This window comes from Nycticebus coucang, chromosome 17, assembly GCF_027406575.1.
Source record: "Nycticebus coucang isolate mNycCou1 chromosome 17, mNycCou1.pri, whole genome shotgun sequence".
Classification (NCBI taxonomy): domain Eukaryota; kingdom Metazoa; phylum Chordata; class Mammalia; order Primates; family Lorisidae; genus Nycticebus; species Nycticebus coucang.
In genome coordinates this window covers 62115518-62237413 of record NC_069796.1, presented here as the reverse complement: position 1 = coordinate 62237413, position 121896 = coordinate 62115518, and the positions used below count along the sequence as shown (strand labels likewise).

At 42.7% G+C, this 121896-nt stretch overlaps 2 protein-coding genes and 1 pseudogene across 2 annotated transcripts; all 3 read right to left on the bottom strand.

Moving 5' to 3' along the window:
- Positions 1-829: 829 nt before the first annotated feature.
- Positions 830-60962, bottom strand: ADRA1B (adrenoceptor alpha 1B). The gene is made up of 2 exons (XM_053567250.1): positions 59597-60962; positions 830-1921 (listed from the first exon to the last, which is right to left on the bottom strand). Exons 1-2 carry the CDS (start codon positions 60543-60545, stop codon positions 1323-1325), a joined length of 1548 nt encoding a protein of 515 aa, XP_053423225.1. The 5' UTR covers positions 60546-60962; the 3' UTR covers positions 830-1322.
- On the bottom strand, positions 12248-13281 carry LOC128569138 (transmembrane gamma-carboxyglutamic acid protein 4-like). The gene has a single exon (XM_053567251.1). The coding sequence runs from the start codon at positions 13041-13043 to the stop codon at positions 12360-12362; it is 684 nt and encodes a 227-aa protein (XP_053423226.1). The 5' UTR covers positions 13044-13281; the 3' UTR covers positions 12248-12359.
- A 57805-nt stretch (positions 60963-118767) lies between the features above and the next one.
- On the bottom strand, positions 118768-119576 carry LOC128569137 (alkaline ceramidase 2-like; annotated as a pseudogene).
- Positions 119577-121896: the final 2320 nt, after the last annotated feature.

Genomic DNA, 121896 nt, shown 5'->3' with positions numbered 1-121896 from the left:
CTTCACCTGTCTATGAGACTTTGCTTAGTGTTTCTTTTCCATGTAGGCTTACAAGTTAGCAGAGCTTGGGAAGGTATTTGTGTCTCTGTGTATTTTTGGGCCACAGGATCCATACCTTATCCAGAAACTTCTGCAGCCTGGATTTCTTTTCTGGTTCTGTGGGCACAGGCAAACAATATAGTGTTTGGCCTGGGGATGCAGAGAGGACGGGAAGGGATCCTGCTCATCTCTCTGCCTGGGTTCCTCTGGCAACAAGGTCCATCTAGGGTACTGGCCAGGGAGCCCTGGCTAAGGCTGGAGTTCTAGGGATCCAGGCCAGGCCAGACATTGCCCAGTGTCAGTCACAGCAGGAAGCAGCAGAAGGAAAATTTAGGTACTGTTCAGTGTCAAATGCAGGTAAGCATGATTTCTGAGGCAAGTCCACGTGGTCACGTTCAGCCTTAGGGTCAGACTTGTGCAGGTCAGTAATGGCAAAGGCCTAAACCAGCCCAAGTGGATCCAGCACAGCTATTGCCTGGGAGGTGCGGCTGCAGCTGTCATATGGATCGAGCCTTCAGGTGGTATGGACTGGAGAGTAGAGGGAACAGGGGCAAAGAAGGCACCCAAGACCTAGGACCTGGACAAATCTGAGGGGGAAGGGAAAAAAACAAAACAAATCAAACCCAGGGCGGTGCCTGTGGCTCAAAGGAGTAGGGCCCAGGCTCCATATACCGGAGGTGGTGGGTTCACACCCAGCCCCGGCCCAAAACTGCAAAAAACAAACAACAAACAAAATAACAACCCACAAAGCTTTGCCTGCCGACTGAATTTACAAACTACTCAGAGCCTCACAGGAGAAATAACTTTTAATGTTTGACTTTGTTTCCAATCCCACCAAAGTGCCATCGTTCAGTGATGTACAAGGAGGAGCTTGAGAGGTACGAAGTCACAAGACACACAACGCCTGCGGCTGCCACACTCGCTGTCCCCACGCGGGCAGCCCCACGCAGGCACACATGCAGACCACACGCACGCCGCACAGACACACGCAGGGATACCCACGGTTAAATACATGTAGCGAGAGACTCGTTTATATATATACACAGGGAGAGAGAGAGGGAGGCAAATCCCGGCGGCATCGGGTCCCCCAGGCTCAGCATGCTCGGCCTGGCTCTCTGCGCTGTGCCTGGCACCCATGCCCCTGCCAGAAAAGCAGCTGCCCCTCTCCCTCGCCCTTCCCCACCCTGACCCCTGGGGGCGCGGACACTCCCCTGCCCCCTCCGCCCCGCCCTCCCCCCCATGAAGATTTCATCCTCCAGGAAAGGAAGCTGTGCACCGGGCCCCTAAAACTGCCCGGGCGCCAGAGGCATGTTGCTTTTGAAGCCCGGCTGCCCGTTGGCCACGTCGGCCGCGGCCTCGCAGCCCCGGTTCCTGGAGCCCCCGTCGGTCCCGGGGCTCTCGGGATCCGCCAGCAGCTTGAACGTGAAGAGCGGGCCAGAGTCGTGGCGGCCGCGGCCCTCGGGCTCCGGCAGGCTCAGGAGGGCGCCGGGCGCCTTCCACTCCGGGAAGGCGCACAGCTCGACTGGCGGCGGCGCCCCGCGGCCCAGGTAGCCCGGGCTCGGAGAGGCCGAGGGCAGGGTCCTCTGGCTGCCGCTCAGGCAGCTTCCGCTGTCGTCCAGCGAGTCCTTGCGCGACTGCGAGCGCTCCAGAGAGCCGCCGCGCGTCCACGGACGGTAGGTGTAGGCACAGCCACCCAGGCGGCGACAGCGGCGGCGGCGGCGGCGACGGCGGCACTGGCACCCGAGGATGCGCACGAAAGCGCGCTTGAACTCCTTGCTGGAGCACGGGTAGATGATGGGGTTGAGGCAGCTGTTGAAGTAGCCCAGCCAGAACACCACCTTGAACACGGCGTCGGGGGGCTTCAGGGTGGAGAACAGGGAGCCTGCAGTGGAGAGGGGCCGGGCAGGGCACGGGCAGAAAGATCAGACAGCAGCTGGTGAGTAGTCAAGCTCTTTGTCCTCCACGCGCCCCTCCTAGACCTGTCACTGGGCAACATTCCTGCCTCCAGGCCTTTCCTTAGGCAGGTTCCTCAGCCTTAATCACTTTTCCCTTTCAAAATGAAGGAATCCTACATTCAATTTTTTTTTGTTGTTGTTGTTGCAGTTTTTTGGTCAGGGCTGGGTTTGAACCCGCCACCTCTGGCATATGGGGTCGGCTCCCTACTCCTTTGAGCCATAGGTGCCGCCCCCGTCCCCCCCGTTTTTTTTTTTTTTTTTTTTACAGTCTCACTCTGTCACCCTGAGTAGAGTGCAGCATCACATCTCACAGCAACCTGAAACTTTTGGGCTCAAGTGATCCTCTTTTCTCAGCCTCCATAGTAGTTGGGACTACAGGAGCCTTCCACAACTCTCGGCTATTTTTAGAGACAGGCGTCTCCTGCTTGCTCAGACTGTTCTTGAACTTGTGAGCTCAGTCAATCCACCTGCATCCGCCTTCCAAAGTGCCAGGATTACAGGCATGAGCCACCATGCCCATTCCCCCACATTTATTTTTAAGGTCAACCTCAATAACTTCCTATTCATGAAACCTTTCCTGGTCTAGCCAAACACCATGTGAGCTCCTACATCTAAAGGTTTCCTGGGACAGCACTTGCCCCATTTGACCCAAGTGATGGTAATAATCCTCCATAATTGCACCCCTCTTTTGGGGCTGGCCCTGTGCCAGGTGATTTACCTATATTAATTTATCCCTAACAAAATGCCACACAGTTGACGCTGATTTATTTCTCTGACAAACAGAAGATGTATTCAAGACTTAAATGTGAAAGGCAAAACTTAAAAGAGTACAATCAAAACGACTATTTTTTTTAAACCAAAGATTGAAGAAAAAAATGATGTAACAATTTGAAAGGATAACCACGGGCAAGAATGGGAGAAAATATTTAGGTATGTTCAGCTCCCATAGTACAGTGATTATGGTGCCAGCCACATACACTGAAGCTGGGCCAGCTAAACAACAAAGACAATTGCAACAAAAAGTAGCCCGGTGTTGTTGCAGGCACCTATAGTCCCAGCTACTTGGGAGGCTGAGGCAAGAGAATCGCCTAAGCCCAGGAGTTGTAGGTTGCTGTGAGCTGTGACGCCTGGGCAGTCTACCCAGGGCGATAAAGTAAGACTCTGTCTCTTAAAAAAAAAAAAAAGAAAAGAAAGAAAAAGAAACATGGGCAAAGAAAATGAACAGGCAGTTTATGAAATAGAGAACCCAACAGCTAATGAACATATGACAAGATACTCAAAATATTAGCCAGTTAAAAAAATTAAAACAGAAACGACAAGGAGATATAACATATCTGATAGGCTGGTAAAAATGAGAAAATTGGATAATTCCAAGTATAGGGGATGTGGGGCACCTTCTAAATGACTGGTGGGGACAAAGCCTGTGCAGACATTCTGGAGAAAAGTCTGGCATTGCTTGGTCTAATAAAGTATAAATACACCTTGTGATCCAGCTGTCCTGCTCCAGGGCACAGATCTCAAAGAATTTTCACACAAGCCTATAAGAGGACATGTATGAAGGTGCCTATGACAGTATGCAGTGACAGGGAGTGGGAGAAAACCTGGGTGTCTCTTCCTGGGAAAAGTTCATACTTGAAGATGATATGCAGGATTCAGAGGCTCAGGATGCCAGGTCTACATAGCAGCAATATGGAAAGATCTGAAATAACACTGCTCTTTGTGAAAAAAGTAGGAAATAGAATGAGATGTATGACATAAGACCATTTAAGTAACTCAGCAAACAACTGCATGCATTTTGCAAAAACACTTTCAAATTAAAAAAAACATATTAAACATAGAATATTTCTCTGGGGTAGAAGCTGAAGGAAATTGGAATGAAAGGAAATAAATCAATAAAATAAGAGAGAGACTCGGTATAAATGGATGTTGATGAAATATCATCAATCAAAAAACATGATTAACTCGTCCCTTTGAATTTGAGAATCAAAAATATTTAATGGCAATATTAAATTAAAAACAATTTCCATTTTCAATATAAGGCAACTGAAAGTGGCGGAGGTTAAGTAACTTGCCCCAGATCACAAAGCGTGTTTGTAATATAGCTGGGATTTAAACTATTAATAAATTCTACTTGAATGCATAATGTTCTTTTTAAATAAAGATGCTATTAATAATACTCTTTGTGGGAGGATGAGAAAATACACAAAAGCAAAAAGCAAAGAAAAAATATTTTAAAAACACACAATACTCAAATGCCAAAATATCACATGTTGGTGCATATACTTTCAGATTTTTTTTCCTGCTATATGTATTTTTTTGTTTTTTTGAGACAGAGTCTCAAGCTGTCGCCCTGGTTAGACTGCTGTGGTGTCACAGCTTATAGCAAGTTCAAACTCTTGGGCTCAAGCGATTCTCTTGCCTCAGCCTCCCAAGTAGCTGGGACTATAGGCCATTAGCTGCCACAGCACCCAGCTATTTTTTTGTTGCAGTTGTCATTGTTGTTTAGCAGGCCCAGGCCAGGTTTGAACCTGCCAGCCTTGGTGTATGTGGCCAGCGCCCTACCCACTGAGCTACGGGCGCTGCCAAAATACAAGTCCTTTTAAGTCCTTTTAAAGAATGGGATTACGTTTCTCAGAACATTTTGTAGCTTCAAACCATGTCCCTAACCCTGCCACCTGACCTATAGTATATCGACTTTGTATTTCTGCCTTATCTCCTCCTGTTAGACTGTGAGCTTCCCAAGGGCCTGGTCTGTGGGATCATCTTTGAATACACGTGTTGAATGAAAAGCTGGCACTCTTAGAATATCTGAATGGGGGGATCTTAGCAATTGCAAAGTCCAACCATTTTGTAAATGGAAACTCTGAGGCTCAGAGACTAGCTCAAAAATCCCTCAGGTAGTGCCACAGATGCCACAAGACTTCATATCTTTGAGTTTGTATTGCCCTGCATTTCCTTTCTGTAGCACTTCATCTTGATTACGTGAGATTTGCTCTATTGCTACAGGGAGCCCAGCTCCTTTTTCTTGCGTGGTAACTCACTGGTGACAGCTGGGAGGAGATGGCTGTGCTCCTGTCTAGGATTAATCCAGCCAAGGATTTAAACTAGGAAAGAGGGTTATCTATACCTGGCTGTAAGTGTTAACTATAGGTATTGACTTCTTTTCTCAATTTAGGGGGAAAATTTAAGGCCACATTCTAGATTTCCTCTCTCAAAGATGCCATCTCGTGGTCTGATTTGTGACAAAAGCCCCACCATTAGGTTTATGTCCCACCATTGGAGATATTCCTTTTGATTAAGAAACAGTACACAGAAATGCACCTGTGGTGTGTGACCACCTAGCACTCCATGATGGGGATGATGAATTGTCTCTGTCCACAGGGATAGGCTTATTTCAGCACAGGAAGCTGGTCTGGACAAAACTGCCCTGCATGAGGACACATAGGGCCCCGGGTAGAGGCTGGGGATGCATGGACAGTTGTGGCCAAAGGTGGGGAGGATTTAGAGCAGGAGAGGATATTTGTTGAGGACCAACTTGTAACTTTGCTTGGCGCCAGCCCTGTTGAAGATGGTGGTGAAATAGGCAATAAATGGATTAATGGGGATGCATCCCAAGTGATTTGCTCTTTTAAATGATACGCAAATAACAATAACGCTAATAGCTAACATCCCTCATAGCCACCATTTATATTGTGTGTGTGCTATACAGGTCCTGTGCTAAACTTTACACTGTTGGCTTGTTTAATAATTAGAGTTGGAAGGTACCATTGCAGATGGTACTTTTGTTGGCCCATTGTGTGGAACAAGACACCAGCATATGGTAGTTGTAGCTATTTATGTTTTTATACATTCGTTCATTTATTAGTTCATTCATTCCACAAATACTGAGATCCTGTCAAGTGCCAGACATGAAGACAAGCTGGGATCCAGAAATGAGTTTGGGGTGTGGCATTTGTCTAGCGGCAGGTAACAGATCATTTAAGAGAATACACCTGGCATTAGTAACCTAGTGACATAAATGCCACTCTCCCCCCATGTCCAAGCAGTATATCTTTTTTTTTTTTTTTTTTTTGTAGAGACAGAGTCTCACCTTATCGCCCTTGGTAGAGTGCCGAGGCATCACACAGCTCACAGCAACCTCCAAATCCTTGGGCTTAGGCGATTCTCTTGCCTCAGCCTCCTGAGTAGCTGGGACTACAGGCGCCCGCCACAACGCCCGGCTATTTTTTTGTTGCAGTTTGGCCGGGGCTGGTTTTGAACCCGCCACCCTCCGTATATGGGGCCGGCGCCCTACCTGCTGAGCCACAGGCGCCCCCCCCAAGCAGTATATCTTTTTAGATTGAGCTTCACCTCTATTACTCTGAAAGGACTTTGTCAAAGATAAAGATAATCTGGATCTTTGTCTTTATTTTCTTATAAAGTACTCTCTAAGGACTATGGTCCTGAGAAGTGTTCAGCCAAAGGTAGGGGTCCGGGCCAACTTTTCTCATTGGCATGTATAGCCAAATTTGAGGTTTGGGCTCCTTACACTGTTTATTTCTCTGAGAAGGTGGCCATTCTTTGCCCTAAGCTGATTTGGTCAGTGTGGCTGAGTGATGGGAACACAGGGTTTGAAATGACAGACCTTTGTTGAATCCCCTCTTGAAGTATTGGCTTTTTGACTTAGAAAAGTTAATTAGCACTCTCAGCTTCAATTTTTTTTGGGGGGGGCAGTTTTTGGCCGGGGCTGAGTTTGAACCTGCCACCTCTGGTATATGGGGCCAGTGCCCTACTCCTTTGAGCCACAGGCTCTGCCCTCAGCTTCAATTTTTTCATCCATACAATGGGGACAATATCTGGGTCATAGAGTTATTGTGAATACATGAGGATATCCGTGTAAAATACTTGACACAGGGTCTGACACTTTAAAAATAATAATATATGGTGGCCCAGTCATCCTCCTCCTCCAGGAACTGTGCTCTGATTAGCCCCACCCAACTCAGATGCCTTCTTTATTTTGCAGGCCATAGAACACATACAAGCAGGTCTTATTTTGTTACTTTATTGTTTGCTTGTTAATATTGACAAGCCATCCCAGGGCTGGCTAAGTCCTTGTTCACCACCCAGACTATAAATTCCTTCTGGGTAGGGACTGTATCTTCATTTCTTTTTTTTTGCCTTTCCAGATTGTATATTTTTATTCCAAGAGTGCTGCACACTGAATTTAAAAAATTACATATTACAAAATAGATCTATTAAGTATAGAGTGAAAGTTCTTTTTCCACTCAAGAAGAAGGGATTAGGGTTAACAATTTTATTTTTAATTCTTCTAGTTTTTTTTCCTCTTTGGGTCATGCTACACTGCAAATTGCCTTCTTTGCTTAGACTCTGTATATTTCCCCACATCAGTGTGTATGGTGCTATATCACCCTCTTCCTCAGGAGCTGCATTACAGCCAACCGTTTGGATAGAGAGCAGTTTATTTGACACTTCTCTAATGATAGTCAAGTAGGTGATTTCCATTTTTTGGCTATTCTGGACTGCAGTGATGAAAAGCCTCACTCATTTCACGTTTTGCACATTTGAGTGCTTCTGTAGAATAAATTCCCACATGAAGAATCATTAGGGAATTTCCACCTTTCAGCACCCACAGCCAGATTACCTTCTGAACTGGTTGCACCAATTTACCCTCTCATTAACTGTGTGTGAGTGTGACATGTTCCTTACATCTCCAAGGCTCTGGAGTCTGTCAGCCTTTTTAATCCTCAGGTGTTTGGTAGGTGAAGGATGATCTTGCCCTATTGTTCTGTTTTATTTTGTCCTTAGGCAGACCCCAGCATGGTATGCCCTCCCTCAACAAGCCCTGAGTGACTTTTCACAGCTTGCCCCACTCATTTTTGTTGGAATGGGACCCTGACGGAAAGAATCTTGGCTCTTCCATCAGCCTTGTGACTTGGGTGAGTCTCATGCTGCTCCTAAGCCTCAGGTTCTCATCAAGTAAAATGGGGCTAATAATAGTGCTGACCTCTCTGGGTCATTGTGAGGGTTAAAGAAGATGACACATATGGGGGTCTGTACGAGCACTCTGGATGCCAGGTGCCCCAATCAACTTTGGCATGAACTGTCATTATAACTATCATTCCTATAAATCATTATAACTATCATTCCTATAAATCACTGACTGGCCTGGAAATCTCAGTTTAGGAAACATGTTTGGGACCTGTGTTTGCTAACTCTATGTGTCATTTTGAATGAATTGCTTTCCCATTCTAAGCCTCAGTTTTCCTTCTTTGAGTGCCTTGAGCTGGATGTTCTTTAACCTTAAAATTTAGAATTTCCATGAAGACAGAGGAGGCTCACCCCTGCTTTCCTAGACTTGCCACGGAGGGGCAGTATGGGTCAGGGACTGGACCTCCAGGCTGCCGCAGATTCCGTGAATGCTTTGGCACCTCCCACCCCCCCATCCCCCTCCTTCTTTTTTTTTTTTTTTTTTGTAGAGACAGAGTCTCACTTTATGGCCCTCGGTAGAGTGCTGTGGCCTCACACAGCTCACAGCAACCTCCAACTCCTGGCCTTAAGCGATTCTCTTGCCTCAGCCTCCCAAGTAGCTGGGACTACAGGCGCCTGCCACAACGCCCGGCTATTTTTTGGTTGCAGTTTGGCCGGGGCCGGGTTTGAACCCGCCACCATCGGTATATGGGGCCGGCGCCCTACCGACTGAGTCACAGGCGCCGCCCATCCCCCTCCTTCTTACCAAAGCAGCACAGTAGCTACTGGGATTAGGAGCCTTGTCTGCTGTGCCTCCTGCCTGGGTGGGAGCCAAGAAGCTGTAGTTAATTGACAAGGTGCTGAGCCTGTTAGACTTGGGGTGACGAGATCTTTTCCCCTGGGGACCCAAACAGACCTTTTATTGGAGGAGAGCAGGTGGGAACTGAGGAAGCCTCTAGGCAGAGGGGAGTAAATACAATAGGAAGTGTGGGGTCCTGGAGGGCCCAGGCTCTGTGCTGGAAGTCAGGGCTGTGCTGGGCTCCTTGATGATGCCACTAACAACTCACTGTGCATATCCCTGAGTGTCTGTCCTTGACTCTGGCTTCTCTTGCTCTTTGAAATGATTCCCAATGCTCCTTAGTTTTTTTTTTTTTTTGTAGAGACAGAGTCTCACTTTATCGCCCTCAGTAGAGTGCCGAGGCATCACACAGCTCACAGCAACCTCCAACTCCTGGACTTAGGCGATTCTCTTGCCTCAGCTTCCCAGTAGCACCACAATGCCCAGCTATTTTTTTGTTGCAGTTCGGCCAGAGCTGGGTTTGAACCTGCCAACCCTCAATATATGGGGCTGGCGCCATACCCACTGAGCCACAGGCAGCACTCTTTTTTTTTAAGACAGAGTCTCTCTTGGTCAGCTGGGTAGAGTGTAGTGGTGTCAACCTAGCTCATAGCAACCTCAAACTCCTGGGGTCAAATGAGTGATCCTCCTGCCTCAGCCTCCTGAGCAGCTGTGACTACTACACATGCCACTATGCCTGACTAATTTTTCTATTTTTATTTTACTTATTTATCTATTTATTTATTTAGGCAGAGTCTCACTTTGTTGCCCTTGGTAGAGTGCTGTGTTGTCATAGCTCATAGCAACCTCAAATTCTTGGGCTCAAGCAATCTTCCTGCCTCAGCCTCCCAAGTATTGGACTACAGGTGCCCACCACAACATCTGGCCCACCACAACATCTGGCTATTATTAGAGATGGGGCCTTGCTCTTGCTCAGGCTGGTCTTGAACTCTTGAGCTCCTAAAATCCACCTATCTCGGCCTCCCAGAGTGCTAGGGTTACAGGCAAGAGCCACCGCGCCTGGCCTAATTTTTCTATTTTTAATAGATACAGGGTTTCATTCTTGCTCAGGCTGGTCTTGAGCTCCTGAGCTTAGGCAATCCTGCCTTGGTCTCCCAGAGTGCTACCATTACAGCCAGCGAACCACTGAGCCCAGCCTGCCTTAGCTCTTAAAATCATGGCTTGCTGGGACTGGCAAACTTTGCTAAGGCTCACCCCGGTCACTGTGCAGGCAAATGGCAGAGTGGCTGCCAGGACCAGTTCAAGTTTCTATTCATCTGCTTCAAAAACATTTATTGGGGCAGTAGATTTTAGCGGTTAAGGACCTGCTCAGACTCCACGGTTAGGTAGGTCTGGGTTCAAATCCAAGCTCTAGAATTCTTAGTTGTGCAACTTTGGAGAAACTCTTTGAGTTCAGTTTCCTGAAAAATAGGGAGGGTGACAGTTCTTTTCTGCATGGATAAGGTGAGCTTAGGCTTGGTAAGTGCCTGGCACATTGAAGGCACTCAATAAATACAGAAATTTTGACTGCTGTAAATGCTGCTGCTATTCCTACTGCTGATGCTGTTGTTACTACCAGTACTTTGGCTACAAAGGTGAGGAAGGTGGCAAAGAGAGTGAGGACTACTGTGCTGTCCAGGCATTGGTACTCTCATTCTGCTGCTCTTTTCAATACAAGCCCAAGGATGGATTCCCCATGGTTCCTGAACCTGCTGAAATTGTGTGCAACATTCATGCATTTTTTTTTAGGTGGAGGATTCACAGCTGTCACCATGGTCTTTAACCCTCAAAGGGTTAAGACTTAGCCATCTCAATCTAGGGCTTCCTAAGTATCTTGTCACTGTACCATATGGTCCATCATTTACTTAACACTTTTTTTTTTTAAGAGTTTCTGGTAACTTTAATAAATATTATTTTAATAGCAGAAAAGTAAACTACTTTTTCCAGATTCTCAAACTATTATTTATGAAGGTCAACAATTTTCAAGATAAATAATCACATGTAGTTATAGATATATATGTAGATAATTTAGCAGTGAAGATGGGAATATCTACTCATCAGTAACATGGGCAACTTTATCAAGTTCTAGTCACTCTCAGATCTAAGGCCTATTTATTTATTTGATAGTGTAACAACCCTTACGTAGCCTTTCCATTATAATCCCATGCTGTCTGAAGAACTAACTATTTTTAGTTGAATAAAAATATTATTTTTTTTCAAAAATAAAAAAAATTATTTTTTTTCAAAAAAACAACTATTTTTTTTTGAAAAAGAAAACTATTAGGCTGGGTACAGTTGCTCGCACCTATAATCTTAGCACTTCGGAAGGTCAAAGTGAGAAGATTGTTTAAGGTTAGGAGTTTGAGACCAGCCTGAGTAAGAGCAAGATCCTATCTCTACCAAAAATAGAAAAAATTAGACAGGTATAGTAGTGTGCAACTGTAGTCCCTGTTGCTCAGGAGCTGAGGCAGCAGGATTACTAGAGCCTAGGAGATTGAACTTGCAATAAGCTATGATGATGCTATTGCACTCTACTTAGGGCAACAGAGTCTCAAAAAAAAAAAAAAAGAAAAAGAAAACTACTCACCCTACTCCCTATAAGGAAACCTAACTGATGGCAAGAATTAAGAACTAAAGCATATAAAATCTGGTAAGTACTATGTAATTAATTTAAAATATAAAACCAAGTGATTATATTAAGGTCACAGATTGATATTGAAATGTTAAATTCTGTGTCATATTTTCAACCAAAAAGAAATTGTACAAAAGAGTGGTTCCAATACCACGACTTTGGATAATTTCTTTTTTTTTGAGACAGAGTCTCACTATGTCACTCTCAGTTGAGTGTGGTGGCATCACAGCTCACAGCAACCTCAAACTCTTGGGCTTAAGTGATTCTCTTGCCTCTTGGGCTTAAGTGATTCTCTTGGCTCAGCCTCCCAAGTAGCTGGGATTACAGTTGCCCGCAACAACGCCTAGCTATGGATAATCTTTTTTTTTTTTTTTTTTTTCTTTTTTTGTAGAGACAGAGTTTCACTTTATTGCCCTCGGTAGAGTGCCGTGGTGTCACACAGCCCACAGCAACCTCCAACTCCTGGGCTTAGGCGATTCTCCTGCCTCAGCCTCCTGAGTAGCTGGGACTACAGGCGCCTGCCACAACGCCCGGCTATAGCTATGGATAATCTTAATGATTAGAAATTCTTACTTTTTAAATATTCAATACTAGAAATCCACAACCTTTATGTATACTTATACAAAGGACACAAAGGTAATCCTATGTTATCTGTAACAAAGATATTTTTGGATCATGAAAAAAATTATTAAAAAGTGCTTTTTTCTTAACTGCAAGGATATGGAGTCAAAGTCTCTTATCAAGCTGATAATGATTAAGTTCAGGTCCAAGTTGCAGACGGTAACATCTGTGGTGCAGTACATGTGTTCATTCCTCCTTTATTCTTTGTAGTTTGTCCTAAAGAACTGAATAGACATGTCTTTTTGGTTCAGGGAGAACCAACCATTCAAATAACATGAGTTTCTTGTGCTAAGATGGCAAGGTGGACTTAGTGGGATGGGAGAGACATAGACTTTTTAAATACCCTAAATCCTTTTGCTGGCCCAGGATATGATGGTGGTGGTGAAACACTTTGTTTTCTGGTTAGTGCCACTGCTTGTTCATAAGGAGGTAATCCTGTGTCTTCTACAGAAGGTGGTGATGGAGACAAGACAGCCTCTTCAGGTCTTCTGAAAATGATGGAGGGAGGGTGCCTGCCCCTTCTTATGTAGATGGCTGAAGAGCCTGGATGTCGTTGCCTATTACACTTAGTGATACAAAGATAGTAACCAAGTAGTCCAAAAATAACCAAAAATACTCCAGCAGCAATTAATCCAGTAAGAAGGCCCATAACATCGATTTTCTCTCTGTTACCATCTGATTTTGTGGTTGGTCCTTTTATCGAATATTCCTGCCAAAACGTCATCGTTTTATCTTCATCCACAAAAATCTCTCTGGCTTCCTCATAATTACAAAGTTCTTCATTGCACTCTCTTTCTAGGTCACCAGGAGTAAAGAGCTCCAAATCAAATCTATTATATAGGAGGCGTCGATGTAAGAAAAAGTTTGCTTCTTCTTTTGATGTAAAGACTTCTTCTCCTACATGCTTAGAATCCTTTGGACTTCTCGTGCAATGAGGAAATGCCAAGGTAATCATGGGCAGGTGGCTGAGTAGAGTCAGAATTGTAAACATAGTCTGGCAACTGTGTCCCCTGGGACATGTTCCAGCTGTGCCCGGGCCGGACTCCCGTTTAGGTGTGGTTCGTGCGGCCGCCAGGCCCTCGGTCTCCGGCGCCCCCCAAATCTCAACGATGCTCTGGGCCTCGCTCTCCGCAGGGCGGGGGTGGCCCCCGTGCGCAGACCGAGGAAAAGCCAGCGGTCGGCAGAGAGGAACCTGGGGGACACGCGCGACGCCAGCTCCGGCGTCGCTCCCGGGAGCTACTTAACACTTTTATTAGAGTCAATTCGCCTTTGGTATCTAAACTCCATTCTTTTGGAAGAAGATTTCTATCATGATTTTAAAATGTGCATCACTTGCTCTAAATAAAACATGATGGCAGGCTTGGTGCCTGTAGCACAGTGGTTAGGGCACTGGCCACATGCACCGGGGCTAGTGGGTTCGAACTCTATGAGGCACTCTACGAGGGCAACAAGTGAGACTCCGTCTAAAAACAAACAAACAAACATGATGGCAGAGAAAAATAAGATGAAAACAATACAATATTTGTAACTTCTGGACCGTTCTCTTTCTCAAGGAGGGAAATTAACAGGGGTTGAAAGGTGTTGAGACATTTTGATCTTGAACTGAGAGGCATTGCTCTGAGACTCCCAAAGGATGGAAAGAAGTGTGAATAGGAGACCGGGTGTGGTGGCTCATGCCTGTAATCCTGGCACTCTGGGAGGCCAAGGCATGTGGATAGCTTGAGTTCATGAGTTTGAGACCAGCCTGAGCAAAAGCGATACCCTATCTCTACTAAAAATAGAAAAAAAAAAAAAAAAAAAACTGAGGCAAGAGAATCGCTTGAGCCTGAGTTGGAGGTTGCTGTGAGCTATAATGCCATGGTACTTTACCCGGAGCGACAGCTTGAGACTCTGTCTCAAAAAAATGTGAACAGGGAACCGCTGTATATCACTAGAGAGCCCAGGCCTGGCACATAGTAGGCACTAAGTAGTTGCTCGATGACTGACTGAATATGTGACTCACAGTTTCCTGTGCTGTCTCTAACTGTTGCCACCACATCCCTAGTGAATTTGACCATCTTATAGACATGGCCCTGATAAAGTGCATGTGGGAGACCCTATTCTCTGCTCTGCTACCTCCTGGCAGCCTCTTGTTTAGGCTTATGAAACAGATCAAATGAGACAAAACTTCTGAAAGGGCTCAGAAGGGTCGAGAGCTCACTACATTGGGAGGCGCTTCTATTATTTTTACTCTTTTCTTGGGGGCAGCTCGGGGGAGAAGGAGGTGGAGCTTGGGGAAGGAGGGATAAATCCAGGAACAGATGTTGCTGTAAGCCCTCCCAAGTCACTTGTGTTTTGTGAGACTAAGGGCAATTTAGAGGACTTGAAAAGTTCAAGGATCAAAGGCTAACGCTGAGCAGAACCTGTATAGGGAGAAGTGTTTCTGGGCTGGACGTGGTCCTTGCAGGTTAGCCTTAAGTTGCCATCTAACAAATCTGAATGATAAAAAGTGAGCAGTGATAGTCCCAGCCCTCTGTGACCCTCCACTTTTCAAAACAAGCTTTCACCCTGTTCCAGGCACTGGGCTAGATGCTTAACCCCTATTTTGCCAGTTACGTCTTCAACAGTCACTGTTCCCAGGGCAGCCCCCTATGACTGCACAGTGCATGACTCTGGGGCACTGTTCTTACTGTCATCTACAATGTCGCCTGGTGACTGTTCAGCCAGTCTGCATTCATGGGCCTGGGGAGCCATGATTATTACATGCAAGGAAACAAACTCAGAGTTTATATAAGTTGCCCAAAGTTGTAAAGCTAGTATAGGTGATAGAAGATTAGAATTTGAATCCAGGGAGCCTCTAATAGAGGCTCTTAATCACCAACAATACCGCTTATAGGAAAACAGAATGTGTACGTTTGTGTAGAAAGGACTGGAAGGGTATACGCTGGAACGTCAACAGTGCTGATCCTTGAGGAGGAGAATTATAGGCAAATTTTCCTTCTCTGTGCTTTTTGGTGTTTTCCAAAATGTTCCCCACAAACATGAATTACTTCTGTAACTGAGAAGAATCCAATGAATGTTATTTACAAGCTAAGAACCAAACAAGCCAAAAGATGCTGTGTTTATTGAGTCCTTGTTATGTGTCAACTGACATGTCTTAGGTCCTATTTCATTTAACTCCAATCACAGTCCACTAAGCAGGGTGGAATTATCCTGTTTTACAAATGAAGAAATGCAGACTCAGATGGAAAGCAGCCCTAGACCAAGGGGACGTTCAAAATGAAACCTGTTGTTAAGCCCACAGCATCCTTGGTTAGCTACTGATGTGCCTCTGTCCCCCACCCTCCCTGTCTTTACTGCCTTACTGTGGGGTAGAAATGGGGGGATATTTTTATCCTTTGTGTATTCCTCCACCCACAGGTCTTCACTAAATATTAGCTGAAGGAAGGAAACCATGACTGGGTTTGGAGACTGCAGTGAGGTGTGAGAACCTAAAGCATCATTTATCTGGTCCACACAATGCCAGCACTGGGTTGAGTGGTTTATTTTTCTTTTCTTTTTTCTTTTTTTGTAGAGATAGAGTCTCACTTTATCCCCCTCAGTAGAGTGCCGTAGCGTCAGACAGCTCACAGCAACCTCCAACTCCAAGGCTTAGGCAATTCTCTTGCCTCAGCCTCCCAAGTAGCTGGGACTACAAGTGCCCACCACAATGCTGGCTATTTTGTCATTGGAGTTCAGCCAGGGCCAGGTTTGAACCTGCCACCCTCTGTACATGGGGCCGGCATCCTACTTACTGAGCCACAGGTGCCGCCCATAGGTTGAGTGGTTTCTACCATCTCTCTGGGCCCTGACAATTCTGGGACTCTGGGATTATATATTTGATTTGATTTATTTTACAGTCAGCATCAAACAAGCCAATGACCTCAGGGGAGCCAGTGTGTGGCAAAAGCATTTTGATCCACTTGTAAATGGAGTGGAACTACTTTGCAACGTGGCTCTTATTAGGAGCATTTGGCTATATCTTGAGCAAAACCAAGTCTGCCCCGCTGAAACACTTTGGCCCAATAAACACTAGAAAAATTTAGGGAAGGGGGGGTGGGTAGAGGGAGGGGGATTGGTGGGATCACACCTGTGGTGCATCTTACAGGGGTATTTGCGAAACTTGGTAAATGTAGAATGTAAAGGTTTTGGCACAGTAACTGAGATAACGCCGGAAAGGCTATGTTAACCACTGTGATAAAAATGTGTCAAATGGTCTATGAAGCGAGTGTATGATGCCCCATGATCATATCAATGTATACAGTTATGATTTAATAAAAAAAAAAAGAAAGAAAAAAAATTTAAAATAGTTACTAATTCTTTTAGCACCAGATTTGTAAAAGGAGTTTTCCATGGATTTGGAAATTCCTTTCAAGGTTTTTCATTTGCCACTTACTCCTGGAATGCTTATACACTTGTTCAACAGATCTATTATCTTTGGAGCCATAGAGCCATGTTAGGTTTTTTTTTTTTGTTTGTTTTTTTGCCATTTTAGGTTTTTACACAAATGAGTCCTACTACTGTGTATTTCATTTCACAGATGAGGAAACTGAGGTTAAAGAGATTGGCAAGGTCTTATGCCTGGTAAGTGATGGGGCTAGGATTAAAATCTAACTCTGAAGCCTGGGTTCTTCCTTATCATTTAATAATCAGAAAAAGGAGCATCTATTTATTTCCTTAAATTCTAGGCAATTTCTTCCTTAACTGGGAATAGTTTCTGTCCCCACTGCATTGTTAAAGCACTTTTTCCTGACCTAAACTGTGGCCATTATCGCTTCTGACCTTGGATCACAGTTGCTTAGATCGATGTCTTACATCCTATGATTAGATGGTGAATGTCTAAAAAGGGAGTTTATGTCCGATTTTTCCCTCTGCCCAAGGCCTAGTACAGTGCCTGACATGTTAGGGGCACTCAGCCGACAGGTGTTGCATGTATAATACTAATAAAAGTAATAAAACTGAAATTAGCTTAACCCTTGGCTACTCAAAGTGAGGTTCATAGATAAGCAGCTCCTGGTGCTTGCTAGAAATGCAGAATCTGCTTATTTTTGTTTTTAAGCAATGGGGTCTCACTATGTTGCCCAGGCTGGCGTTGAACTCCTGAGCTCAAACAATCCTCCCTCCTCAGTCTCTTGAGTACCTGGGACTACAGCATGAGTCACCATCTCCAACTCAGAATCTGCTTTTCAACCAGATCCCAAGGTAAGAAGTAGCCCACATTACAATTTTATTTTTAAAAATTATTTTCCTGTGTATCTTGGGAGTCATGGGTGAGTAAAGGCTGGGCTGAGAGCCGCCTCACCATGAGATTGACTCTTGTGCTCCCAATCCTCCAGAGGCTCCTATAGTTTATAGGATAAAGTTCAAACTGCTTAGGCTAGAATTTAAGATTTGCTCAACTTGGCTGTAGTGGACTGATTCTTTGCAGTATGCATTGACTTTTCTGGCCCCTTTCCCTTTATTTAGGCTGCCTACTGGTCTGAGATGCCCTTTCCCCTGACTTCTTCCTTCCCATCCTTTCCAGATCTGGTTTAAATTTGTTCCTCTCATAGATATTTTCTTCTGAAGTATGAAGGCAGAGGGGACGAACAAGTAGGCCAAGGCTGAGAAGATCGGCTAAAATCCAGGTGACTTGTATACCTTACCTAATTTCTTCTTCACCACAGGCAGAAGGGAAAGGTGCGTTCTGTAATTTTGAATTTACAAATGTAGAAATTGGGGGTATGAGTGTGCAGAACTCACCAATATCACACAGCTATGAAATGGTAGAGTTAGGATTCAAACCCAAATCTGCTTTGCTTCAAAACAGTTTCCATAAAACACAGTATTGTCTCTAAACTCTTAAAATACTTCTAGGGTGGGGAATTGTTTGCTTGTTCTTTTGTAATGATGTCTTTACACTAAAGACGTCACTTGCCACTAAAATGCAAGCATCTAGAAGCCACAGATTTTGTGTCTGTCTGTCCCAGAGAGTATGAGCCTGACGGTACTGGTTAAGCAGATAATTTAGCATCATGTAACTTCATGGACTCACAGGCCTGTGAATCCGGTCAATGGTCATCTAGGAGGTACATTATCTCCTGATCATGAGTCTCTGCTATTCTCTCCATAGAGTTGTATCCTAACAGCTGTTGAACTCATTTAAGGGTCTGTTCCTCTTGTTTACAAACTCTTTGAGGCCAGGGTTAATCTTATTTGTTTATTTCTTTAGCATCCAAGACAGAACTTGGCTTATAGTGAATGTATAAAACTAGTTGTTGACCACATAACCTCTTTTTCATGTGCTTATCTCAGTGTCAAAGTCATAGTAGGTGCTGATTCCCCTATTTGTACTTGGATTCCTTTTTCTCCTTTACCTGTCTAGATAACCATGTGCCAGCCCCTAGCTCAGTTCCCTTCTTCTTCCTGAAACCTTCCCTGATTGATCCCAACCTCTCCTTTTTTATTTCTCATCAAACACAGCCCATAACAGGGGTCCTCAAGCTGCAGCCCTTGGGCCATATGAGACAGTGTGATTGTATTTGTTCTCGTTTTGTTTTTTTACTTCAAAGTAAGATATGTGCAGTGTGCATAGGAATTTGTTCATAGTTTTTTTTTTTTTAACTATAGTCTGGCCCTCCAATGGTCTGAGGGACAGTGAACTGGCCCCCTGTTGAAAAAGTTTGAGGACCCCTGCATAGAACCCTGCATGGGTTAATACAGAATGCCATTGTTAAGGGATGTACCTCTTGTCCCTTTGACATTGTTTAAACTCCGTAAAGAGGAGATCTGTGTCTTACCCAGGACAGGGCTTACCTAGGACTTCTAGCACAGGGCTGAGTGTGTAGACATTGCCCACTGATTACCCACTGATCAATCCATTCCAACTTCCAATGAGGGAGAATCTCCTGGCTTGGGCCCAAAGGTAGGAGCAGCTGGGATGAAACTGTTTCTTGTAGCACTTAGGGGTTCATCTTTGATGTGAAACTGAGTTTGTTCCATGCTTTGAACTCAGTGAAAACAGGTATTTCCCTGTAGAACACTTTTAGAAACTGAGTATTGGTGGGACTTAATGTGAAAAAGCCATGAAACTTTATAAAGGGTCGTAAAAAGAGCATATCTATAGATGGAGCTTTTGTACAGGAAGTCTCTATCCAAGATAATTTCAATTCTCCCCAAATTAATCTGAAAATTCAAAAAAACTTGTTAAAATTCTAAAAGTTAAAAAACATTCTGGCTCAGTGCCTGTAGCTCAAGTGGCTAAGGTGCCAGCCACATACACCACAGCTGGCGGGTTCAAATTCAGCCCAGGCCCACCAAAACAACAATGACAACCACAACAAAAAAAATAGCCGGGCGTTGTGGCGGGCACCTGTAGTCCCAGCTACTTGGGAGACTGGGGCAAGAGAATCGCTTAAGCCCAGGAGATGGAGGTTGCTGTGAGCTGTGATACCACAGCACTCTACCCAGGGCGACAGCTTGAGGCTCTGTCTCAAAAAAAAAAAAATCTAAAATTTTTTTGGCTTGTTTTTTGCTTTTGTTGTGTGTGTGTATATATGTGTATGTGTAGGTGTGCGAGTTAAATGAGCTAAAACCAAATATATGGAAGAACGTGGAATTTGGAAGAATAACCATGGAAAAAAAGTCCATATCAATCAAAAATAAAGAGGAATGGTAGGGGTGTGTGTGGGGGAAATGGGTGAACCACCTCTCTAGAAGTTAAAACCTGTCATAAAGTCATAGTAATTAAAAAAAGGAGGAGGGCAGGAAGAGATCAACAAGATTATGTAGCTTAGACAGAGAACCAAATATCCACAAGAATTTTTATGACATTTCAGTGTTTTTGGGGAAAAATAGATTATCCTATAAGTGGTATTGGGGGAACAAGATAGCTGTTTAGAAAGAGGTAAGGCTGCATCTCTCCCTCCCTTCCTTTCTTTCGACAGAGTCTCACTTTGTCGCCCTCAGAGTGCACTGGTGTCATACCCACAGCAACCTCAAACTCTTGGTCTCAAGTGATCTCTTGCCTCAGCCTTCCCAGTAGCTGAGACTACCAGCACCTGCCACAAAGCCTGGCTAGTTTTGGAGAGGGGGATCTCACTCCTGCTCAGGCTGGTCTTGAACTCATGAGCCCAGGTGATCCACCCACCTTGACGTCCCAGAGTACTAGAGATTACAGGTCACCACTGCGCCCAGCCTCTACTTTATTTCTTATACCCAAACCAACTCAGACAGAGCCAATATTTTAAATATAAATAAGTTATTAACATATTAGAGGAGGCTATAGATAAATATTTTTATGATTTTGAAATAGGAAAGACCTTTTAAAGCATGACTGAAGTTCAGAATCTGTTAAGAAATGTATTTAGACATTTCTATAAGGGTGCAAACTTCAAAAACAAAGTTAAAAGAATTGAGAGAAATATTTGTAATTCAAATCACAGTAAAAGGAACAATATTTCTAGTACTAAAAGCTCTCTTTAAGATCAATAAAACAACTTAACAGAAAACTAAGCAAATCATGTGAATGAGCAAATAACAAGCACAATAGACACCCAGTGAATAAATGAAAAATAAAATTCCTTTATAAAATTAATGCACATTAAAAATCAGCAAAATATATTAGGTGTATTAATCTGGAAGATATTTTAAAAGGTGCTTGTGCTCACTTGGCAAGGGTGTGGGAGAATAGACATTGTCATACACTCTGAGTGGGGGTATACCTTTTGGGTAGGAAATTGGATTATCTAATAAGATTAAAAATGAGTATGGCTCTTGATCTAAGTATTTGACATTTAGAAATTTATACTACTGGGCGGCGCCTGTGACTCGGTGAGCAGGGCGCTGGCCCCATATACTGAGGGTGGTGGGTTCAAACCCAGCCCCGGCCAAACTGCAACAAAAAAATAGCCGGGCGTTGTGGCGGGCGCCTGTAGTCCCAGCTACTCAGGAGGCTGAGGCAGGAGAATCGCCTAAGCCCAGAAATTGGAGGTTGCTGTGAGCTGTGTGACGCCACGGCACTCTACTGAGGGCAATAAAGTGAAACTCTGTCTCTACAAAAAAAAAAAAAAGAAAAAGGGAACAAAGATGGAAGTATAAGGAACTGCAGTAATATTCTCTCCAAATAGGAAATAACCTAATTTTCCAACAATAGGGGATTGTGAAATAAACCATGTAGCATTCACAGAATGAAAAAGCATTACATTTATTAAGATGGTAAGCTAAGTCAGCAATGGAATGATGTCCATAACAGAATTAAGTGGGAAAAAAAATCAAATTTCAGGAGAGAATGCTTAGTATGATCTGATTTCTACAAAAAAGTGTGTGTGTGTATCAGTATATTTACGGCAAAAACATCTGGGTAAATGTACACCAAACTGTTCATAATGGTTATCTCTGGAAGATATGTTTGTGTGAAGATTTTCACTTTGTTATTTATAATTCTTCTTGTAAAGGACAGATAATGCTTTTGTAATTAGAGAGAGAAACTGAAACTGAATGAGAGACAAAAGAACCAGCCACAGGCTATTAGCTGGCAAACCAGCAGGCTGGGTCATGGCCTTTCTGGGTCCCAGTTTATCCATGTACCAATAAGGGAGTTACATTAGCTACCAGCACCGCCCCCGCCCCCGGCCCTTCTCTGTCTCTGAGCCTTGTGTTCACTCTTTAGAGATGGACTAGAAGTCAGGGGAGAAAGTACAAATATGCTCCAGCTTCTTTGAACCCAGGACAAAAAGGCTTCACAACACTAGATCCTTCCTTCCAGGGTAGTGGATAAACCTGCCCACTGGCTGAGAGGCCTGGGTGTTCTAGGATGAAAGGCTCCCTGAAAGAACAGGGACAATTTCTGGCCTTGGAGAATCATATGGTAAAATACTGATATTGGGCCACTTAGGCCATTAGGCTCCGTGTGGTCCCTTTCATCCCCTCTTTCAGCAGCTGTTTGCTGATTTCCCTGCCCTCTTTTCTTTGACTCATCCCTTTGTTCTGTCCTTTGGCTGGTGGGATGAAAACTTTTCCTGTGTCTATACTGTTATGCCAGGTTTAGGTTGGGCCTGAGACCCCTGGATGGCTCTGCGTCACCTTCCCACTGTTTGGCCCAGTTTGGGACACATTCCTCCCTGAGAGGCCCCAGCTGGGACTTATGCCTGCCTTGTCTCCTGCATCTCCAGGGTGTCTTTTCTTCTCTTGCCTTTCTGTATCCTAAGAGCCAAGTGCACGTTGCCTGCCATCATGAGTATTGTATAACCAAAGGACTAGTCTTTTCTATTGAATGTGTGCCACTCCCCAGGTTCCAGCAAGGCGAGGCTTTGTCCTGTGTCTCTGTCTAGGTCTACAGATGTGCCATAACACAAGCCTGAAATTTCTGCCCTTTCTCACAGCTCGAGGGAAACCTTCCTGGTGGAATTTTCTGGAGTACAATTCTTTGCTCAACTAGGAGAAGTCCTGTAGGTCACCAAGTTGGGTGAGCTTGCTGTAGCCACACAAGAAGGTTCTTTGAGAAATTCAATGAAGAAAGGTATGAATGTGTTCAGTATTATTGCCTATGCTATCTATTTATCTATGTGTAGCCCAGATACCAGCTGGGGCCTTTCCACCCCTTGAATGCTAGGTGAGATCATCTTCTATCTCCCTTTTCCATAATCTGAAAGTTCAAAGCCCTCCCTTGGAGTCTTTGGATTCCTTGAGTGGGGTGGGGAGACTGCTTCAATCTGGCCTCTCCAGCCTCTTGGGCTCCATTTCTCTTGACAGCCTCCTCTTCTTATACCATATTGAGGCAATGATTACACAAGAGAAAAATCGCCCACGTGAAGGTGCAATGGATATTTATGCCCTCCTAAAATTCATATATTAAAGCTATAACCCCCAATGTGATGGTATTAGAAGGTGGGGCCTTTGGGAGGTAATTAAGTCATGAGGGTGGAGTCCTCATAAATGGGATTAGTCCCCTTATGAAAGGGACCCCAGAGAGCTGTCTTGCTTTTTTCCCCTCTATATGAAGTTATAACAGAAAGGTGGCCATCTGCTGCCTAGAAATGAGTCTTCATTAGAACCCAAAAACTGCACACCTTGATCTTAGATTTTCAGTCTCCAGAACTGTGGGGAATATATCTAAGCCACCTACTCTCCGAGATCTTGTTATAGTAGCCTGAATGACTCAGACACCAAGCATTTAGAACTACCCAGTACTGTGTTCTCTGATCTCCTCCTTGCCTCTGTCTGTTCCTCTTTCCCCTACCTCCCAGATTGCCCCAGGAGTTCCAAATTCTTTTTTTTTTTTTTTTCAGTTTTGGCTGGGACGCTGGGCTTGAACCCACACCCCTAGTATATGGGGCCGGTGCCCTACTCCTTGCTCCTTGAGCCATAGGTGCTGCCCGAGTTCCAAATTCTTATGTCTCTTTTAAGATGATGTGAGAATTCTCTCTTCTGGTAGCTTTGGTATCAGCTGTTCTGATGGGGAGGAGAGACTTGGGGATGGTGATGGTGAGAGATGGGTTTCATTTTCTATCTATAACTCTAAACAAGACATTTTCCCAAAGACACTTCCTTTCCAAAGAAAAATCTAGATTTTTTTCAAAAAATATGATTCTCTTTACCCTCTTCTTTTCATGTAAATAAATGTCCCATTCTTCATTTGACATAGGTTTTTGGATTGTTACTTTCATTGAAGGTCCCCACGCTCTGCTCCCCTTCACTGAGCAAGTCTTTATCAAACAGTTCTTAGATGTTTGTGGTTGGGTTGACTATCTCGTCAAGGAGATCAACAGTGGGTCAGGAAGCAAAGAGATTCAGTCCTTACAAGTCTATGAGTTGGATATATTTATTATTCCCATTTTACAGATGAAAACTCAGGCCTAACCTGGAACTACTAGTCCTTCCAATATGCCAGTGCTGATTCTTACAGCCTGGAGACTTGTCACACCCCTGGAACCTCCACTGTGGTGGTGTCTAGAGGAAGACCAGGAGGTGCTAGTTACACATAGGGATGGAGAGATGTGTGGGAGGGATTGTTCAAGAAGGAGGTGTTGTTTGATATTGCTACTTTCTTTCTTTCTTTTTTTTTTTTTTTAAGACAGTTTCACTTGTCACCCTTGGTAGAGTGCAGTGGCATCATAGCTCACAGCAACCTCAAAATCTTGGGCTCAAGCGATTCTATTGCCTCAGCCTCCCTAGTAGCTGGGACTCCAGGTGCACACCACAATACCTGGCTATTTTTAGAGATGAGGTATAGGTCTTGCTCAGGCTGGTCTCCAACCTGTGAGCTCAAACAATTCGGCTGCCTTAGCTCCCAGAGTGCTGGGGTTACAGGCGTGAGCCACTGTGCCCGGCCTGATACTGCTACTTTCAAAGAATGTTCTTGCATAAATGATTCCATCTTTGCACATTTTGAGAAGACAGGAGCTGAAAGGGCAGGGAAGAGCATCCCTTTTGTGGTGACGGTATAGCCACTGTGGGGCAAGTGTGCTTCAGAAGACCTGTAGTTTCTTTATTTTTGAGACAGAGTTTCACTTGTCACCCTTGGTAGAGTACTGTGGCGTCATAGCTCACAGCAACCTCAAACTCTTGGGCTCAAGTGATTCTCGTTTTAGCCTCCCGAATAGCTGGGATTAAAGGTGTCCACCACAATGTCCAGCTATTTTTAGAGACGAGGCCTTGCTCTTGCTCAGGCTGGTCTTGAACTCCTAAGTTCAAGTGATCAACCCACCTTGGCCTCCCACAGTGTTGGGATTACAGGCGTGAGCTACCTCGCCCAGCCAGAAGGCCTATAGTTTAAGAAGGTTATCGAGCTCTTGAAAGAGTAGGCCTGACTTCCTGCACACTGTCCTGAAAATGTGTGCTTACTCTCCTAATAGTTAGAAATAGACTCGAACTTTACGATTTTTCCAAAGAAATTTCAGAAGATGGTGGTGATCTGACTTTACTATGGAAAACAGCAGTAGCAACAGCAGATACCATCTACTGGGAGCTTATAGGTGGCAAACCCTATAAGCTCTAACATGCATGTTTCATTCAGGGCCCAAAACAATTCTAATTGGACATACAGCTAATTGTACCCATTTTTTCAGGTGTTGAAACTGAAGCTTAGAAAAGAAGCAGTTTCTTCAGAGTCACAGAACTGTCTCATTACAAGCCATGAGTTCATATTTTCCTATCTGCTATTGTGTTACCCTTGTAAGGCAGGCTACCAAGAAACCAGGGATAGTAGTTTCCACTTATTCACAGTTTTGCTTTCCACTATTGAAGTTATCCATGGTCAACTGAAGTCTGAAAATATTGCATACAATGAGGTTATTATTATTATTATTCTTTTTTTAGACAGAGTCTTACTCTGTTGCCCTGGGTAGAACGCCATGATTTCACAACTCACAGTAACCTCAGACTCCTGGGCTCAAGTGATCTTCCTGCTTCAGCCTCCCGAGTAGCTGGGATTACAGGTGCCCACCACCATGACCAGTTAGTTTTTCTATTTATTTATTTATTTTTTTAGAGGCAGAGTCTCACTTTGTCACCCTTGGTAAAGTACCACGGCGTCACAGCTCACAGCAACCTCCAGCTCTTGGGCGTAGGTGATTCTCTTGCCTCAACCTTCTGAGTAGCTGGGACTACAGGAGCCTGCCATGATGCCTGGCTATTTTTTGTTGCAGTTTGGCCAGGGCTGGGTTTGAACCTGCCACCCTCAGTATATGGAGCTGGGGCCCTACTCACTGAGCCACAGGCACTGCCTATTTTTTTTTTTTTTTTGAGACAGAGCTTCACTTGGTCACCCTTGGTAGGGTGCAGTGGCATCTCAGCTCATAGCAACCTCAAACTCTTGGGCTCAAGGGATCCTCTTGCCTCCCAAGAGCTGGGACTACAGGTGTCTGCCACATGCTTGGCTAGTTTTATAGGTGGGATCTTGCTTTGTCTCAGGCTGGTCTTGAACTTGTGAGCTCAGGCAATCCACCTGCCTCTGCCTCTCAAGTGCTAGGATTACAGGTGTGAGCCACCACACCTGGCCTAGTTTTTCTATTTTTAGTAGAGACAGAGTCTCACTCTTGCTAAGGGTAGTCTAAAACTCTTGAACTCAGGAAATACACCTGCCTTGGCTTCCCAGAGTGCTAGGATTATAGCTCCCAGCCATACAATGAGATATTTTGAGACACAGAGAGACCACATTCACATAACTTTTGTTACAGTATATTGTTATGATTGCTTTATTTTATTATTAGAAATTATCATTAATCTCTTACTATGATTAATTTATAAATTAAACTTTATCATGGGTATATGTGTATAGGAAAAAAAACATAGTGTATGGAGAGTTCAGTACTATCCCTGGCTTCAGGCATTGACTGGGGATCTTAGAACGTATTCTCCATGGATAAAGGGTGACCACTGTACCAAAAGGAAATTTAAGAAAGTGGAACAGATTCCACAGGAGATTCTTTATCCCCGCTGGGGGATAAAGAAAACCCATGTCTAGGTGTTATATACTAGTTTTCAGAAAATTTATCTTCCCAGTCAAATCCAGGAAAACATGTAATTATTTAGAGTTGAAAAGTTATCCTTCTGCACCTCCTAGCTGTGTGAAAATTAAGTCCTGGGCACCAGAAAAGGTGGAGGGAAAGGGGATGCTTAAGTCACAAATTCTTCTGTGATCTGTGGGTGGGCAATGCCAAGAACAAAAATGAGAAGATGGGGCATAGGCTAAGTTTTCACAGGATGGAAAAAATGGGGATGAAAAGATAGAATTAAGCCAGGCAATAAAAAGACACAACAGCTCTTGTTCCCATCACCACTCCTCTGCATATTTCTGCCTAGGAGGAGGTGGTCTTGTGCACAATGAGACCTCAAAGGTGGCCAGGGCAGCTCAAGTCACACCCTGAGGAACTGCCTGCCTTCTTATTTGTGTGTCATGGTAGTCTGGCTTGCCCCTCCACACGGAGCTAAATTCTCCACTGGGTCACCCCAAAGGGCAGTACACTCAAGCTTGCTAATTCTTCTGTCCCCTTCCTTTCTTGCAGGAACCAGATGTTCCACCCCCAGTTCTGAAAATGTCAATGAGCCTCAATGGATCATAATGGAAAATGGCCCCATTACTCACAGAGGCACGTGCGCAGGCCAAGCAGGTCTCACAGAAAAAATGTGCCTGGCATGGTAGTATTCAGAGCAGATGGATGGGTGAGGCCCTGGACCTCACTTTCCCAACCTCCCTCACCCTGATCTACTGGTTGTGATAGGAGGAGGGGTACACAGGATTGGTGGAGGTGTGACTGATCTGGAATGAGGCTTTGTGAACCATAAAGGAGCAGGATGCAAGGGGAGATAATGAAAAACACCAGCATGTGAAGTGCATTTGGCAAGAGGATTCCAGACTTGTTCTTCTGAGGTTGCTGAAGTGCACAAATAGAGGCAGGCTGGTGCTGGACAGTCCATCTGCTCTGAGGTCTTGCTGGCTTGGTAGAGGACAGCACGACCTCAGGAGAGAGTCTTGACCTGGCTTCTTGCCTTCATATGGCAAATGCACCATTATAGTGCTTGGACATTTTATTTCAGTCTCTCCTGATCTCCATCCTTATGCTGCAGGAATGTTAAAAAGAACAATCTGGTAAAACCAGCATTTGAAGACTGGGTTTATAGTTCTGCTTTTAGTTTTAATTTTAATGTTGTTAATGCATCAATCCTCTAGCAAGCACAGGAGCGCTTAATGGTGTCTCTGAGTCATTGAAAAAATAAGCGATTATTTGATGTGCATACATGCATCTTCTGGGTAGCTGTTTCATAGCTTCCAGCAGATTTTCAAAAGGGCCATGTACTGAAAAAAGGATAAGAGCCTTTGATTTAAAGAAAATCACTGTTGTGATCAGGAATCAGGTTGCATGCATGCTCTGAAAGCGTGAACAAACTATCAGAAGATTGGGCTTCAGTTCCCTAATGAACAATACAAATTTAGTAGTACCACATGTTGGTAATGATGTGAGTGAATGGCCATTCATGCCCTGATGGTGGGAGTATATATGGAACATGCTTTCTGGAAGGTAATTGAGTAATGTCATTCAAAGGCCTTACAGTTTTAAGAATTTAGTTTCCCTGAAATGATAATTCTAAGAATTTATCTTAGTGGCTAAATGTGCTAGCTCTTTAGTCAGACTGATTTGAGTTAAATTTTAGCATTGCTACCTTTTATTTATGTCACTGTGGCGAGTTACTTAACCTCTTTAGACCTCAGTTTCTTCATCTGTAAAATGGAGATAAATTCTTCTGTTTTAAGTTCTCAAGGGATCATTAAAAAAAAATAAAGTAAAATGGACATAATATTATTTATCCATAGGCTTTTTGGAAAGCTTAAATAAGATACTACCTGTAAAACACTTAGTACAGTATCTGAGACACAAAAAATACCCAATAAAATTTATTATTATTTAGATACAAGGATTTTATTACCACATTATTTATCATAACTAAATATTGGAAACAACCTCAAATATTCAACATAAGTGATTAGCTTAATTGGTACACACAGCTCAACTTGCGAAGATTAGGGAATACAATTAGAAAAGTGTTTATAATATGTTAAAAGATAATGAGCAGGCTACTAGATAGTATGGATAATATCATTCCATAGAAAAATGGCTGAATAAATATGTAACATTTCAGTGTTTATGTTTGAGGGACAGCTTTTTATTATCTTCTCTTTGTTCTTTTGATCACCTAGATTTTCTATACTAAAATGTATAGCTTCTTGTAAGAAGACAAAATTGATCCAATAAAAGTTACTTTGTGAAAAATTGGTAACAGATCTTAGTTGAAAAATACTCTATGGCTTTGAGTAGTTCTGGGAAAGTTTCTTCCTGTTGAATATGAGTTTTTTTCTTGTCTAGCTACTGGGAAACTCAAATGAAAGGGTGTGCGGAAAAGTGCCTTGTGAAGGGTGGTATGTGGCCCATGTGAAAAAACAGGGCTTCCACACAATAATCGGAGCTGTAATGCAGGAGGACTCAGGAGGCCTCACTGTCTGGATTTTGAGAATATGCCTGTAGCCCTGGGCGAAAGGCTCATTGTGATTAACTCTGGGGAACTTCGTATGGATTGAGAATGAAAGGTACAGAGACTTTCAGCCACGAAAATTGGTCTGTGGTCAGGATCCCAAGTTTAATCTCTGTGAAACTGATGGGCAAGTGTGGCCCTGCTTACTAATTAGAAAGCAACAATGTAATTGATCAAATCAATTCCCTTCATGATGCAAAGCCAAAGAACCCAGGGACAGCTTGAGCTTGGAGGAGCCTCCAGAAAGCTGGGGAAAGTGAATCCTTCTCTGAAATGTTAATTGGTTAATCTAAATTGCTTTGCTAATCGCTGGCTCCTTTCTCAGTAACAGATAATATGGTGACGGCAACATAGCTCCGTGTCCTTCACATGGCCAGACTCTGGACTGGGGTGATTTAAATTGTGCTCATTCATTTCTTTCCTGGACTTACAGCAAGCATTAAACTTCATCAGGCTTAAAGAGCCTTGGGAAAGCCTTCTGGAAAGAAGCAAAGTCATAGCCAGGTCCCTCATTTCATTTATGAATAGCTTTACCGTTAATTTGAAAGCCAGTGTATTAAGAAAGGAATGTAAAAGGAAAACCATTAGAAGAAATGAGGCTTATTGCAGCACTCAAGTGTTGAGACTAACATTTTCAATCTATTTAATGCAGATCAAAGGAAGAGGCTGCTTTGGTTGCATGCATAAGCATGGGATTTGGGAGAAGAGAGAGCAGGCTACAAGCTGAGCTCTGCCACTCACGAACCCCGAGAACTTGGGTCAATTATTTTACCTTTCTGAGCTTGGGTTTTCTTATTTGTACAATGGAGAGAACTATACCATCTTCAAAGGGTTATGAAGATTAAATAAGATAACATACTGAAACACCTAGCTCAATGCTGGGGACATAGTAAGTGTTCAGTAAATATTAGTTCTCCATCAGTGTCTTGCCCTCTGAGGAAAGCACATGTATCTTAATCTAGCTGTCTGTGCTATTGGATTTCAAGGCCATTCTAAACAAAGTAACCTGTGGGCTTTCCATAATTTATGCCATGTTTATGTGTGAGCTCTGATTTTTTTTAAAGTTCTGATTTTTTTAGGATATAAAAGTATAAGTTTATTTTATATTAGACAGAGGAAGGAGAGTGGGGGGAAGAGATGAGAGAGAACGGAGCAGAAAGCAGGGAGTGAGAGAAAGGAAGATGGGGGTGAGGTGAAAAGGAGGGCGAGAATGGCTTGGCTTCCTAAGGAAGAAAGGAAGAATGCCGGTCCAGTTCTGATTCTTAAGAGGAGGCACAATGGAATCTGGGAGTAGGAATGTATGTCAATTTTGAAAAAAACATATTTAATATTTACTATACTTTTAAAATGTGAAAACCCTGCTGTTTTTATAATCCACATCATGGAATTCAAATCATCTTGGCTGGTGGTATAAGAAAATCCCTGATAGCAGACGGCACTTTTCAGTTTAGAAAGAGGATCATGGGTTCAACAAGATAGAAAAAATGGATTTATAAAATGTCATTTGGGCAAAACATGTGACAGGCACACATTTGGAATGGCAGAGAGAGACTGGGGGAGATGGGGAGGGGCTTTGGGGGTAACGATAATCTTTTTTTTCTTATTTTGGGTGCTGCTTGTAGGGATGTGTTCACGTGAGAAATGACAAGGCTGTGCCCAATGACTGGGGCACTTTTCTGTAGTATGTCACACTTCAATAAAAAGTTTATTCAAACAAAAGTAAATGGCATACATTTTGTACAAATTCACTGCGAGGTGGGACACGTCCCAAAGATGTCTCTTATCAATTTATTAAGGAAGAAGGGGAATTCTTTGTCAATCCTAGATTAGGCTTTTCCCAAGATGGTCTAGATTTTTATATGTAAGAACAGAACACAATCTGAAACTGTCCTACCACCACCTCTCTTCTGGACCCCTGATGCAGCCTCACTGCTGACCTCTCTGTCTCCACCCTTAAGCTTCTATAACCCAGTCTCTACTTACCTCATGAGGTCTTTAAAAATGTAATTCAGATTAAATTGCTTTCCTTTCCAAATCTTTCCCATGTTTTTTTATTGCTCTTAGAGAAAATGTTAACCTCTCCATTGTGACCTACAAGGCTTTACAAGATGACCGTGCTTCCTTCCCACGGGACATCCTCTGTCACCCCTCTCTTCCTCCCTCTTTCCACTCCAGCACTCTGACTGCCATGTTCACCATCAACCATGTCAAAAGCATTCCTACCTCAGGGCCTTTGCATTTGCTGTCCCTGCTGTCAGGAATGCCCTCCTATCAGATCTCTGCATGGGTGGCTTCTTCTAGTCACCAAATTTCAGCCCACGACCTCAAACAGTCCTTCCCTCCCAGCCTTCTCATGCTTTCTCTTGGTCTTTACCACCTTGCCTCTCTTTAGTATTTCACCCCATTTTATTTCCTCTATAGTACTTACAACTACCCGATATCAAATTGTGTTTATTTTTGCAGTTTTTGGCCAGGGTGGGGTTTGAACCCATGACCTCTGGTGTATGGGACCGGTGCCCTACTCCTTGGAGCCACAGACGCTGCCCTCAAATTGTTTATTTATATATGTACTATTTGTCCATGTCCACCCCCCAAGGCTATAAGCTTCATGGAGGTGGAGGCTTTGCCTGTCTTGTTCACTATTATATCTGCAGTGCCTTAAAGAGTACCTGACACATAGAAAGTACCTAAAAGATATCTAGCTGTGTGATCTTTGTAAGCATCTCGCTCTCTGAACTTCAATTTCTGTGTCTGTAAAATTAGGTGAACAAGTCTCTTCCTCCATCCCCAGGGTTGCTGTAAAGATGAAAGGAAAGGAGACCATGTATGTGAGGCCCTTAGCACAGTGCTTGGCACGTGGTGCACATGGTGGCTGTGTGCTAACTGGGTGCTAATTGTAAGGCTCTGTTGTTTTTATGCCCATTGAAGGCCTCTCTCATTCATTTATCATGAGCAAGCAATCATCTTTTATTATGAGCACTTTGACAAAATGGTAACACAGACCAAATGAGAGACCAGATTTCTCAGCTCCATTCTGATTTTTCTTTGGCTCCGTGTTAGCCATTTTCTATGTGATGTGCAATAATTAACTGATTAACAGAGACCTTGTGCTACTTCAGATCATTCTTCAAAAGACACTGTGGATGGAATTTGTATCTAGAATGACAAATAGCCTGCAGGACACTGCACCCTCGTCAGAGAGGTAATAAATGAAAACACAGGAGCATGGCACTCAGGCCAGGAGACAGTGGCCTGAGAGGAAGCTGATAGTCACTGCTCTCTGCTGTAACAAATGTGGCCATTTGTTCCTGGGGTATCCTGGGTAAATTGTTATCTTTAGAAGTGTTTTTTTCTTTTTTAAGGCCTGCTTGGAAGGTTCAGAAGGGACTAGGACATTTCCACTTTAAGAATCTAAGTTCGAAAAGGTGAAAATAGTCTCTGTTAGATGTGATGTAAATAATTGAGCAAATCTTGGGTAAAGAACCTCATTGGTTGGTAAAGAGCTATTGATTTGAAAGGAAGAGAGAATCCAGAAGAATAAAATTGGAGAGTGAGAGTCAGAGAGAGAATGAACGAGACAGAGAGTCAATTGTGGTAGTAAGTCAGTCACCCAGGTAACAATATACTGATTGGAAGAAAATCATCACAGAGTTTGAGCTATAGAATGAAATGGTGTTCCGTTTTGTTCTTTTTAAAATTTTATCTTTTTTCTTGTGATTTCAGGAAAGAAAAGATTGGGAAAATTTGGGGAAAAATCAAATGAAAGGCAAATAAATCTCTTTCTCTCCCTAATCCCTGAAAAAAAAAAAATCCCCTAAGTAGGTCATACACAGTATTCTCAATCGTCTCAGCAGAGGTTTGGGCTACAGGAAGCATAAAAGAATTACGAAGCGTTACCTAGATAGGTCTGGTTAGGGAGAGATGCTGACAGGCGACACAGGAAGGAAGTCATCAAACTAACAAATCTTTAATCATGGCATTCAGACATTCAGGTCTAGGGCTCTTTCAGCAGCATCTTAGACCAGAGGAATTGCCCAGTAGGTGTATTTTCAGCCCCTGAGAGTTCAGGGCTAAGCAAAGATTAAGAGAAAAGTTTGTTTTTCTGGGAAAATATGAGCTGAATTAACAAAGAGAAAAAAATACTTGGTTATACGTAAGTCATTTATTTCTTTAACACTTGCTCTTTATTATAATATTCCTCTTTATCTCCCATGGAGATGATCTAATTCATATTTTTATTTTAATAAAGAGAGCTCTACAAATTGTTAATTACACATGAAATAAGTGAATACTTTTTTTTTAAAAATTAAAAAGATACCCTTTTATTACCATTCCTAATTCCAGGAACCACCTTCCAAGGTAACTATTTTTATCTTTTTGATTTACTACCTTCCAGTTTTTTTCTTATTTCCATACATATACACATAAAAAATAGAGTATTTGGGAAAAATGTGACATTTTCCACTGTATACAGCACTCTGAAACTTATGTTTTTCCCTTTAACAATTTGTCTAAAAGGTCTTTCTTAATTGGTATATAGATCTAATATGTTCTTTCCAACTGCTGCATCACAGTCTACTGTGTGGATGTGTCAGAGTTGATTTCCTTACTTGTCTATGGAGGGACCATTAGGTGGTTCCCAAGTAGAGCAGTATTAAAAAACCCACCACCTTTATTGAATAATCATTTACATACCATACACTTCACCCCTTGGAAAGTGTACAGTTGTACACTGTCACCACTATCTAATTATGGAACACTTTCATCATCTCTAAAAGACGCCATAACAGTCACTCACATTCCCCCTTCTCCCCTGATCTACTTTCTTTTTCTGTGAATTCGCCTTTTCTGGACATTTCATATCAATAGAATCAGACAGTATGTGACCTTTGTTTTTGGCTTCTCTCCCTTAGCATATCATTTTTAAGATTCATCTGTGTTGTGTCATGTATTGGTATTTCATTCTATTTTTTTGGGCCAAGCAATATTTCACCCTGTATATACCACCTTTTTAAAAAATCTATTTCTGTAGCTGATAGACATTTGGGTATTTTAACTTTTTTGGCCAGTATGCATACCCCTGCTATGAACATCTGCTAAGTTTTTGTTTGACCATGTGTTTTCCATTCTTTTGGTTCTATACTAGGAGTGGGACAGCTGGGTCCTGAGGCCCATGTTTAACTTTTTGAGAAATTGTGAAATTGCTTTTCAAAATCATTGGGCCTTTTTATATCGCCATGAATGAATTTTTTTTTTAAATAAGAAAGGGAAAAATGGATATATTTATTCTGAAGGCATCATTAACCATATTTGGAGCAGGCTAAAAAACACACTAACTTAGCACCATCCAGTAGAACTTTCTGCAATGATGAAAATGTTCTAAATCTGTGGTGTCCGAAATGGTAGCCACTAGTCATACATGGCTATTGAATAGTTGAAATGTGCCTCCTATGACGGAGGAACTAAAGTTGTAATTTTAGTTTTAAGTAATTTATTTTTATTTTTATTTTTATTTTTTTTTTGAGACAGAGTCTCACTTTATCACTCTTGGTAGAGTGCCATGACATCACAGCTCACAGCAACCTCCAACTCCTGGGCTTAGGCCATTCTCTTGCCTGAGCCTCCTGAGTAGCTGGGACTGCAGGTGCCTACCATAATGCCCGGCTATTTTTTTGTTGTTGTTGCAGTTCAGCTGGGGCTGGGTTTGAACCCGCCACCATCGGTATATGGGGCTGGTGCCCTACTCACTGAGCCACAGGCATCGCCCTGTTTTAAGTAATTTAAATGTGATTATCCTTATATAGTTAGTGGCTTCTATATTGGATAGCATTATCACTTATCCTCACTGTCTATAAAAACTCACAGGACTCAAAAAAGTCAAGATACTGATTAAGCGATTGGCCTTGCAGTGTGTACCTTGCAGCTCCAAACTAGTCTTGTCACAGACATCATAGAGCAGAATTTAGAGACTGCAATGCCTTAAATCTGAATTGCACCATAGTGAAATTCAGGCAGCTCTCCACTTTTGTACAGATATGTTTGAAAAGTTAGCATTTCATGTATCTCCTTTCAGTTCATTGGTTTAAAGAACTGTCTTTATTGTTTTGCTTTGTATAACAAGAGCAATATATACGTGGTACAGAGAAGGATGAAAAGAAAATAAAAACTGCCACTAATAATTGCTGCTAATATCTCAGGTGTGTGTGCATCTTTGTGTGTGATTCAGGTACATATCCATATGTATGTCAGTATGTGTGTGTGCGTATTGTTAAGAAAAGAATTATTCAATGATTCTTGTTAAAGCACAGTAAGGAAGACTTTATTAGGACCATTGAGATAGGTCTAGGGACAACTACAATGGGATTTGACAGGGAGGAAGCAGAGACTGGGCTCAACTCTGAATACAGCCTGGGAAAGTGGAAATTTATAGCCAAGGAAGCATGGTGGTGTCAATGGATGGAAACCTACTAAGATGAAACAACTGGAGTAAGGGGGATTCTGGCTAAACCAAATGGGATTCTTGCTGAGGGCAGAGCAGGTGACCAGACATCACCTAGAGGGTGGGGGAAGGATGAGGAACTTGATCAGATGTCAGGAATCATCAGAAATCGAGGTGATCAGATGCTAAGAGTGCGGGCTCCTTGCTCAACTGGCTTACCAGGGTTCTTACTCAAACTGGATTTTACAAGAAAGTGCACAGATGTGTCTATGAGAAGGTTCAGGAAGCTAAAGTTTGGTCATGCAAAGATTCTTTGTCAGTCTGTATTTTAGCGTTGGTACAAGAGCAGAAGTGAGATTGAACCAATCTTGTTCTTTCCTCACAGTTCCTCCTTATGTTTCTTGTGATTAAATTTTATTTATTTACTGAGAGTTCTCACTATGTGCCAGGCCTGTCCTTGGTAAGACCCCATCTCTGGGGGAAGACAGACATCAGAAAGCTCATTTCAGGCCAGCGTGACAAGGCTCTGATGGGCAAGGAGGGAGGAGATAGTAGCCACTGCTTGGGGAGTTGTGGAAGACAGCAAAGGAGACATTTGAGCTGGACATTTGAATTGGAAAAATTTGTGATGTTGAGAAAAGGAGCAAGGGTGTCATAGGGAGAAGGAACATCATATGCAAAGGCTTGAGGCATGAATGAGCCAGGTGTATTCCGGAAAGGAAGACAGCTTCTGCATGGCTGGAAAAGCAATAGCACGGGCCTGCCTCATCGTCTCTTAATTCTCCTGTTAACTCAATGAGATAGGTAAAACATTATTCATATTTTCTAGGTGGAAAAACAGGAGCTGACAGAAATTAAGTAAGGTTAATCCCTCTAGTGAGGGATTGGGTTCGGCTTCTGGTCTCTTTGAGTACAAAGTCTAGTATTAAGCATTGAGGTAGGTTAGACTCTGATTGTGAGGAGATGGTTCTGCCACTTGAAGGAGTTCATAAGTCACCCTGTGGAGAATATTCTCCTAAGTATCACGAGAATGGAAAAGCAAGTATCTGATGCACTTAACACTAATATGAAACCAATATACAAACAACTACATGCCTACACCAGAGGAAAACACAGTTAAATTCAAGTAGGGGGACATGGAAGAGGCAGAGGAGAGAAGGGAGGCCTGGTGTGCTCTCATGTAATGGGCACGATGTAAGGGTATAAGACACACCCCTGGGTGAAGGGCTCAATCACAAATTGGACTCTACCTAACAAATGCAAACAATGTAACCTAATTGTTTGTACCCTCATATTAATCTGATTTATTATTTTTTTGTTGTTGTTGCGGTTTTTGGCCTGGGTGAGGTTTGAACCCTCCAACTCCTAGTATATGGGGCCGGTGCCCTACTCCTTTGAGCCACAGGCGCCGCCCAATCTGCTTTATTTTTTAAAGAAGTCACCCTGTAGGGAACTCAGCAAAATGCTGGCTTGACTGGATCTGTGTTCTAGAAAGATTGTAGCAGCAATGCAAAGACAGTCTGTAAGCAGATTAGCAATTTACCTTGGTCTGAACAATCAACACATCTCTCTCACACAAACACATACACACGAGTGCGCACGTGCACACACATCCATCATGCTTCAAAGAAAGGGGCCTGTAAGAACCCTAACTTTTTGTTTCCCTCTCCTTTCCCAAATGAAAACTCATTGTAGCAGCCCCATGTTGTATGTTTATTGTAGATCATGGTGGAAGAAGATCGGGGTGGGAGCCGGAGGACACTGCCCCTTGGTGAGGGTACTAATCACATCTCACATGGCCTTGGTTTCCACATCTGTAAAATAAAATTCTTGGCATTTACACCTTCATATACCCTTTCCATCTTTAAAATTGTCTGCCTCCTAAGAGCAGTGGAACCTATTAAGGGATTCATCCTGGCCACATACTGTGACTTCTGGAGAGCTAAGATAGTCATGGACTGGCTGCCTCCAAATTTGGAGCCTTGAAGCCTTTCCTGCACCAGGCTTTCTAGGCATCACTGAGAACTTAACAGAGTCTTCTTTTGTTTTCAGGCTAAGCTGGTGGCAGCAAATAACCTAATTAGGACCTCAAAACCAGCTTGCCCAGTGAAAGCTAATTTAATTAAGGTCTTTTTAGTTGTTATAACTACTTTTTAATGAATCTTTATTACACTCATCAACATGAATCCCAAGCAATTGTATTATATGTTGGCAAATGACCCATTAGTCTTTGATTTTACTTCTTTTTTGCGTTGTTCTTACCTATGCCAAGATACAGATGCCTCTAGTTCATTTTTCTTCTTCAAAGTAATATTCAACCTTGAAGGCATGTTTTCCTTTTTCATTACCTATTCTCCGGGATTCCCCACCTACAGACTCCAGAAATAGGATATTGGAGTGATACGAGGGAGAAAAGTGTGGGAAATCTCTTCCCAGTGGTCTTCCACATCCACTGACATTTCCATCATTAATCACTCCAGGGCTGCAAAATATTGAGGTGATGTTAAGGGCTCCTGGTAGAAATGCAAACATTATTTTGGAGATAAACACAGAAAGCCATTATTATAAATTAACACCTCAGTGAAGATCAGCTCATCACACTAGCTAATTGGTCAATAAATGAGACTTCAAGAGAATCAATCACGGATGGAGTAGTTCGGATAGTTGTTGGTGTATAGAGGAGGATGGAAGAGAACCAAGAGTAAATTAGTTTCTACTCTGCACCAGACACTGGGCTAGATATGTTCATGTTTATTACCCACTTAATTCTCTTAACAACCTTGATATGAATGTATTATTATCACTGCTTTATAGGTGAGAAATGGGCACATGGGAGTCACACAGCTGGTAGGAGGGGAAGCCTAGGAGGCCCTTGTATTATGGGAAACCATGGGCTCTTGAGAGCTGTATCACCTGAGGTCAAGTGCACCCCAGGATGGAAGACAAACTTAACAGGACTCACAATATAGCCCGGGTGGTACTGATCTGTTTGTGTTCTCTGTGTCTTTTTTTGTCATCAGTGGGCAGTGCGATGTCATAGTATGACATCATCATGAAGAACACAGGATTTAGCATCAGGCTGATCCTGATTCAGATACTGGTTCCAGCTCTTTTCTGTGGGTATGGCTCTGGGGAAGTTGTTCAGATTCTCTAAGCTGTGATTTTCTTTCTTTCTTTTTTTTTTTTGTAGAGACAGAGTCTCACTTTACCACCCTTGGTAGAGTGCCATGGCGTCACATGGCTCACAGCAACCTCCAGCTCTTGGGCTTACATGATTCTCTTTTTTTTTTTTTTTTTTTAATTTTTATTAACCATAGCTGTGTACATTAGTATGATCGTGGGGCACCATACACTTGGTTCATATATCGTTTGACACATTTTCATCACATTAGTTAATATAGCTTTTGTAGCATTTTCTTAGTTATTTTGCCAAGACCTTTACATTCCACATTTACTAGGATTCACATATACCCTTGTAAGATGCACCGCAAGTGTTAATCCCCCTCCCTCCCCCTCCCTCCCCTCCCTTTCCCCCTTCTCCCTATTCTTAGGTTATAACTGGGATATAGCTTTCATTACATGATTCTCTTGCCTCAGCCTCCCGAGTAGCTGGGACTACAGGCACCCACCACAATGCCCGGCTATTTTTTTGTTGCAGTTTGGCCGGGGCTGGGTTTGAACCCACCACCCTCAGTATATGGGGCCGGCGCCCTACTCACTGAGCCACAGGCACTGCCCTAAGCTGTGATTTTCTTATCTGGAAAAGGGAATAAAAGCATCTTCCTCATATTCTATTTAAGAAAGTTATAGAATGTATGTCAAGCATTTGACACAAGGAAAATGCCAGTGAGCAGCGGCCCCTGCACTTCTGAACTGGTACTGGAGAGCTGTGTGGCTATGATGGGGAAACACCACCCAGAGAAAAGTGGGATCTGATCTTAACAAGTTGGTGGTTGTTAACTTTCAGTGTGTAGCAGTACTACCTGGAGCACTTGGGAGAACCCAGATCACCTGGGCTGCACCCCCAGTTTCTGTTTAGTTGTTCTGAGATGAGGCCTGAGAATTGTCATCTATGAGACACCTAACAATTAAATTCTTGAACTCATCCTAGAAAAGTGCTACACACCTCACTGCTGACTATCATCACTACAATCAGCTTCGAAGTACTCCCCTTGGGAAGCTGTGCACTGATGCCAGTGCCTAGTCTTCCCATTGAAGCAGTTTTGAAACTCTTTTTTGGAATAGCCATCAGAGCTATAGTAAACATGTGCAACAATAATAATGAACCCCACTCAGCAAGACACTGTCACTTGTTGGCATGAACACAGCCGTGAGACACTGATATACCAAGGTTATGAAACCTCACTGAGTTGTTTGTACAGTGTTGCCAACGTAAGTGCACGGTGGCAAGTTGGAGAACTTAATTGGCAGACCCCAAGTGATGACAGCTCTGATCATCAATCCAGAGAAAGAGTTTTCTAAAATTGCTTTGAGATAGGGATGAGGCACTGGTGTTGGTTCATAGCTTCCCAAGGGGAGAACTTCAAAGGGAACTGTAGTGATATACAGCAATGAGGTCTGTAGCACTTTTTTTAGAGTGAGTTTGAGAACTTAATAGACAAGTTTCTAGGTCACATGGATGCTGCTGGGCTGGGAACCTCATTTGGAGACGCTCTGGGTGAGGCCTCTCACAGTACACACTCCGTGATAAGCACAGATGGTAGGTTGGATCTCTGGGTTGGCCATGGGCAGAGTATTCTGAGCCCACCTGAGGCTGAGGTGAGTCAGAGAAGCAGAACTCTGGGTTCTCTCCTCCTCCCCATTTCCTACCCTGCCTCTCTGGTTTCTTGAGCCCTTGAGAGCCAGTCCTTGCAAACAGGGGCCAAAAATGTTCTCTTAATTATGATGCCTTATGTTTTTATTTATTGCCACACCAATTCCTGGGTCTGTTTGGGTTGAAGGCATATTTGTGGTTTAAATGGACCAATTTTATGGCCAAAAGTACCGATATAATTTGTTTTCACTGAGAGAAGGAGTTAGGCTCTGAGGAACAATTTTCAATTAATCTACCAGCCTGAAATTTTACATTTTCTGGAAGTTTACTATTTTGATTTAACAAATTCTTAGACATGTAAAAGAGACACTGCTTTCTATGATTCTTTTTATCAAGACGGGACAACTCACTAAATGCCAGTGAGACAATGAATATAAAAATTTCTGATATGATGCCTCACAATTAAAAATTATGGTAACTTATGCTATGTTTGTTGAACAAATATTAAGTGACAGTGTGCTTTATGCCAAGTTTTCTCCACTTTAGCAATATTGATATCTTGGGCGGGGTAGTCCTTTGTTGGGGGAGGACTGTTCTGTGCTGTATAGGACATTTTGCAGTATCCTTGGCCTCCCCCACTACAGGCCAGTAGCATACCCCCCAGCGTGACAATCAAAAAATGTCTCGGGACATTGCCAAATGTCCCCTGGTGCAAAATTTCCTTGATTAAGAACTACCACTTTATGTGAATAATCTTATTTCATCCTTACAACAACCCAATTAAATAGGTCTTATTAGTTTCATTTTGGAAAGAAGCAGGAACAGAGAGGTTGAGCAAAGGCCACACAGCTAGTGGTGAAGCAGGAGTGGAATTTGAACCCAGTCTGGATAATCCAGAGCCCCAATTTGGACCACTACTCTCCAGCTTCCTAGAGCACACATTTAAGAATGTTCAGAGAAAGGATTCCTCCCAATCACAGGCATTGTGGTAATTTCCTGTGGGAAGGAGAGAGGTCAATAGAGAGGGGGCTGGGGGGGAATGCCGGCCTTTTAGATGTATTTGTAACATTTCATTTTTCAAAAGAAGATGTGTAGCAAGTCCGGCAACATGTTATATTTGGGTAGAGGATTCACTGGTGTCAAATTATTTTTTTTGTACTTTTTGCAAGGACTGAAGTATCACAAAATTAAACAGCAAAATAATTTTAAAAAGAGAGATACCCAACCAGAAATGTTACGTAAAGTCTTGATATTTTTAGTACATGTGATCATCACACCTAGAACTCTGAAAACATCACTTGTTAATAGAATTTGCCAAAAACATAATATTAACAGGTACTTAAATATCTCCTCTAAAGTGGATGCCCTATGAGAAGCTTCAAGCTAATATCTGCGAAACATTTACTAGTGTTCGGCACCTGCTGAGTCCTTTTCATTTATTTCTCATTATGATTCTATAAGGTAGATGATTTTGGTCCCATTTTACAGATAAATTAACTGAGGCTTAGAAGGGTCAACGGTACAGCCAGGACTTCAGACCAGGATTGTCTGATTCCAATGTCCCTGCTCTTTCTAGTATTCCAAGCTGCCACTCAGACATTAGAGTCATGAAGAGCTGGAAAGGATGTCCCAGAAAAGGGAAGGTGCCAGACTTCTTCATCAAGATCAGGGCGCAGGATGACAGTGACAGGGCCAGGTGGCAGGATGGGCTTTCCTGGTCAATTCTGAGAATCACTGGTTGAAGCCAGGCACCTTGCTTAGTGGCATTCCCTTGATCTCTCGATCTTGCAGCAGTGGATCAAAGTTTACCCTGTCTCGGGCCTGTTCTACTTGCTAGTTCCAACATCTCTAGATTTAGTACAATCTGAAAATAACCTGATCTCTCCTTCTAGACTGACAGTTCAAGGTCAGGATTAAATTATAGCCTGACTAACCAGGACTCATTGACTCCCTCTCAAAAAGCCGCCTTCCCTGACAAAATTGGACCAGCTCTTTGCTTCTTGAGTGGTGCTCAATTGAATTTTTAATTGGTGAGGGTGGCATCTTGGATGGCCAATTTGAATTTTGCAACTAAAATGTGGTGCGTTGGCCATGCCCTTGTCTAAATATAGACAGTTCCCTGTGTTCCTTGGATCCACACAGGCCTCCACAGTGGGGAGGGGCTCACTTGAATGCCCAGAGGAATCCTTCCTTATAAACTCATCCCCCAGGGCCTCAAACTTGATTATCATTTCCCTGGCGGTAGCAACAGCATTTTCTTTTGTTTTGTTATGGTGTTAAATTGGGACATCAGTCCCAGAGCTTTGAACCACTGATGTGCATCATGGTGGGCCCAGCAGCCATGCAAAAGATCAAATCCATTTATACGCTATGAGTGACTGCTTTTTGTTCTTGGATTCTGGGTTAAATACACACATTCTGAGACTGCTGTATTCTCTAGCTTCCCTGGTGGATGGGTACTGCATTCCAAGAGATCAGCTAGCTAGCCATGAACTCTGGGAAGCTGACACCAAATTAGTTGGAAGGATTTGAAGCTTTCAAGCTGTGTTATCACTTCTGCGGGGAGCTGACTTGTCTGGTAGTTGCCTGAAACTTTTCAGGCCTCAGGCAAAGAGAAGCTATCCATATAAAAAGAAGTTTTCTTCAGCTATACTAAACCATATGTAGTAGGAGTACCAATTGCTACCCCCTTCCCAGAGAGTCATTTCATAACACTTGTCTAAGGCCTTTCCCATGAGTCCACCTTTTGATCTAACTGTTCAAAGTGAACTTTATCCTAAGGAAATCCAAAAGGGTAGGTGCACAAAAGATATTAATGGAAAAACATGTGCATTATAATTTTTTTTTTTTGAGACAGAGTCTCACTATGTCGCTCTTGGTAGAGTGCTGAGGCGTCATAGCTCATAGCAACCTCCAACTCTTGGGATTAACTCTTGCCTAACCTCCCAAGTAGCTGGGACTACAGGCACCCACCATAGTGCCCGGCTATTTCTTTTGTTGTTGTAGTTGTCATTGTTGTTTAGCAGGCCTGGGCTGGGTTTGAACCCAACAGTCTCGGTGTATGTGGCTGGCACCCTACCCACTGAGCTACGGGCGCTGCCATTAGAATATTTATCATAGCTAAAAACTGAAAACAAATTATACTCCAAAAGGGGATGGCTTATTTTATTTTATTTTTTTCCTCTGTGTGCTTTTTAAAATTTTGTTTATTTATTTTTTTTATTAAATTATAGCTATGTACATTAATGCAATCATGGGTAGAATGTGCTGGTTTTATATACAATTTGAAATATTTTCATCAAACTCGTTAACATGGCCTTCATGGCATTTTCTTAGTTATTGTGTTGAGACATTTATATTCTACATTTAGTAAACTTCACAACTACCGTTGTAAGATGCACCAGAGGTGAGGTTCCACCAGTTACCCTCCCTCCACCCATCCTCCCCTCTGCCGTTCCTCTGTGTGCCTCTTTAACATTTGTATAGTCAATAACAACTATCATAACGTTCAAAATAGGGATATATTAGATGTCATTTTTGAGCCATTCTTTGTCTTTAGAAATATCATTGGACTATTTTTTTTAAAGAGTAATAAATAACCTATTTCCAGGAAATAATACTTCTCTGTGCATTGTTCACTATAGGAATTTCTGCTGCCTGTCCCAATTGATCTCATACCATTGTGGAGTGACCAGGGTCAGACTGGAGATGAAATAGAACTTGCACTGAGGGTTGGGAAAATTCTCAACGTTATCAAGCAAGTTACAGATGTTCACTTTGTGAGGAGTTAGGCCATTTTATATTTTGACAGGAATGAAATGAATCGTGTGTGGAAATTTGAATGAAATGATGCTAAAATTCTAGGGATACTGTAAGATGTTCATTGATAACTACTTCTGGCCACTGCCAGAGTGTCCTTTGGACACAGTGAGCAATCCCAGTTTATTCAGTGTTACCTACATTCATGAGTTCTCTCCAAACCCAGGTAGGCCTGTCCAGGCCTCACCCTCTTGTCTTGAATATACCCCTGGTCAATTCCTCCTCTAACTGAGCAGGAGAGATTTCCTAAAGCTCCCACTTGCTTTGCCTCAACTTCTGTTTTCTTTTTTTTTTTTTTTTTTTTTTTTTGTAGAGACAGAGTCTCACTTTATGGCCCTCGGTAGAGTGCCGTGGCCTCACACAGCTCACAACAACCTCCAACTCCTGGGCTTAAGCGATTCTCTTGCCTCAGCCTCCCGAGTAGCTGGGACTACAGGCGCCCGCCACAACGCCCGGCTATTTTTTGGTTGCAGTTTGGCCGGGGCCGGGTTTGAACCCGTCACCCTCGGTATATGGGGCCGGCGCCCTACCGACTGAGCCACAGGCGCCGCCCAACTTCTGTTTTCTTCTAAGAAAAAGTGGCAGAAAATATGGGGCTGCTATATCACTGATTTAAGCATTCTTTGGGGGATGGCTTATTTTAAACATATAAAACAATGCTTTGTCTCTTTTATAAAAATTTCACCTGTCAAATTGGCAAAGATCAAAAAGTTTGATAACACACTTTGGGTGAATGTGTGGGCATCCTCAAATGTTGGTTATGAAAACATGAGTTGGTATGATTTCTATGGAGGACAACTTGATAATATTTATAAAAGTGAAAAATTTACTCAGAATAGTCTACTTCCAAGATTTATCTTACAGGTATATTTACTCATGTGAAAAAGACGAAGTATGTATAAGCATCTTATTTTGCAGTAACAAAATTTTTAAATAACCTACATCAGGAGTGTCCAATCTGTGGCCCATGAGACCCATGCTAATTTTGTGAGTACTTTTTTTCCCTTCTCTGTGGTGTTGCAATATTATGAAAAGTATGCAGGGACTTTTTTGTTGTTAATCAGCTTCCTTCCTCCTTCCATCTTTCTTCCATCTTTTTTTCGTTCTTTCTTTCTTTTTCTTTCTTCTTCTTTTTTGAGACAGAGTCTCACTTAGTCACCCTGGGTAGAGTCCCATGGCATCGTAGCTCAGAGCAACCTCAAACTGTTGGGCTTAAGAGATCTTCTTGCCTCAGCTTCCCAAGTAGTCTCAGCTACTTGGGATGTGATTAGGTTATGAGCGTGGCACCCTCCTGAATGGGATTAATGATCTTATAAAAGAGGCCTGAGAAAGCTTTTCTTTGCCCCTTCTACCATATGAGGACACATAGAATGCACTGTCTATGAGAAACAGGTCTTTACCAAACATTGAATTCCCCAGCCTCCAGAACCATAAACAGTCAATTTTTGTTGTTTATAAATTACCTAGTCTCAGGTACATTGTTACGGCAGCCCAAATGGACTGAAACAGTGGTATGAGTATAGGTGGCCTTTCCTTTCTTTTATATACCTTACTGTTATGTATTAATTATATTTCACTACTGAGAGAGAGAAAATTCTTCTCATTTTGAAAAAAAATACAAAAATAAAAACCAATAAGCAACCTGATAGTATGGTTTCAAACCAGGGGAATGGGCAGGGCTGTCACCAGCAGAGGAAGGGGCCAAAGTAGTTTCTAAATGTTCTAGGGCTAATAATTACAGAGCAGGGTATACATATTAAATAGGTAAAATTAAATTGAAAATGACTAAGAGTTGTTTTTTTCTTTTTGGGCTGTTAATAGTTTTTCTTCTTAAATGATAAATATGTGTAATAGTCCTGCTTTAATTCTGCTGAAACCAATTTGTATTCTATCATATTTTAATCTGACGTTTTCAATCACAGGTAGAGTATTTGCTCATTGCAACATGTGAAATAATATAGAGGGTTTAAAAAAGCTAATAGCCTCCTCCTATGCCTTGAAGTAAGCAAGTTAATAGTTTTTTAAAATGGGATTGATTAGATATTAATCTATGACTTGATTTTCTTACTTAGATACCGTAAACATCCCTACTAACTAGTAGATTAGTAGACACAGCTCTGACCTATTTGTTTTAACACTACTTTACATTTTGCCATTTAAAAAATTTCTTATTGCACTTGCAGTGAATAAATGAAGGAATGAATCAATTTCAGTGCAAGCTAAATGGTGTGATCTGAATTGATGGGTGTCTCCAGAATGCCGAAAGAAGAGTGGACTGAAATAAGATTTCAATTTAACAAAATTGAACATAATCAGGTTAAATCTAAAATACCAAATATTCCTTGTCCCAGCAATTTCACTTCACTTTCATTCAATTTGTTTTGAAAATGTGGGCACAGACATATATACTATTCATTGCAACACTGTAGTAAAAGCCCCCAGATAACCTACATGTTGATCAGCTGGGAAACTGGTAAGTAAAATAAAACTTTTAGTTCCCCAAAGTATAGATCACTAGGCAGCTGTGAACAAAAGAGCAGTAACTCTATACATTCTGACATAGAACTAGGTCTAAGACATGCTATTCAGTGGAAAATGTAATATTCACTGAAGTGTTTTTAAAGTGACAGCATTTGTAAAAATAAACAAAGTGAAAACACACATTCCATATGCATTTGCAGTCAAGTGTATGCACACATGTGTATATATGAATATGTATATTTACAAATAAACAGAAATATTTCTGAAAGCCCATACAAGCAATCTGGTGATGGCATTTACTCCTGGACAAGAGGACTGAGAGAGCTGGGTGGGTGTAACCTGAGATCTGATAAGGGCAGAATTTGTTTTGTTCTCTCTCTCTCTTTTTCTATCTTTCATATTTGAATAAAAGTCCATACATTATTTTTATTTTTATTTTTTAACTATTTTTTTATTAAGTCATCTGTACATAGATCATAAATACATTTATGCCATTATGAGATTCATGCATGTGTTGATTATTTGTACAAATTGGAGTGCTTACATCCTACTAATCAACATAGCCTTCACCTCATTTACCCAATTACAGCATTAAGTCATTTGTGTTCTATACCTGATAGATCCAACTTGTACTTGCAATATGCTCCATAGGTGTGGTCCCCCTACTAACCTTTCCTCTATCAACCCACTCCCTCCTTTCCTCTGTCCCTTCCCTTCCCTCCTTCATCCTAGGCTGTGGTTGTGTATCAGTTTTCATATGCAAGTGTGAGTGATTATAAATTGGTTTCACAGTAATACTGAGTACATTGGATATTTTTTTCCATTCCTGAGCTACTTTACTAAGAACATACATTATTTTTAAATAATCCAGTTGATTAAAAAAATAGCTACATGTAATCATGCAAAACAGTTAGAATGCATGATGGTATACTCCAGATTTCCTGTGGTCCTAAGACTAAAAATAGTTTTGCTTTACAAACAATTGTGCAAAAAATAAAAGTATAGAACACTTCACGTGCTGAAGTACATGATAATGTCCCAAGGTAGGCTTCTTATTCTGGGGGTGAGTTGTGGGGGGTGTTCCCAGAACTTGAACGAGAAAAAAAACATTGTTTTTATCTAAAAAACAACAAAACTAACCTTTGGCTGAAAGTCTGCATTTCCTTGAATAGGAATGTAGGCAACAAGCCACAGTAGAACCAGCAGGATTTGTCACCAATAGAAATCAGATTTGTAATATCACATTACATTTGTTGCAGGTATCTTGAAATACTTCCACTTGTCACTCCTTCAAAATTATAGCAGTTATTTATTTGACTTGCTGCTAGATCTTGTTTATTTAATATGTTAAAGGACATTTTTCTGCTGTATAATTAATTTGTTTTTCCAACATTATAATTGTATTTCAATATAATTGGCTTTCTTTGAAATCTTTTATCTTTTATTTCATGTGTCTATTTGAGAAGGGGCTTCATCAGATCGCCAAAGGGCTCTACAAGACAATAAAGCATAAGAACTCTTGTGTTAAGGTAAATTCTAAAGGGTTGGGGACAGGAAGCCACACATGGGCACTGAGGGGATGTCCCTGGAAGCACAAAGAAGGAGCCTACCACACTGTATTGATGCCAGGGGGTGATTAATGGCCTGAATATATGAATTGGAGATGTAATTTTTTTGTTGTTGTTCTATTTGGTGGATCATTCTCCTCCCCAACCAGCTGCCTCCCTGGAACTCCGCCTGGCCCTGTGCTGGTGGTGTGAGCCTGGGGCTGGTGCCTGAGAATGACAGTGAGTCCGGCTTGCCCTTGGTCCCATTTTAACCTCCTTCTGGGGCACAGCCAGGGTGCTAAACTCAGCCTCTAAGCGATACATGTTGGTTTGGCAGGAAACTCTATCTTAAAGAAGAATTTTAAAAAGCGTGCAAAGCCAAGTCCTAAATTCATCCCAGCAGGAGAGAGTGTGAGAGCTTAGGGGGAGCAAGATACTGTGTGCAGACACCCCTGGAAAAAGCTAAATGGGACTCCATGAGGAATGGTCCACTTGTATGTGCTAGAACAGTCTGTTTCTGAACATTTTGAACCAAACTGTTCATTGGTGCAACTTTTATAGTGCAGTTCATGTGCTACACCAGCCAGGGGCACCTGAATGTTCAAAGGGAGCTCAGAGGAGGTGCTGGCGGGTGTGGCTGAGCGTGTGCTGTTGACAGACTCTTAAGAGCAAAGCCTGCCGGTGAGGACAGATTCTACCGTACCCTGGGCTGACTCATGTTGTCATGCCAGGAGCGGTGATAATGGATGAGGTGAAGATGTCCCTCCCCCACAGCAATTCTGGCCTTACAAGTCCTTAAAACGCAGCTTACTTTCTTTTTGCCCAAAATCTTATTTTGCCCACTCTTCTCTCTGTCTCCTCTGTATTCTGGAGACACTCATCATTCAGATTGTACCACTTGGCGTGTGCTGAAATTGATCCATTCTTTCATTTATTCACTTATTCATTAAGCATTTAGGCCTGGCCAGCTGTGGAGTCAAATCCCAGCTCAGCCACTCACTTGTGTCAACAGGGCAAGTGAAATAAATGAACACTTTATTTAAAAAATTCAAACCAACATATACAGTAACTCCACCTTTCCACGAAATGCACACATGGAAAGGTGCATCTTTCCTTCCCAAATGGATGGCTACTTTGCTCTTGTATGAATCTTTCTTGGGACTATTGAGGCTGTTGCAGTCAGATTCTCTCCCCTCCTTGTCTCAGGCTCTGTCGTGAAGCTGGGGTACTATGGATGTCCCACTATAAATGCCCTATTTTAAGTTTTAAAATAGACATTGTTTTATTGTCCAAATTGAGATGCTTTTGAGAATCAGAGGGGGATATAGAACAATATTCATGATTTGATCACAGGCATAAATAATGAGTGTCTTGGGCAAATGGGGATGTATGGTCACTCCACTGGCGAACAAGAAGACACATTAGCAAAACCGGGGCACCTCTAGTTTTTTTTGGGAAATAATTTGATTAAAGAAGTCAAAGTCATCTTCATGGAAAAACTTAGAATATTATTGGCTTTCCTTTATCTTAGGGCTCTACGTGTATGTGTAGGCATTTTTTTTTTTTTTTTGGCTGAATTCAGGGAACTTTATTGATGTTACATGACAAGGTGGGGCTCCCTAGGCCCCTCCCATTCTTTAGGGGGTCTGGTGTGGAAACTGTGTTGAGGGGAGATTCTCAGTGAGGTGGGGGACTGAGTAGGCAGGGGCACCCCAGCAGCTAAGGGCCTTTCTCTTCCTCTCATGCTCTGGCTGGGGCTGGTGGTCTGGGGGTTCTTACTACTTTTAGGCATGTTTTAATTAATTAATAGCATTTCATTATTCCCTTCTCAACACCTTGGGCCTCTAAAGGTCTTAATATGATCTTGCTATAAAGTCACCAGCAGTGTTTCCTCCTTTCCTGCTTCTGCAGGGACCAACTCTGACCACATCCCTCCCAGAGGTGAAAGGGAGGTGTTCAGGGCTAGTAAGGTGGGGAACATGGGGACCACTGGCAATGCAAAGGTCTCCTCCAGAGGCAGGTGGAATGGCAGCCTTTCAATACAGAATGAAAATGTCATCCAGTTTCCAAGATCCTGCCCTGTGTCCATGCTGGTTTCCACCTATCCAATCTTTCTTCACCGGCTCCATGACTAGGCCCAGGCTAGCATTTTGGTTTTAGAAGACCAGTCCATGCTGGTATCTTTGTAATGGGTTTGTGGTAGTTTCAAGGATTGAGGCAAACCACTTAACCCCTCTAAGCCCTTTTATAAATAAGGAAATGGGCAAAACACCTATGTGATGGGCTGTGGAGGTCCAAATGGCAGAAAATGTCTGGCACATGCTGCAAGAATCATAGCTATCATTGCTGCTTGTACTGAAAGTCTACATGTCTCGAAGCAGAGGACAAGAACCCTCCCCTCCTCCAGGGATTAGCAGCCTGGTGGCACTGTTAAAAGTGTGCATGGCAGTCCTTAGCCCTACAGACAAATGTGACCAGCACTGCAAATCAGATATAAAGGGAGTGATTGCTGTCAGGAAAGGGGTGGGGACCAGGAAGACTTCATGAGAAAGGTGTCAGTAGAGCCAGATGTTTTCAGATAATCAGGATGTGGACATTCAGAGGGCAGAGGACGTTCAGAGGGTACACGGGTGGAAGAGGGAACAATACGAGCTCATGCACAGAGGAAGGAAAATGCAAGGTATATTTGGCAAATGGCAAACAATTCAGCGGGAATTAAATGCACTCCTAATTTGGTCATTCATTCACTCAGCTCATGTGAGCACCCGGGTTAGATAGAGCTTTGGTCACTGCTTACAGGTTCATGGTTGGTACATAGTAGAGGAGAAAGACAAGTCATGAGGTTGCTGGAAAGAGCCTATCCTAGGCTGTTTGGGTGTGGACAAAAGGTGTTTACTTAGCCTCAGGGGTCCTCTCTTTCAGGGACCCCAAGGCTTGAGGAGGGGCCCTAGCAATGTTTTCCTCTGGCCCAAGTTTTCAGAAGTAAGGTTTACTAACTGCAATTGGTTATTTTCCTTTTAAAAATATTGTTCTGGCTTGGTGCCTGTAGCTCAGTGGCTAGGGTGCCAGCCACATATACCAGAGCTGGTGGGTTTGAATCTAACCGGGGCCTGCCAAACAATAATGACAACTACAGCCAAAATAGCCGGGTATTGTGGCAGGCCCCTATAGTCCCAGCTACCTGGGAGGCTGAGGCAAGAGAATAGCTTAAGCCCAAGAGTTTGAGGTGGCTGTGAGCTGTGATGCCACAGCACTCTACCAAGGGTGACATAGTGAGACTCTGTCTCCAAAATAAATAAATAAATAAATAAATAAATAAAAATATTGTTCTTATTTCTCCTACATAAGGGAACTAGCTAAGAGTTAAGACACATATTGTTTGGGTTCTATTGAACATACATATATAGTTTGCTCTTTTCTTTCTGTGTAGCTAGGTCAGCACTAGCCAGAAGTGCTGTTGAATGAGAAAACAGCTTCTAGAAATATTCTCTCGCCCACGATGCTGGCTCACTGGTCCTGTGACATTAAGAGATAGGACCAGAGGCTGATCTAAGATGGAAAGTGTCCTGTGGTGCTGCCACCACATGTGGGTGGGTGGTGGAGGTGAATCTAGGTTTGAAGTGCATTCGACCAGAAACAAACTGTGGAAAAAAATCTTCCAAATTGATGTTTTTCCTCAAATCTGATAAAAATCTTAAAAATCATGGGACATTATCAATAATAAGTTATGTAGCTAAAAAAAAGTCTTCTGAAGTACCCGTAATAAAAAGAGAAATTTTGCCTTATCTTGCTAGAGGAAAGGACCCAATTATTTTTATATTCTTTACGTTCTCACCAGGATATCGCGCCTCTCAGTTGCTGAATGACGGGCAGCCACATGCTCTTCCTTTCCTCCTTTTCAGAATAAACTCTGGTTTCTCCAGTTCCTTCCTGCACTACCTAAAAATTGAGGCTCAGAGCCCCACAGCTCGAAGACCTCCAGTGATGAACCCATATGATTGCCTAGATTCAAATAGAGGTTTGTCATTGATCAACTGGGTGGCCTGAGGCAAATCACTCAATCTGAGCTTCTGTTTCCTTATCTGGAAGATGGGGACAATGGCCGTGCCCATTTGCTAAGCCTGTGGGGAGGAGCAAATGAGAGAGAATGTAGAGAGAACACTCATAGTGTTGAGCAGCACAGTGAGCCCGGCACATGGAAGACCTAATAAATGGTAGTTATTAGTATTATTATGAGACATGGTCAGTGAGCACAGTGACTGCAGAAGCATCCTGGGGGAAAGCAATTTCCCAGTGTGGCCCAGTGGACATCAGTCATTTTTACTAGCCACACACAGATCCAGGTAAAGGCATCGCTTGCATTGCAGAGCGTATTAGACCCATCTGTGATGGCACTGCAGCTACAATGCACCTGCTGGCATTTCTGTGGCCTGTTTTGCCCTAGCAAAGGTTGGGTGCCTCCATGACTGGTCCTTCCCCTTGTCCCTCTGACTCAGTCCACAAAAGCTGAGGCTGACACATTTCTCCATCCTTCTCTCTTTTCCTCCCCATCTCTCCTGTTTTGTCCTCACAAATATTTATTGTGTCTAGGCATCATGGTATATTCCATGATTCAAGACTTTAGGAGACACACAGTAAAATTTCAAAAAAAGTTTTGAAGGGGACTGTCATAGGGTTACAACGTTTTATTTTGTCAAGTAGAACATTAAAACAATACACACACGCACACACACCCACACACACACACATGCACTCTATTACCATCATTCCATCAAAGAAATGTTATTTCAGTGTCCCAAAATAGAAAGGACATAATCTTTAAAATAAAAGAACACTCATTTATATGGAAAACATTTAGTTTTTAAAAAAACACAGGCCTTTTCTATTTTTTTTCTCATTTTGCCATGAGCCAGTAAAAACTTTGGGCACCAGACCTCAGATAAATGTTGGAGAAGCAGTGTAGTAAAACCAGGTATAATATAACAAATGTTTATTGAGTGTCAAATGTGTACTCTGATAGACTCTACCACTTACTGTGTGACCTTGGGCAAGTTACTGAACCTCTCTGAACTCTAATTCCCTCACCTGTAATGACAGGGACAGTGATGCTTGCTCTGCAGAGTATTAAGGTCTTTGGCATGGGGAAGATTGGTGCTGTGCTGGCTGCCTAAGAATCACCTGGGAAACTTGTTAAAAATTGAGATTCTCAGTACAATAAGGAGAGAATCTGATACAACAGGCCTGTGGCAGGGCCCAAGAACCTATGCTTTTAAAAACAGCTGCTGCTAGATCAGTGGTTCTCAACCTTCCTAATGCTGCAATGTACTTTCATTGTTAAAAAGGCGTCGCAACCCACAGGTTGAGAACCACTGTGTTAGATTGTTTCTGATGAGCAGCTATGTTTGCTGTTGCCGTGGCTCCTGACTTTTGGGTTGGATATTCTGTCTACTCAACGTATGAGAATGTCTGGTGGATCGTTTCTAGAATGGACTCTTAAGAGCCCTCCTGAAAGGTCTGCGGGAGCTCTGGGAGGAATCCTCTTGGCTGTTTAGCTACCTCCTGCCCATGCCCTCTCCTTCTACCACCATCCTCCAGTGTACCACCACCTACCTATGCAGCTCTATCAAGAAACCCCAGGGTTATCTTGAATATATTTCTTTCTCTCCCTAATTCCCCAGCCCCTATGTCATTCCCAGCCATCCTCCAAGTCCTTAAAGCTATCTGCCTCCACCTCCACTACCCCCAGTCTGGTCAAAGTCACCATCATCTCTCATGGCCATTGTGAAGCCTTTTTCCAGTCCTGTCTCTAGTCTGTGCCCCACACTGTGACCTGAGTCACTTTTAAAATGACTGTATAGTGTCTTTCATCTGATTCAAACCTTGCTGTAATGGCCAATGCACATAAGATAAAAATCTAAAGTCCTTGATGTGCCCAAAAGTCCCTGCATGGCCTGGCCTTGGTCCATGCCTCTAGCCACGACTTGCACCTGCCTCCCTTCTATTCTCTGGGATCTGTTCATTCCTTGGGACCTTCAGGCATGTCCTTCCTTGTGCCCACAGCCTTCTTCCTCTCCCTGCCTCCTTGACTGAATTAGCTCCTCCACACTGTTTGGGGTTCTGTCTAAATGTCACTCTCTTAGGGACCTGTGACATACTCATCCCTGTTATAGAATCCCAACAGCATCTCACCCCCTTTCTTCAAGTCACTTATTACAATTTGAATGTATGTTTTATGTGTGTGTGTATGTGTATGCATTTTTCAAAGTACCTGTGTTCCCAATGAGAACAAAATTCTGTGGAACATAATTATTTTGCTCACCGTTATATCTCTGGTATAATGCCTGGACATAGTAGCCACTTAATAAACACATATTTATTTGGTGAATGAATGAACAAAGGATTAAAGATGTGGACTCATATCCCTAGAGAAGGACAAGCTCCTTCTCATTTTTCTGTTCTGGCTGGGGTGACTGGCGAAGTGCCCAATCCTGAGAGCCCCATATCAGACACAGTATTGGAGTGTGGAGATCATTTTGCCCTGAAGTAGAACATGTGTGGCGTGCCCTGACATTTCATGTGTTGGTCTTTTTAGGCAGTGGAAGAAAGACAGGGTCTTGCAACAGAAGCATCATAACTAGTTTTGACAGGATGGCTCTGGGTTTCCTGAGACCATTTGCTGTTGAGAACAGGTGGCCGCCAGGGAAAGGCTGTACATCTCTCTGTTGCAGTGGAGCTGATATGGGTCTGTTTTGACAGATTGAATTCAACTCTTGGTCCTATCACTTACCTGCTGTGTGAACCTAAGCAAGAAGTTTAACCTCTCTGAGCTTCAGTATATTCATCTGTGAAAAGGGAGTAGTTACTTCCCCCTCTCAGGGTTGCTGTGAGGACTAATGAGATAATGTCTGAAGGAGGCTAGCAGAATAATGCGTAGCGTGTCCAATAACAGTGTGATCTTGCAGTGTGAGTCTCCTGCAGGCATGTCTGTTTTAGATCAACAACCCAGTGTCTGGTACAGTGTCCAGCACATAGTAGGTGCTCTAGGACGTATTTATTAGGGATTTAATACATGGTCAAATGTGTTTTACTTCAATAGGAAGTAAAATCCTTTCTCTCCTCCAGAAAGGATTCCCTGTGTGTAAAAATATCCCCCTCACCAAGTACTTAAATGAATTGCTTTTCTTTCTTTTTTTTTTTTTTTGTAGAGACAGAGTTTCACTTTATTGCCCTCAGTAGAGTGCCGTGGCGTCACACAGCTCACAGCAACCTCCAACTCCTGGGCTTAGGCGATTCTCCTGCCTCAGCCTCCCGCGCAGCTGGGACTACAGGCACCCGCCACAACGCCCGGCTATTTTTTTTTTTTTTTTTTTTTATTGCAGTTCGGCCAGGGCTGGGTTTGAACCCACCACCGTCGGTATATGGAGCCGATGCCCTGCTCACTGAGCCACAGGTGCCGCCCATGAATTGCTTTTCTTTTGGGTGATTCTTATCCCTTGTTTTGAAATCTCAGAGCTGGAGGATTAACTTATTGTATTTGTCAGGTGGCTCTGTCTTGAATCTTTTCTGAGACCCTCACTGTTTCTTGAGTCCCTTGCCTCTTGAGCTTGTGGAAGTGGAAATTCATCAGCCCAAATTTGGATAAGAAGGCCAGAAAATCAAATCAATGGAGACAGGAATTCCTAGTTGGTTCTGGTACTACAGAGAACATAACTGCTTCTTTGAAATTGACCTTCATTTGTTTAGAGGGGAAAGCAGTTAGTTCAATAATGGCTTCCTGGTGCCTTTCAGCATTTAAAGACAGAAGAAAGATTTGGAGCAAGTCAAGGTTCCAATGTTTTCTAAACAACTCAATAAGCCCAGCTACCAGCTCTTTCTACAACCCATCCCTGCCTTAGCTCCCCGCACACTGCAGTGCACATCCTTAATAGCTCACCTGCTTCTTGAGACCCTGACCATGCCTTTTCCAGGTGAGTGGATGATGGTCTTCATTATAATACTGGGAAGCTAAAGATTCTCTTGGACATCCTGTCCATGGCCCATGCACTAGAAATACTAGTATATTCTTTTCCAATTATTTCCTGTCCCTCCCTAGTCTGATTCCAGGGGCCAAATAGAAAGGGCCTTGTTTGGTGGAGTCCCTCCATAGTCCTAAGTAAGAGAGCCCTGATCCCTGGTTCCAGTTGGTCTGGGGCCACAGGGAAAGGGTGGGGAGGATGTGGGGAGGGTGTTAGAAGTGGGGAGAGCATAGCAGGAGATGAGAGGCCTCTCTCTGCAGGCAGCCCAACTCTGCTCCCAAAATGAAAATAAAGGATTAAGGAAAACAAACGGGGCCCTTGTCCAGGATCCTGTAGAGGGCATGTCTATTTTCCCTCCTCCCCTGGTGGAATCCCAACCCTTCTCTCCCACAGAGAAAACAAACACAACTATGGAAATCTCATGCCATTCAGGCACCTGCAAGTCTATTACCTATTGGAAGTTACTTGTACCTGCACTTCTCTGCTTGCCAAGCACTGTCTTCCCCCAGATCTGCCTCCATTCCTTATGGGTGAAAAGCCTTTAAGGAAAATTTAGAATTTGGAATCTTCTTCAAATTCCAAAGGATTTGTTTCTACATGATGCTACTTTTATTTGGATGTTATTATATTTCAACTCAGAGGAAGTAGAAACCCACACCTCCATTTTTCTGGAATACTCTTTCTGAATTATGAAGAAAACATTAACTAGGCCCCTTTTCTATGTGAAGCTCTTGAGTATCTTTTGGGGTCCATCCCAAACCCAAGGCCTGGAGTCTGCATTCCTCACCTGTTGGATTTCCAGGGAGGAAGGACAACACATTGGGAGATCTCTGGGAGATCATGACATGCACCGTCAGAATGCTGTCATTGCAAGGAGATGAGAAACTAGCTCTGATAGCATCAAGGTAGCAAGAACCTCTTACTTTCTATTCTCTAGAAGCCCAGGACTTGAGGTGTTAGGGGCACGAGGTCTCAGAAGGGCACAGACAGAGAGAGAAGCGGGAGTGATGTGAATGAGAAGAAATTGAGGGTAGCTTGATGAATTGAAGGGCAAGTTCCAGAGAGAGGCCATATCACCCAGGGAGGTGGGAAAGTTTGGAGCTGTGGAGTATTTAGAACTTTGGCATGAAGGATGCTGGAGCCTGAATGGAGAGACCCGCTGGTCATTTATTCTCAAAGCCTGATCTGTAAACTTTAAGATCACCTAGTAGGCTGATTAAACAGGCAGACTCATGGAATCCCCGTGATTTGCTGAGAGTTGGGCCCAGACAGCTACATTTTTGTCAAGTTTCACAGGCAGTTCTGATACTTATTAAAGTTTGAGATCCCTTGATGTAGTTAGTACAACCTTCTTATTCTCCACTTGTGAGATCTGGAGCCCAGAAAGGCAAAGCGACAAGCCTAGAGTCACAGAGCCCATTAATGGCAAAGCTCAAATGGGAAATCTATTGCTTCTGATCGCCACAGCAGTGCTTTTTCCAATTCAACCTGCTGGAAGCCTCCTTACCTGTTTGGAGCTTTTCCCTTGCCTCCTAAAGCCAAACCCTGCGCCTTTGATCCATTCCTGCATCCTGCAAGGGCCCTCTCCTTTCTGAGTATGCTCTAGTCACAGCCTCTGCAGGCTGGCAGGCAGGGGCAGAAGGAAGAAAAGAAAGACTCAGTTCTCTTCTGAGCCTTTAGTAGAAGATGTAGGATGGCAAATGAGTAAAGGAGGAGGAAACACACATCTATACCCAGGGGACACTGGGGTTTGGTGTCCCAAAAATAGCTAACTATGATTGAGCATTTGCTATGCACCTGATACTATATTAAGTCTTTTCCATGCCTAAGTGCAAACCCCATGGATCACATATCAATTAGCCCCATTTTGTAGATGAAGAAACGGAGGCTCACATAGGAGTGGTCATATGCCCAAGATCATGTGGCTAGTAAGAGGCCAAACCACTTCCATGTACAACAATGATGTTTATAATGGCCCAATGCAGTGTGAGCTGTCATCTGCTGTTAATCCAGTAAGCTGCCTTTCCCTCAGACCTTGGGAAAGGAAAGCAGGCTTCTCTGCGGTGGGATGTGACTGCTCCTGGGGGTTTGAACTTCAAACCCTTTCTACTTAACACTTACCATTGAAAATATTTTTGAAAGCCATTAGCCCGCAAGCCTGCCTTAGAAAAGAGGACATGGAGGATAGGTTAAATAGCTTTTTAAAAAACCTCTCTCTCTATTTCTTTTTAAATGAAAACTCTTGATATGTTTGCTTTCTTTCTACTGCCCTTTTTCTCTTGAAAGCAATATTTTTTCCCCAGAATTTTTAGTGACACGAGGGATTTGGTTATGTTCAGTTTTTATACCCCAGCGTGACTGCAGGCATATGTGGTCTGTGGCATGTAGCAGCTGTCACCTCTTCTGATATCATGTTACAAAACTGCCATAATCACCTCCTTCCATTCATTTTTGTGGTTCCCCAAGGATTTGAGACAAAATCAAAGCACATCAGTGTCTCAGAGGAGGGACATGGGCTTCCCAAGCTATGTGGATATACCTCCTTTGAAGTTAACCTCCTAACCAGGCTGTGGCTTCTTCTTTAGAAAAAATCAGGCAGCTTTTTGAACCATTAAGTTAGTAGGACCACCAAACAAAAAAAAGGTGGACCTGGTTTTATAAGAGGAGAAGAATGCATTGAATGACTGGATTTGGTGTTTGTTAGCTGAAGGTGAGGGACAGATTTAATTCTGGGCATTCCATGAATCACTATACTTAGGAACATTTTGGAATGAAAACTGAGAATCTATGACCCTATAGTCACCTTCTTTTTCAAATCTCAAGCTTTAGATAACTTAAAGGCTGGTTGGAGGTTTGTGGCTATAACATGCTCTTATTAAGTGATCCTAATGGTAGTTCATTGATGTGACAGCCATCAGTGAAGGGAGGAGGGGGAAGAATGCAGCTTCTGCACAGCTCTTGAGAAGCATGGCCTCTGCAAGAGCCCTGGAAATGCTGAATGAACACTGGCTGTGTGTGAGCTGCCTCCCTGCTTCCCAAACACGGCGTCTGCAGTAACTACAAACTATTTTGTATGCTGTGTTAGTGACACTGCCTTAGCCGACACACCATTACTGCTGAAATAATGCTGGTGTGATGTGCAAGCCCAGTGTCCTTTTTAATTATTAAACCAAGGCTATCGAGTGAGTCATTTCACATACCAGATTTTCCTCTTGTGGTTCTATTTCTAGTGGCTAGTACCTTAGCGTGTTCCACTAACACCTGAGTTGGTTCTTAGCCAGCTCCCCAATCTGCAAAGCCTTTGCAGAATAAACAATATTATTCAATCTCCAAACACGCACAGGCTGCGTAAGAAACACAATCCACTAAAAACTTTAGCGTAAGCTCATCAGTAAACCCAAGACGTGAAAATGCCCAGTTCCCCTCTGCCAGTCCCCAACTTACCAAGTGGTAGAGCAATGAAGAAGGGTAGCCAACACAAGATGAACATGCCGACCACAATGCCCAAGGTCTTGGCTGCTTTCTTTTCCCTGGAGAACTTAAAAAGTTTCACAGCTATGGAACTCCTGGGGTTGTGGCCCTTGGCTTTGGTACTGCTGAGGGTGTCCTCATGAAAGTTCTTCGAGTGGATCCTCAGGGTCAGCTCCTTGGAATTGGACATCTCTTTCATGACTCCTGCCTCCAGGTTCTTGGTGGTTCTCTTGGCAACGATATAGACGCGGCAGTACATGACCAGAATGACCGCCAGAGGGATATAGAAGGAGCCCAGGGACGAGAAAAGGGCGTAGAAGGGTTCTTCAGTGACCCCGCATTCCTTGTCATCATTGGGCGCTGGTTCTTTCCACCCAAGGAGAGGCCCGATGGAGATGACTGTGGACAATACCCAGACACTGAGGAGCGCCAAGATGGCCTTCCTTCGTGTGACCAGCGTAGGGTACCGCAGAGAGTAGCGCACCCCAATGTAGCGATCAATGGAAATGGCGCACAGGCTCAGAATGGATGCAGTGCAGCACAGGACGTCCACAGCCGCCCAGATGTCACAGAAGATCCGTCCTAGCACCCAGTAGCCAAGCACCTCCAGGGCAGCGGAGAAGGGCAGGACCGTGAAGCTCAGTAGCAGGTCAGCGATGGCCAGGTTGACAATGAAATAGTTGGTGGGTGTCCGCAGGTGCCGGTTGCAGGCCACGGACAAGATGACTAGGATGTTGCCCACGATGGCAAAGAGGATGAAAGTGCCCAGCACCAGGCCCACAGAGATGGCCCTGGTGATGTCCAGCTGGGGCAGTGTGGAGTTGCTTGAGGTCTGGTTGGGGCCAGTGAAGTTGGCATTTTTCAACTCTCCCCAGTGGGCAGGTGCTGATGTGTTGTGGCCGGTGTCCAGATCGGGATTCATTTTAGAGTCCGCCCTCCATAGCCAGGGGGGTGATTGGGCGCGAAGGGCTGCGGCGAGGGCTCTTCAGCTGCCCCGAAACTTTGCTTCCCCCGTGGTCTTCTTCTCAGAGGCGTCCTCCTGGTGAGAAGTCATCTCCCCGGGCAGCCCAGCCCGGCAGCACGTCTCCTGCCTGCACCGAGCGGCTCGCTTGTCTGTCAGCGGGAGGAGGAGGAGAGAGGGGACCAGGCGGCAGCTCCAAGTTTAATGGTCCACGTCAGGCGCGCCGGGCCGGGCTAGCCGGGAGCGGAGCGGAGGAGGGGCGCCGGGCAGGGGCGCGCGGCGGTGCGGGCTCGCTGCGGGTCTGCGCACCGCGGCGCCTCCTCCGCCCGGCCAGCGCCGAGGAGGGTCTGCTTTCAATGAGCCACCTCTGGGCTGACTGCACGGCGGTGACATCAGGCGGGGGAGCCTGGCGCCCTGACTCCGCGCGGCACTAGGGGGCAATGCGGGTCCAGCCAAGGCGCCTGCAGCCCAGACGCGGTCACCGTACTCAGCCCGGAGGCGGGCCGCGCCTCCGCCGCTCCCAGGGCGAGCCCTCAGCGGGTCTGAGCGTGGGGGAAGGGACGGGGTGGGGAGATCCTTGGTCGCCCACCCCGAGGTGGCCCGCTGGGATTATTTCCCTCCTGTCCACTCCTCTATTTCCAAGGTGGTGTGGGGGTGCCTACCTCTAACAGGAGGAGCCTGGAGTCAGGCCCAGTATTTAACGGGATTTGTAACCTGTCTGACTCCTGGGAGAGGAAAAATTCTAGGGTTAGGAAGGTGAGAGGGACTTGAGTCAGGTTTGAGACCGGCCCCCATCTCCCCCAGTGCAACCTCTCTGGTTTCAATAAAACCTGGCTTCTCTTCATTCGTTCATTCACCCACTCACATGCTCACTCATTCATTAAAGGAATTGTGTTACTGAGTACTCAGCCCTGTTCTAGGTGCTGTGGGTGTAGCAAAGACTTCTGTCCTCTGGGAGCCTCTGTTCTAGTGACAAGAGAAAGACAGTAAAATAAATAAGCAAATTACTAGGTGTGTAATATGGTAACAGGTGTGTGTGTGTGTGTGTGTGTGTGTGTGTGGAAGTAAAACAAAGAAGGGGAAATGCAGTGGTGTGTGCTTATGTGATTTGAACTTGTAATTGGGTGCTTCGGTTGTCACTGGAGTGATATTTGAGTCGAGACCTGAAGGAAGTGAGGGAGGAAGCTCACTGACTCTCAGACTAGGGAGTCAAGGGAATAGGAGCCGTCCAAGCATCTGGGGGAGGAACTTAGGGGATCTTGGTTGTTTGTTTAATTTTTCATCCATGTTGGGCATTTAGCTGTAGGGACACATTCCCAGAGGTGGGTGAATGGCGAGAAAGACAGTACAAAAATGTAAAGGAAGAACCGTATGTTAGTTAACATTTATCCAGCACCTTCCTGTCCTAGACAGTGTGCTAAGTTCTTTTTGCATTTTTCCATGCATCTATGGGAGAAGAACTAGTCTCATTATCATTTCTATTTTGTGGATGGCACCAAGGAAAGGAAGTTTAACTCTTTGTCTACAAAGGAGAGGAACAGGGAATTGAACCCAACTGTGGTCCGTTCCAAAGCTGAGCATTTAGCTGCTTTTGTTGTTGTTCATTTGCTTCAAAATATTAAAGGAGTAGAAATACTTTTGTTACATGACTTGAGTTGGGGCTATAAATGTGTCCATCACCCAAATGGCACTTAGCAGTTATGACACCCCTGGGGCAAGGTAGGGGATGGAATGACCTTTATGGATGGAGCTGTCTTAAGTAGTAAATTTTGGGTCCTGAGCTAATGGTGTTGGGAGGGGACTTCCATTTATTGAACTCCTTTGGAGAGCCAAGCAGTTACTCATCTTTTATTTCTCACAATTCTTTGATAGAGGCAGAACCATTCTCCACTGACAGATGAAGAAATAGTGGTTCAGAGAGAATTAGTTGATTCCCAAGGTCATAGGCTAGCAGAAATGTGGCAGAGCAGTGGACAGAGGCAGCTGGAGATGGAACAGTAAAGTCTGACATCTCTTTTTCCTGTAGCCCCTGCAGCCTGCATTTCAGACTTCTCACCTCCCACCCTTGACACTTGTTATAACTTGATATTTAGCATAGGGGAGAGTGGAGGTCATTCAGGATGGGTTATATCTCAGCTCCGCAACCTAAAGGTATGTTTTTAACCTCTTTTTACTTCTGGTTTTCTTTTGGAAAGATGGCAGGTGATTATCATACACCTATCCAAGGGGCGGCGCCTGTGGCTCAAGGAGTAGGGCGCCGGTCCCATATGCCAGAGGTGGCGGGTTCAAACCCATCCCCGGCCAAAAAACAAAACAAAACAAACAAACAAAAAAAACATACACCTATCTAAGGTTTTAATTTTCTCTCACCAAAATGCACAGACTCCTCAAAATGCACAAAATACACAATTTCAAAGGGTGTCCCAGAGGTTAAGATACAGACATCTCTGAAAGTAAATTTTCTTTTCTTCTTTCGATTAAACTGGCCTAAGTTGTATTTGAAGATTTTAAATTAAGATATTTATAGGTTTAAAGTGATTTAGATCTTCAAGAACTCTCCAGATGCTGGTTTGATTATCTTCCCATTTTGGAGGTGATATAGGAGGCAAAGGAATTGACAAGCCATCATAGCTGGTCAGGTACAGATCAAGTTAGCATACTCTGTTTCCCTGGCCCACAGGAAGGTGCTCCTTCCACCACTGCGGACACTAGTGATTTGCTCAGTGGGGTGTGAGACTGTGGCTGCTTGGGCAGCCCTCTGCCAGGGGTCTTTAATTGCACTAGACTGTTTATTGCAGCTCAACTTACAATTGCCAAATTGTGGAAACAAACTATCCAGGAATGAATAAACAAGCTGTGGTGTATGTATACCATGGAATATTATTCACCTACTAAAAAAGATGGTGACTTTTGTATTAATCTGGATAGAAGTGGAACACATTCTTCTTAGCAAAGCATCACAAGAATGGAGAAGCAAGAATCCAATGTACTCAATTCTGATATGAGGACAATTGATGACCTAGCACATGGTGGGGTGTGGGGAAATGGAGTGGAGAGAAGGAAAGAGGGAGAGGGTGGGGGAATCATGGTGTGTGACACACCTCTTAGGGGTGGGACACAATTATAAGAGGGACTTTACCTAACAAATGCAAGCAGTGTAAGCTGGTCCTTTGTACCCTCAATGATTCCCTAAAAATTAAAAAAAATAAAAAAAGAAAAGGAGAGGTTGTCCTTAGTCCTGAGTGGCTCATGTCATGTAGTATGTCTGCAGATAGGGGCTGCCCCAGATGGTCTTTGAGATCCTCCAGGTTGTCATTTTCCCTTGCTGGATAAAGTGCTCCCTGAGGCACTTGCTGCCCTTTCTCCCATGCATCTTCTACCATGCGGGTGGGAATGGGGTGCCATACATTCAGTTCCCACTGTTCCCAGGTGTCTTCAAGTCTTGGATAATGGAGCTTCTCTTGAGCTGGTTTACTCCTGGGGGAGAGGGAGGAGGAGGAGAATGTTAATCATCTGGCACAAAGCTGGCAATTAGCATAAAGGCAGGGGAGGGGAAAAGGTAGGACAGAATGAACAGCAAGTTCCAAATCCACATTTTTTGATTGTGGTGGCCCATTTCTCATTTCTCTGGGCATTAATTTCACCAGCTATTGAACAGTTAGTGACATACCATTGAATTTACGGAGGCTGTGTCTACATAATCACAGTAACCAGCTGCAATGTGAAAACTCAGACTATCAGACATTTTTCTATGGTGACAAAAGACAAGGAGGAAAAAAAAGAGAGAATCTGAGATTCAGAGTTGGTTTATCTTTATTATGAAGGAGAATAGTTTGTTACCTTGATGAAGACTTATGCTGTGATTCGGGTATTGAGATGTGGAAGAATTTTTTGAGCCAGATCAAGAAGTTCAAAATCCTTGCAAATTTCAGACATGTTGTCATTTACTGGCATCGTCTGTGAAGACAAAACAAACATGCCACCGTAAGACAAACAGGTATTAGCCTTAATAGTAGCCATGTAGCAAGACCTCACTCAGCAACCTTTGCTAATGGTCCTTTCCTGGTCTTCCTTCACTGGAGATGCCTCTTAACCCCTCTGACTGATTTTTGACCCAGGGACTTGACCATTTGTTTAGGTGTCATGAGGATACAGCTGATATTTCATTTTCTCAGCACTCCCTGGGGCAGAGCCAAGCACAGAGCTCTGACTCACTCGATGCTTGGGGAAGAAGAACCTTTTCATTATCCATCTTATTGCATTAGAAGCCTATGATGTTGCAAACTCCCATTTCTGTGAACCCTCTAAGAGAAGCTGCCACTAAATTTGACCTGTGGGAAACTGAGGCTGTGGGAGCTTCAGGGATCCACTTAGGGCATCTGTGGGAGGAGATCTCTCAGCTGTGGTCATGTAGTTTTGCATGGTTCTCTCTCTCTGGCTCTGTCCAGTTTTCAATTAACCAAGAATATTCTCTGTAAGGCGGCATACTAGGTGCCAAGTCCATCAAAGATAAACTAAACTAAGCAAATAATAACCCAGCACTGAGGGTGCTGTGGGAGATGGTGAGCATGGTGCAAAACTTTTGGAGAGTGCCGGGTACTGCGCTGGGTACTCTGTGTGCATTTACTCACAGCTTCACAACAGGTCAAGGCAGGAATTATCTCCATTTTACAAATGAGAAGGTTCACAGAGGTTCAGTGACATGGTCAAGGCCATTCGATGTGTAAGCAGCATTGGTATTCAAAGCATCGTTGTTTGGCTCCAAAGCTTGCATCCTTCTCCCTATACCAGACTGGGATTAAAAAAAAAAAAAAAGGCAGCAGAAGGCTCAGTGTTAGCCTAAAGGAAATAACAGCAGAAAACAGAATGTGATCAGGGTCTTGAGTGAGGCAGAGGTCGGGGAGGGGATGGCAAGGTAGAGCTGTCTGGGAGGGAAGGTTCCACAGAGGAGCTGCTCTGGTCAGTCTTCCTGCCTCCCAGCACTGCTTGGATTCTAATCCTGCTTTTACCATTTAATAGCTACTAATGTGACTTTGGGCAGAGGAGTAAAGTGATTAAGAGCCTGAACTCTAGCATTAGGGTTTATGTCCCAGTTTCACCAATTTATTAGCTGTGTGTCCTTGGGAAAATCACTTAACCACTCTGGATTCCAGTTCCCTCACCTGTGAAATGAAGATACTAATAATCTCTACTTCATAGGGCTGTGATGGGGATTAAACATGACAGTGTGTAAGGTGCCTAGCACAAAGTGTGTGTAACAGTAGTATGATCAGCCAAGAGCTTACTAGTTGCCAGGCTTTAGGCCCCCCCACGTGCCTTATGTACATTATCTCATTTAATCACAATGATAATATTATGAGGTCCATGCTATTATTATTAACATGTTTCAGATGAGGATACTGAGGCCTGGAGTGGTTAAATGACTTGCCCAAGGTCACAGGGTTAGCAGGTGGCACAGCTGGAATACAAAGCATCCCATAAGTTAGGCTAAAAATGAAAAAGGAACCAGAAGAGTGAGGCATCTTTCTCATGAGGGGTGCTGGGGTCTGTGGGGATTCTAAGCAGGATTTTTGCACCCTCTGTCCCCTGGTGGAGGATGAGAAGCACTCTTTCTTCTGAACAGGGGACATTGGCTGTAGCAGAGGTGTTTCTTCTACCTCCAAAGGCAGCAGGTCAGAGGCACCTAAGAGTGAGAAATTTCAGCTCCCCCAGGGCAAAACTACTTTTCTGTCTGGTAATTATAGCTCGGTACTCTCTGGTGAGCGTGGATTCTCCCAACCCAGAACTTCCAGTGCCTCAGCACTCCCTGGTAAGTAGACAGTGCTCAGTAGCAGCCCTCTGCAGTAGGCTGGTGAAGACGAATTGCCAAGTCATCCAGGAACTGAATTGACATCACATGTCTGGGGAGAGCCTTGGAGTCCTGAGTTGGAGGTTGGGATGTCAGGGTATAGGGCCCCAGTGGTAGAACATGAAAGGCCTGCTATCTCTGGAACTGGAGAGCGGGTTTGGTTCATTCTCTCTTATGTCCCAGGAGCTATTCTGGTGGGACAGCGAAAACAGGTTACCCAAACCACCAATCCAAAGTGCTAGAGTTGAGGATGATGTGAAGAGTTTTCTGTTTTCTGGAATGACTCTGCCTGTGTCTCACCTGCTGTGGGCTTGCTGCCCAGGAATCTGTGGTGGTTCCAGAATTTCTCCAGAATAGGTCTATAGGGTGTGATCTGATTTGAAGGTGTATGTGCAGTTGTTTGCCCCATGACCTCCTCAAGATAGACGTCATTGTCCACATCGAAGTCCAAGGGCAGAGAGCTGATGGAGATTTTATTGGGGGCTAAAGTCCTCCCAAGCTGCCTTGGTATTACCATGACCCATATTTACTTTCTAACCACATATCCTGAAATCATCAAAGATTAAAAAAACAACAACAACAAAAAAAATCAACACAAAATCTCTTATGGCAATAGGCTCCTTACAGCTGGCTTTTTAAGTCACTTGCCCCTTTGGCTCCACTGTCATCAGTAAGGATCACAAACTATTAATGTGTCAGAAGCAGAGAACTTTAGAGACCATCTAATCTATGATATACAAACGATACCCTGTGGATCAAATCCAGCCAAGTTTTATTAGAAAGTAAAGTTTTATTGGAAGGCAGCTATTCCTATTTGTTTGCATATTGTCTAAGGCTGCTTTTATGCTATAATGGCAGAGTTGAGTAGCTGCAACAGAGACCATCTGTCCTGCAAAGCCTGAAATATTTTTTCTCTGGGTGCTTTGCAGTAAAAGTTAGTTAACCCTTCATCTAGTCCAATGCTCTTATTTTACACATAGAGAACACATAGGTTCAAAAAGGGAAAGAAATTTGCCTGAGGCAGAGCCAGCGTCAGTATCTGGGAGATTGACTCCACACCCACGACTATTCCTGAGGCTGCTTTCATTTGTTTCTGCAGCAGGGCACAGGCTTTGAGTGTGAATCTCAGCTTTAGCTGACCAGATATGTGACAGTGGGAAAGCTATATAAACCTTTCCAGCCTTCAGTTTTTCATCTGTGCCCTGGGGATAATGCTATCTGTTTCTTGAGATAATGCACATACTAGGTGGTTGTGAGAATTAAATGAGCTATATAGTCTGGCGAATGCTTAGGCTGGGGCCTGGGTCATAAAAACACTCAACAAAAGACCTCTACTCTACTCTTAGTATAGTGATGTCCACTGTAATTGTATATAAACACATGATTTCTTAAGGGAATGGGCAATCTTTACTGGTGGTTCTTAAACTTTTTGGGTCTGAGATCTTACTGAAAGCAGTGGGTATGTTCTTTACCCTGAACTTTTCCTGAATTACTTACCGGGGCTTACTCAGTGCCAAGTTTCTGGCAGGCCCCTTGATCAATTGATATCCACCCTACTACTTCTTTATGTTTGCTGAGCCTCTCTCTTGATAACTCTCTCTACCTCAATGTAACCCCTTTCACTTTGGAGCAACAGAACTAATCCAACGTTGTACCATTTATCACAGAGGAGAACTTGAACCGAAAAAAGTAAATTGATGCTGGCCTTTCTTGTCCTCCCAGAGTTTGTAGTCCAAGATGAATAACGGAAATGTGCAGCTGAGGATGCATAGAGAATAGTGTCTGACATTGAGCAGGGATGTGAGTTAAATAAAGAAAGAAAAAATTCATGACGCATCTCAAAATTCTCTATCCTTTCTCTTCTTCCTCTTTGTACTCTTTGAACCAAGCCATTCAATCCTTTTGGGGGATTTTCACTTGTGGCCACTAAGTTCAGAAAGGTCTAAAGGAAGTGGTGGGAACCTTGTCCTTGGGGGCATCTAAAAATTGTATCTGGACAAATATGAGAGCCCGATTTTGGAGAGGACAAACCAGGGCCCAGGGGAGCAAGGAAAGGAAGTGAAGTCATAAGGCGTTTCTGACTTTTCATCTCCATTCTCTGGCAGAGGTGACAGTATGGGGCCCTGGGAAGAGTGAGGGCATGCTGGGGAAATGGCATGTGGCATCAATTTTGGCCTCAGCTTCCTGAAGGGGGGAGGAGGGTAAGCAAGAGGCAGTTTCCTTTGCCCCTCCTCATTTTGCATGAAGGAATGCACGGTCAGGAAATGCCCAACATTTCTCAGATGTTTACTGGACACCAAACCAAAAGATTTGTAAGGTTGCTTTGGGAGTCCTGAAAAGATGAGGGGTGACAGAGGCAGGATCTTGGTTTTTCTGCTTTCTTTGGGGCTGCCATACTGACTGCTTGGGGAACAGGGAAGACTGGCAACTTCTATATAGGGGGAACCTGGTGTGGTAGTTAACTACATGATGTGAACTGCAAGTACCCGGAGGGCCTCCAAATAGCTCCCTTGCCCTTTGGAGTGCTATCCACATAGAGGTAAGCATTGCCTGCTTTCTTTGGTCCTTTTTGAATTAATTATGACTTCCTGAGTGTAGTTATGCAGAAGACATTGGGCCAAGCTGCCAAACTAATCCACATGCATCATCTCCTTTAAGCTTCCAAACCACACTTTTGTGGTAGATATGGTTAGTGCCAATTCATGGGTGAGGAAACTGAGAATAAGAAATTCATTAATTTGCCCAAGATTATTCAGAGATGAATTAGAGCAGAGACAATTTCTTTTCAAACTGATACTTTCTACTTCCAGATGCCTCAAATTTGGCTGAAGGGTGGCTTTGCTGCTAAGCAAAACTCCTGGAACTTCTGGGCAAGTGTCAGCAGACCAAAGACATAGATCTGAGGAGGCAGAAGTCATCTGGGGCTGTGTGCTACTGCACAGTGCAAGTATGAACCCTTCTCTAGGGTTAAATCCGAAGGTTCAATCTCCTCCTAACCCCTCCTTGGGAATCTCATGTATATCAGGTTTCTGCCTCAACTCTTCTAAGAAAGGTGGGAGATCTGATCTAATAATCACCTTTAGGGGCAGTGAAAGTTATTGTTCCATAGTGGTAACCAATTGTTGTCTATCTTTGAGAGAGAGAGAAGAGAGAATGAGATAGAGAGAGGAGAGAGAAAGAGAGAGAGAAGATATAAACTCCAAAGACAGCATGAGAGATGCCAGTTAGCCCTAAGGAAGTAGCTTATTAAACACCAGACGGGTTTCATCCAGACAGATCAAATTCTAGCTCCTGTGACTTCTTGGCTTTGTGACCTTGGGCAAGTTCCTTCATTTATTTAAACTTGTATCTGTTTATCTGTGAAATGGGGATTTTAATAATATTTTCCACATGGAGTTATTGCGAAGATTAGATTGAACTGTGCCTGGCACCTAGAAAGCTCCCAATAAATGTTATTTGTTGATATTTTTGCATAATCTTAAAAACACACAACATCTGGAGTATTTGGGTACAGATTTTCATAGTTGATCTCTCAGCTATCCTTCCAACCCTCTACTTACCAATTGATATAACTGATGCATTTTTTCTGATATAAATTGTGCTAAAAAAAATAGTGGCTGAAAAAGAACTATGTAAATAACAACAGCTATCCTTTGTTGAGAACTTACTGTGTGCTAGGTCTCTTCCTTCCTTCCTTCCTTCCTTCCTTCCTTCCTTCCTTCCTTCCTTCCTTCCTTCCTTCCTTCCTTCCTTCCTTCCTTCCTTCCTTCCTTCCTTCCTTCCTTCCTTCCTTCCTTCCTTCCTTCCTTCCTTCCTTCCTTCCTTCCTTCCTTCCTTCCTTTTGAGACAGAATCTTACTATGTCACCTCGGTAGAGTACCGTGGCATCACAGCTCACAGCAACCTCAAACCCTTGGGCTTAAGCGATTCTTAAGTAGCTGGGACTACAATGCCCACCACAATGCCCATTGATTTTTGTTGTCATTGTTGTTTAGCTGGCCCGGGCCAGGTTCGGACCTGCCAGCCTCTGTGCTATGGGTACCAAGCTGTTAGATGCTTTCTATACATTACCTCATTTTAACACCAGAATCCTATCAGGCAGGTAGAGATACATATATATATACATATAATATATTTGGCCTTCGAGTTATAACTGTTTAAAAAAAAGTTTTATTTTTTTTTAACATTTCAGATTAATATAAGGGTATATATGATGAGGTTACATTATTTGTGTTTGTTAAGAAAACTCTGAGTTGTATTCAAGTCTTTCACCTAGGAGGTGTGCCATATACTCCTACATTGTACTCACTAGGTGGGAGCTTACTAAGGTACAACTTTTGAAATTGCCACATCCAGAGAGCCTGGGGCTTGTTGGAAATATTTCTACATTCAGAGAACTCCCATAGAGGTTAGAGAGCAAGCTTCATGGGTGTTGGTGAGCTGGGGAGTGGGATATGGGGGGCAGAGGCCTAGTGAGCATGCTGTGTAGATGGAAAGAGAAGCCCAGTTGGGTTTAGCAGGCAGGGCAGCAGGCTCTTGGCCCATGATTCTTGGCCACTGGTACAGTTAGTGTCAACAGGAATTTTCCTTGTGTATCATACCAAAGAGGCTCATAGAATACAAACCACCATATCAGATGCTGACCATTCATACCCAGAAAGGCAGGAAAGGAAGGAGGGTCCATGTGAACCTCCATCTTCTCCCAGATACTACCGAGAGGACCAGGTCTGTAAGAAGGGGATAAAGAGAAGGAGCAAAGGGATTGAGAAGAAAAGAAAAAAGATATTCAGTCTGGAGGTCTCAAGTCAAACTGGGGAACTTATCCCTAAAACTATTGGATTGTTTCCAGGTGTGATAGCTTGGCCCTTTGTTTTTACTGCCCTAAACTTTAGAATGTTTCTTTGCTCAATCTGAGGGACTGCCCACTTTACCCCTTCTTGGCATCATTCCACGAGGAGCCTAGGAATTTAGACATATAGAGCTGGTGATCAGGTGAAGGTTTACCTATATAGCCAGTAATACCCCACTTTACAGTGCATAAGAGTTATGTAGAATGAGGCTTCAAATGCAGATTCCTGGGCTCTAGCTCTAGATGTTCTGATTCAATAGGTCCAAAGTGAGGTCCATGAAGTTATATTTTTCATAAGTAATGTAAGAAATTTGAGTGCAGAAGACCACATTTGGAGAGATAATTTATTTTAGTCCAATATCTACATTTTACAGAAGACACATGGAGGCCCCCAGAAAGGGATTGACTTGGCCAAGTGTCTCACAGAAAGGGTTTTTGTAGGATCTAGGTCTTAAACCCAGATTTTCCAATTGCCAGTTTAGCGGATCTTGCCTTCACTGGACCCATTCACACCATGGCCTTGGCCTCTCCTTGCCAGATATTTTTTTTTTTTTTTTTGAGACAGAGTCTCACTTTGTCACCTTGGTAGAGTGCCCTGGTGTCACAACTCACAGCAACCTCAAACTCTTGGGCTTAAGCAATTCTCTTGCTTCAGCCTCCCAAGTAGCTGGGCTATAGGTGCCCACCACAATGCCTGGCTACTTCTTTTTTTTTTTTTTTTTTTTTTTAATATGTATATATATATATATATATATATATATATATATATTTCTTGTAGAGACAGAGTCTCAGTTTATGGTCCTCAGTAGAGTGCCGTGGCCTCACACAGCTCACAGCAACCTCCAACTCCTGGGCTTAAGCGATTCTCTTGCCTCAGCCTCCTGAGTAGCTGGGACTACAGGCGCCCGCCACAACGCCCAGCTATTTTTTGGTTGCAGTTCAGCCGGGGCCGGGTTTGAACCCGCCACCCTCGGTATATGGGACCGGCGCCCTACCAACTGAGCCACAGGCGCCGCCCATGCCTGGCTACTTCTTTGTTGCAGCTGTCATTATTGTTTGGCAGGCCCTGACTATGTTTGAACTCACCAGCCCTGGTGTATGTAGCAGGTGCCCTAGCTGCTGAGCAATAGGCAGTGTCTAACCATTTCTCACATCTCTGCTTAAAGGTCACTTTCTCAGGGAAAGCTGTTGTGCCCTCCCCATCTCAGTCTAAATTAGGCTTTTTTGTTCCCCACTGCCATAAAACCACATCCCTCCCCTTCATAGCATTTACCTTGGTTTGTGCCTACACACTCTTCCACATGATTATCTATCACTGTCTGCTTCCCTTCCTAGGCTTCAGGGTCAATGACGGCAGGGCAGTGTTTCTTTCTGTTCATCTGAGGGCCTTGTAGTGTTTGGTGGACAGTAAGCCTTCAATAAATTATTAGATGGGTGATTAAGTGAGTGAATGAATGAATGGATAAAAAGGGTATGTTGATCTCAGTCATAACTGAAAGTTAAGGTAAAGCAAATTTTGTGAAACTTCATTCTGTTTTTGGATATTTTAAAGTTATTCTTCATGAACAGAAACTTCTCCCAAGAAGACAGAAGAACGGCCAAGAAACACATGAAAAAAATGCTCATCATCTCTTATCATCAGAGAAATACAAATAAAAAGTACCTTGCAATATTACCTAACCCCAGTAAGAATAGCCCACATCACAAAGTCCCAAAGCTGCAGATGCTGGTATGGGTGTGGAGAGAAGGGAACACTTATGTATTGTTGGTGGGACTGCAGACTAAGACAGCCTTTTTGGAAAGAAGTATGGAGATTCCCCAAAGAGCTTTCATTTGATTCTGCAATCCCATTACTAGGTGTCTGTCAGAAAGAAAAAATTATTGTGTCATAAAGATATTTGCACTTGAATGTGTATATAGCAGCTCAATTCATAATTGCAAAAATGCAGAAACAACCCAAGTGCCCATCAACTCATAAATGGAGTCATAAACTGTGGTATATGTATGCTATGGAATGCTATTTAGCAACAGAAAAGATGGAGACTTTACATCTTTTATATTTACCTGAATGGATTTGGAGAACATTCTCTTCAGTAAAGTATCTTAAGAATGGAAAAGCAAGCATCCCATGTACTCAAAACTATTTGAAACTAATAGATGAACAATTACAAGCCTGTATAAGAGAAAAACACAATTAAATTCAAGAGGCGGGTGAGTTCTGTAAACTCCCACCTAATGGATACAATGCAGGGGTATAAGGCACACCTCCTGGGAGAAGGACTCAACTACAACTGGGCCTTTACCTCAAACACAGTATACCCTTATATTAATCTGAAGTATAAAAAAAAGTAAAGTTGTCATTCTTGCTTCTGGTCCAACCTTTTTGATTCTAATTGTCTGTCCCATTCCTGGAACCACAGCTTTCTGCAGACAGAATTGTGTAGGAGGAGGTTTACTTTGTTTGATTGCCTGCCTGTTGGTATAGTTGCAGTAAATCTTGTGTTGGGAATCCGTTCTCTTCTATGTAACCTTCCCTTCTTATCAACTAAAACCCTTTTCCGAGATCTCAAAGCTCTCATATTGCCTACAACCTCTAAAGATGACTTTTTCTAATCTTCCAATCCTAGTCAAGGTCTATAGTCTAATGTTCTGTTTCCTCAAGGCCTGTTGAGAGTTAGAAACTCTTCAAGAGGATGGATTCCTGCCAACAATGGATAATGGCCTGATCTGTTACTCTTCTTCCTCCCCTTTTAATTTGAACTTAAATCACTTTCTGAAGTACCGGTGTGAGCTGGTCAAACCCTTGACTTTATGAAGCCCCAAAAATGCTGATGATAGAAGGTGGGATCTAATGATTAGGAAATATTTACTGAGTCCTGTGTTAGGATCTGAAGGACATAGAAGGATGAATTAAAAGTATTTCTTCTTCTCGAGGACCTTTATGAGGAGGTGAGTCATGAAATCCTAATCAATAATGATGTGGCAGTTAAACAACACTTCTAGAGACTTCAGTATCTAGTTAATTGTCAAACAAAGGATAGTAACAACAAGAGCTATGAATTTAAATTAGACCATGTATCCAATGCAGTTTGCACTGGGCATGACACATAGTGGGTTCACTCAGGAAGGTTAATTCTTCCCTTTAAAGGAGGGAGAGATTTTTCTGGGTCTCCATGGAGGCGGGGTCTCTCTTTGAGGTCCTGGAGAGCACATTCCACTTGTGAAGAAATTTTTTCAACTCCACAGTTATTCCTATTTACATTCAGGATTGATTTCTCTTTAAAAATAATTATTCTTTCTGCAGGTCTCCCAGAAGCAAGTTGATTCACACTTTTTTTTTTTTTTGTATTTCCTGTGTGCACATAAGAGAGAGGAATTCAGAATCGGAGCTGTAAGGGACCGCAGAAATTGTGCAGCTCTTCCTTCATTTCACAGGTGGGGAAACTGAGGCCAGAAAAATGACATGACCATGGTCACCCAAAGCCAGAATTAGAAAGGAGGCCTCTAATGACCAGACCTTAAAAATAAATACACTTGAAATAACCATCGATTATTTTCATTATTTAAATACTAAACGAATGAAAGTAGCTTTTAAAAACTTATCAAGGTAGATTGTACTTATTACAGAAATACTGAAGGGTATAGAAAACAGCAGGAAAATCACCCTTTGTTCCCCATCCAGAGAAAACATCACTGATCATCTTGTGGCAAATGTTTCTTAGGCTTTGCACATCCCCATGCAGACAAGTGCATTTGTTTGTGCCCTTGCCTCCATTTAGCCTCGCTTTGTGACCGCTGCTGTGTCCTGAGTCTTCTACTTTGCAGGTCCAGGCTGACCCTCCTCCCAGCGGTGCGGCTAAGCTGGACCCAGTCAGAGCCAACAAGCGCCCAGGGGCTCTCTTGAGATGGAGATGAGGGGATGTAAAGTTTGGAGCCAGATCTGAAGGTGCAACGTCAGTTATCCTGTAGCCACAGTTAGAGACCCTGTCCAGGTTTGTGGAGCGGGAGTTAACAGAGTAATCTTCATCCTGTAAAGTAGCTCGCTGGCCATTACCAGTGCATCCAGTTCTGCAGCAAATTACTTAACCTCTGATCCCTGTTTCTTCATCTATAAAATGGGGTAATATTTGAGGGATTACAGTCAGGATAATACATGGCTACTGCTACTAACAAAAATAATAATTAAATTTATAGCTGCCTCTATTAATCGTTTGCCTGATGTCAGGGCTATGTTCAGCAGTTTAATACATCATTTCTTTTAGCCTTTACACCCAGAGAGAGTGGAAGGAAGGGGATCTGCTATGATTTCCTGTGTAATGGTGAAGGACCAATGTGCAGTTAGAACCAGATCCTAACTGCCCTGATTCCTGGTGCAGTCATGTTGCCAACCGATTGCTTCTTCCTGTCTGAATGGTTTCTAGCTTCCAGAGCCCGTTGGCTGGGGGCAACCTTTGCCTTCCACAGGGGATAGTTGCTGGTTCCAAACTAGAGAGTGGGAAGCTCTTGCTGGGCTGTGGCAGGAGAGGGTTTGGACACTGGCCAGAACCCTCTCTGCAAGGCTCCCCTTCCTGGCTGTGCCCCAGTGTTCCCTAGGTAACCATGGGGGATGTGGCACAGATTTACGGCCTTGCTGCTCCAAGCAAGTACCTGACATGTGGTGTCTAAGAGCGATGGTGTCTGACTCCCTGATGACTCACTGGAGGGAACAGATACATGCCTGCAGCACAGGAGGAAGGAAAACCCCCAGGTTCTCACCTCCCACAAGTGAGGGGACCCAGAGAAATTGCTCTAGTGCACAAACCGTTGAAAAGGCAGGTGTTCCCCCCATTTTTCAGATAGAGAAACTGAGGTCCCAACCCATCTGCTCCTTCATTTATTCCATGAACATTGGCTAAGCAATGGCTTTGTGCCAGGCACTGTATTAGCCTGTGTGGGAGCAAACCTGGGAAAAACACAGTCTCTACCAACAGCATCACCATTACTAAGCATGGATTGTAAGACATGGTAGTTGGGGCCTATCATCCAGGGTGGGACTTGAAGTGTGGGATGGCCCCAAGAGTTAACCTGTCAGTCATTTGTGTTTGAATAAATTCAACTTCTCAGCAAATATTCTTTTTTTTTTTAAGTGTAAAAAAAAACACATAAGATCAATTTACTCTCTTACTAGTTTTTAAGTTACATTACAGAATTGTTAAATATGTGTTGTATAGCAGGGCTCTAGAACTTTTCCATCTTTCATAAGACTGTTACTCTGTCCCTATCAAACAACAATTCCCATTTGCTCCTTCCTCCAGCCCCTGGAAACCGCCATTCTACTTCATGTTTCTGTGAATTTGACTACTTAGATAACATCATATAAGTGAAATTATGTAATTTTTGTCTTTTTGCAATTGGCTTATTTCACTTTGCACGATGCTTTTCAAGGTTCATCCATGTCATAGCATGTGTCAGAATTTCTTCCCTTTTTGAAGGCTGCATAATATTTCACGCGCTATGAAATATTTTCTTTATAGCACATTTATCCACTTATCTGTTGATGGGCATGTACATTGCTTTCACAACTTGGTTATTGTGAATCATGCCACAGTGAACATGGGTACAAAAATATCTTTAAGACCCCATTTTCAATTATTTTAATATAAGCTAAGAAATGGGATTGCTGAATCGTATGGTAGTTTTATTTTTATTCTTTTGATGAACCTCTATACTGCTTTTCACAGCAGATGCACCATTTTACAATCCCACCAACAGTGTGTAAGGGTTCTAATTTCTCCACATTTTCACTAACACTTGTAATTTTCTTTTTCATTTGTTTGTTTGTTTTTGACAGTGATCACTCTGATGGATATGAGGTGATAAGCTTATGGTCTTGATTTGCATGTCCCTGATGATTAGTGAGCTTGAGCCTCTTTTCATAGATTTTTTTGTCATTTGGGTGTCTTCTTTGGAGAAATGTCTATTATTTTGTTCACTTTTAATCAGGTTATGTATCACCATAAGCATGTTTTGAACATCTACTTCTAGGTGCCAAGAAGAGCTGAGATGGTCAAGAGACTTCTCAAGAAGCTTTTAGAAAGGCTTTTGGGATTTTTCTCAAGGAAATATGTCTGGTTACTATTAAGAAATTTGAACCATACCAAATTGAAATTACATTTTATAACAGGTTGATCAGTTCATGCTGGTATTCAGGAAGCCTTTTTTTAAAAGTATTGATCCTAGTGAGATTCTCTTTGGCTTATCTGGCTGTGCTGAAGGACTGAGTGATGCACCTGCTGAGAAGTCCCTTCAATATCCCTCTGTCGTCATCCTCTAAGGAGGGTGACCCATCACTCTAAGGTGGTAGGGAGGAAAATGAGATTTCTCTGGGTTCTTTTAAAGAGTGAACTGTCTTTGGTTTTCACTCCTTGGGAGCTTGTTGGAATTATACCATTTTATCTAATAATTCTAAGTTAATGTGCCTAGTTAAAAACAGTATCCACACATGTGTTTTTCCCTTCAGAGCAGTTATCTCGGAAGGTGATAAGCTTGTTTCCAAAATCCAGTTAAAACTATTTTCTCTTCTCTTTTGATGTTGTTCTCAAATCGGTGCACATTCTTGTGGCTATCACGGTGGAGCCAGACACTCACTCTTAGAGAGCAGACCTGGTTTTGAGAAGCAACCAATAGTCCTTATGAAGACACCACTATCTGGGGCTTAGCCTGTCTGTTCCAAGTCCCTTCCGTCACCTCCCTTGCACTGCTCTATATGACCAGGGACTGCTACTTATGCTCCAGCCTTTCCTGTTATCTAGCTGCCAGATGGGTTTGGTCAATGAGAAGCATGGTATGAGGGAGAGAGATAGGAGAAGTGAGGCATTTCTCTCTCTCTCTGATTCTCTCTGTCCCTCGGTTGCTAGTTCAAGTCAAGGTTCATCACTCCATGGCTCCACTCCAGCAGACAGGTCTAGTAGTACAAACATATTTATGAAAAAATCAATGGCTTGCTACATAAATACAGTAGAAAAAAGATTCCATTTACAATAGCAACCAAATATATAAGGCCCAAGAAAACTTTAACAAGAAATGTACAGGGTCTATATACAGAAAATGGCAAAACTTTACTGAAGGGCATAAAAGAAGACTTGAATAAGTGGGAAGACATATTATCCTTCTAGGAGTGTTGTAATGATGTCAATGTCCCACAATTTAATCTATTAATTTAATGCACTTTCATAAAAAATATCAGAGAGAGCTTAATGAAATGACTCCAAAGTGCTTCTGAGAGAATAAATGTTTAAGAATAGCCAAAAAATTTTTAGAAAAAAAAAAAAAGTGTTAGATGGAGGGAATACCCCTACCAGATTAAAAGGCTTGGCAGTATGACCATAGGCAAAACAGAGTGCTACTGGCAAAGGGTTAGGATAGCAGACTATTGGAATAGAATAGACCATCTAAACCAGAACCAACTATGTTGATAGAGGCGTTTGTGAATAATGGGAATGTCACCTTTATCACCATTTTAATTAGATATCTGGAAAAAAGTAAAATGAGATTCCTACTCCCCACCTTATATACACTATAAATCGCAGTCAAATCTCTTAGCATACCACAGAGACCCTGTGGTTTATATGGCTCATTTCACAGGGTGTAAAACTGAGGTTTAGAAAGGGGAAAAAGCTCTGCCTCAAGACATTCAACCCTTGGCCCCTCAAGAAATTAACAGCGGGGCCAAGGGTTCTTCATTTCCCATTTGGAGCTGTTTGCACTAAAGTAGCTACCCTGTAAGGACTCATCTTTACAGTTTTGTTCATTATGTTCTTCTTCTTCTTTTTTTTTTGGCTGGTGCTGGGTTTGAACTTGCCACCTCTGGCATATGGGGCCAGTGCCTTACTCCTTTGAGCCACAGGCGCTGCCTATTCATTATGTTCTTCTTCAGTTATCACTTCTGTGAGGGATCATAAAAACAGGGCTGTCAGGTACAGTTGTGCAGGTTACAGACTGCACAATTTCTGGAGGTTCTGTTTACATCAAAATCTATATGAATGGCACCCTCTGGAGTTGAGTAGAGTACAACCTATATGGGTATAGTTATTAAGATTCCTGCTCAGGACAACAGATCTGGAATTCATTCTTCAGCAAAGATGGAAAATACATGTTACATGTAATGACACTTCTTTCTCCAATACCCAGGATAGGCATTACTAGTCCCCAGTACCCAGACTTAGCCTCAGAATCCTTCCCAACCCAAACTCCTTCAGGGTTTTTTTTGACAGGGTCTCACTCTGTTACCGAGGTTGGCATGTATGAAGTGCAATGGCAGGATCATAGCCCATTGAAGCCATGAACTTCTGGGGTCAAGTGATCATCCTGCTTGAGCTTCCAAAGTAGCTGGGATTATAAGTGTGCCACCATGTGTGGCCCCACAATTCTTTTTTTTATTGTTAAATCATAGCTGTGTACATTAGTCCAATCAAGGGGTACAATGTGCTGGTTTCATATACAATCTGAAATATTCTCATCAAACTGTTCAAAGTAGCCTTCATGGCATTTTCTTAGTTATTGTATGTAGACATTTGTATTCTGCCTTTAGTAAGTTTTGCCTGTACCCATTCTAAGATGCACCATAGGTGTGGCCCCACCCATTACCCTCCCTTCACCATAACGTCCACCCTCCCTTCCTCTTCCTTGGCCCTTTCCTCATAGTCTTGTGCTATAGTTGGGTTATAGCCTTCACGTGAAAGCTATAATTTGGCTTCATAGTAGGGCTGAGTACATTGGATACTTTTTTTTCTTCCATTCCTGCGTTACTTTGCTAGGAAGAATATATTCCAGCTCCATCCATGTAAACATGAAAGAGGTAAAGTCTTCATCTTTCTTTAAGGCTTCATAATATTCCATGGTATACATGTACCACAAATTGCTAGTCCATTCATGGGTCGATGGGCACTTGGGCTTCTTCCATGACTTAGCAATTATGAATTGGGCTGCAATAAACATTCTGGTACAGATGTCTTTGTTATATTGTGATTTTTGGTCTTCTGGGTATAAACCTAGTAAAGGAATTATAGGATCGAATGGCAGGTCTATTTTTAGGTCTCTAAGTATTCTCCAAACATCCTTCCAGAAGGAACGTATTAGTGTGCATTCCCATAGCAGTGTAGAAGTGTGCCGTTTTCTCCAGACTATTGGAATAGAATAGATCATCTAAACCAGAACCAACTATGTTGATAGAGGCGTTTGTGTTTCTACCAAGTAGAATATGTTCCAGCTCCATCCATGTAAACATGAAAGAGGTAAAGTCTCCATCTTTCTTCAAGGCTGCATAGTATTCCATGGTGTACATATACCACAATTTGTTAATCCATTCGTGGATAGATGGGCACTTGGGTTTTTTCCATGACTTAGCAATTATGACTAGGGCTGCAATAAAGATTCTGGTACAAATATCTTTGTTATGATGTGGTTTTTGGTCTTCTGGGTATATGCCCAGCAGAGGAATTACAGGATTGAATGGCAGATCTATTTTTAGATCTCTGAGTGTTCTCCATATCTCTTTCCAAAAGGAATGTATTAGTTTGCATTCCCACCAGCAGTGCAAAAGTGTTCCCTTTTCTCCACATCCACGCCAACATCTCTGGTCTTGAGATTTTGTGATATAGGCTAGTCTCACTGGAGTTAGATGGTATCTCAAAGTAGTTTTGATTTGCATTTCTCTGACGATTAAAGATGATGAGCATTTTTTCATATGTCTGAAGGCTGCTCGCCTATCTTCTTCGAAGTTTCTTTTCAATTCTCTTGCCCAGCCTGTGGTGGTATCCCTTGTTCTTTTCTTGCTAATGTGTTTGAGTTCTCTGTGGATTCTGGTTATTAAACCTTTGTCAGAGACATAACCAGCAAATATCTTCTCCCATTCTGTGGGCTTTTTGGTTGCTTTGCTTACTGTGTTCTTGGCTGTGCAGAAGCTTTTTAGTTTGATCAAGTCCCAAAAGTGTATTTTTGAAGCTGTTCAATCACCTGGGGGGTCCTTCTCATAAAAAACTCACCTAACCCAATTTCTTCAAGGGTTTTCCCTGCACTCTCTTCTAGTATTTTTATAGTTTCATGTCTTAAGTTTAGGTTTTTAATCCAGTAAGAGTCTATCTTGGTTAGTGGATCCAGTTTCAGTCTTCTACAGGTTGCCAGCCAGTTCACCCAGCACCATTTGTTAAATAGGGAATCTTTTCCCCACTGGATGTTTTTCATTGGCTTGTCAAAGATTAAATAACGGTAAGTAGCTGGGTTCATCTCTTGGTTCTGTATTCTGTTCCAGACATCTACTTCTCTGTTTTTGTGCCAATACCATGCTGTTTTGATCACTATCGATTTGTAGTATAGTCTGAGGTCTGGTAGCGCAATTCCTCCTGCTTTGTTTTTATTTTTGAGTAATGTCTTGGCTATTCGAGGTTTTTTCTGATTCCATATAAAACGAAGTATTGTTTTTTAAAGATCTTTAAAGTATGACAGTGGAACTTTAATAGGGATTGCGTTGAAGGTATATATTGCTTTGGGTAGTATGGACATTTTAACAATGTTGATTCTTCCCAGAATGTTTTTCCATTTATTAACATTCTCGGCTATCTCTTTTCTTAGAGTTTCATAGTTCTCTTTATATAGATCTTTCACATCCTTTGTTAGATAAACTCCCAAATATTTCATCTTCTTTGGCATTACTGTGAATGGGATAGAGTCCTTAATTGTTTTTTCAGCTTCACTATTGTTGGTATATATAAAGGCTACTGATTTATGAATGTTGATTTTGTAACCTGAGACGTTGCTGTATTCCTTGATCACTTCTAAGAGTTTTGTAGTAGAGTCCCTAGTGTTTTCCAGATATAGAATCATATCATCTGCGAAGAGCGAAAGTTTGATCTCTTCTGACCTTATGTGGATGCCCTTGATCGCCTTTTCTTCCCTAATTGCGGTGGCTAAAACTTCCATTACAATGTTAAAAAGCAATGGAGACAATGGGCAGCCTTGTCTGGTTCCTGATCTAAGTGGAAATGATTCCAATTTAACTCCATTCAATATGATATTGGCTGTGGGTTTGCTGTAGATGGCCTCTATCAGTTTAAGAAATGTCCCTTCTATACCAATTTTCTTAAATGTTCTGATCATGAAGGGATGTTGGATGTTATCAAAAGCTTTTTCTGCATCGATTGAGAGAATCATAGGGTCTTTGTTTTTTACTTTGTTTATGTGCTGAATTACATTTATAGATTTACGTATATTGAACCAGCCTTGAGACCCTGGGATAAAGCCAACTTGATCATGATGTATGATTTGTTTGATATGTTGCTGGATTCTGTTTGTTAGGATCTTGTTGAATATTTTTGCATCTATATTCATTAGTGATATTGGTCTATAATTTTCTTTTCTTGTTGGGTCTTTTCCTGGTTTGGGGATCAGGGTGATGTTTGCTTCATAGAACGTGTTGAGGAGTCTTCCTTCTTTTCCTACATTTTGGAACAGTTTGAGTAATATAGGTACTAATTCCTTTTTAAAGGTTTGGTAGAATTCTGATGTGAAACCATCTGGTCCCGGACTTTTCTTTTGGGGGAGGTTTTGTACGGTTGATGTTATTTCCGAACTTGAAATGGGCCTGTTCAACATTTTCACTTGATTCTGGTTAAGTCTTGGAAGTTGACGAGCTTCCAAGTATCTGTCCATTTCCTTCAGATTTTCATATTTCTGAGAGTAAAGTTTCTTGTAATATTCATTAAGGATTTTTTTGATTTCTGAGGAGTCTGTTGTTATTTTGTCTTTGTCATTTCTGATTGATGAGATTAGAGATTTTACTCTTTTTTTCCTGATTAGGTTGGCCAACGGTTTATCTATTTTGTTGACCTTTTCAAAAAACCAGCTTTTTGATTTATTGATCTGTTTTCAATTTCATTTAGTTCTGCTTTGATTTTGGTTATTTCTTTTCTTCTACTGGGTTTGGGGTTGCAGTTTTCTTCCTTTTCCAGTTGCTTGAGATGTCCCATTAAGTTGCTAACTTCCTCTCTTTCTGTTCTCCTGAGGAAGGCTTGCAGCGCTATAAATTTCCCTCTTAGAACTGCCTTTGCAGTGTCCCAGAGGTTCTGATAGTTCATGTCTTCATTGTCGTTTTGTTCCAAAAATTTGGCAATTTCCTTCTTGATCTCATCTCTGACTCAGCTATCATTCAGCATGAGGTTATCTAACTTCCATGTTTTTGTATGAGTATGTAGATTCCTGTTGTTACTCAGCTCAAGTTTTATTCCATGATGGTCCTAGAAGATGCATTGAATGACTTCTATTCCTTTAAATTTACTGAGGTTAGATTTGTGACCTAAGATGTGATCGATTTTGGAGTAAGTTCCGTGGGCTGATGAGAAGTATGTGTATTCAGTTTTGTTAGGATGAAATGTTCTGTAGATGTCTGCTAGATCTAAAAGCTGGATGTTTAGATTTAAATCTAAAATTTCTTTACTCAGCTTTTTGTTGGAGGTTCGATCCCTCACTGCCAAAGGAGTGTTAAAATCTCCGACGATTATGGAGCTGGAGGAAATCAAGTTGCTCATGTCTATTAGAGTTTCTCTTATGAATTGAGGTGCATTCTGATTGGGTGCATAGATATCAATAATTGAAATCTCGTCATATTGAGTATTACCCTTAACAAATATGAAGTGACCATTCTTTTCCTTCCTTCCTTTTGTTGGTTTAAAGCCTATTGTGCCTGCAAATGAAATTGCAACACCTGCTTTTTTCTGGTTACCATTTGCCTGAAATATGGATGATCATCCTTTCACTTTGAGTCTGTATTTGTCTTTTAAGTTAAGATGTGACTCTTGTAAGCAACAGATATCTGGTCTGAGTTTTTGTATCCAGTCAGCTAACCTATGTCTCTTTAGAGGGCAGTTTAAGCCATTCACATTAATGGAGATTATTGATAAGTTTGGTGAAATTTTGGGTATCGAGTTTTTCAAAAGTCCAGTGGACAATTTTAATCTTTTCACCATTGTAGAGGTTGGAGTTTGATGAGGAGTTTCTAAGTGAGTTTACATTTGTAGTAGAGTATTGGCTTGGTCACTATGGAGGATGGGTCTGAGAATATCCTGAAGAGCTGGTTTGGTTGTGGCAAATTTCTTCAACATATGAATGTCGTTAAAGTATTTAATTTATCCATCATAGATGAAACTCAGTTTAGCTGGGTACAAGATCTGGGGTTGAAAGTTATTTTGCTTTAGGAGATTAAAAGTCAATGACCACCCTCTTCTGGCTTGAAAAGTTTCAGCAGAGAGATCTGCAGTCATTCTAATGTTCTTACCTTTGTAGGTAATGGCTTTTTTTTGCCTGATAACCTTGAGAATTTTCTCCTTCATTTTGACTTTAGTGAAGCTAATTATGATATGTCTGGGGGATGACTTATTGGGGTTGAATTGTGCTGGAGTTCTGAAACTGTCTGCTATCTGAATTTCAGAATCTCTAGGCATGTCTGGAAAATTCTCTTTCATAATTTCATGCAGAAGGGCCTCTGCGCCCATCAATGCCACTTCATCATTTTCTGGAACTCCTATTATTCGTACATTTGCCTTCTTCGAATTATCCCAGAGCTCTCCATGAGAAAGATCCATTTTTGCTCTCCATTTCTCTTCCTCTTTGAGAGTTTGGGAGTGTTCGAAGGCTTTATCTTCGATGCCAGAAATCCTTTCTTCTGCTTGGTCCATTCTGTTGCTGAGGGATTCTACTGTGTTTTTTATATCTTTAAGGACTGCAAATTCTTGCTTCAGTGTGTCTAAGTCTTTGGTTGTTTTGTCTTTAAATTTGTTAAATTTTTGAGACAACTTTTGAATTTCTCCTCGGATTCTTAATTCCATTTTATCAATCTTGTATGCAATCCAAATTCTGAATTTGATTTCTGACATGTCTGCCAGTTGTTTATGAATGGGATCTTCAATTACATCCACCATTTCTTTCCTTGGGGGGGGTTGTTCTATTCTGGTTATTTATGTTACCGGAGATTTTCTGCTGATTCTGCCCCATGGTTGTTTTACTCCCTTTGATTTTTCCCCTAGGGTTTTGTTGAGGGCCCATTCAGTGTTGTAGCCTGAGAGACTGGGGCCCTGTCTGGTGTGGTGGGGCTGAGTGGTTCTCACTTATTGTCAGCTGGCTTCTGTTTGACCTCGGTGAAGCACTTACTCTGGGTCGAAGTCGTAGTTCTCTGAGTCGGCCCTACCCTGGATGTTTCCAGGGTCTGTGAGTCACCTCAGGAAAATTCTATACTCAGGGGTGGCCTCCTCTGGTTGCTCAGGGAGGCAGGGGGTATGGCTTCAGCTGCCTCAGGGAACTGCCGCTCTGATGTGGGTCTCCCCCAGCCTCACTCCTGTGTCCCAGAGTCAGGACTGACCAGCCGCAGTTTGGGCACTTTCCACGCCCTGACAAATCCCTCAGGAATCTGGACTCCTGGGGGACAGGCCTCCAAATCCCAGACTGAGGGTGGGGTTGGGTTCTGGGAGCTCAGAGCTGGTGGCAGCAAGCTCACTCAATTCCTCCCAATCTTTGACTCCACCACACCACCACAGCCCAAGCTTCCAGGCTTAAGAGTGAGGACGGGGTGGGGGGAGCGGCTAGAGCCCAGAACCACTGGGCAGCGAACAGACTCAGCTCCACCCAGTTCCTTGCCCAGCCACACGGCATAGGCTCAGGTCTCCAGACCACAGAGCAAGGGTGGGGGGGAGCGCTGGGAGCTCAGAGCCAGCAGGGGCTCCAAGCCGCAGGGAGCCTGGTCGACAGCGAGCAAATTCATTTCCTCCCAGTCTCTCACCCAGTTGTACTGCCGCAGCTCAAGCCTTCAGGCTTCAGAGTGGGGGTGGGGAGGGGGGAGTGGCTGGAGCCCAGAACCACCAGGCAGCGAACAGACTCGGCTCCACCCAGTTCCCTGCCTGGCCACACGGTAGGCACTCAGGTTTCCAGACCACAGAGCGAGGGCCGGAGGAGTGTCGGGCCCCAGAGACAGCAAGGGCTCAGAGCTGCAGGAACCCCAGTCGGTAGCGAGCAAATTCAGTTTCTCCCAGTCTCTCGCCCGGTTGTACCGCTGCAGCTCAAGCCTTCAAGCTTCAGAGTGGGGATGGGGTGGGGGGAGCGGCTGGAGCCCAGAACCGCCGAGCAGTGAACAGACTCGGCTCCCCCCAGTTTCCTGCCCAGCCACACGGCAGGCGCTCAAGTCTCCAGAGCACAGAGTGAGGGCGGGGGAGTGCCTGGAGCCCAGAGCCAGCAGGGGCTCCGAGCCATACGGAGCCCGGTTGACAGCGAGCAAATTCAGTTCCTCACAGTTTCTCACCCCGTTGTACCATTGCAGCACAAACCTTCAGGCTTCAGAGTGGGGGCGGGGTGGAGGGAGCAGCTGGAGCCCAGAACCGCCAGGCAGCGAACAGACTCAGGTCCACCCAGTTCCCTGCCCGGCCACACGGCAGGCGCTCAGGTCTTGGGACCACAGAGCGAGGGCGGGGCAAGCGCAGGGAGCCCAGAGTCAGCAAGGGCTCAGAGCTGCAGGGAGCCCAGTTGGCAGCAAGCAAATTCAGTTCCTCCCAGTCTCTTGCCCGGTTGTACCGCCACAGCTCAAGCCTTCAGGCTTCAGAGAGGGGGCGGGGTGGAGGGAGCGGCTGGAGTCCAGAACTGCCAGGCAGTGAAAAACAGACTCAGCTCCACCCAGCTCCCTGCCTGGTCACACGGCAGGCGCTCAGGTCTCTGGAACAGAGAGCAAGGGCGGGGGGAGTGCCAGGAGCTCAGAGCAGCAGGGAGCTCAGAGCAGCTGGTAGCGAGTTCGACTCAGTCATATGCCTGGTTGTATTGTTGCCCAAGGATGGCTGCTGCATCTCGCCTCGGGGAAGTGCCGCCCTGATGAGGGTCTCCCTCCGCTGACTGTCCTTACCTCTCTCCCATGCCCCAGAATCAGCGCTGACCAGCCGCAGCTCGGGGACTGTCCTCTCCCTTTTAGGAGTCACCCAAGAATCCGAACTCCTGGGGGACAGGCTTTCAGACCTCAGAGAGAGTGGAGGGAAGTGCTGGGTGCTCAGAGTTGCCAGCAAAGGATATTTACAGATTTATACAGTTTTATGCCTGGCAGGAGAATGCCTAGGCATCCTAGTAAGGGAGGTAGGTCCAGTTTGTAGTAGGTCTCTCCTGTGAAGTGTAGTGGGATGGCCTTTGATTTCTGCCCTTTTGTTTGTGGGGCCCTTAAGCCGATCAGGTGGGGGAGGGGGGACTCCCATCTACTTGGTGATAGGTTTTGTACTTTTTTTTTGCTTCCTTGTGGTTGCAGCTCTCCTCAGCGGGGTTGATGTGTGTTCTTCAACTTTCTCGCTTGGTGTTGCTCAAATACATCAGGTTACTTGCTAAATTTTCGTCCCCTAACTCTCCTTCAGGACGGGAGCCTCTGTGGAAAGCTGGCTTCAGTCCGCCATCTTCCCATCATCCTCCTGTTTTTATTTAGTTCAACTTTTATTCCATGATGGTCTGAGAAGATGCCAGGAATAATTTCCATTTTTTTTAAAATTTGCTGAGGTTAGATTTGTGTCCTAGGATGTGGTCGATTTTGGAGTATGTTCCGTGGGCTGATGAGAAGAATGTGTATTCAGTTTTTTGGGGATGAAATGTTCTGTAGATGTCTGTTAAGTCCAGATGTTGAATGGTTGAGTTTAAATCTAAAATTTCTTTGCTTAGCTTCTTTTTGGAGGATCTACATAGGACTGCTAAAGGGGCGTTAAAATCTCCAACTATTACGGAAGTGGAGGAAATCGAGTTGCTCATGTCTGTTAGAGTTTCTCTTATAAATTGAGGTGCATTATGGTTGGGTGCATAAATGTTAATAATTGGGATCTCATCATATTGAGTAGTTCCTTTAACAAATATGAAGTGTCCATCCTTATCCTTAATTATTTTGTTTGGTTTAATGCCTATTGCATCTGCGAACAGGATTGCAATGCCTGCTTTTTTCTGCTTTCCATTTGCCTGGAATATAGATGACTATACCTTCACCTTGAGTCTATATCTGTCTTTTAATGTAAGATGTGATTCTTGGATGCAGCAGATATCTGGCTTGAGTTTTTGTATCCAGTCTGCCAACCTATGCTTCTTTAGATGACAATTTATACCATTCACATTAATTGAGAGTATTGATAAGCCTTTCGAGAGACCGGTGGACATTTTTAATCCTTTTGCGACTGTGGAAGTTGGAATTTGATGAAAAATCTTTTGGGTGGGTTTACTTTTGTGGTGGAGAATTACGCTGGTCTTTATGGAGTATAGGTCTAAGAATGTCCTGGAAAGCTGGTTTAGTTGTGCCAAATTTCTTTTTCTTCTTCTTCTTTTTTTTTTTTTTTTATTGTTGGGGATTCATTGAGGGTACAATAAGCCAGGTTACACTGATTGCAATTGTTAGGTAAAGTCCCTCTTGCAATCATGTCTTGCCCACATAAAGTGTGACACACACCAAGGCCCCATCCCCCTCCCTCCGTCCCTCTTTCTGCTTCTCCCCCCCCCATAACCTTAATTGTCATTAATTGTCCTCATATCAAAATTGAGTACGTAGGATTCATGCTTCTCCATTCTCTTGATGCTTTACTAAGTATAACGTCTTCCACTTCCATCCAGGTTAATACGAAGGATGTAAAGTCTCCATTTTTTTTAATAGCTGAATAGTATTCCATGGTATACATCTACCACAGCTTGTTAATCCATTCCTGGGTTGGTGGGCATTTAGGCTGTTTCCACATTTTGGTGATTGTAAATTGAGCTGCAATAAACAGTCTAGTACAAGTGTCCTTATGATAAAAGGATTTTTTTCCTTCTGGGTAGATGCCCAGTAATGGGATTGCAGGATCAAATGGGAGGTCTAGCTTGAGTGCTTTGAGGTTTCTCCATACTTCCTTCCAGAAAGGTTGTACTAGTTTGCAGTCCCACCAGCAGTGTAAAAATGTTCCCTTCTTTCCACATCCACGCCAGCATCTGCAGTTTTGAGGTTTTGTGGTGTGGGCCATTCTCACTGGGGTTAGATGATATCTCAGGGTTGTTTTGATTTGTATTTCTCTAATATATAGAGATGATGAACATTTTTTCATGTGTTTTTTAGCCATTCGTCTGTCATCTTTAGAGAAGGTTCTATGCATGTCTCTTGCCCATTGATATATGGGATTGTTGGCTTTTTTCATGTGGATTAATTTGAGTTCTCTATAGATCCTAGTTATCAAGCTTTTGTCTGATTGAAAATATGCAAATATCCTTTCCCATTGTGTAGGTTGTCTCTTTGCTTTGGTTGTTGTCTCCTTAGCTGTACAGAAGCCTTGTGGCAAATTTCTTAAACATGTGAATGTTGTTGAAGTATTTAATTTCTCCGTCATAAATGAACCTCAGTTTACCTGGGTACAGGATCCTGGGTTGAAAGTTATTTTGTTTTAGGAGATTAAAAGTCAATGACCATCCTCTTCTAGCTTGAAAGATTTCAGAAGAGAGATCTGCAGTTATTCTGATATCTTCCCCTTGTAGGTAATGGTTTTCTTTCATCTGGCAGCTTTCAGAATTTTCTCCTTCATATTAACTTTAGTGAAATTGATTATGATGTGTCTGGGGGATGTCTTATTCGGATTGAGTCGTGCTGGAGTTCTGAAACTGTTTGCTATCTGAATTTCAGAATCTCTTGGCATGTCTGGAAAGTCCTCCTTCATAATCTCATGGAGAAGATACTCAGTGCCTTGTGAAGCCACTTTGTCGCTTTCGGGGATCCCTGTAAGATGAATATTGGTTTTCTTCGAATTATCCCAGAGCTCTCTGAGAGAGTGATCTTTTTTTGCCTTCCATTTCTCTTCCTCTTGGAGAGTTTGGGAGTATTGGAAAGCTTTGTCTTCAATGTCAGAAATCTTTTCTTCTGCTTGCTCCATTCTGTTACTGAGGGATTCTACTGTGTTTTTCAGGTTTTTGAGGGCTGCAACTTTTTGTCTCAATGTGTCAAAATCTTTGGTCATTTGGTCTTTGAATTCATTGAATTTTTGAGATATCTTTTGGGTTACTGCTTAGAATTCTCTTTTGATCTAAAAAAAAAGAAAAGAATTCTATTTTGATCTTATTTGCTATTCAGATTCTGAATTAGATTTCTGATATCTCGGCTATTTGTTTGGGCATGGGATCTTGTGCTGTGTCTGCCCCATTGATCCTTTGGGGAGTTGATCTACTCTTATTATTCATATTGCCTGAGTTTTTCCTGTTGATTTAGCCTCATGATTGTTTTTCACTGTTGCCTGTGACTGTTCTCAGAGTTGGAGAGGTATCTCTCCAAGATTAGACCCCAGCGGGAATCACTCTATTGTTGCTGGATGTTTGTAGGGAGTGACCCTGTGTAGTTCCTCTGGGGCTGCCCCAGCCAGGGGGTTCTGGTTGTGGAAGCAGCTCTCGAGTGTGACACACCCAGATCCAGCAACAGGGCGGGAGGTGGTGTGCACAGTTCTGGAGTGCCTGGCACCCAGTGACTTTGGCACAGAGAGCCCAGTCTCTGGCCATGTGAAGGGCTCTGCACAGAGGCAGGGATGGCTTTGGAGGGCACGTGGCTACCAGATTCCCTGGCCAGACGAGCCGGCCGATGTAGAGGCAGGGATGATTGTGCAGCTCCTGCAGTTCCTGGTCAGGGCATGCAGAGGCCCAGCAGGCATGGGTTGCGGGTCGGGGATCATGGTGCAGCTCTTATGGAGGTCTGCATGGCGCTAAGCCCAGGAGTTTGAAGTTGCTATGAATTGTGATGCCATGGCACTCTACCCAGGGCAATAGCCGGAGGCTCCAGTGTGCCAAAACCAATCTCACTGTGCCCCTGAGGGAAGGCTATAACCAGCTCAGTCCCGGCCTTTAGGCTGCTCAGTCACTAGTTTACTAGCTCCCAACCGATCCTTGCTCTGGACCCTGAGGACAGAGCTTGTTGGAGCAGTTCTCTCACAATGGCTACCTGTAGCCCAGCTCAGCGGCTCAGTCTGGGGCCCTAGACAATGCCCAAAGTTCTCTACACTTTTGCCGAAGGAGTTCTCCCCAAGGCAGTTCAACTGAGTGCCAAGTCCAAAAACACCAAAACAGTTCACAGGTAAGGCCTTTCCGGTTTGTAGTCTCACTGTTGCTTGTACATATGGCTGCCAGTCGAATTAGGTCGATTGAACACATGCAACTGCTTGCCAGTTTTCCACTGTTTTTGTCCTCCTTTTGGGGTCCAGAAGTCCCTTGCTGACTCCCTATACCCTTAAAGGGATGATTATAGGCAGATCCCACCAGCCAGAGATGTCTGGAGTCTTATCTCCCCAGACTCACCATGGCCTGTTGCAGGGAAGCTGTTACTCGGCTGGCACCTGGATTGTTCCAACCCTAAACCTTTCAGCCCACCAATTTTTTTTTTTTTATTGTTGGGGATTCATTGAGAGTACAATAAACAGTCTAGTACAAGTGTCCTTATGATAAAAGGATTTTTTTCCTTCCGGGTAGATGCCCAGTAATGGGATTGCAGGATCAAATGGGAGGTCTAGGTTGAGTGCTTTGAGGTTTCTCCATACTTCCTTCCAGAAAGGATTTTTAGTGTTTCATGCCTTAAATTTAAGTCCTTTATCCATCTTGAATCAATTTTTGTGAGCGGGGAAAGGTGTGGGTCCAGTTTCAGTCTTTTACATGTGGATATCCAGTTCTCCCAACAGCATTTATTGAATAGGGAGTCTTTTCTCCAAGATATGTTCTTGTTTGGTTTATTGAAGATTAGGTGGTTGTAAGATGTTAGTTTCATTTCTTGGTTTTCAATTCGATTCCAAGTGTCTATGTCTCTGTTTTTGTGCCAGTACCATGCTGTCTTGACCACTATGGCTTTGTAGTACAGATGAAAATCTGGTATGCTGATGCCCCCAGCTTTATTTTTATTACTAAGAACTGCCTTAGCTATATGTGTTTTTTTCTGGTTCCATACAAAATGCAGAATCATTTTTTCCAAATCTTGAAAGTACGATGTTGGTATTTTGATAGGAATGGCATTGAATAGATTGATAGATTGCTTTGGGAAGTATAGACATTGGCTGTGGGTTTGCTGTAGATAGCCTCTATCAGTTTAAGAAAAGTCCCTTCTAGACCAATTTTCTTGAGTGTTCTGATCATGAAGGGATGCTGGATATTATCAAAAGCTTTTTCTGCATCCATTGAGAGAATCATATGGTCTTTGTTTTTTAATTTGTGTATGTGCTGAATTACATTTATAGATTTACATATATTGAACCAGCCTTGAGACCCTGGGATAAAACCAACTTGGTCATGATGTATAATTTGTTTGATGTGTTGCTGGATTCTGTTTGTTAGGATCTTGTTGAATATTTTTGCATCTATATTCATTAGTGATATTGGTCTATAATTTTCTTTTCTTGTTGGGTCTTTTCCTGGTTTGGGGATCAGGGTGATGTTTGCTTCATAGAACGTGTTGGGTAGTCTTCCTTCTTTTTCTACATTTTGGAACAGGTTGAGTAATATAGGTACTAATTCCTCTTTAAAGGTTTGGTAGAATTCTGACGTGAAACCATCTGCTCCCGGGCTTTTCTTTTTAGGGAGGTTTTGTATAGTTGATGCTATTTCTGAACTTGATATGGGTCTGTTCAACATTTCCACTTGATTCTGGTTAAGTCTTGGAAGGTTGCGTGCTTCCAAGTATCGGTCTATTTCCTTCAGATTTTCATATTTCTGAGAATAAAGTTTCTTGTAATATTCATTAAGGATTTTTTGGATTTCTGATGAGTCTGTGGTTATTTCGTCTTTGTTGTTTCTGATTGATGATATTAGAGATTTTACTCTTTTTTTCCTGATTAGGTTGGCCAGAGGTTTATCTATTTTATTGACCTTTTCAAAAAACCAGCTTTTTGATTTATTGATCTGTTGTATTATTCTTTTGTTTTCAATTTCATTTAATTCTGCTCTAATTTTGGTTATTTCTTTTCTTCTACTGGGTTTGGGGTTGGAATGTTCTTCCTTTTCCAGTTGTGTGAGATGTCCCATTAAGTTGTTAACTTCCTCTCTTTCTGTTCTCTTGAGGAAGGCTTGCAGTGCTATAAATTTCCCTCTTAGAACTGCCTTTGCGGTGTCCCAGAGGTTCTGGTAGTTTGTGTCTTCATTGTCGTTTTGTTCCAAAAAACTGGCGATTTCTTTCTTAATCTCATCTCTGACCCAGCTATCATTCAGCATAAGGTTATTTAACTTCCATGTTTTTGTATGGGTATGCAGATTCCTGTTGTTACTCAATTCAAGTTTTATTCCATGATGATCCGAGAAGATGCATGGAATAATTTCTATTCCTTTAAATTTACTGAGATTAGACTTGTGACCTAAAATGTGGTCAATTTTGGAGTAAGTTCCGTGGGCTGATGAGAAGTATGTGTATTCAGTTTTGTTGGGATGAAATGTTCTGTAGATGTCTGCTAAATCTAAATATTGGATGGTTAGGTTTAAATCTAAGATTTCTTTGCTCAGCTTCTTTCTGGAGGATCGATCCAACACTGCCAAGGGAGTGTTGAAATCTCCGACAATTATGGAGCTGGAGGAAATCAAGTTGCTCATGTCTGTTAGAGTTTCTCTTATAAATTGAGGTGCATTCTGGTTGGGTGCATAGATATTAATAATTGAGATCTCATCATATTGGGTATTACCCTTAACAAATATGAAGTGACCATTCTTGTCCTTCCTTACTTTTGATGGTTTAAAGCCTACTGTATCTGCAAATAAAATTGCAACACCTGCTTTTTTCTGATTACCATTTGCCTGAAATATGGATGACCATCCTTTCACCCTGAGTCTGTATTTGTCTTTTAAGTTGAGATGTGACTCTTGTATGCAACAAATATCTGGCTTGAGTTTTTGTATCCAGTCAGCTAACCTATGTCTCTTTAGAGGACAGTTTAAGCCATTCACATTGATGGAGAGTTTTGATAAGTCTGGTGGAATTTTGGGTATCGAGTTTTTCAAAGGTCCAGTGGACATTTTTAATCCTTTCGCCAGTGTGGAAGTTGGAGTTTGATCCGAAGTTTCTGAGTGAGTTTACTTTTGTGGTATAGGATTGGGTTGGTCATTGTGGAGGATAGGTCTGAGAACATCCTGAAGAGCTGGTTTACTTATGGCAAATTTTTTCAACATATGAATGTCATTGAAGTATTTAATTTCTCCATCATAGATGAAACTCAGTTTAGCTGGATACAAGATCCTGGGTTGAAAGTTTTTTTGCTTTAGGAGATTAAAAGTTGATGACCAGCCTCTTCTTGCTTGAAAAGTTTCAGCAGAGAGATCTGCAGTTATTCTAATATTCTTACCTTCGTATGTTATAGTTTTCTTTCGCCGGGCTGCTTTGAGAATCTTCTCTTTCATGTTAACTTTAGTGAAGCTAATTATGATATGTCTGGGGGATGACTTATTGGGGTTGAATCGTGCTGGGGTTCTGAAACTGTCTGCTATCTGAATTTCAGATTCTCTAGGCATGTCTGGAAAATTTTCTTTCATAATTTCATGCAGAAGGGCCTCTGTGCCCTTGGAGGCAACTTCATCATTCTCAGAAATTCCTATAATCCTTATGTTGCTTTTTTTCGAATTATCTGAGAGTTCTCTGAGTGAGTGATCCGTTTTTGCTCTCCATTTCTCTTCCTCTTTGAGAGATTGGGAGCGTTCGAAGACTTTATCTTCAATGTCAGAAATCCTTTCTTCTGCTTGCTCCATTCTGTTACTGAGGGATTCTACTGTATTTTTCATATCTTTGAGGGCTGTAAGTTCTTGCTTCAGTGTGTCTAAGTCTTTGGTGGTTTTGTCTTTGAATTCGTTAAATTCTTGAGACAATTTTTGAATTTCTCCTCGAATTCCTAATTCCATTTTATTAATCTTGTCTGCAATCCAAATTCTGCATTCGATTTCTGACATTTCAGCCAGTTGTTTATGAATGGGATCTTCAATCATATCTGCCGTATCTTTTCTTGGGGGGGTTGATCTATTCTAGTTATTCATGTTACCAGAGTTTTTCCACTGATTCCGCCCCATGCTTATTTTACTCCCTTTGGTTTTTCCCCTGGGGTTTTATTGAGGGCCCGTACAGTGTTGTGGCCTGAGAAACTGGGGCCCTGTCTGGTGTGGTGGAGTAAAGTGGTTCTGTCTTGCTTTCAGCTGGTTTCTGTTCGATCCTATTGCAACTTCTGCTCTGGCTTGAAGTCTCAGCTGTGTGGAAAAATCAGCAATTAAGTCACCCCGCCTGCCCACCTCTGGCCCCAGTTGGAAAAGGAGAATCAAACCTTCCTACAATCGCACACCCAGGGCACCGCCTGAAAAGTCCTCAGTCTATTAGCCCAGTTCAAAAGGTCCAAATCCGCTGTCTCAATCGGCACTTGTCTTGGGTGGGAGAGTTCAAGAGGTCTCTGGGAACTGGATCACAGGGGCCTGATGACTCCTCTGACACAGCTCACCCCAGTGCAGCGTGGAGTCAGGAGGAGCCACCCAGCAAACAGAGCAGTCTAGGAAGGTTGACGTCTCCTTCCCCACTTTGCCCCTCCGTCGGACCCAGTCACTGGTATCTCTGCAGATGGCTAACCCAGTTGCCTGCAGTGAACAGACACTCCAGGGGTTTGCACCTGCCTGAATCACAAGGAAGTCTGCCAGGCCCCCGCAGACTGCTGCTATCTAGCAGGAGGAGATGAGGCCTGACATCTTTGAGTGTTTGATGCAGGTGATGGGAAGGAAGTGTTCACTCCGGCTTAGCCCCGTCCCTGATGGATGCTGCTAACAGAACAGAACAGAACAGAACAGACAACTTTGCGGGGTTCTGTCTCTGTTCCTGTCGAAATCGTCTACAGAAGACGGGCTGTTTTGAGTTCAAACGTCTTTGCTGCTGGAGATTTGCGTTCGAACACCTCTCTGGGTTGGCCCCACCCTGGAAGTTTCCCGGGTTTGTGAGCCGTGTCAGGAAATCCCTCACTCAGCTCACCGGTGGCCTCCTCTGGTTGCCCAGGGAGACAGGGGGTGTGGCCTCAGAATATCCAGAAGTGAGCGTTCTGCCGTTAAAGAAAAAACGGCTGTTGATCTACCTCCAGGGAACTGCTGCTCTGGTGTGGGCACTCAGGCGACCCTTTTCTCCTCTGTCCCACGCCCCAGAGTCAGCACTGAGCGGCCGCAGTTTGTGCTGGGTCCACACCCCTCAAGAGATCCCCCAAGAAGCAGAACTGTTGGGGGATGGGCCCCCAGACCCCGATTGGGAGTGGGGGGGGGAAGCTAGAGTTTCATTCAGTTTCACGCAACACTACGGCCCGGGGAGGGCTCTTGCACTGCACCGCAGGGAAGTGCCACCAAGGCTTGATTTCCCCTCAGCAGAGTGCCCTCTCCTCGCTCATGTGTCCCAGAGTCAGCGCTGACCTGACGCAGCTCAGGCACTGTGCACTCCCCTCGAGAAATCACCCAAGGATCCGAACTCCGGGGGGATAGGCCCTCAGACCCTGAGTGAGAGTAGGGGCTCTCAGCTCTCAGCGGGGAAGCTAGAGTCTTATTCAGTCTTGTGCCCCGTAATGTTGCCCGGGGAGGGTTGGTGCACTGCACCGCAGGGAAGTGCCGCCGAGGCGTGACTCCCCTTCAGCCTGGTGCCCTCTCCTCACTCGCGTGCCTCAGAGTCAATGCTGACCAGTCACAACTCGGGGACTGTCCACTCCCCTTGAGAAATCACCCAAGGATCCGAATTCCTGGGGGACAGGCCTCCAGACCTCAGTGGGTGGGAGGGGAGCGCCGGGGATTCAGGGTTGCCGGCAAAGGATTCCCAAAGTTTTATTCAGCCCTATGTCCGGCAGGAGAATGCCACGGCACCCCAGTAGGGGAGGTAGGTCCAGTTTTTAGAGGGTCTCTCCCTGGAGTGTAGTGGGAGGGCCTTTAATTTCTGCCTGCTTATTCAATTGTGGGGCTCTTGAGTCGGTCTCATGGGGGAGGGGGACTCCCGTCCGCCTGGTGGTGGATTTTGTACCTTTTGTTTGCATCCTTGTGATCACAGCTTGCCTCAGCGGTGTTGATGTACGTTCTTCAACCTTCTCTCTTGGTGAGGCTCAAGTCCACCAGGATACCTACTAAATTCCTGTCCCTTAACTCTCCTTCTGGACGGGAGCCTCTGTTGAAAGCTGGCTTCAGTCCACCATCTTCCCTCAACCCCTCTCTGCCTTTGTGTTTTATGTGAGTAATTCAAATCTGTCCTCAGAATGATCCCTCTCCCAAGACACTACCCCAGTTTCTATTCATTGATGTTAACATCAGATGGTGATAAAACGTCCAAACAAAACAATCAATACTTCCATGGTAACGTCATAGGATGTTTTAAAGGTTAAAAGTGATAATACACATAAAATCCTTACACAGTGACTGGAATTATGCTAATGAACTATAACTCATATTAAAAATCACTTTGGTTTGTAATGTATAAATGTTTGCTTCTTGTGCCCACATCTTTAATGTCCCTAATGTCTGTAATCTTAATCTGACCCCTAAGTTACAAACATAAATCTGAGATATACATTGCTAAATATTGTTGAGCATCAATGTTTATCAAGAGTTTCACTTGTCAAACACTACACACACACACCCCTTCTGAGAATAAGTTTCTGTCATCCAGGGGAGAGACTTCTCTCTGCCATCATGCATACGGCATGCCTATGGCTATCTCCTGACTCCCTCTCTCTCTTTCTCTCTCTCCTCCCCACCCCCCACCCACCTGCCCTCCACCCTTTGCTCTCTGTGTTTATAGGAAACCAGTGAACTTATAGGGTTGCAGTCGTGGCTGGGGACAGGAGGATCTGTCCTTTAGTGATTCTTATTGGCATTCCAGAATCAACCAAACACAGGTTGATTGGGCAGGACCACACTGCCAGAACAATGGTATCCTTAAGTGGACTCATTAGCAGAGCTAGCAGAGAGGCTCAGCTCGGCCTTGCTCAGGGCTTCTCTACCTGTGGTCTGCCCACTGGACCAGACAGGTGAGGCAAGAGGAAGGGAGGGAAGGAGGGAGCAGGTGGGAAGTGGCCGGAGATGGGAGCACTATTATCTTCATGGTGCTTGTCTCTGAGATGTGCCAACCCTGAGATCTCCATCATACCAGCCTTCTGCAGAAACATTTCTATTCAGGGACCAGTGTTCCTTGATCTTACCCTGCTTTGGGACCTTTTATAAGTGGACGAGAAGAGATAGCCACCCAACTGTTCAGATGTCCCCTTGGATCAGAATGACAGAAAATGTCTCCTTGGAAAGGAACTGTCAACATCCTGTGATCCAGACTCTTCATTTTATAAATGAAGGTACTGAGAGTCGTGAAGCAAGATTTCAACTCAAACATTTGCCAACAAGGACAGGCCTGGGTGCTTTTGAAGACCCAGGCAAGACAACTTTATGGGGGGTTGTGGGTGAGTAGTTGACATTTGACCTTGAGGAGAGATTGGCAGGGATTTCAGGATCATTGGAGGACCACTTAGGGGAGACATTCTGGAAGTGGGGAGACTTTACAAGTTGTTTCACTTAAATGGACACCTACTCTACATCCAGGGGTGGAACCTGCCCTAAATATAGCCAGATTAGTTAGTGGGAGATGCAGAGGAACCTAGGGAAATGGTTTCTGCTGTCTAAATAGTTACACTTGCCTCCCAGTTCTGTCACCCCCTTGGTGTGAGACTTTGGGTCAATCATTTGGTTGTCTGAGCCTTGATTTCATCCACTGTTGCATAGAGGTAAAGTCATTGACATTTGTCTTCCATGGGTTGCTAGGCAGAAAAAAATAAGGAAAGATATGCCTACAACTTCCCAATTTCCCATATTATATAAATAATTACATTGTACCTGTGCAGAATTTGATTACATGAAGCATGTTCTTATAGTCTGGGCTTTTGCATGTGAACTTAAACATGTACTACAATCTGCATCTTTTTGACTTGGTACCTTGGAGAAATGAGATGTTTTTTTTTCTTCCCTGAGCTGGGCAGTACTGTCTGTCCTTGAGACTTTTGTCAAGGGGGTTATTACATTTGAGATTCCAGTGGAACGCAGCTGTTGAGTATGTTACCCTGAGATGATCACTTCGTCAAACAAGAATGGATTTGACACAGCACCTAATATGCTCTTTAACGTGCAGTTGGTTTTGCATCATATTTTGTTTCTAGACTGTGAGAAATAACGGATGCCTGTGTCCTTACTCTTCCTCTCCATTCTGCCATACCCATGTTCACCAAACAACAGCTCTTTATATGTTTCCTCTCTTCCTGAGCACACACCTTCCATTTGTGTCAGGAGGAGCACTTGAGAATTCTAGGAACACATTTAATCACTTAAAATTAGCCAATGCCATCAGTCTCTGGGGAATTGGTATAAGAGCTGTGAATTACAGGAAGCATACTTGTGGAAGCATGCTGCCCCAAAGATGACACCTTTCAGCCTCAGATTTGGTTTTAAATCTAATGCTTTGAAAATACTGTTTATCTAAATTGAGCTTGAGTAACTGAATTTTAAAGTGTTCTTTCCTCTTATTTTGCCTATTATTCCTAGCTTGTTTACTTTTAATTTATTTTTAATAAAGTCTCACTCAAAATTCACATTCTTTTGAATTCTAAAATATGGAATTATAAAACCTTAATTTTGCTTAATTTTCAAATAACAGGAGCATTTATTGGTTCAATGGATATTTATTGAGATCCTTGTCTGTGCCAAGCACTGTGTTAGATTCATGGGCGGTTGGACACCCAGCCATCCTTTCATCCATTCATTCATCAATGAGTAGTCATTGAGTACCCACAGTAGGTGGCAGGCCCTGTACTATGAGAAAGGGATTGAGAATTGAAAGAAACACAAAAGATCTTTGCTTTCATAGCTCTTAGAGTCTGTTGGGTGCATTCAAACATGGGACTGTACCTTCTACAGAGTGTCTCAAAAAGTTGGCCCTAAAGTTGTCATACATAAAGAAAATGGGAAATTGTAACTACATTTATCTTTGTTTACAGAGTATTCTTTTTTTGTTGTTGTTGATTAATATGAGTTCTCTGTAGATTCAAGTTATCAAGCCTTTGTCAGATTTGTAATATGCAAACATCTTTTTCCATTCCGAAGGTTGTCTATTTGCTTTGGTTGTTGTCTTCTCAGCTGTGCAGAAGCTTTTCAGTTTAATTAAGTCCCATTTGTTTATTTTTGCAATTGCCATGGAAGTCTTCTTCATAAAACCTTTCCCCAGCTGACATTTTCAAGAGTTTTTCCCACATTTCCTTCTAGGATTTTTATTGTTTCATGCCTTAGATTTAAATCTTTTATCCATCTTGAATGAATTTGCAAAATAAGTGGTGAAAGGTGAAGGTCTAGTTTCAGTCTATTATATGTGATTATCCAGCTCTTCCAGGACCATTTATTGAATAGAGATTTTTTTCCCCAGTATCTGCTCTTGTTTGGTTTATCAAAAATCAGATGGTTATAAGATGTTAGTTTCATCTCATAGTTTTCTATTTGGTTCCAAATGTCTATGTCTCTATTTTTGCATCAATACCATGATGTTTCGATCACTATGGACTTGTAATATAGCCCAAAGTCTGATAAAAAAAAATTTTCATCATTCCTAATCATCAGAGAAACGCAAATCAAAACCAGTTTAAGATATCACTTAACCCCAGTAAGATTAGCCCACATCACAATGTCCCAAAGTTGCAGATGCTGGTATAGATATGGAGAGAAGGGAACACTTTGACACTGTTGGTGGGACTGCAAAGTAATACAGCCTCTTTGGGAAGAAATATGGAGAGTCCTCAAAGAACTCAAATTAGATCTCTGATTTGACCCCACAATCCCACTATTAGGCATCTACTCAGAAGAAAAAAATCATTTTATGGTAAAGAAATTTGCACTATATTTACAATCACCAAAATGTGGAAACAACCTAAATGCCCATCAACTCAGGAATGGGTTAACAAATTGTGGTATATGCATACCATGGAATATTATTCACCCATAAAAAGACAGTGACTTCACATCTTTTGTATTAACCTGGATGGTGTTGAAACATTCTTCTTAGTAAAGTATCACAAGAATGGAAAAGCAATTATCCAGTGTACTCAATACTAATATGAAGCCAGTAGACAATCTAATTCATGCCCACAAGGGGGAAAAACTCATTTCAATTCAAGTTGGGGGGAAGGGTAACAAGAGAAGGAAAGAGGGGAGAGAAATGGGGTGCTCCCGCTGAATGGGCATGGGGTGGGGGTATTTGGCACACCTTTTAAGTGTGCGCCATTACTACAAGAAGGACTCTACCTAACAAATTTTGAACTGGTTGTTTGTATCCTCGCATTACCCTGAAATTAAAAAAAGAAAAAAAAAAAAGAAATAAAAACAACGTAGCCTAAAAAATAAAATAAAATAAATCAATAGCCACAAACATTATTCATTGCAAAATTTTACAATTATTTACAAAATAGTCTCTATGTGTTGGCTGCCTCTTTGTAAAATTTTGCAATGAATGTTTTGTAAATAAAGGTTCAAGTAGTATAATTTCCCATTTTCCATATGCATGATGACTTTACGGGTGACTTTTGGGATATCCTGTGGGACCTCACAGCTTGGTGGATGAGGCAGACACAGTCACAACAACTGCAAACTGGTGTGTGAGGCCTTTGATACAGTTGTGTCATCGAGAGCTCCGGAATGCTGGAGGGCAGATGGAAATGATCTTAAGGCAGTCTGGGACTGTAAATACTGAGCAAGGTATTTACTGCAGGTCTGAGACCTAAGTCTGAATTCTGGGTCTGCCTCTTGCAACCCTATGGCCTCACCTCATGCCTTTGCCGGAGAAGGGCCCCCCCACAGTGCTTCAGAAGAGCACGGTCTTACCTGCTGCTGCTCTCTCTCTGCTCCATGCACCATCATATTACCCTCTTTAACTGTCTTCATTGCTTGCATTACTAACTAAAATTAACTTGTTTACAGTCCCTCTCCATAATTCTGAAATTCCAAACACTCTGAAAACAGAATATTAAAAAAATGTCTGTCACACATCAGTTAATTTTTGACATAAACTTGTAGTTTTTGTAGCAAAATCTGACATTAACCCATGTGAAACTATCTGCCTTCTTAATTTATCCATTCTAGTGTAAATATTTATATGTGTGGCCACAGAACTATTAATGTGTTTGACTCTGGTGTGGGTCCCAGATTTGATGGGGTATAGTATACTTACTATATGGCATTTGAACTACGTTACCTCTCTAAAATGTGAAAAATTCTCTGTTCCCCAAAACATCTGGTGACAAGGGTTTCAGATAAGGGATTGTAGACTCCTAATTATTTGTTTTCCCAAGCAGCACATAAACCCAAAGAGAGCAGGGGGTCTCATTTGTTTTATTTAACACGGTAGCTCCAGGTCTCAACCAGAGCTGGTATATAGTAGGCACTTAGGAGATGTGTGTAAAGCCCTGAATGGTCATCTCCCTGTGGGCTACGGCCTGGCTGTGGTGCGGGGGTTCCTGGAAGTTTGGCCAAATGTGACTGTTGACTGGTTGGCCCCTTGCAGCGGTAGGTGGCTGTCTATTTTGGCCATGTGATGGGCCAGCCTGAATTGCTCAAAACTTGTGTACCTTATAGCTTGGCTCCCAGAGTGAATGGATTTACTTGGAGTAGTCTAGACTAGTCTTTCCAGAGAGGTCTTTTCAATCTGGTCCCTGTGACCTCTTCAATCTCAGAATCTGGTGCAGATTCAATGCCTGTTCGGCTATTTGAACTGTGTGGGAAACCTGCATTCCCTACTTTCCTTCCTGGCCTGCCAGAGTAGCCCCCATTTCTCTTGACTGCTATTTCCAAAAGCCTGCTGGTGCCAGTTGAGCCCCTGACTGCCCGTCTGCCCTCCCTCCTCTGACAGCACTACTCCCTATACTCCTTTTGACAGCATATAGCACCTTGCATGGAGCAGGGACCCGAGAAACATTTACTGAATGACTGACTGCATTAATGAATGAAAGAAAGAAAGAACTGCATCTTTTTCGACATTTGACCTCCTCCTTCTTCCTGGTTTAGGGCAACCCCCAGTCTACACCCATCTTTGGGGTCCTGCCATGTATGTCTTATTCTCCATTTTATTTTGCAATGTACTCAACTATTGTTCCAGGCTTCCCAGGCCTCTTCTCAAGCTGCATCCTATTCTCATCCTCATCCCAGGTAAGCATTACACAATCACTTTCTCTGTGTATAAGCTTATGATCTCATTTCATTGTTACTGAAGCAACTCACCCAAGGTCTGGCAGAGCTGGGATTCAAACTGAGGCCTGATTGCTCCTCCTTGACATCCAATCTATGTATCTTGGGCCTATTAGAGACTCTCTATTTTCTCCCTCTGAGTTGTCTCACATATTATCAAGAATATACTAAACTCTTAGCTTGGCCTGCTGGAGTTCTGACCAACCCCTCAGCTCACCCAAGACACGGGAGTTACCACCAGCAGGTTCTATGGCTTTGTTGCTAACATGTCTGGAATTCTGCAGAGCTGTTTGTTAGTCTCAGCTCTGACAGCATCTACCTCCAAGAATATAAACTCCAGGAGATCATAGTAGCTACTCAATACCATGTGTTTGATTCATTAATTCCATGAAATGATACCTACAGAGCTCTTAGCTCAGGGACTGGCACTAACAACACATCTTCAAAAGATAGCTATTACTTTCATTTTGTATAAAACTTTAAATTTTAGCATTGATAACCCAAACTTTTTGACAAGAATAAGCTCTTCCTACTCTATAGTCATGGCTGAACCCTACTGCAATTCTCCACCTTCCTTCCTCCAACTAAAAAAATCAAGCCCAGAATCTCTATGCTAGTCAAGCAGTCTAGTGTTGGTACCTAATTCTGGCTTCCTGACACCACTTTGCCCTTGTCTCATGGCCAGTCAGACTTGGCCTATAGCCAGAGACCTGAGGGAGCAGAGCTGCAGGGGGCATTAGGAAAAATTTCAGCAATGAATCACTGATGCTTTGCCCGAGGGTTAAAAGCACAGCCAATTTATTTGGTGCCTTTCTGCCTCCAAATTATCCAGCTCCTGCAGGATCCTTTAGCTTGGGAACATTAACTCAGGTTTGCTGGAGCATCCCCTTCCTGACTGTGCAAGCCACCTTCTTACCTGGATCCCTCCCCAGGCCCAGAAGGGTTGTGAGTATAGAACCCTATTGCTTGCTAAGGCTCCCAAAGGGCTGCGTCTTTAAAATATAATTCAAGAAAGCAGACAACAGAGCTGAGAAAGTGGGAAGTGAGTAGATTTTGAAGCCACATTTGTAGTTATAATTTATTTACTCTTTTCATCAGAAAAGTCATCTTGGAGTTTATTGATTAAATGAAGCCGTGCCAGCAAAAGCTCAGTGTGAGCCATAAAGCAGCATATAGCTCTGAGGGGTTATTGAAATTAATACCATTGGGCTAACATTTGTAGCAGGGAGCCTTTTTGAGTTGACATTTACATTTATTTGTTTTTCTTCAGAAGAAGGAGCCAGAAGAAAACCTGGGAGTCATGGAACATAGTTTCCCTCATAGAAGGTGGAGGGTGTAGGATGTCTGGACTTACTGAGGGGGATGTACTCAGAAGGGCAGGTGTGGTGTGAGCGGCCACATGATCGAGGAGAATGCGTTCTTTTTTTTTATTTTTAATTTTATTTATTTATTTTTTTTATATTTCATTTATCTCTTTATTAGTGAATTTGAATTTTTTTTTTAATTGTTGGGGATTCATTGAGGGTACAATAAGCCAGGTTACACTGATTGCAATTGTTAGGTAAAGTCCCTCTTGCAATGATGTCTTGCCCCCATAAAGTGTGACACACACCAAGGCCCCACCCCCCTCCCTCCGTCCCTCTTTCTGCTCCCCCCCATAACCTTAATTGTTATTAATTGTCCTCATATCAAAATTGAGTACATAGGATTCATGCTTCTCCATTCTTGTGATAGTTTACTAAGAATAATGTCTTCCACTTCCATCCACGTTAATACAAAGGATGTAAAGTCTCCATTTTTTTAAATGGCTGAATAGTATTCCATGGTATACATATACCACAGCTTGTTAATCCATTCCTGGGTTGGTGGGCATTTAGGCTGTTTCCACATTTTGGCGATTGTAAATTGAGCTGCAATAAACAGTCTAGTACAAGTGTCCTTATGATAAAAGGATTTCTTTCCTTCTGGGTAGATGCCCAGTAATGGGATTGCAGGATCAAATGGGAGGTCTAGCTTGAGTGCTTTGAGGTTTCTCCATACTTCCTTCCAGAAAGGTTGTACTAGTTTGCAGTCCCAACAGCAGTGTAAAAGTATTCCCTTCTCTCCACATTCACACCAGCATCTGCAGTTTTGAGATTTTGTGATGTGGGCCATTCTCACTGGGGTTAGATGATATCTCAGGGTTGTTTTGATTTGCATTTCTCTAATATATAGAGATGATGAACATTTTCTCATGTGTTTGTTAGCCATTTGTCTGTCATCTTTAGAGAAGGTTCTATTCATGTCTCTTGCCCATTGATCTATGGGATTGTTGGCTTTTTTCATGTGGATTAATTTGAGTTCTCTATAGATCCTAGTTATCAAGCTTTTGTCTGATTGAAAATATGCAAATATCCTTTCCCATTGTGTAGGTTGTCTCTTTGCTTTGGTTATTGTCTCCTTAGCTGTACAGAAGCTTTTCAGTTTAATGAAGTCCCATTTGTTTATTTTTGTTGTTGTTGCAATTGCCATGGCAGTCTTCTTCATGAAGTCTTTCCCCAGGCCAATATCTTCCAGTGCTTTTCCTATGCTTTCTTTGAGGATTTTTATTGTTTCATGCCTTAAATTTAAGTCCTTTATCGATCTTGAATCAATTTTTGTGAGTGGGGAAAGGTGTGGGTCCAGTTTCAGTCTTTTACATGTAGACATCCAGTTCTCCCAACAGCATTTATTGAATAGGGAGTCTTTCCCCCAAGGTATGTTCTTGTTTGGTTTATCAAACATTAGGTGGTTGTAAGATGTTAGTTTCATTTCTTGGTTTTCAATTCGATTCCAAGTGTCTATGTCTCTGTTTTTGTGCCAGTAGCATGCTGTCTTGACCACTATGGATTTGTACTATAGACTAAAATCTGGTATACTGATGCCCCCAGCTTTATTTTTGTTACAAAGAACTGCCTTAGCTATACGAGTTTTTTTCTGGTTCCATACAGAATGCAGAATCATTGTTTCCAAATCTTGAAAGTACCATGTAAGTATTTTGATAGGAATGGCATTGACTAGCTAGATTGCTTTGGGAAGTATAGACATTTTCACAATGTTGATTCTTCCCATCCATGAGCATAGTGTGTTCTTCCATTTGTTAACATCCTCTGCTATTTCCTTTCTGAGGATTTCATAGTTTTCTTTTTTTTTTAATTTAATTTAATTTTTTTTATTAAGTCATATACACACAGATCATTAATACATTTATGCATATGTGGGAGACAATGTGTTGATTTTTTAATACAATTTGGAGTGCTTACATCAAACTAATTAATATAGTTTTTGCCTCATTTACTTGATTATTGTGTTAAGACATTTATGTTCTTTTTTTTTTTTTTTATTGTTGGGGATTCATTGAGGGTACAATAAGCCAGTTACACTGATTGCAATTGTTAGGTAAAGTCCCTCTTGCAATCATGTCTTGCCCCCATAAAGTGTGGCACACACTAAGACCCCACCCCCCTCCCTCCATCCCTCTTTCTGCTTCCCCCCCCATAACCTTAATTGTCATTAATTGTCCTCATATCAAGATTGAGTACATAGGATTCATGCTTCTCCGTTCTTGTGATGCTTTACTAAGAATAATGACTTCCACTTCCATCCAGGTTAATACGAAGGATGTAAAGTCTCCATTTTTTTTAATGGCTGAATAGTATTCCATGGTATACATATACCACAGCTTGTTAATCCATTCCTGGGTTGGTGGGCATTTAGGCTGTTTCCACATTTTGGCAACTGTAAATTGAGCTGCAATAAACAGTCTAGTACAAGTGTCCTTATGATAAAAGGATTTTTTTCCTTCTGGGTAGATGCCCAGTAATGGGATTGCAGGATTGAATGGGAGGTCTAGGTTGAGTGCTTTGAGGTTTCTCCATACTTCCTTCCAGAAAGGTTGTACTAGTTTGCAGTCCCACCAGCAGTGTAAAAGTGTTCCCTTCTCTCCACATCCACGCCAGCATCTGCAGTTTTGAGATTTTGTGATGTGGGCCATTCTCACTGGGGTTAGATGATATCTCAGGGTTGTTTTGATTTGCATTTCTCTAATATATAGACATGATGAACATTTTCTCATGTGTTTGTTAGCCATTCGTCTGTCATCTTTAGAGAAAGTTCTATTCATGTCTCTTGCCCATTGATATATGGGATTGTTGGCTTTTTTCATGTGGATTAATTTGAGTTCTCTATAGATCCTAGTTATCAAGCTTTTGTCTGATTGAAAATATGCAAATATCCTTTCCCATTGTGTAGGTTGTCTCTTTGCTTTGGTTGTTGTCTCCTTAGCTGTACAGAAGCTTTTCAGTTTAATGAAGTCCCATTTGTTTATTTTTGTTGTTGTTGCAATTGCCATGGCAGTCTTCTTCATGAAGTCTTCCCCCAGGCCAATATCTTCCAATGTTTTTCCTATGCTTTCTTTGAGGATTTTTATTGTTTCATGCCTTAAATTTAAGTCCTTTATCCATCTTGAATCAATTTTTGTGAGTGGGGAAAGGTGTGGGTCCAGTTTCAGTCTTTTACATGTAGACATCCAGTTCTCCCAACAGCATTTATTGAATAGGGAGTCTTTCCCCCAAGGTAAGTTCTTGTTTGGTTTATCAAAGATTAGGTGGTTGTAAGATGTTAGTTTCATTTCTTGGTGTTCAATTCGATTCCAAGTGTCTATGTCTCTGTTTATTTGCCAGTACCATGCTGTCTTGACCACTATGGCTTTGTAGTACAGACTAAAATCTGGTATGCTGATGCCCCCAGCTTTATTTTTGTTACTAAGAACTGCCTTAGCTATATGGGTTTTTTTCCGGTTCCATACAAAACGCAGAATCATTTTTTCCAAATCTTGAAAGTACGATGTAGGTACTTTGATAGGAATGGCATTGAATAGGTAGATTGCTTTGGGAAGTATAGACATTTTCACAATGTTGATTCTTCCCATCCATGAGCATGGTATGTTCTTCCATTTGTTAATATCCTCTGCTATTTCCTTTCTGAGGATTTCATAGTTTTCTTTATAGAGGTCCTTCACCTCCTTCGTTTACGTATATTCCTAGGTATTTCATTTTCTTTGAAACTATGGTGAAGGGAGTTGTGTCCTTAATTAGCTTCTCATCTTGACTGTTATTGGTGTACACAAAGGCTACTGACTTGTGGACATTGATTTTATATCCTGAAACATTACTGTATTTTTTGATGACTTCTAGGAGTCTTGTGGTTGAGTCTTTGGGGTTCTCTAAGTATAAGATCATGTTGTCAGCAAAGAGAGAGAGTTTGACCTCCTCTGCTCCCATTTCGATTCCCTTTATTTCCTTGTCTTGCCTAATTGTATTGGCTAGAACTTCCAGCACTATGTTGAATAGTAAAGGTGACAGAGGACAACCTTGTCTGGTTCCAGTTCTAAGGGGAAAAGCTTTGAGTTTTACTCCATTCAGTAAAATATTGGCTGTGGGTTTGTCATAGATAGCTTCAATCAGTTTTAGAAATGTGCCACCTAAGCCTATACTCTTCAGTGTTCTAATTAGAAAAGGATGCTGGATTTTATCAAATGCTTTTTCTGCATCTATTGGGAGGATCATATGATGTTTATTTTTGCCTCTGTTAATATGGTGGATAACGTTTATAGACTTGCGTATGTTAAACGAGCCTTGCATCCCTGGGATGAAGCCTACTTGATCATGATGAATGACTTTTTTGATGATAAGCTGTAATCTATTGGCTAGGATTTTGTTGAGAATTTTTGCATCTATATTCATGAGTGAGATTGGTCTGAAATTCTCCTTTTTGTTTGGGTCTTTTCCTGGTTTTGGTATCAGGGTGATGTTTGCTTCATAGAATGTGTTGGGGAAAATTCCTTCTTCCTCAATTTTTTGGAATAATTTCTGCAGTACAGGAATAAGCTCTTCCTTGAAGGTTTGATAGAATTCTGGAGTGAAGCCATCTGGACCAGGGCATTTTTTGGTTGGAAGATTTTTTATTGTTTCTTTGATCTCAGTGCTTGAAATTGGTCTGTTCAGGAGCTCTATTTCTCCCTGGCTGAGTCTAGGGAGAGGGTGTGATTCCAAATATTTATCCATTTCCTTCACATTGTCAAATTTCTGGGCGTAGAATTTCTGGTAGTATTCAGAGATGATCTCTTGTATCTCTGTGGGATCAGTTGTTATTTCCTCTTTATCATTTCTGGTTGAGGTTACTAGAGATTTTACTTTTCTTTTCTTTGTTAGTCTGGCCAGCGGTTTATCTATTTTATTTATTTTTTCAAAAAACCAACTCCTTGTTTCATTAATTTTCTGAATGATTCTTTTGTTTTCAATTTCATTGATCTCTGATTTGATTTTGGATATTTCTTTTCTTCTACTGAGTTTAGGCTTAGATTGTTCTTCTTTTTCCAATTCCATAATATCTCTTGTGAGATTGTTCATGCGCTCTCTTTTGTTTTTCAAATGTAGGCATCTAAAGCAATGAATTTTCCTCTCAAAACTGCTTTTGCACTATCCCACAGGTTTTGGTAGCTTTTGTCTTCATTGTTGTTATGCTCAAGGAAGTTAATGATTTCCTGTTTTATTTCTTCCTGCACCGATCTGTTATTCAACAGAAGATTGTTTAATATCCATGTCTTTGGGTGGGTCGAACATTTTTGTTAGAGTTGAGTTCCACCTTTAGTGCTTTATGGTCTGAGAAGATACAAGGTAAAATTTCAATTCTTTTGATTCTGTTGATATTTGTTTTGTGTCCCAGGATCTGATCAATTTTGGAGAATGTTCCATGGGGTGATGAGAAGAATGTATATTCTTTATCTTTGGGGTGGAGTGTTCTATATACATCTATCAAGCACAGTTGTTCTAGGGTCTCATTTAAATCTCTTATATCTTTGTTTAATTTCTGTTTAGAGGATCTGTCCAGCTCTGTAAGAGGAGTGTTAAAATCCCCTGTTATTATGGTATTTTCAGATATCATATTGCTCAGACTAAGTAAGGTCTGCTTCAAGAATCTGGGAGCATTTAAATGGATGCATAAATATTTAGAATTGAAATGTCTTCTTGTTGTATTTTTCCCTTGACCAATATAAAGTGACCATCTTTGTCTTTTTTGACTTTAGTTGCGCTAAATCCACATGTATCTGAAAATAAGATTGCAGCTCCTCTTTTCTTCTGAATGCCATTTGCCTGAAAAATTGTCTTCCAACCCTTGACTCAGAGCTTTAATTTGTCTTTTGAAGCCAGGTGTGTTTCTTGCAGACAGGAAATGGGTGGCTTGTGTTTTTTAATCCAGTCAACCAATCTATGTGTCTTCAGTGGGGAATTCAAGCCATTAACATTTATTGAGATAATTGATAAGTGTGGTAGTATTCTTTCGTCTTATTTTGTGAGAGTCCATTTCTTAGTTTTATCTTTTGCATCAGTGTGGAGGTTAGGTTCTGTCCTTTAATTTCTGAGTTCTTACTTTGCTGCTGATCCATTGTGGTGGTCAGTGTGCAGAACACGTTGAAGTATTTCCTGTAGATCTGGTCTTGTTGTGGCGAATTTCCTCAATGTTTGTATATCCGTAAATGATTTGATTTCTCCGTCAATTTTGAAGCTTATCTTAGCAGGGTACAGAATTCTGGGCTGGAAATTCTTCTGTTTAAATAGATTAAAGGTAGATGACAATTGTCTTCTTGCTTGGAAAGTTTCATTAGAGAAGTCTGCAGTCACTCTGATGGATTTGCCCCTGTAGGTCAACTGGCGCTTACTCCTGGCAGCTTGCAGAATCTTTTCTTTTGTCTTGACTTTGGACAGGTTCATCACAATGTGTCTTGGAGAAGCTCAGAGTTGAGGTGACCTGGGTTCCGACATCCCTCTGAAAGCAGTGTGTCAGAATCTTTGGTGATATTTGGGAAATTTTCTTTTATAATATTCTCTAGTATGGCTTCCATTCCTCTGGGGCATTCTTCTTCCCCTTCTGGGATTCCTATAACTCGTATGTTGGAACGCTTCATAAAGTCCCATAATTCTGACAGGGAACGTTCTGCTTTCTCTCTCTTCTTTTCTGCCTCTTTTACTATCTGAGTTATCTCAAGAACTTTGTCTTCTATCTCTGAAATTCTTTCTTCTGCATGGTCTAACCTGTTGCTGATACTTTGTATTGCATCTTTAAGTTCCTTAATTGACTGTTTCAGTTCCTTCAGCTCTGCTTTTTATATTCTTCATATCGTTCATCTCTGATTTGATTCTGTTTTTGGATTTCCTTTTGGTTATTTTCCACTTTATTAGCAGTTTCCTTCATTGTTTCCATCATTTCTTTCATTGTTTTCAACATGTGTATTCTAAATTCCCTTTCTGTCATTCCTAACATTTCTTCATAGGTGGAATCATGTGCAGTAGCTACCTCATGGTCCTTTGGCGGGATTGTTCTGGACTGGTTCTTCATGTTGCCTGCAGTTTTCTACTGATTCTTCCTCATGAGTGATTTCTTTTATCTGTTTCCTTGCCCTAATTTTCCTTTCACTTCCTCTTTCTCTTTAATTTCTCATGCCTGTGGACTAAGGTGTACAGGACCAGAAGGGTGAGAAGGTTGAAGAGCAAAAAAGGGATGAAAGAAAGGAGGACCGAGTGATAAGAAAAACAAAGAAAAATAGAGAAAGGAGAGGGGATGGGTAAAAGGAATATTGACAAAAAGAAGAGAGGCAGAGAAAGAGGGAGACAGAGCAATATAGGTGTACAGTAGGGTAGTTTGACACAACCTTAAAAAAAACCCCACCTTCTGGGGGTGCCCAGTTGGGTGTTTCCCTTGAGGTCAGCAGCTCTTTGCTAACCTGATCAGACACAGTACCCCACCTCCACCCAGTAGAGAGGTAAGACAAAAATGCTATAAATCAAATCAAAACAAGCACACAGAAAACTTTACGGGATAAAATTGGGTGGAAAATCAAATAATAGCAGTAGAAACACTAGCAAAAATGAAGTTCTAATTATTGAAAAAGGCAGCAATGGGAAACTATAGTTAAACTAGAAAAATTGAGAAAGATAAAGGATCTGTATGGAAAATGTTGAACTTAAAAAACAAAACAACATCAACAACATCAAAATAAACTAAAAAAACAACCAAACCATAAAAAAAAAAAAACAAAAACACAACCAAAAACAAAGCAGTATGTATATGTTAGTGAATATTGTCTGGGCAACACGTGGTCTTCTGGGGATTCAGATGTTAATCACAGTTCTGATACGACTGGAGGCTGATGATTTCTCAAACCCCAGCAGGTAGACACCCTAATTCTCTCTTCGGCCCACTTAAAAGGCACTTTGAAGTTGTTTACTTGCTGAGCAGAAGCTTTCCCAGGAGATTGCTTGTCACTGGAATCACTGCTGAAGTGGCTATCCACTTACCCAGTGTGCCAAAACTGGTCTCACTCTGTCCCTGAGGGTTAGGGTTGCAAGGCGGCTCAGACCCCGCCCTTAGGCTACTTGGTCACTGGTTTACCAGCTCCCACCCAATTCTAGCTCTGCGACCCTGAGGGCGGAGCTTGCTGGGGCAGATCACTCACAATGGCTCCCTGTGACCCACTGCCAAACACCATTAGCTCCGTCTGGCTCAGCGGCTCAGACTGGGGCCCTAGACAAAGGCCAAAGTTCTCCGCACTCCCGCTCAGGCTCTCCCCAAGGCAGTTCAACTGAGTGCCAAGTCCAAAGACACCAAAACAGTTCACAGGTAAGGTCTTTCTGGTTTGCAGTCTCGCTGCTACTGAACTTACAGTTGTGGGCGGGTTTAGACGGATTGAACACACGCGACCACTTGCCAGTTTTCCACTGTTTTAGTCCTCCTCTTGGGGTCCAGAAATCTCTCGCTGACTCCCTGTGTCCTCTCAGGGGTGATGATAGGCAGATCCCACCAGCCAGAGATGCCTGGAGTCCTATCTCCCCAGACTCATGGTGCCCAGAAGCAAGGAAGCTGTTACTCGGCCGCCATCTTGCTCTGCCCCCGAGAATGAGTTCTTTTTAACCCAGCAATTACTGAAGGTGACTGAGACAGAAAGTTATTTTCCTAAGATCGCCATATCAGTGTATTTCCCCTCCCACAGGTTTGTCTTCCAGTTTGACAATGACACTCCTTCTTTGAGAGGTGGAGGTCTCTGTTCTCTCCCTTGAAATGGGGTGGATCTTCATAATTGCTTTGACAACAGAGTGTGTTAGAACTGATGCCCAAGTTAAATTGGTTCCAATTAATGTTCCAAGTTAACCGGTTCCCAAGTTAAATTGTAGGAGGCCATATGGCTTCTGTCTGGCTCCTAGAACCCAGCTGTCATGTGTAAGGGAGACCAGGCACATGTTGAGTGCTTCAGTCAGTGGTCCCAACTGGGGCCCCAGCCAACAGCCAGCTTTAATGGCAAGATATATACATGATAGAGCCTGTAGATGAGTACAGCCTTTAGTCTACAAGTTTTCTAGCTGAGGACCCCAAATGTTGTGGATTGTGGAGACAAGCCATCCCTGCAGTACCCTGTCTGAATGCCTGATCCCCAGAAACTATGTAAGGTAACAAATCATTATTGTTCTTTTAAGCCATTAAGTTTTTTTTTTTATTTTAAACATATTTAATAACAATGGTACCCAAATTCACCAAGAAATGAATTTGGGCACATGTGCTTTAGATACATTTTCACTGCAGATACTTCAGAAATCATTTTAGAAACAGACACAAACATACATATTCATTCACAGAAAATGCCATTTATAGTTTTAATATCAGTCATCATAATCAGTTCACAAAAAAGCATAAAGTGCAAAAGCTCCACGTTCGAAGGCCTTACATCACTCCCAGGCAATGGACATTCAATTTTACCATAGCCAGTGGTCACGCCACTCTCATACAGCACACCCAATATAAGATATAAAAAGTATATTCTGAAAATACTACATTTGCTCTCTGGTTACATATTGTGGTTATAAAATAGTCTTAAATATAGTTTAACATATAGGGAAGGGTACAATTGAAATGATTAGTCCCTAATGTAGAGGCCATTTTTCTTTAATCTGTAGGAGAATGATGTCTATAAAAATCCACGGAGAATCCCAATCTGGCCCAAGACTTCTCTTTGACCAGGTGGAACAAGGGCACCCACACAAAGCCTTGGCTGTAAACGGTTTCGAGTGCATTTGGGGGGAAAGGAGCTAGGAGAGGGACCCTGGCTGGGCAAGCTTGAGCTCTCACCTGCTCCCTAGAGGTGGTTCCACATCAGCCCCAAGGGATAAGGAGCCAGGGAAGGCTCAAATCCCAGTCCCAGAGCCTTCAGCCTCGCCCTGGCTCACTGAAGCATGATGAACTGGTGAGAGAAGTATTTTACATGCCTGAGAAACCCACTCCATGGGATAGGTGGCAGCATTTCTACAAAGCCTGGGTTTGATGACCATCAAGCTTGGTCCCCCAGTAGAACACCTTTCATCTACAACTAATGTTTTAGGCACTCTTCATTGGACAGGCACAGTATTCTCCCAAATGTAGCCCATTACCAAAAGGATTCAGACTTCTCATCCCCACATACCTTAAATGTGCTCACTAAAGGGCTGGCTTTATAATAATAAAATCATAAAGGGGAGAAAATGTTTATTCTTCTAATAATCAACAATCAACACTCTAAGAATCACTGACTAGAAGGATCCCTTGGTAACAGTAATGGTTTTTTATATCCTAAATCCAGTTCCTACTGGGTATGGATCTTGGGAAAACTAACCAGAACAAAATCTGACAGCCAGGCCGAGTAATTACCTCTGCCGTGACCTTCCTAACTCCTAAATGTCTACTGAGGGGAAAGAAGAAGGAGATTCCTGATTGTACATCAATTAACTAAATAAGACATTTTTTATAAATCTAAACATATCAAAATCTGTGAAGTCACATATTTAACAGCTATTTACTGTGACTCATTAATCCCTGTGCAGAAGCATATTAAAAAGTAGAACTCAGTACATTATTTCCTAGGGCCCATTCATGCTCGGCTTGATTGAAAATGAAGATTCAGTAGTAATTTTCAGATCCAGTGTTGAGTATTTAAGGTTATAGCTAAGTCTAGTGTATTCCAAACCTTGTCTTCATGGAAAAAAAAATACACAGTTGGCATTTATGTTCCATTTAATCTACAGAAAGAACTGTCAGCTCTAAAACACATGTATTTACAGTCATAATGGGTAGGGAAAAGATGAAACAGAAACAAAGAAATATACCAAAATACCAACAATGGTTTTACTTGGGCAAAAGAAATACGGTTACTCTTTTCTTCTTCTTCTCCCTCTTCTTTTTTAACTTTGCTGTAGTTTCCCAATGTCCTTTAAAGAGCATGTAGTGCTATTATATAACATGAACGATACCATGAACCCAGCTTAAAATAAGATTGGTTCCAAGTCATTGCAGAAGTAAAAATAAATAATAAAAACATTTTTAAAAGACTGGTATATTTCTACTCTCTTGACTTATATCCATGCTGGCAAGCTATAGATTTCTGTTCAAAAGTAGAGTTACGGAGTTGTCCTCTTCAAGTATACCCTATTCCACGTGCCTTTTGTAATCCTCATCTCTTTATAACGCATCTCCAGGAAGGGCACTTTGCTTTTCATATTAAAGCATTTCTTTTGCAATTTCAACCTAGTTGTCTTCTAGAAGAAAGAGCGAACAGCCCAGTGCTTCCATCCAGGCCTATTCAAATATATCTAGCAATAGTATTTTATCCCTATTTCCAGGGAATGAAGGTGAGGGTGTCTCCAAGGCCCCCAGGGAACAAGTCCTTCACTGGATGGGAAGAAATAGTCCTTCCTTAGTTGTTGAGACAATGCTCCTTTCAGTGAAGAACCCTCAAGACAAATTAAATCTCACATAAAAAAAATCCTTCCACCCACCCATTCTCTACTTATTTGTGCTTCTATGCTAAGACAGCTGGGCAAACTCTCTACTTGGGAGCATTTTTATGCTGCTAAACAGAGGAGACTACAATCTATACCTGATAAAGTCAATCTGAAATGAGAATGGTCTGATTGTCTTCCTTTAAAAATTTGAAGACTGGGTGGTGCCTGTGGCTTAGTGGGTAGGGTACCTGCCCCTTATACCAAGGGTGGCAGGTTCCAACCCAGCCCTGGCCAAACTGCAACACAAAAATAGCTGGGCGTGTAGCGGGCGCCTGTAGTCCCAGCTACTCTGGAGGCTGAGGCAAGAGAATCGCCTAAGCCCAGGAGTTGGAGGTTGCTGTGAGCTGTGATGTCACGGCACTCTACCAAGGGTGATAAAGTGAGACTCTGTCTGTAAAAAAACACAAAACAAACTTGAAGCCCAAAAGACTTAACAGCAGTTCTGTTCCATGAACCACCTAGGTCTCAGAGAGGTGCATTTTAGGTTCCACAAATGTTTAATGAAAGGTCATTTTTGCGAAACTTGGTAAATGTAGAATATAAATGTTTTGGCACAGTAACTGAGATAACGCCGGAAAGGCTATGTTAACCACTGGGATAAAAATGTGTCAAATGGTTTATGAAGTGAGTGTATGATGCCCCATAATCATATCATTGTATACACTTATGATTTAATAAAAAAATTAAAAAAAAAAAAAAAAAAAAAGAAAGGTCATTTTTGACCCATTTAACACCAAATTTTTCTACCTGGAAATCACCAATGTGTTAATTTGCACTTTCACTACCTGATGTATTACTAAGTAAATGCTATAAATTTAATATTAAATAAATTGGAGTTAATAAAATATAACTTACTTCACTCTTAACTGCTCCTAAGTAATCTGATGGCGAGAGGTAGAATAAAAAAATTCATGTTCAAACTCTAAATTCAGTTGCTGATTGGGTTCTTCACCTTGGATTGCCTGTGCCATTTCTAACCACATTAAAGAGCTGGATGTGCCAAAAACTTGTCAACTCTTAGATTCTTAGGACAGTGACATGACTCCTGTCCACATAAGAAGGACACGCCTGTCCTGCCTTCGCCCAACAATGGAATGTTAAAAAGCAGGAGATGCCTGAGTTAAAATTATCCCTGAGATTGATAATTCCCACCTGATGCCTTGGAGACAGATTGGAATCTTTCATTCACCCCAAGGATGATGAAATAAGTAGTAGCCAGTGTCTCGTTAGATAAGAAAAATTCAGAAGGCAACAGATTTGTCCTGCTTCACCAGCCACTCAAACCAGGCAGTGAGTATGTGGTTATTGCCAGCACTTGGGAAGAGTGAGCAGTCAGATGCTCTGAGAAACCACAGGAAGCACCTTGCACTCCAAGGGTGAGGAGTGTAGGTGCTCAGGAAAGTCAGAGAAAGGAGAGGTGAAAGTTCTGAAATAATTTCCAGAATACTATAGCATCCTGGAGGCATCAAATAAGAAAAAAAAGTTTCCAAAAACTTCATGTTTGCTCTAAATGTTGAACCAGCACCTTCACCAAAATTGTAAGGAGCACTTTGGTAATCTTACAGAGCTCAGGTCATAGGAGGTGGGTCTATTCTTCTGTGTATTTTAGGCTACTGAGCTGAGGCAGGAGAGGGGAGGCAGAAGTAATTTCAACACTTAAAAATTGTGCTCATCTTCAAGAATGGCTTACAGTGGAGTACAGATTTTGGCACAGAGGGTTTTACTAGTTAGCTTTACCCCCATCTGAAAGTAAGTCTCCATCTCTCAGCAAGAGGTAGTAGTAAAAGGATTCACAAATGTTTGTAAAATCTGGGTTAGTTGAGAGTTGCAAGTGAAAAACTAGCCTATTTAGCCGCAAGCCCTGTATGTATTTCATTTGTTTAGTTTTGTCTAAGGGCAGTTTTCCCAAATGAAAATCTCTAGCACCTTCCCTTGGAGTCAGAGGGTCTTGTCATTGCTGGGTCTGTCAACAGTAGAGTTCACTCCAAGGTTGCCTGGGAATGGCAGGGGCTGTAGCAGGCTAGCTTTCTCCAGGAAGAGAGGCATTGTGAAGGGCTGGGTTTCTCCAAGGACTGCTCTGCATGGCCAACCCAAAAAGCCACAGCATCTAGAAATGAGGCTACAAAGGATTCACCTAGTGTCCCTAAGCCCTCTACTGTCCATCTTTGGGAAAGGGAAAGACACTCACTTCCATGCCTAGGGGAATCCTGCAGTCTACAGACACACTAGTTAGAGCCCAAGGGAATAGAAATTTTAAAAGACGGGCCACACCCCAACTCATTGAACCCCCTTGGCTATCTTTGCTAGCAAATGAAGCCCAGTGCATGAGGGAAAATAAGCAGAGAAGCCAGCCACTGCCTTGCTGTCATGTGATCTTGACTGAAGATTTCTTGTTGGCGCACAAAAGGGACACATAGGGGACACCAATGAAGGCCCATTTCTCGCTGGGCCAGAACTTGATGACGGAGCCTTGCTCAGGGATCTCTGAGGCAGCATCAAAGTAGGCAAAGCACACACAGCCCAGGTAGGCCGCAAGGCAGATGAGGAAGGGGAAGTGGAAGGAGGACAACAGCTCACAGAAGGCTCGGTCACTGATCCAGCAGAAGAGGGCATGGGTCCACCAGAGGCCCGAGAAGAGGCCCAGTTTAAATACACGCACATTGTCACACCTCTTTAGCTGTGCCATGAGCAGAACAGTACAAGGAACTCAGAGTCATCACTGAGATGTTGTTGATGGAGGGCTGGAAAAATGCCAGGCATGTTGTAACCATAGACAGGACGCAGACCACTGCCTTGAACCGGACCCTGTCCTTCCGAAAAATCTTTGGTAGATACCTTCTGGGGAACCACATGGCCAGAGCACACATCAGAACCCAAAGGATTGCAAGTTCATCAAGCATCTGACCCAGGAAACTAAGGGTTGCATGGAAGTAGACGGATCCAATTCCCACTACAACTAGGAGAGTCCAGATCAAGTAGATGCCGCAGTTGAAGCAGGCTGCATACTGCCGGAACAGGCACAGGCAGATGGGCAGCAGAATGAAGAACAGGACGTTGCCGATCGTGTTGTAGAACTCGGCTATGGCAGTGCTGCACGATGGTGTAGTTGTCCTCGCACCAGTCCGCCTCCGAGCTGCCAGCCCGCAGCTGGTCCCACCAGTGCGGGGCGCTCATGGCTGCTCTGGGACATTGGAGCAGCTGCTACAGCAGCCGAGACAAGCCCAGGGTTGGGACAGAGGCAAACCGCGGCAGCTGCTTTATCTTAAGCCATTAAGTTTTGAGGTGGTTTTTTATGTAGCAATAAATGACTAATTTAGAACAGGAGGAGCAGAACAAGTATCCAACCCTTTGGAGGATCTTTAGATGATCCTCCTTGGAAGGAGATCAGAGGTTCTGAACTTGCAAGAGAACAGAGTTAACAGACAATGCTTCCTGGGGCCAGCTATGGGCTGGGAGAGGGAAGGAGTTGTGATAGAGCCAAGAACTCCTTGGAAGGGGTGAATAGGAGAGGCAGAAAGACAATCAAATGTCCATCACTGGGTTTGAGCCTGACTCTTGAGTCAAGTACCCCTTCCTCATGGTTGTGGCTGGAGATAGCATGTTCTTAAACCCTGAGATTCTTGAGGCTGGCAGCATAATCCCACCACCTTAGGACTTCTTGAAGCTTCTATGCCACGGCTTACTTATATGCCATTACCTGTTTCTTTCGGATATTGTAGGAGATAAAACTCCCTAAAACCCTTAGATAATTGTAAGTGCCAGTTTCAAGGTATAAGGAAGGCATTTATGTTAGTCATATTCTTGATTGCAAGCAACAGACAATTACTCTAGGTGACTTAAGTAGAAAGTGAAATCATTGAACAAATTTGGGTCATTCTCAAGATCACTGGGGAGGCTGGAGGATAAGATCCAAATCACATGATACAACCAGTTTAGTAAGGGTGCAGCTGCCATAGCCCCTGGAACCTGAATATCATTGAAACCTAGATGCAGCCAGAACCTGGATGTGGCTACTTCTCCATCAGGATGGAGCCTTCCTGTCTCTGTTTCCCTGGGTCACTCCTGGTTCCAAGTTCAGGGGCAGCTATATCTGATTGGTGGAGCTTACATCATGTGCCATCTCCTAGTTGCAAGGGAAGCATATAGACCAAGGATCCAGAGTTTCATCTTTGTACAATGGAAACTCCCCTCCACCCCAAATAGAAAGAGACTTTGGGTATTGAGAAGACAAAAAATGACAAATGCCCACTGCTAGGTTGTTCTGGATCTGGTGCTATTATTGATACATATTTGTTGAGGGAGAGGGAACAGACCTTGAATTTGAGAACCATGAGAAAATAGTTAGAAGGAACATTATATTTAGAAAATATGTGTGCTGCCTATTCGTCTGTTTATTCTTAGTACCATTCTTGCCCTTCCATGCTCTGCTGTGCATCATGGGCCCTGGACCACCGTGAACCACACATCCCAGGCCTTGGTAGGCTCAGCCAATGGGAAGCACTGGTAGGAGGCTGGAGGTGAGAGAAGGCAAGTCGGTATATTGTCTCTCTCATGTTTCTCTTGTGATCCCGGGGAGTGACTACATGTCATAGTCCCAACTTTAGCCACAATAGCTCAGTACCAGCCTGGGTGAGTCCTCCTTTTTAATTCTGATACTGGCCTGGTGACCTCTCCTTGGTGGTTCCATTACCCTTCCTGGCACCTTCTGTGGTCTAGTCATAAGTGCATTTTTGAGCTTAGGTAATAACATCTTCTCATCTTTGTTCTAGTCCTGGAAGGAATAACTGCTTTCTGTAGCTCCTGGTCTCAGAGTTACCTCATCCCTCCTTTTTTGTTCTTTTACCATTTCTAACACTTTGTAATTAGTGCCCTGGATTAAATCCCCACTGTCCTTTGAAATACCTAATGTGCTTCCTATATCCTCACTGGACTCTGATTAGTATACATGGTAATTTGGTAAGAATAATACACCTTACATTTATAACATAGTTCTCAATTTCAAACAGGTTTAATGTTTGGGATGCTCCATTTGTTCCCTTTTCCATCTGGTATGCTCACAGACATTATTCAAAACTTTGTCCAAGCGTTAGTTCTCCCATGAAGTCTTCTCTGATATCATCCCTATACTCTGTCCCCAGGTTTCACATAATCACAGTAGTTATATGACAGCAATGTTTGTTGATGTTTATAGAGACAGCCATAAAGATTAGAGGTGTATGTTTGCAAGAAAATGCTTACAGTAGCTTTATTTAGGCAAGTGTACTGATCTCTTAAATTTAGAATTCTAGTCTAGATCAGGAGACTAGTTAGCTGTGCAACCTTGGGCAGGTCAGTTGACTTGTCTGGGCTATAGTTTTTCCTCCTAAAAAATGAGCAAATTGAAGTGGGGGAGTGATCTTGAAACTTTTTTTTTTTTGAATTGTGAGTGATATTATTTGTAAGCCCAGTGTGGAAAACAGAAATAGATGTACTGGTTGAAGTGAGGGGTGAACAT

What these genes read in the sequence shown, in the direction of transcription:
- LOC128569138 (XM_053567251.1), bottom strand. Translation starts at nt 13,043, where the DNA reads ATGTTTACAATTCTGACTCTACTCAGCCACCTGCCCATGATTACCTTG.
- ADRA1B (XM_053567250.1), bottom strand. Translation starts at nt 60,545, where the DNA reads ATGAATCCCGATCTGGACACCGGCCACAACACATCAGCACCTGCCCAC. An exon ending in CTTCATTGCTCTACCACTTG is followed by an intron (nt 1,922 to 59,596) that starts GTAAGTTGGGGA and finishes TCTCCACTGCAG; the next exon opens with GCTCCCTGTTCTCCACCCTG.